The sequence below is a fragment of the Scleropages formosus genome, chromosome 2 (genome assembly GCF_900964775.1).
Source record: "Scleropages formosus chromosome 2, fSclFor1.1, whole genome shotgun sequence".
Taxonomy (NCBI): Eukaryota; Metazoa; Chordata; class Actinopteri; order Osteoglossiformes; family Osteoglossidae; genus Scleropages; species Scleropages formosus.
The window spans coordinates 3844288-3988466 of record NC_041807.1 but is presented as its reverse complement, the minus strand read 5'-3'; the positions used below and the strand labels follow the sequence as shown (position 1 = coordinate 3988466).

Sequence of the window (144179 nt, the reverse complement as noted above, 5' to 3'; positions counted from 1 at the left end):
CGAGATGCAACGGAGTGCGCGGGCGTGGGCGCTGGGTGGGGGTGTGTGAGTGGGCACTCCAGACTGGCAGGTGTCTACTGTCACGTCTGCATCCATCTGTTTGTGAAAGGCTGTGAAAATTGTGCAGTGTGCCGGGCTCGTGCAGTCCCCTTCACGCTGCTGATTTCATGGGCTGCGAGGGTATGAAATCCATTCCGGTTAAACAGGGCCACTCACACTCGGTCACCTGCCGGGATAATGCTTGGGCGGGAGCGCAGCCTAGAAGTGACAAATCCACATCCCCAAAAATGTTCTAAATTAAAGTGAACAAAGAAATTCCACCTATTTGTTCATCGGAAACCAAATGAAACTATAACGACCTCGCAGCGAAATTAATAAATTAGTTACGAAGAGGCATATCTGCTGGATGCTTTACGGATGCCATGTGAAATGTTCCATGTCACATGTTCTGTATACCTGGGTGTGCTTGTTATTCCTGCCGCAAACACCCTTATACGTGCAGGGCCAGTCTATGGAAAGGGCATGTTAAGTGTTATTATTTGATATTCTTTATTCTTGTGAGCAGCATTAAAGGGAAAATGTTTTTGATAAATGTCACCAACACCAGGAGACTCCATGCCTCCTCGCGGGTTTGTTATTTTTATTAAAATAATGGTTCGCGGTGTAAATAGCCCTGCCCTTTTCACGGAGATGACAGCCAGTGCGGAAGACCCCTAACCCCCCGCAGCCCAACCGCCTCCCAGGGAGTCGGGAATACGGGGCTAACGCTACCTGCCGATCCCGAGACAGAACGTATAGAGAGATTAACGGTTCCTCATGCGATAAAACTGTCACACCGCATCTCCCCTTGTCGGCAAACTTGTTTCGTGTCAAAATGCGTCACTGCACTCCTCGATTGAGACCCGTTTAATTAAAGCTGTTTCCAGGGTACTGTTGCCGTGCCCCGTGTTCGACGCCAGATGCAAGGATCTGCCTTTTGCACCTTCAAAGACAGCATAAGCCAGTCATTTTAGTAGATGACTAACCTTGAAATGTTTTCATACTTCAAGCAGAACTAGGAGTAAACCGCATTATCCTGCAATGTATTCCCTTTCATGCGCCACTCTGACGCTCACGGAGCTGAACAAAAGCGCCGCTCTACGGAACAGCGTGTGCTCCGCCGAGGCAGAATTTGGGTTTTATCCGCCACAGCTGGCGTCCTGTGTCTGATTCAAAGAAAAAAATCTTTAAGGTTTTTATTGTCTGCGTTGAAAGCAGAAGCATTTTCCTGACACCGTGTCAGAAAAGCCAATGGGTGCGGACACAGGTGACTTCTGATTTCGAAACGCAACGTGGGGTGACCACGGCATTGATGCAAAGGGAATTTTAACAACAGCCTGCGGGGACCTCGCATCGCGACGAAGGGATGTGATTCCCCGGTCGACGGCAGCCAGCTGTCGGGCTCGAGAGGGACGTGTCTCGGCTGTGACGCTTTGATTCCTGGAGCCCTCCCCTGTCGCGTACCAAAGTGAGAGCACTGCGCCACATGCAAATAAACTATACGAGGGATTGTTCGGGGACCGGTGCGCTGCTCTCCCACACTGACAGTCTCTCCAGGAGGTCGGGGAGCTCTCCGATGAATGGGTGTGCATTTTAAACACGTTTTACGTGGGGGCTGTTTTCATGCCCGGCCTGGGCAAATACCAAAGCAGACGTCAGATGCCAATTCATTCAATTTACTCTTCATTAACAGAAGGGAAAAACAAGCAGGAAAAAAGAAATCTTCAAGGCCTCACTGCATTAAGTCTTTGTTTTAGTCGGATAATACTTTCTTCAGTCAGATCTTCGTCGGAGGCGTGAGGGAATTTTTGGAGTTGGTCTGTGTGTATTCTCTCTCTGTCGGTGTGGGACACCGTATTGCAGCAGGCCTAGAAAATCCCCCTCCGTCCCCCTACGCAAGGAGCAGTTCTCTTTCATCCTGTCATTCCTTTTTCGACTATCTCACTCCCCCTACTTTTCTGTACTTTAATCAGTCTGGTGTTGCTTTAAAGATGGCTGTTTGGGAGTGAGAAAGTTTAAATTGCAGAGTTCTGTCCGTATTTATGGAACCCCTGATCCGCCCACTGTTTAGCCTGAAGTGTACCTGCACGCAGTTTATTTAGGATGTCTTAGCACAACTCTGAGCTCTCTTATTTATGCCCCACACACACACACGCAGTCTGAAGCTGCTTGTCCCGAGCGGGGTCGCGGTGAACCAGAGCTAAACCCGGCAACACAGGGCGCAAGGCTGGAGGGAGAGGGGACACACCCAGGATGAGACGCCAGTCCATTGCAAAGCACCCCAAGCAGGACTCGAACCCCAGATCTGCCAGAGATCGGGACCCGGCCAAACCTGCTGCACCGCCGCGCCACCGTGCCCCCGCTGTTTATGCCACTGTTGTGCCAAATACCTTCAGTTTACTGCCCCTTGCTGTAAGTACCATCTTCCCCTTCCTCGACTGCTGAAATACACCCTTCAGCAGTCTGATCTTAAAATTACCACACTCTGGCAAAGCCCCTCACCTCTCCCTTTCCCATTCTTGTTTACCCTTTTAAATGGCCCTTTCAACAGTTCTTTCTCTTATCAAGCTAAAGAACTGCAACAGCTTTACTATGACATTAGCTGGCGAGGCGATAACGATAAAAAACAAGGGTTCTTCAGTCTGTTGACAAAGAAGTTATCTCAGAAGTGCAACAATTTTCATTTCCTTTTCCGATATTTTCTTGAACCGATCCTTCCTTGCTGCTTTCATGGTAGGCACACCTATCCTGTCTACATACAAGTCCCTAATTCTTTACCTGCTCTTTGACAAATTCATTAAAGTCCATTAGACTTTTACCGCATAAATTCAAGAATATCATTAATCACACACACACAGACACACTTTCTGACCCGCTTGTCCCATATGGGCTCGCAGGGAACCGGAGCCTAACCCGGCAACACAGGACATAAGGCTGGAGGGGACACACCCAGGACGGAACACCAGTCCATCACAAGGCACCCCAAGCGGGACTCAAACCCCCAACCCACCAGAGAGCAGGACCCATCCAACCCACTGCGCCACCGCACCCCCCTATCATTAATCAAATCAATGAAAAACAATGCTTATATTTAACAGAATTTAAAACGCACATACATTTGCTCTTCAGTAATTCTACTCTGCTTGAACATTCAACAGTTCAAATCAGTGTACATTTATATGATGTATCAGTTATTACTCCTGAAGTAAGTTGACCACTGTATTGTTCATGCTCAATGCTGTCACAGTTTGAAGACCAAAAAAGCTCCACATTACAGTGATATTTCCCACTGAGAGCCCATGGCAGAGAGAAAAGTCTAGGAATCTGTAATATATGATGAGACCAGGATAGAGAAATGAGACCAGGGATCTGTATGCTGCTATGAATCCAAGATACAGACAGCAGAAGCAAGGAATCTATAGATTACCATTAGTCCAGACAGGTGCCTCGGGTTCTGTAAACCACCTTGAGCACAAGATACAAATAGAGGTTTTGGGGGTTTTATAAACTACCATGAATTTTGTATACAAAATAAGAAGTCTGGGATTTGGTAAATCACCATGAGCCCAAGACAGAGATAAGTTCAAATTGAACTTTTTTTTTTTTTTTTTCACATTTCACTGTATATCCAAGTCCATTTTATTCAGAAAAGACATTTGATTTACATTAACATTTGCTTTGGCAGTATGTAGTATAATGCCTAACAACACAGACTTCTTGGTTCGAATTCCTCTCCTTAGCACCAGCTAAGCAACAAGAACCTAATAACAATAATAAATACTTATCTAATTGGCACTGTTCTATAGAACTACTTAGTAGGCTGTCAAAACAAGGACACCATTAGTGCTCACTGAGTCTGAGTCATAAACAGCCACCATTGTGGACAATGGTATCAAATGGCAAGTTTCTAAATATAATAATAATAAATGCAAAGATGACAATGACTTCACATACGATATGAACAAAGGGAAATTATTATATGGTATTTATTAGTAGCTACATCTATTTCCAGCTTTTTTCTGGCTCTGGTTGGTCATTCTGCTGCAAAAAAATGTCTATGACGGATTTCGATTGAAGGTTATGTCCAAAGGTAGGTTACCATGAATTTCAGGAGGAACCAGCTGGGTTTTCAATTCATCAGAATGTGGTCTGGCACTGTAGGTGGCTGTCAATTTGCTCGTGAGATAAAAGAGAGTGTTCTTAAGGTGCCATGTGACTCTTCAGCATTGTGCAGGCTGACATCAGAACTTCTCTGAACTGCTCCAACACCCTATGTCTGCAGGCTGTTCCACACCATGGACTTGTGGATTAGTCTGGAATGAGTGAGCTGGAGCATTTCTACACAAAAATGAAAAACATAAAAAATGGAATGGGTTCTTTCCCCCTCCTCCGACTGAGGATCGTCCGTGGCTCACTTCCAAGTCCTTGTCTTCCCTTCATCGGCACAACGCCTGCCTCCATGTTGGATCAACAGCACAGGCAATTTGCTGCCCAGAAAGATGGCGCCAGTTGTGCAGTCGTGCTGAGGCCAGGGTCCCTTGTTACCGGGGGACGGTGGACAGTTTTCAGAGTGCGCGCCTCCTGTTGCCATGGCAGCGCCCGGCTTTGCAGGAATCTCATTCCAGATGCAGTATGACAGCCGCCCCCCACCTCGTCGCCCCACCTCCAGCCCCCCTTGTGCTTGCATTTTCCAGTGCTGAAGAAACTTGTCAAATAAGAGCGATGGACAACGTGGGGCTAAATGAGGCTGAATGGGGAACTGCCATGAGATTTCACACCCCGCTACCCTGTGGCGTCATGCCGGAGCGAAAACCCTATCGTGAACTTGCTACTGGAAAAAAAAGTAGCTGTCACAATACATTCCCCATCCAGCCTCCACCTAAGCTTAGGCTCCAAGCGCTCGTTTACATCTGCCATGGAAAGAAATGCTTCCCCATTTGTGAAAAGGTGTACCCATCTTGGATCCCAATTCCCCTGCCTGGTGACCCTGATTGCTGTCTCCACCAGGGGTCTCCGGGCAGACCTTTTTCATAATTGGGTCTCTGTAATTGGATATTAGAGCTCTGCTGGACTGCATGGCCCCAGCGGAACCATGAGCCGCCTTGACAGCAGTGCTTCGAAGCAGAGATCTCACACCAGGGATCCGCACGGATCGAGCAGTCATTCCTGCCACCGCGTTACAGTCGATTAGTGGAGCACCACAGCTCTATCGCCTGCATCTCCTAAACGGCGCATTAAAACCCAATTGCAACTGATCATTATGCAGCTGTTGTGCCCGAGTTGATCATCTGGAGCTCAGCGACAAAAGCCTGCACAACTGAGTTTGAGCAGCCAAGGAAAAGCAGACGAAGCAAGTTCCCGCTTTGTGTGTCTGACTCGCATTTGTTTTACACTCCTCCATGTCGTATAAAGAATGGCTAAGAACAGCGATTCGTGCATCGGCGGGGCGAGGAATGCAAAATATTCCACAGGGCTTTGCGAGACTCAGGCAGGCCGAATTGGACGCATTTATCTGCGAAACCCCCGATGCTCTGTGCGATCAGACACGCAGAGGAGCAGCTGAGGCTACAAGAGCAGTAATGACCTGGCAGTGGAGAGGGGAGTATATCAGGCTCTGCAGCGATTAAGTGCCCAGGAGTTCTCACATGTTCAAACAGACACCATGTTCGCCGCTTAGCTTACTGGAGTTTGGCCTACGTGAGTTGTGCCAGAGTTCCAACTGGGTCTGAATATTCATGGTGTGACCCAACTTGAGCCTAATGAATTTATTCCCAAATAGCAGTCCAAAGTCTAAAGAGCATGGAGGTTCTGAAGCCTGAGCCAGCACTAACGGCTGCCTCCTTATTGAGAAAGGAAACCTTAAAAAAGACTACAGCATTTGAGTAAAAATCTAAAAAGCAGTTTAAAGACCAGAAGTGGTCCATATTTATTTATTATATGTATTTAAAGGAAAACTTCATCTCAAATTACCAAAATTTAAATAATGGAAACCAACAGATCCTAATGGGTTTGATTCAGTCATCAAAACTCCCTAGAGTACAACTATCAGTAGACAGAAATGTTTTATTAAGAATCTAGGATGCGTTGCGCATTTAGTATTTTTATGATGGACGAGAACATAATAATTGCGCTTTTTACACAGGGAAACAAGTATGTTTGTGTGAGTTCTTGTGTGTGTGTGTGCACAAAATACCTATGTAGGATATATGTGTGACCGTACGCCTGGGAAATACATAATTCATTTCCATTTGGCTGGAGATATATGAATATATTCAAAGGTGCAACGAGGCCCAACAACAGGAAAGTCAAATCAATGTGGCTGAGTAATAACCTGGATTGGTTTTGTCAGGTCATTTCTACAAGTGTTACTGCAGCAGGCAATCGCGCAGGAAGGGGGAGAGGAGACACAGCGGTCCGGAACGTCGAGAGCAATCCCACAGCCCATCTTTAGCGCACGCAAGCCCGGTTCTGTCCTGGTAATTGCGATGTGGGCCTGCGCTGTAAATAATTCACGCATCCAGCTTCCATCCCTCGTGAGTTTCTTGCTGGATTTCTTCTGCATGCACTATGTGTGTCCGTGTGTGGATGACCGTGGGCAGGGTGGGTGGCATTAGACACAGGGGCCTCCTTCCGCATGCTTGCAGGCACACAGTCCCTGTCACCCCAACCCCCCAACTCCCCAAAGCCCTTTATCTCCATTACATCCAGGCAAATTACAGCTGTCTGTTCCAACCAGCAGAGTAATGAAGGCGTCACCATTGCTCGCCCTGGATGAGGGTAGGGGTGCAATCTGAGCACACGTGCTAACAAGTGCTCCGGCAAACGCCCACACCAAGGCACGCGCATGCAGGCGCTTTGTGCTCTTGCCTCCAGCCTCCTTTCTTATCGGTCCGCTGAAGTCGCCGTCTGCGGAGAAATCCCCGTGTGGCTGCTTCTCCTGGTCTAAATCCGAAAGTGGGCAGAAAAAAATTGAGACCCCGAGACCGTGCCTGCCGTTTCACAGACTGTTTAAGGTTAGCCTAACCCTGTGGCGACAGTGGTGCCCCTGCTCCCACCCCTCACAGCGAAGTGGGGCGCTGTGGGGGTGTTTAAACAAATGTCACTGACCACTGTCGGTCAGCAGGATGGCTCACGTGGGGACGGCACCCTGGCTAATGTCAGGCAGCCGGGATCCATCCACCAGAGCCCCGTGCGCTGCAAATAGAGAAGCAGGTGCCTGGTTGATTGCTTCCTGTCTATGCACCCTCTCCATGTGTCTTCTCAAAAAACAGGTAATGAAGGGTCACTTCCTGTTTCTGATATTAGCCTTTCAGCACCTATCAGGTGCTATCAGCTCTGTCTGTAATTGCTCGAGATGATGTTAACCCCGTACCACACACACACACACATACACACACGCACAACATACACACGCAGAAGCGTGCGCTCACTCTGGGGTGGCTCGCACACGCTGCAGCGCTGCCTCGCGTGGCTGTCCGTCTCTGTCATGTCGTCTATTTCTGGCCCACGGAGCAGACGACAAATGGGGGAGGGTCATGAAACAGTGACCTGAAAAGCATGTCACTTCCACCTTGTCAGGGGGGTGCATCTGAGGACATGTTGGTGCTTACACGTAACCACCTGGCACCCTCTGACTTTAGTGATCTGAACGACTTGTAGCCCCGCGGACCGACAGCCAGGTCCACACAGATGTTGGCTCTAGGAAAGAGGAGCTGCTGGTCCTTTGCTGGTCTTCCCTTTCTCAAGGCTACATGCGGAAATGGTCGTTTGACCACGCATCGAAAAAGCAAACCAAGAAAAAAACAAACACGTCTGACCTAAAGGTGCATCGGCCTTTCCGTGTTGCCGCTACCGAACCATCTCGTGTGGTCATCAGACACGTGTGTGGATAGATAGCCCTTGACTGCTGCATAGAGCATCACCTCCTACACGAGATGAAACTTCTGAAATATCTCTCGCCCACCTTCCCACCCTGGACCCGTTGAGTCGTTGCCTAACATCACACATGGACGTTATCTTGCACGGTTAATATTGCCAACTTGGTTATCGACAAGCTGTTCCGATTTCTAAATAGTTTTGAGTACCTTCTAGTATTTCCGTAGTAGTCGTGTTCTTTACTGAAGCTTACGGCTGTAACAAGTGAAGTGTTCATCTTGTGGACAGCTTGACGGTCAGCCTTTGACGGGAGCTGACAGGCAGTGGCCACCTTTCCCCCGACTCTCGTTCCAGTCTCTCCGGTTACCGTGGTGCTGTGATACCCGGACGGAACCGGCCGCTGTCACGTTACATTAACGTGCACGCCAGGAGGAAGGTTAATATAGATTTATACTGACTTTGATCTTCTTTAAAGCAACATTTACCTTCTTTCTGAAGTTATTCAATGGGACTGTTAAAGTAAATGCAATCAGAAAATACCATACTCATATGTCACATGACTCTGGTAGTTCAATTTGCAGAAGCATCTCACAAAGTTTTGCTACCAACTTGACCAAGAAAGCAAGTGTGTTCTGCTTAACCAGAGCAGCTGTCAGGAACACCAGGCCAGAGCGAGCCTCTCCCCCCTCTCCCCAGCACTGCTGCCTCCTCTAAACGGACAGCCAATCAATACTTTATCAGTGTCCAGACAGAAAATCTGGCAGCGCCAGCAAGAAGCAATTAGCGATCTTAACAAAGATGGACATTTGTCTTCCTTTAGACAAAGGAGGCAGGAGATTAGAAAAAAATTGCATCAAGGTGTTTGTCCCTGGCATGTTTGGACGTCAAACACTCCAGCCTAAATGGAAATCAGATAGATGTACGCACATTAAGTAATGGCGGAACACACGTACAACCCTAATCCGCAGTGCATTCATCAGTCACACCAAGTGGACAGTTCCTCTGCTTTTAGGGGAAGCGGAGAGGAGACATACCATTCCATGCAGGTCTCTCTCACGCTCGCAGGCACGGACACACACACACACACACACACACACACACACACACACACACACACACACACACACACACACATACACACACACGCACACAGCACAGCCCTGCTTGTCTTGCGCTTCGCTTTGGGTGCGGCCCCGGAAAAAGAGCCATGAATGGGGATGCCCTGCAGTTTTGTGTAACTCACAGAAAACTCCCACAGCCAAGTAACAGAAATAAACAGCGCCGACACCGTTTTCTCCCCCGGTCTGAAAATACTTGTAACTTTTAAACTAAATGAGTCAGCGCAGGTACAATGGCGCTTTTGTCACTCACACCTTGTCACCGTCAGCGCTGCCCGGGACAGCAGCTCTACCCGGGGTGCCGGAGACAGCCGTACACATCCCCTCATCACAGGCGGCTTCCCGCACCGTGACACGTGTCAGTCGGCGTTGGCATCTGTCCGTAGGCTAGGGGAGCATCTCCTGCAGACTGGAAAGGGCACGGGCTCACGCTGGGCCGCAGGAGGGACGTGCCACTGACGGAGAAACCGGAGCCGAACGGGAAAACAAAGGTGTGTGTGTGCGGATTTAAAAGAGGGGAGGGGACGGAAGCTGCTGTCAGATCGAAAAAATCCCGCTTCACAACCTCTCCCTGGCCCCCCTTCCTCCAGTTGCACCTCGATGACCCCATGCTCTGCCAGGCCCCTCAGTTAGAAAGGCTGACATCGGTGGGCACAAGGGTCCAGAAGATGCTGCTCGGGGGTCACACCGCTGCCTGGGCGGAAGGTCCCGGGTGGGCAAGGGGGCGGGCAGACCCACGCAGCGTGGGCAGAGCGAAGAGTAACCGTTAGCAAGCTGTTCCCACACAGTCTCCTGTTGGCTCTGCTGTCACTGCATCATCCGCAGCTCTACCCGCGACACTCCCGTGACGCCGATCGTCTCTGTTTGCCTTCGAATTCTCCCTGAATCGGCTCTCTTTCCCCTCTCTCTCTGTGTGAGTACACACAGGCTGCCTCTCCTTCTGTCTCATTCCTCTTCCGTCGCCCCCACTGCCACTGCCGTACATCTATATAGCCCTTTTTTCTGTCTGCACCTCTAGCTCTATAAATCTGTCTCCCTTCTTTCCCATCTGTGGCTCTCTGTCTTTTTATAGCCCTACAGTTCGCTATCTCTCCACTGTCCTTCGCTCCAGCCATATATCTCTAGCTGTGCCCGCATCTCGCCATGACTTGCTCCTGTCTGCTTTGCTCAACCTCTGGATCCACCCGTGCTGCCTCCATCCCCACACTTTTGTTCCGCCCCACCTTCGGTGGCTTGGTGCCAGGCGCTGTCTGCCGCTGTGCCCGCCCGCAGCACCAGTCACCGTGGCACTCTGCCGCATCATGCCCCCTGCTCTCTAGTTTCTATGGAAATCATAGGCTGTTCCCCTCGGTTCTTCTCCATCGTATTTTCAAAAAGGTCAGAGAATAATTTAGTGCGGATTCCTGCCGTTCACTGAGCTTTTTCAGTCTTTTCGATTTACTCTTTAATACACTAGGAGACCGTCTCCGCTGTCATATGGACAAATCGAATAATGATTGACTGGTTGACTAACCAAATTGTGTAATAGTGTGGTTGGTGTTTTTAGAGAGGAGCGAAACAGATCTTACCCTCTCCTGTTCTCGTGTGTGTGAGACCTCCTCTAGTACCTGAAAGGTGTGATGAGAGCGAGGGTCTCATGCGGCAGCTGGTGGGGTGGTGCACTCAGCAGTAACGACACTCTGGACGTACTCTGAACGTACTCTGCCTTTGGTGCCATGAGACTTGTTGCCGTGGTCACAGCCTGACCGACACTAAACAGCCCGTCGCCTGGCTGAAACGCCCGTGATTTACTCCAGGTGATTTCAAAGTGAGTGTAAAAGCAGCAATCTTCTGGAACGGTACATTTGTCAGTCTGAATTGTGACTGAGTGGCTTCACCGGGGTTTTGGTCTTGGTCAGGGCAGCAAAAGTGGAAGGAAACAACAAAGACGTATGAAAAGCTATGCTTTTCATTTCTGGATCCTGAAAACACTCCAGGGGGTCTACCTGTCTGAAGCAATGAAGAGTAAAACAGCTGATTGTGCTGTTCCCTTTCTTGAAGGATCGCAACCACTTTCATTCTGTGGTTGAGATTTATAATTGGCCAATAACAGTGTTGACTACTCATGACCACTTTGGCAATAACCGATGTGGTTGTACCACCAGGACAGCCATTCTCTTGCCTACTCGTGAGCAGACCTGACATTACACACAAAGTGATTGCAGACGTCATTAGACGGACCCCACTGCTCATGCTCTCAGACTGGCGACCCAGAAAAGCCATCTGCATTCTCCAACTCGGTTGGCCCAGTGGGATGCAGAGACCATCCGCCCTGACAAACAAGAGAGCCCCTGCTCACCCTGCGCCAGCGCTCCTCCCCCAGTGTGAAAACACTCACAAAAAGACTCCAAGTAAACAGGGCCAGCGCAGACACCCCTGGACAGGGTTTCTTTGTGACGGCAAACACACAACCCAGCACAAAACGCCTTCTCCGTCTGTCCTGGCAACAGCTTTAATTACACGTCCGCGACCTGTTGTTTCTTCAGCCGCTGGTCCATCCATGCTGGTGCTTGGGCCGGGTGAGAGACGGAGACAGAAACGGAGGAGAGAAAGCTCGGGAGGGGAGAGAGCGAGAGAGATGGGGAGCGAGGGGTCGAGCGAGGGAGGGAGGGAGGGGGAAGCTATTAGATTAAGATTCCCTTCACAGCCCGGCCTGGCACTGACTCAGACCCCTGACTTAAAGTGTTGGCTGAATGTCAGGCTGTGAGACAAGACCAAGGGTGCTTTTTTTCTCCTTTTCACGCCCGCCGTGGTCGCCCTGGCAATGACGTGGCTGCTATCCCAAATGTCAGCGGGCTTTAGCTGATAAACCGAGGAAGGACCTTCTGTGTGTCTCGTGTGTGTGTGTGCGTGTGGACGCGCGCGCGCGTTTGCGTGTTTGTTTTGTACGTACTGGTGCATATTGTTCTCGCTGTCACACACCAGTACATCTGTTGATCATTTCCATTGATTTTAAAATGTAATTTTTGAAGATGCCATAGCTGGCATTCCGTTTCGGCATTCTGCCAGGTGCTTTTTATTCAGTCTGATCGATCGGGAACGTGAAAGATGTTTATTGTTATTCTGCACTGCTCCGTGTTCGGCGTCTCAGCTGCTGTGTCGTGTTGTGGGCCTCGGTTTCATGATTGGCACTTCAGTGAGACACAGAGGAGGGACTGCATTGCATTGGGCAAGTAACACCTCATTTGGAGGGATGTGCTGAAGTTGCCCGATAATTACTAAAGTCAGGAATACTCACATGGAGTAAACTGGAATGAAGGGTCACTGAAGCACACTATCGGGGCAGTAGCGTTTCAGTGGTGAGAGCCACTGCCTTGCACTCAGACTCAGGTTCGAATCCTGTCTCTTGATGCGGTACCCTTGGGCAATGGTACGTACCTTGAATTGCTCCGGTAAAAATAACTGGGAAAATTAATGCAAGTCAGTTGCTTTGGAGAAAGGCATGAGCAAAATAAATAAATGTCAGTTCTGATGTCAAAGTCATTGTCATGGTGTCACAACGGAAGGAGCCGTCGGACCCAAGTGAGAAGCGCCGGGGTTCAAAAAGGGAATCCAAAAACCGTGGTCACAAGACAATCCAAGGGTAGCCGATGCATAAACATTACCAGAGGGACAATCCAAAAGCCGTAATCCGTGAGACAGGCAAGAATTCGTGGAAACCGTGAGGTCCAGAGAAAGAAGGGAAAGGAGACGGGAGAACAGGGTTGAGGACGGGTGGAAACAGGAAAGGTAAGGAGTCAAGGAGCACACTAGAGCGATGATCAGTGCTGAACAAGGTTCCGCATTTGAGTGTGCTTCAGACCGCGCTTTCATGCGGTCGTTCCTTGATCCGCCGCAGATAATCCTTGTTGCGCCGAGGAGGGCAGAACAGACATGACTTCTATGTGAAATCATATAGCTTTTGACTAATGTATGCTGTCCCAAATGTGTGCTATGGTTCTTTTAGTTGTTAAATTGCATTTCAGTGATATTTAATTTTGCTGGTGGCCCTTCACTTAAATAAATGTTAGGACTGAAATGTTTGTAACGAATGACACAGGTATCCAATACAGAAGCCAGAACAGAATGTGACTGTTTTTTGGGAATTATTTCAATACCTGTGTATGGAACAATGATGCAGATGGTTGAATCTTATGTAAAAGCTTTGTTGACCCAGCATCGCTAAATAACCAATCAGATTATTTTTGTCAGTTTCAAACAAATTTTCATACTGAATTTTCTGAAATGCTTATTTCCCCAGTTCAGTTATAAGTGCATAGGCTTGGATGACACATACAGTAAATATTGATGGCCTCCAAGCACAATGTTCCTATATACCGAAGGAAGGGTTTTCCAAGGACAGAACCTGTGAGCGTATGAGCGCTCCATTCAGAATGTGTGAGCTCACAAGTTAAGGCAATAGTTTCACTACCCTACTTGAGCTTGGTTCATGGCCTTAACTCGACAATATAACTTCCTCTCGCAGCTGTGGTTATGCAGACTGTTGTCGCCTAAAGAACATGTTGTCTAATTATCAACAGTGGTTTGCAATGACTATTTAATGAACATAAATAATGAGACAATGATTTCTAAAAAAAAATTTCTATTGTATGTTGCTTTGAATGCTTCCTAGTTGTACTTATCCTGTTTGTACCAGTTGCGTTAAACCTAAGGTAATTCTGACCTGCCGAACATGTTCAGTTCCGTTATGTCATTTTGCACTAGAAGGATTGTAGTACCTTTAGCACATCATGTGCTTTAAAGATGTGTCACTTACTTGGACATTAAAACTGATGAACAATGACGAGCGTTAAGAAACGCTTTTGTCAATTGTTATTGAGGCAATGCTTGTGTAAACGTTACGTCGGTATTCTGTATAACTTATGCCAACCACTTGTCACCGTGTCAACCGCAATGTCAAACAAAACCAATTGTCAGTTTAACACAGCATAACACCCGTAACGCAAGGTTACCACCATGATAGTATCATACTTTATCCCAAACAGTGGTTATGTGCAAAAAAAATAGTAAAAGAACAGTACTGTACTGTGGGTGAATTTAGGCTAACAATTTCAGTGAGATGTATTTATTAAAATGTCACACCCTTTCCAGGCCTTCACACTGATCTATAATTGTGACCCAGGCCAGCGACGAACAGTAGCTAAGACTTTACTCTATTAATTAGCGAAGCCTGAGCTTCGTTACCACAAGTCCATGTCATGGGTTCTTCTGTCAGACTTTAGCACAGTGGTGGGGCATAGGGTAACTTTTTGTTTTGCTGGCTCATTAGACATTCTATCAATTACACTATGTAGCACAGTTTTTGTTAATGGGCAGTAAATATTATTTCCTAATTGCTTATGCCTTAAAAGTATAGAAATTGGCGATTATTCCATTAAAGCTTTGCTTTTGTGACATTGATGTTTTGAAATGTACCTATTTCCAATGGGAAAACGGGCAAATCTGTACATCTTCATTCACATAAAGTCAGAAAAAAAGATATGAATCAAAATTAACATGTATTTATACTAAACTTATACAAAAAATGACCACAATAGATTTAGAAGTGAGTAGTTTTTTGAGATTTACGATTATAGTGTGAATCATTTTCACAAATCAGCCATCAAATATAGTATAGTATATTATAGTATATACTAAAAATTTGTTACTCGGTGTTATCAATACAATACCACGTGGCAACACACACAGTTCACCTTAGTTCGATCCCCCACAAGTTACCAAAAAAAAAAAGAAATTAGTAGTTAACATACTGTTGCACTACAGGTATCCTACTGAGTGCATGCATGATTTATTCCCCCATATCAGAATTCGTCTTTTAAATACACATACAATGGATTGGACTGAATGTCTTGAAACATGGCAAGTTCACTGGGGAGTAGCTCAACTGGACATATTCAAACATGTCACTTTGTTATGTATGTTCCTAGGAGCTGTTTTTATCCAAGATGGCATGTGCTCCTCAGCATTGATTAATTTTACTTATTTTTAAACAGAGTGGTATTAACTGAAGTTATTCTTGTTCAAAGAACTGTTCCCTAGTTGTAGTCAGACCTGAAATATTTTGGTCACAAGTCACGGTTCATAAACCGCCATGCCCCCTGCTGCCTCCACTTGCATGTGCACAAACATACACTGTCTGCAACCACGTGTCCCGAGCGGGGTCGCAGCAAACCAGAACCAAACCCAGCAACACGGGATGCAAGGCTGGAGGGGGAGGGGACATACCCCACATGGGGCACCAGTCCACAACAGGGCACTCCAAGCAGGACTCAAACTCCAACCCCACCACACAGCGGATCCTGGCCAAACCTGCTGCGCCACCACATCCTCCTCCCTGCATCTATACCAAGATTTAATATCATCAGTGTTGTAGATCAGAAATGTGCATTTGAAGGCAATGCTTTGATTCCATAGATGTGACATTGACAGCTCATTTCTTCTAGATAATTGCACCGTATCGTAATTGCCATTGTTACATTGGAAGTGTTCATATACCTAATTATTTAAATGTGTGGAATGAGACAGTTGTGTTTTCAGTAAAAGAAAAATATTTACATTCCCAATTATCTCCTGTGTGGCACTGGGTGTTGATGTCAATGTAAAAGGGTCACGTTTTGAACATATTTTTACTGTTCTTTTCTATTTAATACAAGCACAGTCATGTCATTACATTACATAACTGCCTCTGGGTACCTGATGATTTAAAATCCCAAACCTTAATAAGGGTAGTGCTGTATATACTGCAGCAAAAGCTCAGATTTTTCATTGTGAAAGAACAATATTTTATTGTTCAGTGGGATAGTCAATATTCATTATAATTTTGTGTATTTTGTTCAAGGGTACTGCTACTACACAACTCTGTGTAGTTTAGTTAACAACCAGATGAAATATACAGTCTACTCAACATGTTTTCCCATCAGATCTGTCAAGTCAAACTGATTTCATTCATATTCTGTCTTTCTCTCAATGTATCAAAGCCATAGCTTGGTCCTGCACATCTACAAGCTCTAACCAGCTCGCCATGGTGATGTCTTGCCTGGACTACTGCAAATCTCTCCTATCTGGCCTTCCAGCTTCCGCCCTCAGACCTCTCGTGTTGATACAGAATCTTGCTGCATGAGTTGTGTTTGACTAACCAAGGCATTCTCACGTATCCCCCCCTCCTCAACTCTCTTCATTGGCTTCCTGTAGCCGTCCGCAACAAAATTCAAGACTATGGCTATGGCCTATAAAACCGTCAACGGATCTGCTCCCCAATATCCCTAAGACCTGATCACTTGCTACACCCCAACCAGACTGCAACACTCCTCCACCTCTGCCTGCTTGGTAGCCCCACAATCAAGAGGTCGAAAATCAAAAGTGGGAAGGATTTTGGTTCTGGCTCCAATGTGATGGAATGACCTCTCCTCTCTCTTCATTGAAGAAAGGTCTCAAAACACACCTCTTTTGGACTCACTTCTCCCCAAGGTCTTAAGTGTTTGATAAACATGTAAGTGTTTGTTATGTTTAATAACAATTTGTTCAATAATGGAAAACCCTATATGCAGCTACTCGTGTTATGTATACTGGTTTACATGGTGGTATGAGACAAAATGACTGTACTCAAGAATCATGTGTCTGCATCTAAATCTCTCCTTCTGTTGATGCACTTTTTATATTGTTCTCTGACATGTACATGCGATGTACGTGGCTTTGGAGAAAATAATCTGCTAAATGAATAAATGTGAACGTAAATATTGAAAAAAAAATCAGACCACAGTTTGGAAATTACAGCCATCACAGAGAAAATCTACCTTTGAAGGATTTGCCAAGCAGCTTTTTCTGCAACAACCATCCTTCGCTGCAGCCATAGCTTTCCATTTTATGTGGGAGAATGAAACCTGACGTAGAAGTACATTTCTTAAATGTGCCAGTCTCCTCTGCTTGTCAAAGTGAAAAAGAAAAGGTGCCCTTGTCTCCACGAAAAGGAAAAATTTCAAGACATACAGTATGCCTGTTGACATCTTGCTGCTTTTTTCTTGTTTTCTAACAAAGGCACGAATGACAAAGGCATTTGAAGTGGCTTTATGACTACAGGTGATGTTTTCGTCCTTCTCGGGGACATAAATGACTCAGGCGTGACACCTAATGGTGAGATTTAGTCATTAATAACTGCATGGCACAAAAAACACGCACATGACGATTGTGTTTTTGTTTGGTCTCTTCATTACCATGCACAGGAAAAAAAAACAATCCAGCACCAGTTTGCAAACAAACGAGCCTACTGGGAAACAGGGCACTTCCAAATTTTTACCAATTTTTATAATTATTTCACCCCTCAGGTCACTGGTTTACAGCCCATGTCCTGGGAATTTATTGTCCTGTGCATCTACTGTTCTGTATATTTATTGTTCTGTACTTGTCTCACACTGTTGAGTATTTGTACTTTATGTAGTCCTGCGAACCGTTCTGCGCTGCACCAGGGTCCTGGAGAAACGACATTTTGTTGTACTGTATACAAGCTGCATAGAGGAATGACAATAAAAACCACTTGACTGGACTTGACTCGACTGTGAATAAAGGTCTTGGAGCACATGAGCACTGAAGGGATTTTGTAACCTATGAGAGAAGCAGGCAGAACACACTACAGCTATACTGCTGTGAACCTCAACACTCAGACTTGGTGACCGGGTTTACAGTGATACACACAACCTGGCCGCTCCTGCCAAGGACGTAAAACAGGGAATGGCTTCCGCTCCCGTCTGCGGCAGCCCTGCATTTCACAATGGACGACAGGGACAACACCGCCACCCACTGTCTAGTGGTGGCACTGCAGCAAGTCAGCCTGCAACATTCCTCAACGCTTCCACATCTAAAGCTCTTTGCTATGCGAGGGGGGGATTTATTCTGCATTTTAAATGTAATGAAACACTGAAAGCGGGAGGTGCGGTGCCGCAGTGGGTTGGACCGCAGTCCTACTCTCCAGTGGATCTGGGGTTCGAGTCCCGCTTGGGGTGCCTTGCAGCGGACTGGCGTCCCGTCTTGGGTGTGTCCCCTTCTCCCTTCGGCCTTACGCCCTGTGTTGCCGGGTAGGCTCCGGTTCCCCGTGACCCCGTAAGGGACAAGCGGTTCTGAAAATGTGTGTGTGTGTGTGTGTGTGAAACACCGAAAGCAAGAGGGAAGGGTGAATGATTGTGGGGAGTTTAGTGCAGTGTATCAAGCGCTCTACGTCACCTTAGATAAACGGTGTCAGCTAAACAGTACCTAGCAGATGTTGCAACTTACTTTGGAGAATATTGTCTGATAAATGAATAAATGTGAATCTCACACACACACAATGCCTAAAACCGCTTGTCCTGAGCAGGGCCGGAGCTTAACCCAGCAACACAGGGTGCAAGGCCAGGGTGGGAGGGGACACACCCAGGATAGGATGCCAGTTCATCTCAAGGCACCCCAAAGAGGATTTGAGCCTCAGACCCACACAGAGCAGGCCCTGGTCAAACACCCCCCCACATAAAAGCAAAGGGGAAAAGGTGATGTTGCCAAAGGATTTCACTACATTTTTAAGTAACACCAGGTTCAGTTATGTTGATTGAAGAGTATCAATGATACTTAGAGTAGGGCTTCTTCTCGGGTAAATGCTGCTCTGGTCTGATTTTTCTTTATGGATTGAAATCCATTGCATTGGCTCAATGAATGAATCATTCACCCCATTCTGACATCATTATACCTGTTGAAATTATATTTCAATGTGAAAGTTACTGTTGGTTTGCCATACTTTGCAGGGACTGAATACCAAAAGTCTTAGAATAAACAGCTGAACAGGGAACAATAAAACATGCCTGTCACTGTAAATGCCATAGTCAAGTTGCATATATAGACCAAGAGGAATGTTGAAGAGAAGCAGACATAAGATACAAAAGACATTTCCTATACTAAACTTGTCCTTTTTTGAAAAAAAAAAAAAAATCACTCAAAGGTCACTCACTGTGTTCCCTGGGCACCCTGGCACAATACAGCCAATAACTTTGAACGAAATACATTGTTTAAGTAACACTAGAACTACACTGAAAAAATTTGACTTTGAGACTTCATATGCAAAATGCTAAAAGCAAGACATATTGTTTATTAGGATTTATAAATGTATCTACAACTCCCTTCAGTGCTCAATTTGAGCCCAACCAACTTCAGGTCTGTCTGGTTTCACCATTTTGGAACCTCCTGCACCTCCCCAGGTACTGGTTTATTGCCAAAATTACCAAGAGGTACAAAAAGGATGATACTGGACCACCCTGAAGTTGGATATGCCGACAACCAGCCCTGGCTTCTTGTCTAAATTGGGCAACACCACATTAAAATGAAGAACTGAGTGGAAAGTGCCGGCTACTCTTTGAGTCACAGTGGCCGTCTTGGATGAATTTCTTGCATATCACTTCATGTCTCAGAGCAAAATTAGTGCAGTATGAGCTGAATTACCAAGTGAATACACATGCTCCACTTCCCCAGCACAGCCCAATCCTCCCACCATATCTTGGCCTTTGCTCTGGTTGTGTGGGCCCTTGGTGTGCCTTGTGAAGGCCATCTCGGAACAGGTGCGGCTCGCCCTTGCCATGTATCCCTCTCTCCCACAAACCCATCATCCTTTCATCTCGAGGGCATTGCCAAAGGATCAGAGTGCTTCATTCAGTTGGGAGAGGAAGGTGGAATGAACAGAAGGCAGAGGAGCCCAGCGAGGCGTGAAGCAAGTTGATGTATTTAAAAGAAAAGGACGGGGGGTAGAGGGAAACATGTAATCCTGAGTGAGGGCCGATCACCGTTACCCTTGATCCTCGTGCATGCATGCATGCATAACGCACGCACATGCATAATTCATCTGCAACTGATCCTCATGTGGAGGTATGGTGAGGCTCATGATTCGCAGCACCAGGTCACACAGTTTTCACAGCAGTTCCTGCTCCACTGGATGCATGTTTAGATACATAAGAAAAAGTGCAAATGAGGTGAGAACCAGTTTAGGAATGAAAATCCAAATCTCAAATCTCATCAAAAACTGCTTTATTGCAGCTTTTGCCACAGAATGCTGCTGGCATGTTCAAACTCATTTGCCATGGGTTACTATAATTTTTCCAGGTTTCTCAAGAAACAGATGCTACACACACACACACACACACATTTTCAGAACCGCTTGTCCCGTACGGGGTCACGGAGCCTACCCGGCAACACAGGGCGTAAGGCCTGAGGGGGAAGGGGACACACCCAGGACGGGACGCCAGTCCGTCGCAAGGTACCCCAAGCGGGACTTGAACCCCAGACCCACCGGACAGCAGGACTGCAGTCCAACCCACTGCGCCACCGCACCCCCTCAGATGCTACACAATTTGCAAAATTGTTTATTAAACCCAGACTTCCCTTATTTATTTCTGCATGAGGTCCTGGGAGAGTTCATCTCAGCTCAGGATATATATTTGTGCTTGGGGACCTATCAGGTTTAAATTTAGTGAGTGGGTCCAACTTTCACGGAAGGAGTTCTTTTCAGCATATGAAACTGCACTTATATATGGAATTCCAATCACTTTCGATGCACAATCAACAGAACACTTATGCCTTCCTTGAAGCTAGCACATTAAAACCCCCAAACGCACGAATTAATGACATCTCCCTGCTGTGTATTATTACTCATTGTGACTGTGACTGAAAACCCGAGAACTGGCGTCCAAATGCGTAATGAGAATCACAGCTATAATTATCTCAGCGCACATCAAGTTTGTAAGTGGGAGCAGGCTGTGCGAATTCTATAATAAACAGTCTTTGGAAACATTAATTATGACACCAACACACATGCTGAGGGCAGCTTCTTCCAGCCAAGAAAGCTCTGGACAGCTTTGCTTTTAAATCTAATATAAGAAATGGTGTGATGAGCCAAAATTATCTCAGCCAATATTTGTGCAGATAGGCACCACAGGAGTTACCAATGTGCAACCCAGCCTTGGACAGTCTGCTTTCTCTTTACCGTTTCTACAGATGATCTTCCATGTGTATGTATCCACATGGACCCCAATGGGGTCAAGATGGAGAAACATTGGGTTCAATATGAAAAATATGACAGTTGTTTGCAAACCATGTGATAGATGTAAAGTTACATTTGCATTTATTCATTTAGCAGATGCTTTTCTCCAAAGTGACTTACATCTCAGAGAAAAATATGCATTACATCAACAGATGAGACTTGGATGCAGACACATGATTTTAAAGTACAGTTAATTTGTCCACATTCCACCATATGAACCAGAATACATCACATGGGTAGCTGTGTAAAGGTCTATCCGTTATAATACCATTCTAAACACACAATTATTAATCATAAACATTTATATAACACAAATTGCTGCTTAAAGTTATCCATGGACAGCCCATGTCTAGCCTAATGTATAGCCCATTTCATTCATACCTGCACCCATGTGATGGGCTGGCAGTTTGTCACCCTTGTGAGGCCCTTATGGACATGTTGGCTGGGACAGCATGGTTTCTGGATGTTGGGTCTAGGATACATCCAAAGGGACCAAGCCTGGCCAGAAAAAGTTACAAGGGGATCTTGTAATGCAGATGCATCTTTCTTTTATGGTCTAAAGTGTGTAACAATTAAACATAAGTGATGCAGGCAAAATCATAAAAAGCACCTATTCAATCACAAACAATGAGCTGTTTACACAGTTTATGAACTATATGCACAAATTATATTTTACAAGAAAGAATACTTTTGACACAAAAGTAACTGTCTCATAGCCCCTCGACCTGTGTGTTTGGTGTGTGTTTAAAAAAGCTAGCCAGCAGTGCGTACACATGTCACCATCGATCCAATCTGCACTGATGCGTGTTTCTCGCGGTCACGGCCTCCACGTGAACCTCCTTTCAGCTTCAGGCTGGGGCAGAGTGGTAACACCAACCGCAGTCTGACCTCTTAGTATAACACATGCAAGGTAGAAAGCAGAAATCAGGTCTCGTGACATCAGGCATGGTTCACAATAGATGCATTCACTCTCTTCCCTTCCCTGGGGGACAGCAGAAGAAGACAATCTGAAGTCTTCTGATTGTGCATCTATTCTGCATCTGGTGTTTAAGCATTAATGAAGGGAAAATATAGAGTTTCACATGGTCTGAGTCATCTTGACACTTGCATATCAGATAAGTCAGGAGCACAGGCAACCCCTATACTACTTATATAACACACTCCCTTTATTCAAAGACAGATTGTTAACCTGTATAAATTTGTCCTGAAGCAAATCAAGGACTCAGAAATCCAAAAGAATGGAAGGACATTTCAAGAGTTACTAGTGAATCAAAAAGACAGCAAGAAAATATATTTTTCTGAAGTGTACCTCTGTGTTTGTCTTGGTATAAGCATCATGTATAAGGGTCTTTGCTGTGTTACACAGTTGAAGACATGGGATGGCACGAAGCAAGTCCTAACTCCACATTCCCCTAATTTTAGTCCAATGATCTCTCTCTGCATAAAGACTAATACAATGGGAGACTAAACAGCTGTTTAGCATTTTCTCCTTCACACTGAGGAAAGAAGCATTATAAGGGTGACCTCAAGGTCACCGACTGAAGTCGTGGAACATGCTGCTGTGAATCGCCCCAGAGTAATAACGGATGGAACTTGCAGGCCCAATACACTCCCTCTGCTCCTCTGGGAGAGGTGATAGCCATTGCTGCTGTAGCCATGACAGCAATAACAATAGAAACTCAGCTCACCAAATTCCACCTGACCTCATAAACAGTGACGCTGTGAAAAGATACATTTTCATTGCTATATCACATTTTTTTTTGTTTATGTGCCATTCATTTGGCAGACAATATTAAACGCAGCAGCCTGTATTGCACCATATAATGAAAAAAAATTGCTTCACATGAAAGAATACCATGTATGTTGCTATATCCACGCAGTTCTGATTACTAGAAAGCACTCGGTGTGAAGGCAAACAGAGAACGTGGAGGAGGCTGGACACAAGTGCAGGATCGTTTATTCTCTACTGACAGACTAGGCTTGTCAGTCAAGGATCTGATGTTGTGGTCGAGGGACAAGGCAAGCAGTCGTAACCAAGGAGACATGGAGCAGGACTGGGGACAATGATGAACAGGACATGGGACAACCAAGGCGAGGTAGGGGTTGAGAGTACAGAGAGGACAGTTATCTCGAGTGAGATTCCGCAACTGGGAAGTGGTAGAGTGGTGCCCTCTATAGCCAGGTGCTCTAATTAAAGCCAGGTGCTTCTGGCTGAGGTGTGGGCGTGGTCATGACAATACCCCGCTCGATCTCTGGGACAGGGCACCAGCCAGTCTGCATGGTCCCTGTGGAGGTCAGTGATGAGGGATGGCTCAAGGATGTTGCGCGCTGGAGCCTAACTGCGTTCCTCTGGCCCATAGCCCTCCCAATCCACCAGGTAGTACATGTCCCCTTGGAACCTAGAAGGGCGTAGACGGCATATGCTGGCGCCCCATCTACCTCCAAAGGAGGGGGTGTCAGGTCTCTTCTGGATGCCCAAAGCAGTGAGGTTTTGTAAGACTTGAGCACAGAGACATGGAAAGTGGGAAGGATACGTAAGTGTGGGGGAAACTGTAACCGGTAAGTGATGGGATGTGTCTAATGGCAAGGTCCTAATTTAGCCGCTCTACTTACATTTATTACATTTACATTTATTCATTTAGCAGACGCTTTTGTCCAAAGCGACATTCATCTCAGCAAAGGTATTTATGCATTACATTAAGAGAAAGAGACATAACTGCAGACATGTAAGTCACAAATAAACCTAGTTTGTTACCTACTACTTGCTGCACCGAAGTTCATTCTTCAAGTAGGTGCATAAAACACAGGATAGACAAATCCTGATACCCTCCTACCAATTTTTTTTTTAAATATTATAAGGTACACAAGCAAGCAAATACAATGCCGGAGTAGTGGCTGAATAAAAGCTATATCTGGGGATGCTCATGAAGTTATAGTGCATGAACATTTACACCGTACATGAACTGGAGAGATCTTGGGCGAAGTGGGTCCGGAAAAGGTGAGTTTTCAGACCCTTCTTGAATGTAGACAGAGTTTCCGCAGTCCTGAGTGAGAGGGGAGGGTTATTCCACCACAATGGAGCCAGAACCGAGAACCTCCAAGCTTTACCTTTCGTGCGAAGGACCACAAAGCTAGCAGAAGTAGATGAGCGAAGAAGTCTGGCTGGGGTGTAGCGGTTGATCAAGTCCTGTAAATAGCTGGGAGCAGTTCTATTGGTGCATTTGTAGAAAATAACCAGGGTCTTGAATTTGATTTGGGCAGCTATAGGAAGCCAGTGCAGAGAAATGAGCAGAGGAGATACATAGGAACTCTTTGGAAAATCAAGCACAACTCGTGCAGCAGCATTCTGTAAAAGCTGCAGAGGTTTGATGGCAGCAGCAGGAAGGCCACACAGGAGACAGTTGCAGTAGTCCAGACAGGAAATCACCATGGCCTGGACAAGTAGTTGGGCAGAGTCAGTTGTGAGGTAGGGACGGATCATACGTATATTATGCAGGATGTATCTGAAGGAACGGGTTGTGGCTTCGATGTGCTGAGAGAAAGGCAGACTTGTGTCAATCGTTACTCCCAGACTCTTAGCCAAGGAGGTAGGCGAAATGAGTGAGTTGTCCAGTTTGATTGATAGATTGTGACAGGAGGACAGACCAGCTGGGAGGTAAAGGATCTCTGTTTTGGAGAGGTTGAGTTGGAGGTGGTGATCAGACATCCATGAAGAGATGTCCGACAGACAGGCAGCAATGCGTGTGCAGATGTCTGACGCACCAGGTGGAAAGGAGAGGAAGAGCTGGGTATCATCAGTATAGCAGCGGTATGTGAATCCATGGGAGGCTATGACTGGACCAAGGGAGGAGGTGTAGATCGAGAAAAGAAGAGGACCCAATACTGAGCCCTGCAGAACACCGGTTGAGAGAGGCAGAGAAGAAGAACAAGAGCTCCTCTAGAGCACTTGATAGGATCTGTCAGATAGGTAGGACTCAAACCATCTTTGTGCCGCACCTTTGATCCCATGCTGGTTAAGAGAGGAGCATAGGATCCGGTGATTGACTGTGTCAAATGCTGCAGACAGATTGAGGAGGATGAGGACCGAGGAGAGGGAGGCAGCTCTAGCGGCTTAGAGAGCATCAGGTACCACCAGTAGGGCCGTCTCAGTAGAGTGACCAACTTTGAAACCAGACTGATAACCATCGAGAAGATGGTTCCGGGTGTGGAAATCAGACAGTTGATCACAGGCTGCCTGCTCTAGGGTTGTCTGTTGGTCTGGGGGTGGTAACCAGAGGTGATACCGATAGAGACATAGAGTTTCTGCCAGAATACCTTCCATACCCTGGACACAGATTGCGGTCCTCGGTCGGAAACAATGTCTTATGGCAACCCAAAGGTGCTACGTGGGACCAGGACTGGGATGGAACCAGGAGCGGTTCCAGCAAATCTGTGGGCTTTTTGGGTCGGGGTTTTGTTCTGGGTACAAACCTTACACGCCTCCATAAATTCTTGTACATCTTTACAAAGGGAGGGCCACCAGCACCTCTTTTCAAGCAGGGAAACAATCAGTCAGCTGCCCGGGTGGCCGGCCGTCGGGGCATCATGTACCCAGTGGAGTAGCTGTGACCGCATCCCCACTGGGACATATTCCTTGCCCTTGGGGGCATCCACGGGTCCCGGTTCCTCTTCTTGGGCCCTCCGGAGATCCTGTGTAAACTGTCACCGCACAGGGGCCATAAAGCATGACTTTGGCAGGATGGTTTCTGGCGAGGCGGGGCCAGGTCTTCTTTGTAGAGCCTGGACAGAGCATAGGCCTTGGTGTTTTTCAAGCCCTGGTGATACGATATGGTCAACTGAAATCAAGTGAAAACAAGAGGTGTGGCACAGCAAGTAGTGCTGCTGTCTCTGGGTGGTATGTGAGAATATGGGTTCAATCCCCGCTCAGTCTGTGTGGAGTTTGCATGTTCTCAACATGTCTGCGTGGGTTTCCTTTCACAGTCCAAAGACATGCTGATCAGGTTCACCCATAGTGTGTGTGTGTGACCCATTGTAAGTATAAGTGCATGATAGTGATATGCATTTAGTAGAAACCATATTTTGAATTTAGATTTTTTCCCGGGCAAGCGATATACGGTACTGTACTCTCTTGTGATGCTGGCAGGGGCAGTGATCCGCATCTCCTAGTCTGCCTAGCGGTCGCTAGTGTATCCAACTGATAATCTACACTGTTTTTACAACATTTTTTTGGATACCCTCCTGTATCTACATTGTGATTTCTGCATCCATAATGTCAACAGAAATACCCATCTGTGACCTGCACTCCTGATACTGGTGAGAAGAAGAAGAGGAAGGCAATTCCTCTTAAAGAGAAACTCAAGATAATTGCCCAGCATGAAGTCGGCAAGCCCGTAATGGCCATTGCACAAATGCAAAGCCATGATGTTCGGCAGGTTATGTGTATTAAATGCATTTTCGACTTCGGATATTTTCAACTTAAGATGGGTTTATCAGAATTTAACCCCATTGTAAGTTGGGGACAGTCTGTAATGTCTCTAGCACTGTAAGTCACCTTGGTGAATAAGTTGTGTGGGCTGATAACACTACAGATACTATAGAGTTCATTGGAAGTTGCTTTGGAGAAGAGCATCTGCTAAAAGATAAATATAAATGTAAGAGAGCCTATTTGCAAACCCTAAGAACCTCTGTAGAGCCTTTACAGAGGTTGGACGGTGCCAATCTAGCATTTCCCGAACTTTGGCAGGGTCCATTGCCACCCTGTCTGGGCCAAGGATGAAGCTCAGGAAGGCCACGGGCTCCTGGTGAAAGAGACATTTCTCTCCCGTAACAAAGAGATTATTATCCAAAAGACTGCACAGGACCTGACGTACATGCTCCACATGCTCTGTTATGGAACGTGAGAACACTAGTGTGTCACCCAGGTATAGCAGGATGCATTTGTTCAGCAAATCCACCAACATATGGTTCACAAAGGCATGAAAAACAGAGGGAGCATTGGCGAGCCCAAATGGCATCACAAAATTGTCATAGTGACCCAGGGCAGTGCTAAATGCCATCTTCCACTCGTCACGCTCTATAATGCGGATCAGGTTATACGAGCTACGTAGGTCCAACTTTCTGAAAACCTGCGCCCCATGGATCTGTTCCAGTGCCGCCATGATCAACAGCAAGGGATGGGGGTATTTTAATGTTATTTCATTAAGACTACAATAGTCAATACAAGGATGCAGCCCACCGTCCTTCTTTCAAACAAAAAAGAAGTCTGCAGAGGCCAGCAAGGTAGATGGTCTGATAATGCCTGAAGTTAGGGCCTCGATGACATACTCCTCCATGGCCCTCAGCTCAAGTAATGACAATGGATATACACAGCCTCTCAGAGGGAAGGTTCCTGGCAGGAGGTCGATAGTACAGTCCCACGGCCAATATATGGACAGGGCAGATGCCCGGGCCTTACTAAAGACCTCTGCAAGGTCTTTGTACTCCTCTGGCATAGTCAGAGGCTGTGCAGACCCAGGGCTTTCAATGGAGGCAGCTCTACAGGGCAGGGACAAACAGGAGGCAGCACACTGCTCTCCCCAAGAAACCATCTCTCTCATGGTCCAAGAGAATACTGGAGTATGTTGGGCCAGCCAGGTGTACCCCAGAATAACCGGGTTGTCAGGGGAGGCAATGAGGAAGAAGGAGAGAGCCTCTCTGTGGCAAGCCCCTACCTGAAGTCCTAGTGCCTCAGTGCGGGACTCCACTACACCTTTTTCCAGTGGTTGCTCATCAAGTGCACTGACCTGTAACGCTACATCACATTCTTGAGTGGGAATGCCGTGTGAGCTAGCAAAAGTGGTGTCCATAAAGCAACTGGCTGCCCCGGACACTACAAAAGCACTGGCGATTACCTGGTGGACTCTCGCTCCCCATGACAGGACAATTGGAATGGTGAGCTGTGAGGCCGGATGGAAGGGGTTACTCACCGGAGGCTGTGTTTGGGAAGCTCCTGTGGGTGGCCATTCAGGATACGTCGTCAAGAAGGGGCCGAGATAGCCATAGTGGAGGCAAAGGCCCTCTCGAAATTGCCACTGCCTCTCGGTGGGGGTCAGGCACCCTTAGTCAATCTGCCTGGGTTCCGGGGCATTAAACAGAGGTTCAGGGTCCCTTGAGATCTGCCAGAGTGTCACAGGCATTCACGGGCCAGGTTGTCTAGCATAATGGCATTCTCTGTGCACTGATCCAGAGTCCAGTCCCCACCCCGGTAAGCTAGATCAGCTTGGATTCAGGCCCTGCTGGAAGCACTCCAGCTGCGCTGCCACGTTCCACTGCGTTTCAGTGGTGGGCATGCGATGTTTCCAAATTGCCATAGCCTAGTCAAGGACTGAACCAGTCAACAGTGACACCAGGTAAGTTATACAGCTGGAATCGGTGTGGTAGACATGTGGCATACTAGAGAGCAGACAAAGCCAGGTGCTCTAATTAAAGCCAGGTGCTTATGGTTGAGGTCTAGGCGTGGTCATGACACTTGGAAGAGCACTGCTGTTGCACTTAATCTATTAATCAGAAGCTATCCGAAGCAAACTAAACCCATAACTTTACAGTACTCAACTGTAGTTTACAGTACTCAGAAGATGTGTACTGCAGGGAAAGGAGATTAGCAAGATGAGATTTGCAAGGGGCATTGCACTGAAAGTTTGCATTGCACTGAAAGTTTAACAATAGATCCAGATGTCTTGTAGAAGATTTATAGCGATGTGCTGTTATTTTTAATGTGTTTTATACACACACGTTTTTGGGAAAGCTCATTATGTGATGCATTTCACCTCAGAGCTCTTGTAAATCACAATGGCTATTAAAAGTTGCACTGCAAACAGAGCAGGTGCTAAAGCCCAGTTCCAGGTCCCACTGTATTTGTTTGTTAAATATTAACCCGCCAGTAGGTGCCAGCTTCCTGAAATAGACTGGGCTACTGGAGGCGCCAAGATGCAGGTCATCAAGGGCACCGTGGGGATGCACGGATCCCAGAGAGAACTTCCCGGGATAGGCAGACCCTCTCTCTCATTACAACAGATCCTTCAGAAATGTACCACAAATATACAGGCTGCTTTACAGCTATTCTATCTGAACATACAAAGGTTTTAAATAAAAAAAGTTTTTTTGCAAAAAACAACTTACAACAATTTTTAACACTACTCATACATCAAGATGTTTCTTTAAAGCTATTCACTGAATGAAGGTACAGTAGAAGTTTTATTGGTTAGAATTAAACCTGAACTGTTTTGTCCCATGCTGCTCTGTGTATTTTTAGCTTTTTGATGTTTTATTTTAAATACACACATCTGGGTGATTACTGGAGCAACTCACAGTGAGTACTGTAGTCAGGAGAACAACAGCAGTCAGGAGTGCACCTCCTTAACCACTAAATAGTTGCACTGATCCCATGCGTGCTGTTTCACGTACAGCATATTACGCACACAGACAAAACACTTCCCAGGTCTTCCACAGCACTTCCCAGAGGTGTAGATAACTTGGGCGTTACTTTGCTTTCACTTTTCTGTCCAGTTTAACCCATACAAGAATTACCCAGGTGTATTCACACTTTTTACTGGTGCTGTATATATACTGTGTATACAAACATAAATGTTTACATTTATTCATTTAGCTGATACTTTTCTCCGAAGAGACGTACAATGTTTATCTACCTAGAATTATTTATATTTACATTTATTCATTTAGCAGATACTTTTGTCCAAAGCGACGTACATCTCAGAAAAAGCACAATTTATTTTTGACACTACTCATACATCAAGATGTTTCTTCAAAGCAATCACTGAATGAAGGTACAGTAGAAGTTTTATTGGTTAGAATTACACATCTATACAGCTGGGTACTGGAGCAATTTTAGGGTTAACTATCTTGCTCAAGGGTACTACAGCTGGAGGTGGGATTCAGACCTGCAACATCTGGGTCCAAAGGCAGCAGATCTAAGCTACCAGCTTCCCCTTACAGGTCTATGCTTCCGGCTGCCTGTTACATACATAAATGTGAAGCAAAGGGATGCACTGGACCAATGTAACCCTTTAAGGTTGTGGTGTCCGAAAAGGAAGGTACACCGTTCTTTGGAGGTTTCCGTGAAACAAAGCACTGGAACACTTGAAGTGTGCAAACAAAGAGTTTATTAAGAACAGTAGCTCGCGTCACAAACTCACTTCACACCGCGGAACCTCATCTGCGCTCGCGCGAAGAAAGCCCCCGTTATATATAGTGCCCCAATAACGGTTCCCGCTTCTTTTAGGAACTAACCAATAACAATCATCCTTTGTCAACTTACACCCTACAGGCCGGCAGGAACCTTTCTTTTACAAAACTCTCAAGGATTCGTTCTTGGTGTAAAACACCACAAAGGTCTTGCCAGGAGCTCTACCTTTGTTTTCTTGAGTACAATACTCGCTGGCTATGGCTTCACCAAACTCTGTTCCACTTCAGTTCATAACTGCATGCTTTTCACATCACCAGTGACAGAGACAGTGTAACATGTACCCATCCTCTGATCCATTGAAATACCTGCTGGACAAAATACCACTTTGCAAGATAAGTGGTGTGATCATTCATGATAAGGAACATACATCCAAATTATGTTTCTGTGGCTGTAGGTTGACATGAAACTTCCCTGACCCCATTGATCGAATATTATTGTAGGTTTTTACCTGCTGTACCAAGATCCCAAGCAAATGACCTTCTTGCCTTTTCAGTCTGCCATTACTCCCCAGCAGCCATTGTCATACCTGTAATAACATTCACATTGCACACTGTAATTTGGGTCTTGACATTTCCTGTTGTGTAATATCTTCTGTACTGGTGCAAAACTTGGATCTTTTGCCCCATGGGCCTTTCCCACAGTGGCCCATTTGTGTTCGTTCAGAAAAAGGCATAATTAATCCAACCAACAGCGGCTTATGAAGTGGCTTTCTGTCCTGATTTAGCTCGGAGCTGATCCATGAACAGGGGTGCATTTGTCACATCAGCTGTGCTCCACGGTTTTGTATAAAACAGCTTATAGGCTTCCAACATCTCCCAACCCACTGAGAGTTATTAAGCTCACACCATTCCCACAATGGGCAAATATGAAATTGTACAGTTTAGTCAAATCTGGGAAATTGGTTTAATTCATTTCATGAACAAAAAAAAAAAAAAACTGTTCTGTATTTGTCACGTGCATGAAAAAGGAGTTTGATAAGCTCATAGTACTGTCATACTACAGTGCTACAATGATATGTCATCCCAGTAGCGCTGATATGTGCCTGATAAAAATTTTTTAAAAAAAAAAAAGAAAATTTACTCAAATTAATACATTTATGTATTGTTATGATTTGGGTCCAACACAAAGCAAAGATTTTCAATGGTCCAAAAAAATCAAAATGAAACCAGAACTGATCTGTATTTCGAGTTCATCAAAGTTTTTGAAGGAAATCTTGATCGTCAGAACCATGTCGTACTAAACATTGAAAATAATTTTGAAACCGACCCTTTCTGTAGGTTTGAGGAATCAAAAGAGAACATGTACTTTTCTCAGTTTTCATGACAGCTCGGGAATACCCAGTGTTTCCATCACCTTTTCCCCTCAACGTTGTACGGTTACTTTATTTTTTTTCACTTTTCAATTTCAAATTATTTTTATAGAGAGCCCTTCTCACACAGAACACTGAACAAAGGGTTGAGACAAATAAACAAATAAGATAGTTGACTATATACTAGAGTAATACTCTATCCATGCAGTTATTAAAGCTATAAGCATGCCTACTGGGGCATAATACACATGCAGTAATTTCCCAATGTCAGATTCAGCACAATAATAAAAAAATCATTGTCATTGTTTGAGTTACACTTATTTATTTGACACTTTTTTTCAAATCAACTTACAATGTTACTCTACCTACAGTTGCTCATCCATTCATACAGGTGAATATCTTTACTGGAACAACTCATGGTACGTACCTTGCTGCCCGCGGTGAGATTGAAATCGGCAATCCTTGGGGCCAAAGGCAGAAGCTCTAACCACAGCACTACCAGCCATCAATGGAGAAAACAGTGGTCATGTAGTTTTTGCCCATCACAAAATATAAAGGCAGTACACTCTCTACAGTTTCAATTTATAACAGCATTCTCAGTAACAGTGAGCTGATATTAAGGGCCTCATTGTTAGTTACAATGAAACAAACTTTCCATTTGTACTCACCGGTTAACTCTGGAGGTCTCAACGACAGCAGTGTTTACCAAAGGGCCGTAGGCTGCAAAGTGGTGGTAAGCTCTGCGTGGTCACTCTACATTCCCCATTACATTCATTTTATTCATTTAGTATCTTGTAGTGTTAAATTACTTACAATGGTTAATTCATTTATACATCTGGGTACTTTCACAGCACCAATTTGGATGAAGTACCTTGACCAAAAGTACTACAGAAGGAGGTTGGATCCAAACACACAACCTTCAAGTCCAAGAATGGCAGTTGTAACCAGTACATGACCTGGTATAGTCTACAGTCCTTCCCCTGCTTAATATCACATTCAGAAGGCTTCAGGCCAAAAATCACTGTGCAGGATATGCAGAAATGCAACCCTAACCTGTCACTGCATAAACAGTACTCCCCCTTGCTCAAATATTAGTAGCTGTGAATTTTCCTGACATCCGTATATCACAAATGCAGTTCAAATTATGACCATCCGTAATTTAAATTACATTTACATTCATCTCCCAAGAGACATACAGTACACCTCGGTGAAAACAAAAGCGCATTATACCAACAGAGAAAAAGACACAAATGCAAACATGTGAATCTCAAATTGCAATCAGTTTGTCTGATTCCACAAGCACAGGTAACTGTATATAGAATTGCTAGTGTCCAAAATTTTAAAATATATGACATCCATGAGGTTAGTGTGTGAATGTCACAGAGCGTGTGTTTCACTGATGTATGGATGAGTGACCCATTGTAAGTAGTGTATCTAGCAGTGTAAGTCATCTTGGTGAATAAGGTGTGTGGGCTAGTAACACTGCATAGTATCCATTGTAATTCGCTTTGGAGAAAAGTGTCTGCTAAGTGAATAAATGTAAATGTAAATGTATTCCACCACATTAGAACCAGAGCTGAAAACTTTGGGCTTTTGATTTCGGATCTCTTGTGCGTTGGACCATCAAACAACCAGAGGTGGAGGAGTGTAGTAATCTGGCTGGAGTATGGCAAGTCATCATGTCCTGTGGATATCACAGAGCAGATCTTTTGATGGTATTTTAGGCTGTAATTAGTGCCTTAAACTTAACAAGTCAAAACACAACTCATGCAGCAGCATTGTGTATAAAGTGGAGAGGTTTGATGGCAAAGGCTGGAAGACCAGATGGGAGAGAGTGGTATCAGTCCAGGACAATGTCACCATGACCTGGACCAGAAGCTGTGTTGAGTTTGTCGTAAGATATATTGCAGCTGTGGGTATGGTGCACAAGGGTGTACATAGAATGGCATTGTAGCTGTTCCAAATAATGAAGAAGGACAAACTGAAGATGGAACTCCAGAAGTCAATACTTACTTACTTACACACACACACACACACACACACACACACACACACACACACACACACACACACACCTCATCTGAAGCTGCTTGTCCCATATGGAGTTGCAGGGAGCCAGGGCCCATGCTGGCAGCACAGGGTCAGGGACACACCCAGGACAGGATGCCAATCTGCTGCAAGACACCCCAAGTAGGACTTGAACCCCAGACCCACCAGAGAACAGGACCTGGTCCAACCCACTGCACCACCATCACAGTCAATAGTTAGTACTAACAAATGTTATTCTTAGGATAATGCAGTGTATGCATCATACAGTTGTCTAAAATGCAATGAATTTGTATTTGGAAGTCATCGAAACAGTCAACAAACTAATTTGGATAATATGAAATGTCATTTCAATAAACTCCTCCCCTGAAATGTCATTTCAATTCACCCCTCCGTGAACCGCCACCTTACCGTGGTGGAGGGGTTTGAGTGCCTGAATGAGTCCAGGAGCTATGTTGCCTGGGGCTATATGCCCCTGGTAGGGTCTCCCATGGCAAACAGGTCCTGGATGACAGACGAGACAAAGTGGGGTTCAAAAACCCCTTATGAAGAAAATAAAATCGAGGCTTTCGTTTACCCCGCCCGGTATGGGGTCACCGGGGCCCCACCCTGGAGCCAGGCCTGGGGGGGGGGCTCGCATGTGAGCGCCTGGTGGCCAGGTCTATGTCCACGGGGCCTGGCCGGGCTCAGCCCGAAGCCATGATGTGGAGCCGCTCTTCAGTGGGCTCACCACCTGCCGGAGAGACCGTAAGGGGCCGGTGCATTGTGATTTGGGCGGTGGTCGGGGCCGAGTGCCCGGCCGACCCAAACCTCAGGCGCCAACTCTGGTTTTTGGGACTTGGAATGTCACCTCACTGGCGGGGAAGGAGCCTGAGCTGGTGCGGGAAGTTGAGAGATACCGTCTAGATATAGTCGGGTTCACTTCCACTCACAGCTTGGGTTCTGGAACCACTCTACTCGACCGAGGGTGGACTCTCCACTATTCTGGTGTTGCCCAGGGTGAGAGGCGGCGGGCGGGTGTGGGCTTATTAATAGCCCCCCAGTTTAGCCGCCATGTGTTGGAGTCTACCCCGGTGAATGAGAAGGTCATCTCCCTGCGTCTACGGGTAAGGGAACGGCCTCTCACTGTCGTTTGTGCTTATGCACCTAATGGCAGTGTAGAGTACCCGGCCTTCTTGGAGTCCCTGGAGGGCGTGCTGGAAAGCGCTCCCACTGGGGACTCTGTTGTTCTACTGGGGGACTTCAAGACCCACGTGGGTAGCGACAGTGACATCTGGAGGGGCGTGATTGGGAGGAACGGCCTCCCTGATCTGAACCCGAGCGGTGAGTTGTTATTGGATTTCTGTGCTAGTCACGGTTTATCCATAACGAACACCATGTTCATGCATAAGGCTGTCCATCAGTGCACTTGGCACCAGGACACCCTAGGTCGGAGGTCTATGATCGACTTTGTAGTCGTTTCTTCTGACCTTCGGCCATATGTTTTGGACACTCGGGTGAAGAGAGGGGCTGAGCTGTCAACTGATCACCACTTGGTGGTGAGTTGGATTCGATGGCGGGGGAAAAAGCTGGACAGACCTGGCAGGCCCAAACGCATACTGAGGGTCTGTTGGGAACGTTTGGCGGAGGCCCCTGTCAGAGAGGTCTTCAACTCCCACCTTCGACAGAGCTTCAACCAGGTCCCGAGGGAGGTGGGGGACATCGAGTCTGAATGGACTATGTTCCGCGCCTCCATTGTCGGGGCGGTGGTTCGGAGCTGCGGCCATAAGGTCTCCGGCGCCTGTCGCGGCGGCAATCCCCGAACACGGTGGTGGACATCGGAGGTAAGGGATGCCGTCAAGCTGAAGAAGGAGTTCTATCGGACCTGGCTGGCTCATGGGACTCCTGAAGCAGTTGACGGGTACCGACGGGCCAAACGGAGCGTGGCTCTGGCAGTCGCCGCGGCAAAAACTCGGGCTTGGGAGGAGATCGGTGAGGCCATGAAGGAAGACTTTCGGTCGGCCTCAAAGAGATTCTGGCAAATCGTCCAGCGACTCAGAGGGGGGAAGTGGTGTTCCACAAACACTGTTTACAGTGGAAGTGGTGCGCTGCTGACCTCAGCTGAGGATGTCCTCGGGCGGTGGAAGGAGTACTTTGAGGACCTCCTCAATCCCTCCGACACGCCTTCCGTAGAGGAAGCTGAGGCTGGGGACTCGGAAGGGGACTCGTCCATCACCTTGGCTGAAGTTGCTGAGGTAGTCAAAAAACTCCTCGGTGGCAAGGCTCCGGAGGTGGATGAGATCCGCCCCGAGTTTCTCAAGTCTCTGGATGTTGTGGGGCTGTCTTGGCCGACACGCCTCTGCAGCATCGCGTGGAGTTCGGGAACGGTGCCTCTGGACTGGCAGACCGGGGTGGTGGTCCCTCTTTTTAAGAAGGGGGACCGGAGATTGTGTTCCAACTACAGGGGGATCACACTCCTTAGCCTCCCTGGGAAAGTCTATGCCAGGGTACTGGAAAGGAGAATCCGACCGATAGTTGAACCTTGGATTCAGGAGGAGCAATGCGGTTTTCGCTCTGGCCGTGGAACACTGGAACAGCTCTATACCCTCACTAGGGTGCTGGAGGGTTCGTGGGAGTTTGCCCAACCAGTCCATATGTGTTTTGTGGACCTGGAGAAGGCATTCGACCGTGTCCCTTGTGGCATCCTGTGGGAGGTGCTTCAGGATTATGGGGTTCGGGGCTCACTGTTACGGGCTGTTCGTTCCCTGTATGACCGGAGCAGGAGCTTGGTTCGCATTGCCGGCAGTAAGTCAGACCTGTTCCCGGTGCATGTTGGACTCCACCAGGGCTGCCCTTTGTCACCGATTCTGTTCATTATCTTCATGGACAGAATTTCTAGGCGCAGCCAGGGAACGGAGGGTGTCTGTTTTGGTGGCCGCGAGATCTCGTCTCTGCTTTTTGCGGACGATGTGGTCCTGTTGGCTTCATCAAATCAAGACTTGCAGCGTGCACTGGGGAGGTTTGCAGCCGAGTGCGAAGCGGCGGGGATGAGAATCAGCACCTCCAAATCCGAGGCCATGGTTCTCAGTCGGAAAAAGGTGGATTGCCCCCTCCGAGTTAGGGGGGAGTTGCTCCCTCAAGTGGAGGAGTCTAAGTATCTCGGGGTCTTGTTCACGAGTGAGGGAAAAATGGAGCGGCAGGTTGACAGACGGATCGGTGCGGCGTCCGCAGTAATGCGGTCATTGTACCGGTCTGTTGTGGTGAAGAGGGAGCTGAGTCGTAAGGCGAAGCTCTCAATTTACCGGTCGATCTACGTTCCTACCCTCACCTATGGTCATGAACTCTGGATCATGACCGAAAGAATGAGATCGCGGATACAAGTGGCAGAAATGAGTTTCCTCCGCAGAGTGGCTGGGCGCACCCTTAGGGATAGGATGAGGAGCTCAGTCACCCGGGAGGAGCTCGGAGTAGAACCGCTGCTCCTCCGCATCGAGAGGAGCCAGTTGAGGTGGCTCGGGCATCTGTTCCGGATGCCTCCTGGACTCCTCCCTGGGGAGGTGTTCCGGGCTTGTCCCACTGAGAGGAGGCTTCGGGGCAGACCCAGGACATGTTGGAGAGACTATGTCTCCCGGCTGGCCTGGGAACGCCTTAGGGTTTCCCCAGAGGAACTGGAGGAGGTGTGCGGGGAGAGGGAAGTCTGGAGGACTCTGCTCGGACTGCTGCCCCCGCGACCCGGCCCTGGATAGCGGAGGAAGATGAATGAATGAATGAATGCATCATACAGTTGTCTAAAACGCAATGAATTTGTATTTGGAAGTCATCGAAACAGTCAACAAACTAACTTGGATAATACAAAATGTCATTTCAATAAATATTGTTATTAATATTTTAAAATTTATACTACAGTACTTGATGTCAGTGTCCTGTTTTAAGGTGGTTCTACTTCTCCAATGCAATTTCCTTTCTATGAAATCACATGATGTTGCAAATGAGTTTTTAGCAATCCAATTTGAGGAAATGCTGTATTCCTCTGGTCATAGAACTGTTTGACTGACAAAGACTGTATCTCAGCCTTCCACTGAATCAAATTCTCTTACCCATTTTAGACCAAAATATATTGGAATTTTTCATTTTCATCAAACGTAATAAAGATAACCACACAAACTTATCTGTTGCCTTACTGGTTTACCATTACAATGTTTCCTAGATTATTAAGGATAATTCTGAAGTCGGTGCTTGTGTTGCAGCTTGTTCATCTGTTCCTCATTGCTGGCATTCTAGCATGAGGGCAGAAATACTGATTACTCATGGTTTCACTGTGAGCCAAAGCTAAAAAATATTTTTCTTGAGATCCTTTTCTCCTGAAACTTTGAGCGGGCTTGTATCAGTAGCAGACAAGGAAAAAAAAAAAATGATATTAGCTGGAAAAATTAAGTACATTTCCCAGTGTGGTTTGAAAGAAATAGAGTAACATATCAAATATTAGTTAATCATAGGAAAAATGAGAAAAAAAATCTGTAGTTATTCTAATGTTCTAGTACTATTGTTACCTGCTTACAGCTGAGACTTTTAATTATCTTATTGGCACAATGAGTTTGGCCAGTGTCTGCTGTGCGGTGGGCTTGGAGTTCGAGCCCTGCTTGGGGTGGTTTACGGTGGACTGGCATCCTGTCTAGAGTCTGTCCCCCTCGTGCCCTGTGCTGCCGGGTAAGGCTCTGGCTTGCCGCGACCCCCACTGGGGATAAGCGGTTGTAGATGTTGGTTGGTTATTCTTGTAATCAGTTACTTTATAAAACATCCGGCAGTTTGTAATGTAATAAATAATTCAAGTATGATCAGAAAGAAACTGTCAAAAATGTGAAAGTATGTCTTTTTAAGATTCTAAAAGTAATCTTGTCTCTAGTTTTTTGCTTCAGAACTGAAGATTGACACTGTTTTAGACAATGGAATTTTTGAATGTATTGCCTTCAAAAATTCCCAGACTTTGCAGAACTTCTTAAAAACATTATGGTACAGTGTTAATAGTTTTACAACATCACGGTGAATGAACCAAGGTTGTGCATTCCTTCATGGTATAATTTTTGTCAGTCTAAAAAGGATGAAAATGCTGGCTTTCCCAACAAAGGAAAATACACTGTACAGCGGGCGGAGGGATTGAATTTTTGTTACTCATAACAATAGGTAGATGACAAGCAAGTCAATCTATGTTGCTACTCGGAAGCGTATGAAGCCAGTAATCATGGGTTGGGAACTGGCTAATTCATGGAATAAACCATACACAATGTTCACAATATGTTTTTTGTTTTAATTTTTGAAAGTCCGAGATAGCTTCTTCCTTTGATGTGTAACTTTCAGTTTCGGGGGTTTTAGTTGGTCCAAAATAAAAAACTCAGTATACCATTAATGATGAACCTGTAGCATTTCTTGGTTAGGAAATGTCTGTTCTGTTGTACACCTGGAAGTACAAGAGCAATTAATCGGATCTGGTAGTCTATGAAGATTTGAAAGGATGAAGAAAATTTGTTCAGGACTAACCCACTCTTGCGGAGGCGTCAAAAGAGTTAAAAGTCTGTGACGTGCAGCAGCTGGAGGCCGTCTGCACCGAGCATGCTTGTGCCCCCCGACGGCCTGCCGCAGCTCACCAGTGACCCGACGATGATTAGACTGCTTCACCCCAGGGGGATGAGATGGGTGAGTGGGCAGCTTCCAATTCGCTTTAATGATTTCTCCATACTAGTTCACCTTCCAGTTTTGTTATGTTACATGCTTTCCTGCCAACAGATACTACCTAAAATATCCTCATCTTTTACACCTTGTTCCACGGAAAAAGAGAGAAGAGACAATTTAAAGAAAACTGCTAAACATTATTATTCAAAACAGGCAGTAATTATTTCTAATCATGACTATTTGTCTTTGAAATGGTTTCAGTGGAAGTGTTATAGGCTGCATGGTGACACGGGCAGTGCTGTCTCTTCACAGCTGCAGGGTCACAGCTTCTGGTCTGCCTTGACCTCATCTCATAACATTTGCATGTTCTCACCATGTTAGTTCCTCCTCTGGACTGACTTGCGGTTCTGGTGTTATAGTCTGAAAATATAAATGGCTGGATTGGAGGAAAATATGAATGGCTAAGGATTGGAGACCCGCTGTAGAAAAACCCCCAGTCAGCTGTGACTCTAGCTGGATAACTGGTTCTTTATTAACTCGATATTAATATTTCACACTTTCATCAACAAGACGGAATCAGTGTAAGAAACAGGAAGTACAAAATATTGCTAAATGACAGAAGTAGACCAACAATCAAACTGAAGGCTGCATAATAAAATCATAAAAAGGGAAAAACACTCTGACTGTATATAATGTAAATGTAATCATAACTCTAGTTATGACTAACTTCTGCTCTTTAGCTTTGTACTTCCTCGATATATTTTAATTCCAATGAATGCTTCCACACACTCCTATTCCAAAGTGAGAGTGTTGTAACAACAGTTCCTGCAACTTGGCAGGAAAAGTAAACAAGAAAGTAAGAAACTAAGGCATAAATGGACCATTTTTTAAAAAGCTTTCTATGAAGATGAAATTCACTAGGAAAGGCACACTTCAGCATACACCACACACTCCTATCTCGACCTCTCGCTCTCACACACACACGTGCATACACACTGAGGCATTTCCTGGCAGCTGCTGAAAGTGACAAGCACTTCGCAGTGAACGGCGGCCGACCGCGAGCATGAGCACGAGCTCGAGCTGTGCAGCCTTGTCATTGGCTGTTGCTATAACACTAGGGGCGTGGACATGCGCCAGTGGGGGCGGAGAAAATGCCTCATTATGAGGGACCAACATATTTGCCTTTGTTTTTTTTTTTTTTTTTTTTTTTATACCCCCCCCGTCGCTCTCTCCTTTCTCTCTCTCTCTCACCCAGAGCGCCACACACTAGGCGGACGGCACAGCCAAACACGCCGCCGCGAGGAAGACACTCGCCCAGCAGCCGACGACACAGCGCCTTCGGCAAGGGATTATTCCGCGGGTGCGCGTGCCAGCGGTTCGAGGTTGAGGCAGCGACGTTCCTCTTTCCTCTTCCTTCACCCCGCCGCCGCTGTAACTGTAAGTACAGAAAACAGAACTCCGACTTCATACTTTCAGTCACTGCTACTCAGGGGGCAGCTGCGACTCCGACTCTTCTGTCCCTGACTGCGCCCCTGTCGCGGTATGTGGGCAGCCGGAGTCAACTTGTGCACTTCCCTGCGCTTTCATGTAATGCACCGATTTACTTCAGAGAATACCGGCAGCGCGCGCTTCGGCGCCTTGCTGGCGGAACAGTCACATACAGTGGCAGCCAGACCCGTCACCTCTTCGCCAGCCAGTCACAGTGCTGCGCCCCTTTACTACTTTATTCCCAGTGAGGACTTTCTTTGGACTGCATTGCCTTCGGGTAGACGCGCACGGTGGCCCAGTGTCGCCTCCTGCGCAGTCCTGGGCAGCAGGTGTCTTCCGGTCTGCACTCCCTCGCCAGGTCAGTTAGTGAGGTGCGCGCGTTCGTCGCCGCGCGGCCGGGGGACTCAGGTGGTGTCACGCTCCACCGTATCGCACTGGGGTCACACACGCCTGTGTTCAGGGGCTCAGCCCTGCTGCTCCGCCCGCGTGTGCCGTAGATGAAGTAAGTGAGCCAGTTTACAGGGTAAATGATGATGTTTACCCAACTGCGGGGCTCATTATTGGAGTTCCAGCTGAGGCACCGTATCCATTTACGCGGGCATTTTAATAACGTTAATGTGAAGCAAGCCTCCGATTTTGTGAGGCAGGAGTAATTTATGTGGTAATATAATACCAAATGGGCAATATAATTACCTGATTATGAATGCTTCTTGCAGAGAGCTTATTAACATGTGAAGCAGCAAGCTGTGATGTGAAGCACTCTGACACACCAGACAGCTCCCTAACTTTAAAAGGACATGTGCTTCTTGCTCAAACTTCTCAGTCTACAGCATCAAGATGGTAATTCCGGCAGTCCTTTTGCAAACACTTGGACTATGTTATTTACGTTTCCCTTTATTCCTGTATGTGGCACTTTTTTCCAAAGCGATGTACAAATCAGAGTACATGGGGTCTACACATCATTTACATAGCATTTACATGTATTTGTTTAGTGGTTTACCCAGGCATCAGTTGCCAGGCTGGGAAAATGAAGTACAGGAAAAGACAAGGAAGAATGTTTGTTTTTTTTTTTTTTAATTTCATTGTATCAATTTTATGGTAAGTACCTTGATCAGGGGTATTGCAGCAGAAGGTGAGATTTGAATCCAAGTCCTTGAGTACAAAGGCGACACTAAGTACTGCACTGCCTGCTGAAATGTAGAAGATTAAAACAAAACACACACACGCACATTTGCTGAAGCTGCTTGTCCCAAGTGGGGTCCTGGCGAGCCGGAGCCTAACGCGAAAACACAGAGCATGGGGGTGGAGGGGGAGGGGGAGGGGGAGGGGGAGGGGACACACCCAGGATGGAATGCCAGTCCATCACAAGGAACCCCAAGCGGGGCTCAAACTCCAGACTCACCAGCGAGCAGGACCCGGCCAAACCCGCTTTTGAAATGAAACTTTAACCCTAAAATGAAAGTAAAAATAAAACATTATTTTAAAAAGAAACCATACAATTATTAAGCATAGAAATGAGAACAACATGCCAAATCTTGAAAAGTGGGTCCTTTGAATGGTTAGAGAATTGACGATGATAGTGTCTTCACCTTGATTAGATCTAAAAAAGTGTACCACACTGAGTAGTACCTGGTCAGTCAAGGCGTAAAATCTTGGTTCTGTAATTCATGTAATCATTGGTTATGGAAGGCCACATCCAAAAACAAATAAGGTTCAATTTAGATGAAATCACTGCTTAAAATGAATCATTACTCAAATATAATCTACCATCTTGATGTAATTAAATCTGTGTTAGGTACAGTCTATCTGCCTGTGTGCAAACCTCTAGAACTGATATAGTACACTATATACTTTAGATAGTTGTAAGATTTTCTGTTGATGCAGAAATACACAACTTATGTTGCAGAAATAGCACAGAAGATTTATATTGTGTGGTCTCCAATCATAAACTGTCCTTTTTTTGTCTGTTATGCATTTCCCACCCGTCCTGGATGTGTTGTCTGCCTCCAGCCTTGTGCCCTGTGTTGCCGGGTTAGGCTCCGGTTCACCGCAACCCCGCCTGAGATGAGCAATTTCAGACTGTGTGTTTGTGTATGTGTATGTGTGTACATTTCCCAGATTGTTCTTGAGTTTTTGGATCCTTTACTCATAGCGCTCAGGGACAGTTTTCTCAGTTGCTCATAAATCACATTGTGATTAATACTGAACTGACCTCAGGAGGTCATCAGAAGTTCCGCTGGAAATACTGATATATTCCCAGAAACAGACCTTCTAGTTTGAGTTGAGGCACTGTCTCCTTGCAGCCGGATATTTAGAGATGGTTTGTTTTTTTCTCAATATGCAGTCCGAACAAAGAAAAAATAAATCACAATGTAATAAAACCCAATGTAAACAAGGTAAACAGAAGCTCCATGAAGTCACAAGTTCAATCCTTCATCCAAGAATGGTTGGATGTTAGAGAGATAAATCAGTGTATGCTATTTAATCCTTAAAAGCAATTTTTTTTTATGCCTAGGAATGATCTAATGTATTTCTTTTGAGATATGCTATGCAGAAGCCATATCTAAAGAGTAGGTATGAATTATGAACGCAAGCTTCAACAGTGTTTCTTGAATGACTTATGTTATACTGGTTGCTGTCTGAAAATGTTTCTAATAACAGCATCACGACTCCCAGTCATTCTTGCAGCTGGTCTTCCTCTCACTGCTGCTGAGTTGCTACAAGGGTATAATTGTGGAGCAGGTATCAAGTTGGATCTAGAAATCAGAGGTGGGCTGGGTTATGTACGGTGGGAGTATGCAGAGAGAACTGCAGAATTGCTGAGAATGAAAGGTGGCGATAGTCTGTTGCTCTGCTTGCATTGGATTTTCGCAGCTTTTGGCAGTCAGAACAACCTGCTCTGGTAGTAGTGTCATTCTAAGTGCAGCTCACTATGTTACTGGATTATCTGAAAATTACCGTGGTTAACATTTTGTAGCCACTCTATACCAAATTCATCATTTGTATTCAAAGAGAATTGTACATACATGGAAACGTACAGAATATATTAGGCATAGTACCGAAGAGGTGTGGTTTCATTTTTTCTTTTGAAACTTTGATTTTTAGGTCAAATGTCCAGTTCAAAAATGTCCACACACACCATCTCCCTTATACTCTGTGAGCACTGAAAGATAGAGAGAGGTTTGTGAAACAATATGACACGTCTTTAGGATATCGGATAAGCACCAGTTTGTCTCTGCGGTAAAGGGCATTGAACCAGTCTCCATGTGTCTGTATTCCACAACAGCTGATATAGTTTTTGCAGTTATGTGGAAAATTACTGGGCAGATACATTGCTGAGAGTGCTCTCCATCAAACAGGGACAGCTGGACTGCACAAGAGGTTGAGGACCTCAGGCATTTTCCAGATAGGATGCCGTTATGGTCTTGTGTTTCCATCTACCTCTCTGCTCCGTCTGTCTGGCTCCAGGCCGAGGAAACATGTAGCAGATGTTTTGATTTACCCTCGGATCTTCCATCTGGCTCAGACCTCCTTTGGCTTTTTCATTTTTGTGACAGCTGATGACCTGTTTGTCAGTGACTCTACTCTCCTTTCACATCAGATAATTTGTTACATCTTAAATTAGCTACCCCCCCCCCCCCCCCCCCCCCCCACTGTATATTTATCCCTGTGGTTAACCTGTATAGTCACTGGTTAAAGTTCATAGCATCACCTTATTCACACTGGCCTTATTCGTATGTTATCTTCACTTTTAAACTGATGCTGTTTTTTTTGGGGACAGCTGGTAGAGTGGTTGGTGATTAGAGCTACTGCTTTTGGGTACAAAGGTTACAGGTGCGATTCCCACCTCTGGCTGTAGTACCCTTGAGCAAGGCACTTACCCAAAATTGTTGCAGTAAAATTACCCAGTTGTGTAATGAGTAAATAACTGTAAGCACCTGAAGATTGTAAGTCGCTTTGGAAGAAAGCATCAACTAAATATAAGTGCAACAATGGCCTCGTGTGTTAGTCTAAATAAGAGTTTCAGAGGAATTAAAGCAGCGCAAGTACGCAAGTCTTTGCCTGTTCATCTGTTTAATTTAAAAGAAAAGGAACATTACATTGATGTTTCATGGGTCATTTCGGATGTTTCATAAATATTTAGTTATTTCCATTTCAGCAGAGCGCTTTTCCAAATATCACGCACAAAGAAATCCCCTTGTCTTGTCTCCCATGCATACTTTTCTGCATTGGCTCAGTAACAGATATTTCATGTAGGTAAGCATTAAACTACGAATATGCCATTGAGGTTATAACTCCTGACAGTTTAACCCTCACAGACAATGCAGCACGTGCATGAACAGTAAGAACATCTCTTGGTATTTGTGCATTTGTTTTACACAAACTAGTGGTGCACATTAAATTTGGTATTGGTATTTATGCATTACTAAATTATTTTTGTGTATTAGTTTTAATACATCTAACATGGTATTACAAATATTTTTTCTTAATGTACAGTTCCTTATTAACATGCTTATCACCTTGAGAATACAGAACCTAAAACTCCTCAATGCTTAATGTACCTTGTTTTTCCCTGCAGTGCATATATTATCATCCTTTGGTTACCATGAGAACGTTACAGTATTTGACAGCTTTGGAACTCCTCTGCAGCCCTTTCTGTTCTAGGCGCAAAGGGAACGGCAGCTGTAAGGTAGTACTTTGTAAAAGCTGTGTCAAGCACAGTGTGTGAGCAGGACTTTGTGCATTAAATGGACACACTGTAATCATTCTGTAGCTGCTGATTATGGGCCTTCTATGGCATTTTGCTAAGTGCAGCACAGAATGACTAGCATCCATTGACGGTGAATACAGGCCTAAGCGCACGACGGGTACGCATATACACACACACACACAGACACAAAGCTAAGCAGAATTAAGACCATGGATGGTAACAGTACTCAGCGTACACTGCTCTGTGGTCATTGTTAGAGTACAAATCTGCTGAATAAATCCAGATGAAGACCTGAAAGATGAAGCCTAATGTCCTACCTCACAAGTGTTTCTAAATTTTGTGTATTTAACATGTTAGAAAAAACACAAAATGTAAAACTTTTCAAAGAACATGCAAGGTTTAAGAAGCTGATGGGAGCTGGTACTACATTCAACTGGAGATATATCTGAAAAAATGCATTTCTAATCATCTTTATTAATGTTCAGATAAGGAAGCCTGTTAGTACACACACACACACACACACACACACACACACACACACACACACACACACTGTCTGAGGCTGCTCGACCCAATCAGGGTCGCGGCAAGCCGGAGCCTAGCCCGGCAGTGCAGGGCTGGGAGGGGGACATTGCAGGGCACCCCAAGCAGGACTCGAACCCCAGAACCACCATCGAGCATGGCCCAGCCAAGCCCACTGCACCACTGTGCCCCCCGCCCCCAGTATAGCTTTATACATTAGCTTTATCAGATGTGCACATTACAAGAAGAATTTAGTTTTAATTTTGCATTCTACTAGGCCCAGTGTCATTTTTAAATGCTGAAAGTTTGTGACGCTAATTAAATACAATAATGTTTATAACAAATAATACCACTGATCACAGCCACTTTGACCCTGACATTTTGTTTTCAGGCTAATTCAGAATTTCGTTTGCGATATCTGTGTCAGAACATATAAATTAATAATGCGTTCCTCAGTAGAGTGTGTTGAAGCGGTAATGCAATTTCATTAACGTTTCACAGGAAGTATTGCTGGAAATGAATTTTAAAAAAATCCAAGCTCTAATGACAAGCTATTAATCACCAGTGGGGATAAAAATGAGACTCATGAAAGAAAAGCATATTATAATGACACTCAACATTTTATCGTCCACTTTCCTAATCGATACCTTGAGTGCTCTCTTGGGCTTTCTCAGGCGATCTGCTGCGATTCTAGAATGTTCCCTTGATGTGTATTGAGGGGGGTCCAAGGAAATAAACCCAGGACTTCGATGGCATGTCATCAGTCAATGATTTGTGCCTGTTTTCAGACATGTTGACTGGTAAAACAAAGTCTGTTTTGGCAACTTCAGGAAGAAGCTGAGTGTTTTGTTCCAACCCAAAGACAACGGAGTTGAATGGAAGAATGATAAATGAGTGTTTTCACCTGACATATGGTGCATATATGTACATGTAGGGTGCACTAATACAGTTAGATATAAAAGCACTGCTGAACATTGTGCAAAGCATTATTTAGCATTATTGATTTGCTTGGCAAGATCTTCTGCTGAGGGTGACTTATTTTAGATTTTTCCCATTTGTAGGATCTGACATTAATTAAAACCTCGGTACGATAGCAGTGTCCCTCACCGGATTTAAGCTCACAACAGAGCGTGTCCTTCCAGTACCCATAGCCTTTTCACCATGATTGATATAATGGAAAATTACACTGTATTGATGTAGCAGTTTCAGTAGGTTTTAGTTCTGTGATAATTCTAAGTGTTTGTAATCCCCACCAAAAGGGCTGCATTTCCAAAAAAAAAAAAAACTAAGGATTACTGTGACTGACACTCATTACTATGAGGTAAATCTTCCTTATTCCGGCACACAATGTTAATTGACTCTGTGGTTCATTGGAATGAAAAATGGATATACAGCCAAGTGTCCTAACATTGTTTCCCATTATTTGGCCCTGGTGAAGCAGAGCTTGAGAAGAACGGAGAAAAACAGGGACGGTTGTTTTTTGCTTTCATTAAAAGCAATGGAATTTCCACAACTGTGGCTGAGACACAGAACTCATGACCATACTATTTATACATCAAAGTACAGCTCTAAGTGTTTAACTGTTTGTTTAACTGCCTTTTTGAAAATTGTAGGCCAAAGTTTGCTTTGACTGGCAAGGTACAATTCATTACAGCCTGTAGAATATAAACTGGAAAGTGGCTGGGGCCAGAATGCCCCTGGAATGAAGATTAATTTGTTGTTCAAAGGTTGTATTATGTTCATTGTTTTAAAAAAAAAAAAAAAAAAAAATAATTGTTCTGAAACAATGCATGATGCATGACAACTCAATGTGCCTGTGGAGCACAGAATTTTTATTTTGTTTCACACCAGAGTCTTTTGCTGAGAATGCCGACTATATGCAGACTAACAGTTTGTACATCCAGGACCATATTAACCAGGGCAGAAGACAACACATTGTACACCCAGTACCTTTAATCGGGCAACCAAAGGTTCGAAATTCCTCTTAAATTGAATGTATTGCAAGCTCTTTGTACAAACACTGCACACTCAGTGCCGCTTGGGCTCTTATTCTGCACTAACTTGAGAATAAAGGCAGACTAAACATAACACAATCATAAAGAAAGAGCCTCTTGTCACCAGAGGGACGCTTGCTCCTGGCAAGGGAATAGAACAAGCTGTTGTTTCTTTTTACCATAGATCTGCCGCAGTGAGGACACTGGGACACCATGTTTTACACCCCCTAAATGCAACATGGGAGCAATATGCCCATGGAGGATATACTTTGGATGCTTCCATTAGAAAAGATGGAGGAAAAGAGGATACTTTTAATGATTCTTGCTGCAGCTGGTCCCTGATTTATGAACTTTCGAGTAACAAATATTTGGCTGATGTCTAATGTTCTACCAGTTTTTAGCTTTTTTTTTTTTTTTTTCTCTCACAAAAATAGAGCAAGTATACCATTACCCAATGAACAAATATCTATCTGAAATAGTAAGCTGTGCCTTAAGTTTTTTCAAAGTGCAGAAGGTAGGAAAGCAAAGACAAAGTGGACAGACAGATACTTTTCTCCAAAAGCGATATATAAGCGGTGCTGTCTGGAGGCATGCAAAATCCGTATTCAGTCCTGATAAACATGAAGAAATGCCCCATAAGCTGAAGAAGGAGTATCAACTGAAATTCCATGTGAAATCAAATTCTTGTAACTTGAGTAGATTTTTCCTGTAACATTTTACCATGTGCACCATTTGTCATGGTGCACATTACACCAGAGTCAGACAAGACCTGTTAGTTTGCCCTTTCAAGACATGCCTGATAATTCTCCAGAAGTTTTTTAGAGAAGAAGATGTGGAGGAGTTTATAGAACCTGTGTGACCACACTGATGAAATCTAGACAAAAGATTGGCAGGTCCATGAGTTAGGCTTTTTAAACTTGGAATGCCTGTCATAGCTCCTGCTGTGAGATTATACAGGTTACAGTCAAGGATGAGGGTTTGCTCCAAGGTTAGGCTATACCTGTTACACACAGACAGATGTTCAAAGAAACATTTCTGGAAGAAAGAGGCTGTGAGAGGTAACAACTATGATATGTGGGCACAAAAAATGTAGATGGTACCCTGGGACTTAAGGAATAAGCTCACATTCATCTATCTCCTTAGCTTCTCATAGTCCTAATTGGCGACTATGTGTCAGGAGTGCGCTTACCGTGTCTGACAGCTGATGGTCCATTGCTTTATTCCCAGCCAGGGGCTCACACAGGAGTCCTGTTCTCCAAGGTTTAATGTGTTTTATTACTCCAACTGAAAAAAATTAGGGTAGAAAAGAATGTTCCTTTGCACCCCCTTCTCATCTTCCTCCTTTTTTAGATTAGCTGACCTGCTGGTGCCTACTGTCTCAAGTTGGGGACCACTAGACCCTGTGATACTCTGCTTTCTTCCTTCATTCAGTTCCTTATTTTTTCATATATCAATACATAAATTCAGAAGCCTTTTGGAAGAAAATTTATCAGGATTTTGTATCTGTTTATTTTTTTCAAAGGAACCAAAAAGGAAAAAAATTAAACTTTTATGAACCTTTTCTTGATGGTTGTTTTAGTTCTCATATAAATTATTTCCCATTTGAATTGGTACAATACATTTCATTCTTGAATTTCATTATCAGTTTAATTATTGTAAAAGCTTAGTAGCGTCAGGCCATTTGTTGTTACCCTGCCATCTGAAGGCTTCACGTTTGAATCACACTATGTTGTAGCACTCCTGATCAAGGTACTGACCACAAATTGGCGCAGCAAGGATATCGTACTGTTGTCTTGGACAAAGGTGTCACCTGTATGACCTATAGAATTAAACTAGGCAGCGACCCCTCAGAAACCAGCTGAAGAAACAAATAAAGATCCCAATTCCACCCTCTGCTGATTAACTTGGTTGCTGGAGGCTGAACCCCAGTGATCTGGCTTGTTTGTCATCTTTGGCGTGACCCCTGTATTGGCAGCAGCAATCAGAGCACACAGCTAGAACTCTGAAACGCATGGTTTCCTGCTAAGTATACACTTGTCTGTTGTTTCCTTTTCTCTCACAAATCACAGCTTGAGCATATAATGTATGTCCTGTGGTCTGAATGGCCTTTGTAATACTTGGTGTTAAAAAATAATTACTGCACTGACACAGGCTGTTTTGGCTGTGCATCTAATGTGTCATTTTTATTTATTGCATTTTGCTAGTTGTATGATATAGCTGTGTACTGAGAATTCTGTAAACCTAGCTTCATTGATTTTAAAACACAAAAATATGCTGAGGCGAGGGGGGTGCGGTGGCGCAGTGGGTTGGACCACAGTCCTGCTCTCCAGTGGGTCTGGGGTTCAAGTCCCGCTTGGGGTGCCTTGCGACGGACTGGCGTCCCGTCCTGGGTGTGTCCCCTCCCCCTCCAGCCTTACGCCCTGTGTTGCCGGGTAGGCTCCGGTTCCCCGTGACCCCATATGGGACAAGCGGTTCTGAAAATGTAAAAAAAAAAAAAAAGAAAAAATATGCTGAGGCCAAAAAAAACCTCAGACTTTTTGAAACAAGCATGCTTTAAATAACGTTGCTGGCGTTTGTGTAAAGGAGACTTTGATTGCAAATCAGCTGTAATACACATATTTTCACATTCTGCTCATTACCTGTGGCTCAAGTAATGATTTTAGTTATTAAAGAAATAAATTACTACTCCTGGCAGGCTGTTAAATTCATGGAGATTGTTATTGACAATATTTGCAACATGACACGTCAGAAATTAAAAGTAAATAAATTCAGTATACACTAAATTGATGTCAGTAGTATACTGTCATAGTATATGCTACTAATAGTATATATGTACAGAAAGATGTAGTGGTGCAGCGGGCTTGGCCGGGTGCTGCTCTCTGTCGGGTCTGGGGTTCCAGTCCCGCTTGAGGTGCCTTGTGATGGACTGGTGTCCCGTCCTGGGTGTCTCCCTTCCCCCTCCAGCCTTGCACCCTGTGTTGCCAAGTTAGGCTCCAGTTCGCCGCGACCGCGCTCGGGACAAGCCGTTTCAGGCAGTGTGTGTGAGTATATGTACAGTGTCTGTTGTACTTTACACTAAAGGGTGTGATGCTAAACAACACTGAATACAACTAATCCATAGAAAGTATACCGTAACTTTGGATTTTCTACATATCATGTAGGTTGTCAAATGGAATGTTTACTTTTTACTATTCCTACCTGTACATGCTACTTACATCATCAAGCTTTCATATTACAAACTGTCTAAACTGAGCAAACCCAGAATATAGTTTTGTTCTTGTAAAGTGACTAGACACAGAAAGATCATTTCAGTTAGGAATACAGGGGGGGGAAAAAAAAAAAAAAAATTAGATTTAAGCATATACCATGTAACAATAAAAAAAAAAAAAAAAAAAGTACATGGTATATGCTTAAATCTGTTCAGTTATTTCCAGGGTTTCCTATGTATCTCCTCCACTCATCTCTCTGCACTGGCTTCCTATAGCTACCCGAATCAAATTCAAAACCCTGGTTACTGTGTACAAATGCATCAATAGAACTGCTCCCAGCTATTTACAAGACTTAATCAACCGGTACACCGCAGCCAGGCTCCTTCACTCATCTACTTCTGCTCGCTTGGTGGTCCCGCACACGAAAGGTAAAGCTCGGAGGGTTCATTGTGGTGGAATGACCTCCTGTCACTCAGAACTGCAGAAACTCCTTCTGTTTTCAAGAAGGGTCTGAAAGCCCACCTTTTCCAGATCCACTTCGCCCAAGATGTCTCCAGCTCATCCTCATCTATGGTGTAACTGTTCACGCATCGTAACTCCAGAAGCATCCCCAGATACAACTTTTATTCAGCCATTGCTCTGGTATTGTTCTGCTCATTTGTGTATTTTATAATATTTTAAAAAAGAAAAAAACATGGTGGGAGGATATCGGGATTTGTCTATCCTGTGTCTTATGCACCTACTCGAACGATGAACCTCGGTGCAGCAAGTGGTAGGGAACAAACTAGGTTTGCTTGAGACTTTCATGTCTGCAGCTATGTGTCCTTCTCTCAATGTAATGCATAAATTGTACTTTTGCTGAGATGTACGTCGCTTTGGACAAAAGCATCTGCTAAATGAATAAATGTAATGTAAATGTAAATGTGCATGATGGGAGCCGACCAACACTGGAGACTCTTAGAGTTGTGGGAGGTTTTGGGGAACTTTGAGATTTAGTTCAGCTCAAGAATCAGGGGCTGCAGTGAAGAAAGCTGGACCGGTGCACACACAGTGCCCTCGATCAGACGGCTATAGATCGCTTGGCTTGAAAGCTCTGGAAAAATTTTTCTTATACTGTGAGAAATGAAATGAGCTGTGCAGTCCGTTCCCACTGCACTGTGGAGTCCCTAAGTTAGCACTACTCTGTCATTCAGGGGTGAACAAATATACTGCAGAAATTCACAAACTCGTATGCACATTTTATCATGGTGGGACACCAGGCTAAATCAAAGAGACCAACAACAAGCTGTCAAAACTGGACAGTTAGGAAAAAGATGGCACATCATGTGTTGAGCGCATGCCTCGTGGCTCTTTCAGTTATTCTCCACCTTTTTTGACCAGAAGAGCGCTGTTCACTTAGATGCCAATGTCCCATGACAGGAACCTCAGCAGCCTGAACAATAGGGGGACTTGGACTTTGAAACCTTTGGATAATAGGCCTGCGCTTCTGTTTCACCATGGAAAATGACATCTCTTACAGTGCAGCAGTAAAAGAGTACAGAATAAGCACATGTGACTTTTAAAAGCAAAACCTCTGAGGGTGCCATGGGCTTTTCAGATGCCTGAACAAGGATGTTGGAACTAGGGTTAGACTATGTCACTGTCTAGTAGCTGGGCGATCATCTAGAGAGGCTGCCTAGACCTGCTGTCTTTCTATGGAGCAGAATTTGCTGGGGTTCGTGGTGTTCTTGCCCTAGGGTTATTGCTCTGTCTGGTGCTGTGGTGCAGCATTAATCATAGCCCTCATGCCATTCCGTTGCTCTGCAGCCATTTCTGAGTCACATTCATTTCAACCTGTTTTTGCAGCACGCTGCTTAAGCTGCCCTGGATTAGTAGTAAGCGGCCATCGCTCTGAGCGGGCAGTCTTCACCTGCGTATGAGAGGACATTCATAATCCTCTGGTGTTTGTTGGATAAATGGAGTCACAAGTAACACGAATGGCATACAGAGGCCAGATTTCTACTGCCATTGCAGGGGGGCTGTATTTCACGTATGCATTTAAAAGATTAATACAGATTTGTGTGATTTAAATCCATTGATTTCATGGTGAAATCTTCCCGTCACGGATGCATAAAATGTAGCGAGGCTCAATGTAGGCTTGAAGCAACTAAATTTAGTTTAAACATGGCACAAAAGCACCTGACATGGTGCAGGTTTAACAGCCAGAGCGGAAAAAGTCAGAAGGCAACAGTGGAGAGGAAATGCAAACAAGTCATAAGGTTGATGAAGGTGGGGGTGGGGTTGGGAATGTAGGTGGTTCGTGTCCTCTTTTGCAAGACATCTCACAGCAGGGTCTCCAAGTTTTTCAGCGGTGGATCCTCATATAAAGAGCAAAACCAAATGCAAAATTTTAGTACAACACTGCATCATCAGAATATGTAAAAGGCTCTCCATGGACATAAAAAGATGTTATTTTCAATATGAATGGAATTTCAAAACCCAATGAGGCACAGGTCTCAGCTGTGATGCAGGGAACATTGACTATATGAGAAGGATGGTTTGACAGAAAAATCAATTTTCTTGTACAATGATGACTAAGGACTGGAATCTAGTGATGAATTGGATATAAATGCATAAATATTGTTTGAATGACATTAGGATGATTTCAGTAAAACTGTGTGCATGTCTATATACAGTATATACTGTATATACAGTATATATATTTGTACATTTTTGCAAAACGGCATATGTCATCAGAAGAAAATTATATGCAATGTAGACAATAAAACTGCTGTTATTTGTTGCATGAAGACTTACTTTTTATCTTTGGTGCACTTTCTTTGATACTTTTCCTTATTTGCTCACTGACCACTTCCCCAAACTGGGCACGAAAGGGTTGATTTATGAGGCCCCGATTGCCCAAGCTCTCTGATTTATTACTGATGCCTGCACAGAAAGTGTCATAAAATGTGACCTCGAGCAAAACCCTCTCTCTACCAAGTGGACCCTGCAGCCCGATTCGCTTTCCCCTGCTCTTTTTTGTGTTCTTTCGGTGCCGTCACTCAAGCGCCATGCCACATGTCATTCAATATTGCTGTTTAATGTCTTGGCTGTTTTTGCAGTGAAGTGTCTGTATAAATTTCAGCTGTTCTTTTGTTTCTTGAGCTCATTGCCTTATCTATGCAGCAGTAAGTACTTATTCACAGGTATTTTAATAAGTACTGGAACAGTGGCCAAACACAGGACACCAAAGTAGGCCCCTAGGCCTTGTAGTTATGATACCCATGTTATTTCAGTAGTTCCACCTGCTTTTTTTCAGCCATTTCCCCTAATTTGACATCACCTGGGTGTATCATGCAGTATAGTCTAGTGGTTATAGCTGTGCTCTTGCACTGAAAGGACCCAGGTTCAAATCCCACCTCCTGCTGTTATATACACACACACATCATCTGAAACCACTTGTCCCATACAGGGTCATAGGGTGCCAGAGCCTAACCTGGCAACACAGGGCACAAGGCTGGAGGGGGAGGGGACACACCCAGGATGGGACGCCAGTCTGCCGCAAGGCACCCTAAGGAGGACTCAAACCCCAGATCCACCAGAGAACAGGACTGGGTCAAACCCACTGTGCCACTGCACCCCCCTCCTTGCTGTTATACTCCTGAGCAAAATGCTTACCCTAAATTGTTCCTTTAAGAATGACCTACCTTTATAAATGGGTAGGTCTTTGTACGTAGCTTAATTCTACAGGTTTCTTTGGAGAAAATCAGGTTTAGATCAGGTATACATGCATAATACACATAAAATTTCCTGCCCATGTTGAATAGATACTTAATTTTAAGACCTGCTTTATATGGTGGGAAATATCCCGATGTTTTCAACCACATTTAAATGTTTACATTGAGATATTCCATAAGTACACATCAATGACAAATAATCTTATGAATTAACTATAGCCAACCTGTGAGAGGATGACGCTGAAACGAATGCAGAGAAAGCAATGCAGCAGCTTAACCATTGTGCACCATAATGTGTATCATGGCTTTGAAGAAAAACCAAAAGAAGCTCTGCAAATGTGATTGATTCATGCTTTAAATAGATGTAACAAGTCTTTTCAGAACTAGGCTGACCTTTCTTGCACAAAAGAAAATTCAGACCAGATCAGTCATTTCAAATGTTGGCACTGACACAGAGACTATATAATAGCATACTATAATAGCATGCTTCTTAACAGGATTTGGTGCTTCTCTGATTGCTTTGCATCCTTTTGACCTGAATGGTAAAATTCCTTCCAGTGTTCAAAGACACATTTTTATAAATAATGCTCAGCCAGAAAGGGTTCCATATTAAGAACATTCACAAATAAGGGAGTGATAATGTCAAATGGAGACAGGACTTCATACTGTTATCTTTTATGACCTGGTATGATAACAGCTGGAGCATAAAGGAAATTAAAAAGAAAATGACAGAGAAAATGCCTTAATAATGTTTGCTTACCTGGGGAGATTCACATGCATTAATGTAAATTATTAACAATAATTAAAATGAAATGGGAAAAATTAAATATTAGGAATTAATATATGTAAAATTGCTAAGATGTCTTTACCTTTGAAAACAGTGATGCCATGTCCACATCTCTGAGGCCAGGATTCATATGTCTCTGCATCAGAGTGCTTATATACATAAGTATATATCCATATAAGTTTTGGCCAGTTTATATCCTTTTGAATATTATTCTGAGAAGCCTAATATGTATGCTACCAGGACATGCTCATCTTTGAATGATGCACAGATTCATTTTGCACCACAATATGAAATGAATATGTATGGAGTTCTACTTTGCATTTTTTTACGTATCAGAAACATGAACTTCGCTGATGTTTAATACTTGAATATTAGCAACACATTTAATTTTTAGCCCAGCCTTGTGCTGTTTCGATACTGTTCTGAATAGTCACCAGATCAATACAGCTATGTTATTAAATCAGGAGATTAATAAAAGAACCATCCATAGGACTATGAGATAGGAGGGCACGGCTATGGGATGACAGGACTGCTTATAGTCCTTTCCAGCGATACAGGGCTGTTGTATGTTTGGAACTGTGAGCCTCCATTCTTGCTCTTGAAAAGAGGAGTTTGCTGACCTGAGTGCCCCCTACCTGGCAGTTATCGCAATGAAGTGGCTTTTGAAGGAGTGGGGAGCCCTTAGTCCACATCTCATCCTGCCTGGAGATGTAGATTTATTCTGCACTAACTAGTCATGTTCCACAATCTTTCGGAACAGAGCACGTGTGTCGATCTATTTAAAACAAATGATGAATGTCTTCCGGGTAGGAATTAAATGGTAGCAAGAGAATGCAGCATCTTCGGGAGAATGTGCCGCTACAGGTCATCCAACTTACTGCTGGGTCTGTGGAGCAGGAGGTGGAAAATATACAGCTGCTTCAAGGTATTAACCCCAAAAACATAAACTTTTACTCACGATGACAACTTGTTTCATTGAGGCATGCATGACTGTGCATGCGACTGGATTGCAAATTTAGTCATTGTTCCCTTTTGAACAGCATTTGTTTTCCATTTACACACACACTGTCTGAAGCCACTTGTCCCAGGCAGGGTCACGGCAAACCGGAGCCTAACCCGGCAACGCAGGGTGCAAGGCTGGAGGGGGAGGGGTCACACCCTGGACGGGGTTCTGGGGCGCCAGTCTACTACAAGGCACTGCAAGCAGGACTCAAACCCCAGACCCACCCGAGGGCAGGACCTGGCCAAGCCTGCTGCACCTCTGTGCCCCCGTTTTCCCTTTATAGAAGATTGAATGTTAAAAGGCAGGTACCAATGCTTGCTATTTTTTTTCCAAACTCCTAATTCAGTCACACGAAATTCATCTTTTCAAAGTATCCTCCTCATTATCAGCAGATTGCTGTGTCTCCGAAGGCTTCCTTCAGTCCTCAATTAAAAGTTTTCTCCCTGGTCCGTGCTTTGCAGAGAGATGACCCCCTGAAGGCTTAAGCCCCCCTTTGGGTGAATGTATGTCGCTGAGACAGAAAACCATTTAATAGCTACGTAGGTGAAAGGAGTCTGCTGGAAATGTCGAAAAGGGGCTACGACTCCCGTAAGGAAATTTTAATGAGTTGATCAAAAAAAATCTCAATTTTGCCGTTTTTATTTGGTTATAATGATTAGAGAACTTGTGCTGTCGAACTTGTGCTGTCAAACATGTGGGACGAAGGACTGGCTTGGGATCATTATTATAGCATCAAGGATTACATGATAGTGACCACAGTCGAACTTGACATCACAAACCAAACAGTCAGGAAGATCAAAATTACCTCATTATTTTTCCACATGCCTTATGTCCTCTGTGTTTTGTTCCTAATCAAAAAGCCGTACCCCACAGGGCCCCCCGCAGTGACTGAACACAAACTGCCCAGACAGACATTTTTTCCCTGCATTCATCTGGAGAAACGAATGACAGATGCTGTACCGGTTTTTTGGATTTTTCATAGTCTGAGATGTAACCTGGTAAAATTATTCACTTTGTCACATCGGTTGCCTTTGTGCTACATTACAAACCAGGTCTGTAAACCGTAAAGAGGACCAATGGAACACATCTCCATTTGTAAGGCTTTCATGGCAGCAGCCATATACTCAATTTTGGATAGTTCCTTTCATGAAGCAAATCACAGGCAAAGGATGCGTGTTTTTTTTTTATTTTTTATGCTGCAGACATACACTGGGGTCAGGGAGGGTCTCGCCATAGATTTGGGCTGTGGAGCATAGTTTAAACACTGCGCCGTGTTTTCTGCTTTTCTGCTTTTCTTTCCATGCTAATTTGCTCTCTGATCCTGCTTTTGGCAGAGAAGTGCGACTGAACCAGCAGCTGGGCTCTGCTGCAGAGGGAGAGCTTTCAAACCTTCACCTGGGGAGTCCAGCTGTTATGGCTTTTTCCTATCTTTTCAAACATTCCCTCATTCTCTCCACCTTATAAAAATGATTAAGAAGTTTTGTTGAAGCAGTGATTTTTTTTTTTTTTTTTTTTTTTTGGTGCAGAAACATTGAAAAAATAGTCCCTACTCCCTTCTTTCATCCTGTTGTTTTGCTTAGAAGAAACCTAATGCCTATTAAAGCATGTTTGCAATGAGTGACAGCAGAATGGGGAGTGTATTTTTTCACTTGTGTCAGGCCTGCTTTGGTTTTGTCCATTAGATTACACAGGATTGTAAAGGTTGCAACAGGACAGGTTTCTTCAACAAAAATGTTTTTTGAAAAACACACACAAAACAAACTGGGGATGTTACCTCTTTAAAAGAAAAGTGCAAAGGGTAACTATATCATTCAGAGAAAACAAACTGCCACATTATCTGATGCTTTTCTCCAAGGTGACTTTTAAAGTCCAGCTATCCATCTATTGTCAACAACCAAGCGGTGTCGCAGCAAGCCAGAGCCTTACCCGGCAACACAGGGCACAAGACTGAGCGGACGTAGACAGGATGGGATGCCAGTCCCTCACAAGGAACCCCAAGCTGGGATTGAACCCCAGAGCTGCCACACAGCAGGTCCTGGCTGAACCTGCCGCACCACCATGCCACTGCACCCCCATAACTTACAAAGTTAAGGTTACAATTATTACAGTTACAAGCTTACAATTGTTCACCCATTTTATGCAGCCAGCTAACTTTACTGGAGCAATTTAAGATAAGTACCTTGGTGACATGTATTGGAGAGCTGTACATAATTGTCCTCCCTGCCCCTCTCTACAGATCCGAACCCGTAAATATTACCTAGTTTTAGTTGAAAATCTCTTATGTTCTTAAAGAGAACTGTTTGCGGATTGAATAATCTTCACGGTCACAAATTAATGTTGGACTCCCCATGTCCCTCAAAAAAGAAGTTCTGATGAAGGCAGAAGAGGAACATATGCCTGGCTACAGTGGGAGAGACTCACTTGGCAGGATAGGTGAGGAGGAGGCAAGGAGTCCCTGTCCCACAGATCTCCACCAGTTTAGTGGAGATGCTCGTGGCAAATGGGACAGATTATTTCCATTGAAAAAGAACTGAGTGTGGTGATAAAATAAGCCTGCATGGAATAGTGTTATAACTGGCCCTTGGACAGATATTTTCTTTGTGGCTGGAAAAAAAAAAATCAATATGTAATTTTCCTGTCCTGGCTTTCTCCAAGAACACAGAATCTGATCAGACATGGATGCAAAAAACAGGTGAGCAGCAGAGGAGTTGTCTAAAAGTCTAGGGTACAATTTATAGGGAAAGGAAGAATTTTGCAGAGGCATGCTCTTGGCATGTCATCATTGTAATGACTCACAGAGCCACCATCTACAGTAGTCTTTGACAAGTCGTACAATACATATGCAATGAGTATGACAATACAAGCGAGAGTGTGGATACAAGATTCTCACAATACACAGGATCTCAGTTTCCTTCAAACAGCTGCTCAAGCTATTTTATTTCATTCTGAATATCTCAAGTTTGCAGACTAACCAGTGATCCTATCCACTGTGAGAATCTGCCAGTGTTTTTTTTTTCAGCTCTACTTGGTCAACAGTCAGGTTGCCCAGTCACCATACATGCAGAACATCTTTGTCATACAATGACCCTTTGTTTATAATCAGTATTACAAGTGGTCAAGTACATTTGCATTTATTCATTCAGCAGATGCTTTTCTCCAAAGTGACATACACCTTTCAGTACAAGTGCATTACACCAACAGGAGAGACTTGGATGCAGACATTTGATTGAGTACATTGAATTTGTCACATACCACCATCTAAACCAGTATACATTACATAGGTAGATGTTGCAAAAGTTATGAGTGAGAGAGGGCAGTCATTCTACCGCATGACAGCCAGCACCAAAAACTTTTCTGCAAAAACCTGTCTATAATTGGGTCTTGTTGATATCGGGGAGCAGATCCGTTGATGGTTTTGTAGGCCGTTACGAGAGTGTTGAATTTGATGCAGGCAGCTACAAGAAACCACGAGAGAGAGAGGTGAGGAGAGGAAATACATGGGAACGACTTGGTTGGTCAAACACAACTTGTACAGTAGGAATCCATATCAAGTAAAGAGGTTTGACGGCAGAGGTCACAAGGCCAGACAGGAGAGAGTTGGCAGTAGTCTAGGCAATATATCACCATGGTCTGGACCAGAAGTTGTAAAGCGTTTGGTGTGAAATGAGGGCAAATTCTAAGGGCAGATGTTGTGGAGGATCACACAAGGACTGGGTTGCAGGACTGGGTTGTGACATTGGTATGCCACAGAAAGACAGACTTGAGTTGATCATTAGACCCAAGCTCTTAGCTAATGAAGTAGGTGAAATCAGCGAGTTTTCCAGTTTGATAGAAAGTTCTTGACAGGAGGACAGACCAGCTGGGAGATGAAGGATCTCTGTTTTGGGGAGGTTGAATTGAGAGGCAGGTGGTGGTACATGAGGAAATGCCTTAACGCTTTTGTGGAAATGAGAGGAAGAGCTGGGTAAGCAGTGGCAGAGAATCCATGGGAGGTGATGGCAGGGCTGAGAGAAGAGGTGTAAATGGCAAACAGTAGGGGTCCCAGTACCAAGCCCTGTTGGAATACCAGTTGAAAGAGGCTAAAGGGAAGACCAGGAGCCATGCCAGACCACTTAGTAAGATCTACCTGACAGGTAGGGCTCAGTGCTGTTCCTTTGATGCCAAGCTGTCCCAGAGAGGGTCCAGGTGTCCAGTGTGAATGTCTTTGAAGTTTGACTAAGTGTCTTTTGACCATTCACTTTTGCTATTTGGTGGAAACTGCTAGTTTTCTTCAGTTGTTGATCTGTGGGGTTTTTATCTCGAATCATGGCAGGTTGCAGTCTTGGCAAAACCATGTCTTTCGCTCCAAAAGTGTCTTTTCTATTAGACGTGTCTCTTGGAGCACAGACCGCAGGTTGCAAACATGTACTGATGCTATATTCTCATAGGTTGTGCATTTTTTTGTGGGTGTCGTGCCCAAGGAAGGGCCTGGCGATATTCAGTGATGAATGAGCCTTATGAGTGAGATAAAAATACACCTGTACTCTGCCATATATAGAAGGCCCAGCCTTGCATAAGGCAAACAAAAAACTGGCCAGATAAGGCTTATCTCAGGAGGGCCAGTAATTTATCCACTTTCCCCAGAATTCCCACAGCCCTGTATTTTACTGCAGAAAAGATATCTAAAATAGACAGTTAGAGGTTCATCACCAGGTTGCAGGAAAAGCAGATGTGTTGACTCATTGCTAGTTTCTAAAGGGTGGCGACATGACTTGTAGATACTACATCTTTGTGTAAAAGGAGATCTACCTTTGTCAAGCACCTATTGATCTGTACTTGCAGCCGTGTTAAAAAAGCAAGCTTTTTTTTAAGACTACAGCTGAACAAGGAGAGTTTTCAAATGATTTGCTTAACTTTGGACAATTTGTGTCTCTTATTTTCCAAAATTATGTCATTCGTTTGGGTTTGATTTAAAGGAAAGAAAAGAGAAGCAGGTTATTTCTGAATATGTTCTATATTTGAAAATCACCTGTGCATAAAAGGGTACATGGACATGTAAGTTGTAGCCAGATCCTCGTAAGACAGCTCAGGAAGTATTTCCCATGTACTTAACTTTAAAATCACAGGGGTCACAAGGGAATGGTGCTGTAGTATAAGGGCTTTAGGGTATCCTTATACATAACCACAGCTTATAAGGATTTTTCTTGGAATTTGCAAAAAACAGCTTTCTGTTCACAGCATAAAAATAGAAAGAATAGTGCAGTATTGGAACAAACGCACATTAACAAATACTAAAGCACTCGCCATGTTTTTACAGTGTCTTCTGTAAACTGCAGGTATTGCAGAGACCTTGATTGTCGGATTAAAGTTCCTGGAAAAGTTTCACACAATTTTAGAGGAAAAAGAAATCCATATCCTCAAACAATGACTGCACAGTAACACAAGTTGACTAGGATCAAGTATAAATACTTTGTAGTTCTGCGTTTTACAACTACCAAAGACTGTTCTTATACATTACACAGTGTGTCCTTGGCAGTTAAAAGCCGAATGTATTTCAAAATGCATTTGGAAGTCTGCGTTATGTATTATCAAACTCAAATTCCAGATGCGTTTCTGCTTGTGTTTCACAAGGTATAAGCTTATGGTTGTTTGAATTTTAGCCTCTTGGTCCTATTTTGAAATACAGTCTGATTTGCACATCACAGCAAAGCAAATTTTGCACAATAACTTTAATTCCATTTATGAAATAAATACATTTCCATAAGCTTTCCCTACAGGTTTTACAATCAGACATTTTCATGTGAATGAAACTTTTCTTGACAGCGTGATTTGAAATTACTTGCATGAAATACAGTATTTTTACTTGCACAATTACCTGCATGTTTTATCATGCAGTGCACTCTGCAGCTTAAGATGAAAAAAATCTACATAATAATAGCCTCATTGTGTATTAATAAGACTATTCAGACATCCATTTACATCAATACATAACTGAGATGAAAAGGTTGGCATTTGGTTAACAGCCTTCCCAAATTAATCAATGTCAAAAATGCATCTCAATATTTTGAGCAAAAAAAAATCCAAAGGCTAAAATCTGATCAAACAAGTGGCTCAGTATGATACGATTCAGGAAAATCCCAGAAAACTCCAGAAGTCTTTGTTTAATCAGCAGGCAATGCTGATCCATGTTTGACCCATGGCAAAAAGCATCTTGAACTGGGAGTATTTCAATGCGATATCTTAAACTACCCAAATAACTTGTAGACATATAGCCACACAGCTGAAATGTGTGTTGCATGGTAAAGAGTTTAAATGTTTTCTCTTTTTCACAGTCCTGATTTGTTTATAAACATTATTCAGTTGCGGGGCATGGTGGCGCAGCGGGTTTGTCTGTGTCCTGCTTTCTGGTGGGTTTGGGGTTCGAGCCCTGCTTGGAGTGCCTTGTGATGGACTGGTGTCCCATCCTGGGTGTGTCCCCTCCCCCCCAAGCCTTGTGCTCTGTGTGGCTGGGTTAGGCTCTAGTTTGCTGCGACCCTGCTTGGTACAAGTGGTTTCATCCAATCTGTGAAACCCTAGAGCAGGCAGCATGTGATCAACTGTCTGATTTCCTCACCTGGAACTGTCTCCTCGATGGTTATCAGTCTGGTTTCAAAGTTGGTCACTCTACTGAGACAGCCCTTCTGGTGGTGTCTGATGCTCTCTGAGCTGCCTCCCTCTCCTCAGTCCTCATCCTCCTTGATCTGTCTGCTGCATTCGACACAGTCAACCACCAGATTCTACTCTCCTCTCTTAGCCAACTTGGGATCAAAGGTGACAGATCCTATCAAGTGGTCTGGTAGAGCTCTTGTTCTTCTCCTCTGCCTCTCTCAACTGATGTCCTGCAGGGCTTGGTATTGGGTCCTCTTCCTTTCTCGATCTATACCTCCTCCCTCGGTCCAGTCATAACCTCCCATGGATTCAAATACCACTTCTATGCTGATGATACTCAGCTCTTCCTCTCCTTTCCACCTGCTGCATCAGACATCTCTGCACACATTGCTGCCTGCCTGTTGGACATCTCTTCATGGATGTCTGATCACCACCTCCAACTCAACCTCTCCAAAACAGAGATTCTTTACCTCCCAGCTGGCCCGTCCTCCTGTCATGATCTATCAATCAAACTGGACATTTCATTCATCTCGCCTACCTCCTTGGCTAAGAGTCTGGGCGTAACGATTGTCGCGAGTTTGTCTTTCTCTCAGCACATTGAAGCCACAACCCGGTCCTGCAGATCCATCCTGCATAATATCCGCAGGATCCGTCCTTACCTCACAACTGACTCTGCCCAACTACTTATCCAGGCCATAGTGACTTCCCGTCTGGATACTGCAACTCTCTCCTGTCTGGCCTTCCTGCTGCTGCCATCAAACCTCTGCAGCTTCTACAAAATGCTGCTACACGAGTTGTGTTTGATTTGCCAAGGCGTTCCCACATATCTCCTCTTCTCATTTCTCTACTCTGGCTTCCTATAGCTGCCCAAATCAAATTCAAGACCCTGGTTATTGTCTACAAATGCACCAATAGAACTGCTCCCAGCTATTTACAGGACTTGATCAACCGCTACACCCCAGCCAGACTTCTTCGCTCATCTACTTCTGCTAGCTTGGTGGTCCTTCGCACGAAAGGTAAAGCTTGGAGGTTCTCGGTTCTGGCTCCATTGTGGTGGAATAACCCTCCCCTCTCACTCAGGACTGCGGAAACTCTGTCTACATTCAAGAAGGGTCTGAAAACTCACCTTTTCCGGACCCACTTCGCCCAAGATCTCTCCAGTTCATGTACGGTGTAAATGTTCATGCACTGTAACTTCATGAGCATCCCCAGATATAGCTTTTATTCAGCCACTACTCCGGCATTGTATTTGCTTGTTTGTGTACCTTATAATATTTAAAAAAAAAAATTGGTAGGAGGGTATCAGGATTTGTCTATCCTGTGTTTTATGCACCTACTTGAACGATGAACCTCAGTGCAGCAAGTGGAAGGTAACAGACTAGATTTACTTGAGAGTCACATATCTGCAGCTATGTCTTTCTCTTAATGTAATGCTTAAATACTTTTGCTGAAATGTACGTCGCTTTGGACAAAAGCATCTGCTAAATAAATAAATGTAAATGTCTGTGTAAAAATACAGAGGGAGGCACAGTGGTGCAGCAGGCTGAGCTGTGGGTTTGCACATGGATATGAATGGTCTGGTTCAGTTTCTGTGGAGTTTAATTGTTCTCCTGTGATTGTGTGGGTATTTGTCTGGGGGCTTTGGTTTCCTCCCACAGTCAAAAGGCATGTGTCTCAGTGTACTGGGGACTCTAAAGTGTGTGTGTGTGATATGTGTTTTAATTATTTTCAGGGGTGAAAATAAACAGACGTGAGAAACATTGAGATGATGATGATGGCGTGGGCAACCACCTAGCTTTTGACCTCAAATATTCTGTCTGATCGCTCATACCAACATTAGTTTCTTTTTCTCCCCTCTGTTGCTTTCTGGTTTTTGTTTAACATGTTATCTGTACATTTTAATTTATTCATTTAGCAAGCACTTTTCTCAAAAATGACGTACATCTTAGAGAACAATACAAATAGTACATTGCATCAAAAGATGGAGAGATTTGGACCCAGACGCATGATTTTTGAGTACAGTGCATTTGTCTCATACAACCAATGGTCCAGTATACTCTTGTAATTGCTCTTGTTGCTTCTTCCTCTGAACTTTTTTGCAGATTTAGCATATTATGATAAACTAATCTGTTGGGATATACGCTGTAGAAAAATTAATGGAATTGATTTGACTTTCTTTCCACGAAGGGTATGTAAGCTTTATGTAAGCTACTTAACCCATAATACATCATTGTTTTTTAAACTGTGAAAAAATTACTCTTCATTTTGAAGATGAAAGATTTTCATGATCACAAGTAATTGTTGCATACTGTACACATTGTCTGTATAATGTCAGCTGGGCAGCTTAGCAGGCATTATACATCATGGCACCTAATGCACATGGATTCATTATTATTTTACGTATTGATTAATTTTTTGCCAGCTATAGTGCATTCCCACATGCATTGGAACGGGGACTGCGCAAGGCACTATAAAAATCATAAAGGTTAACGTAGATTTAAATGTTAATGTTTGTTTTGACAAAAAGTTTTTGCCTAGAACCTGCCCCAGTGCTACCAATTTAAAAATGTCAGTGTTAGAAATTTAAGTGCTTCTCTGGGGAAAAATTAGTTTGCACCAGGAAATCTCCCTTGCATACAGCCAGTTATTGTATTATTACCTATGACTCTGATGAATAGGCAAATATCACAACCAATATCCAAGGAATAGAGGTTGGGAAAGAAGAAAAAAACTTTGCGTAAGAATTTAGTACATTTTATGAGAAGAATGTAATAATGATGCCCCATGAGAACATCTAGTCTGTTGTAGAACTTGGCTGGTCAAGTTTGTCTGTGAAATTCAAGGCTTTGGGGATGAAGGGCTTAAAATTTTAATTGTTTGCATGTAGTAGTCCCCTTTTGAAATGTCTCGTGGAGGGATAGTACTGAATAAATCCCATTTAATTAGTGACTCTTTGACTCCTACCCGTGCTTTTGGGATGGTTCTCTATCGTCAAAATTCACTTAAGGCAAATTTACCTTATTTAACCAACAGTCAAATATGAGCATTTTTAAATCTCTGGAAATTATACACATAGATGAATTATTTATCAGTAGCTCACAGAATCCATTTAATAACCTGTTAATGATCCTTGATGATTAATCAGTCATTGATACACTTCTATTGACATTGATTCCTTTAAAAATATAACTGTTAACTTATTTTCCTGTAACGTACGTGTCTGATGATATATGTAATCAAAAAGATTGCCTGGAAATGACATCCCTACATTACTGAATGGTAATATCATGAAGTACATTGAAAAATTTGCATGGATAATGTGTGATGAACGTGCCAGGACACCCGGTCATGCAGACTTCTTTCAGCAGTTCCTGTTGAGCCGGCCGCTCGAGGAACTTGGAACTTCTTACTCATCTCCAACTGAAACAGTTCCGAATTACTTTAAATCTGTTGTTCAGTCCCTCGTTCAAAAAGAAAACATGCCTTGTGTAAGTAACAGTAGGGGTATTTATTTTAAAAAAGTTTTGCTTACAGTTCTTTGTAGTAAATTTCAGTTTCGAGCTGAACCAATTTATGTGGCAGAACTTTGATTTATTTTTCTGCTTTTGTCAGAGCACTAAATGGTTGAATGACCAGTACTGTAGCTAATGAAGGTTCCGTTTAGTTTTTTGCATCAAAAGGAGTCAATTGGGGTCCATCAGAAACCCGTGCTGCGACTAACTCTGTTGCCCTGTTTGTTTTCTGTCGTTTACAGTTTGTTTGAGAGATGACATGAGAGACGGTAGGTAAGGGGTACTCGAACCCGATATGGGAACCACCTCAGCTAGGTCCTCTCATTGAGTTATCTGAGCCAGGCCAATACAAATAAACTACATGTAATTAAGTTCTGAATGGCTCAAATGTTGAATTCTCGTCGGCTGAATTTTAATAAGAAAGTAATTGTCGAATAAGTTTCTTTACTGGGTGCACACAAGGGTCAATTTTACCAGATTTAATTCAAATCCAGTATAGGAACGTTTTCCAGTCTTCTAAAAAGTAGAAAATAGGACACAGGGGTTCTTTTCTTTATGGTTTTAATTTTTTTGTTTGCTTATTTAAAATTGTAATTTATAATAGAAAAAAAAAATAAAATTCAATTGAATATTTGCTGAAATAGTTTACAAGTGATTAGTGATATCAGGCTTCTGACAGACGCTGACATGATCTGTGAGAGACGGATTAAGTTGTGCTGGCTGCTCGCGTTGTTAGTATCCTTGATTTTTAATTTCATATTTGGTAATTTAGTTTTATTGACTGAAAGGGGCCTAAATATTCCCGTTATAAGAAAAGAACAATAGATACCATTAACTGTAGTATTGTTTTTGTTGATGATGATGATAATAATAATAATCCATTTCAATTTCCTGTGGTTTGCCAGACAGCTGCTTAGCCCTGCAGACCCTTTAAAGGGTATATTCTGCATTAACTTTTTGGAGGAGTGGGCTCTGGGAGGCATTGTTCCGCTGAACATACGAACTTACATATTGCACTGTGTTCCACAGGCTGGCACCGCCACTCTTAGTTGTGTGCATCTGGGAGGCAGGGTGTTTCAGCATCTCCAGTTTCCACTTTTAAAGGGATACCTTCTTCCTAGATTCTCCATTAATTAGTCTTGTAGCTATTGTTTCTCTAGCTTGTAAATTGAGGGGAGGGCATTTAGCATAGCCCTAGCAACCAGTCCGCCCTGCTGCCCGGCAACAGCCCTGAGAGAGAGAGAGAGAGACAGGCAACTACGTGATGGAGCGTGACTGGAGGAGCCATAGACAAAGCAGACATCCGGCAGATCAGCCCGCTATTTCGTGCGCTAATATTGCAGCACTGCCACCTTTCTGGTTTCTTCACATCTTTCAGTGTCTAGTAAACCTAAGCCAATGCAGCGAGCAACCAAATGAAAGACAAAAATTTCAAAAAGTAATGCATTTTAAATATTCCAGATTAGACGAACTGATTCGCATCTTCAGATATTTCAAAAACAATTTGCGGCTCTTTTAAGATTCAAATTCAGCATTGCTTTATTACTCAGTCTTAATTCAGGTCTTATTTGACTGGCTGTTGCGGAACGGACTGAAAAGTAAAGCATGGCATAACGGTAGAATGTTCCGTGTCTAATCCAGTACTTAAAAATTTAGAAATTTTGAGTATATAGTCTTATGAACAGGGGGTGTGGTGGCGTAGTGGAGCAGTGGGTTTGACCGGGTCATGCTCTCTGGTGGGTCTGGGGTTCGAGTCCTGCTTGGGGTGCCTTGTGACGGACTGGCATCCCGTCCTGGGTGTGTCCCCTCCCCCTCCAGCCCTACGCCCTGTGTTGCCGGGTTCGGCTCCGGTTCGCCGCGACCCCGTATGGGACAAGCGGGCTCAGATGGTGTGTGTGTGTGTGTGTGTGTGTGTGTTTGTTTGTTTGTGTGGTCGTAAGAATATTACCTGCACATTGTTAAAACACATTAAGACCAATTGTCACAAACTAGAAAATATAATGCAGATAATCATGTAATATAATATACAGAGACGTAATAATATCAAATGGATTTCAGTTAATGAAGTTTTGGAGAGAAAAATTTCAGTTTTCATTTCTGCTGTAAAGTTTACTGATCAGTTGAATTTCACACACTTCTTGCGTCAAAATTTGGAAATAGCTCCAGTAAACTCTGAGAGGAAGTGTGAGAAAGTGGCCGTCGAGCCAACGCCCTGGCTCCGTACGGAGAGGAGCCATATTAACAAAGTACTGACCTTAAGAGTACAGGTCCCTTCCCCTGGGGGTCCGTAGGGTTAGGGTTGCAGCACGCTTGCTCACAAACATGCGCGCTACGGGTAACAGATTCACCGGTTCTCCTGAAAGGCAGGTCTTCGGGAACCAGAGCAGCAGGAGAAAACCTGCACAAACATGGGGGAAAACTTTCAAACTTCACACGGACTGCCCAGTTGAACCATGCCCGAACCCACAGTCAATTAGCTATGAGAGACCAGTGCAACCTGCTGTGCTGCTCTTCCATAAAGACATCCTAGATATTTTTTTTTTTCTCTGCCACAAAAGTTGCATTCGGTTAACCGTGCACACATAATCCTTCGCGTGTGGATTTTTCTATTGCTATCCATTCAGTACGCTCTGCTTCAAGACGGAGTGCGAAAGCAATACTGCTGGAGGCGACTCGGCTTCAAGAGCACCGATTAGTGGAACACGTCATGGAAACCTTTCCATCAGTTGACGAAACGGTTTCGATCAACATGTTTTTAATTAGCTGTTGAAAACTTAACACCCGTGCTTTCCAAGCTGAGCTACCTACCACCTTCTTCAGGCAATATTCTCGTTCGCGTTGATGTTTCAAATTCCTTTTTGCCAAATCTGTAATCCAGTCACCCTCCCTGATCCCCAGAATCGGCTCTCCGGGACGATGAACAAGATGAAGAACTTCAAGCGACGCTTCTCGCTGTCAGTGTCGAGGACTGAGACGATTGAGGAGACCGAGTTCACGGAGCAGATAAACCAACTCAACATTCGGCACAATGAAGGTGAGCCCTGCTGCAGACAGGTCCTCTGTCAAAAGCGCAGCCCTGATAACCATCTCGCAATGAATCTCTCGACCACATAAGCCAGTAGACGGGCCGAGATGCATTAAAAGGTGATACATTTATCAGAACAGCAAAATTAGGCTTTTTTTTCTTTAAAACTCTTGTGTCTGACGGTTGTATAAAGCATTTCACTGGGCGACGTACTGTGTATGGTTGTGTATGTGACAAATAAAATTTGAATTTGAATTTATCTCCCAAAAATATATTCTTATTACATTTGGAAGAGTGTTATTTCCTCCTCTTTAGTGACAAGATTTGTTCTAATCAACTGTAATCAAGATTCCTTGTGTTGGATGTACAGTACTGTGCAAAAGTTTTAGACACTTGGTTGGGGAAAAAGCTGTAAAGTGAGAATGCTTCCAAAAATAATGCTCTTAATTAATGAACTTCCTACAAAGCTTAGTAACCATCCATCGTCAACAACCGCTTGGTGTAGCGGGCTTGGCCGGGTCCTGCTCTCTGGCGGGTCTGGGGTTCGAGTCCTGCTTGGGGTGCCTTGCAGTGGACTAGCGTCCCGTCCTGGGTGTGTCTCCTCCCCCTCCAGCCTTGCTCCCTGTGTTGCTGGGTTAGGCTCTGGTTTGCTGCGACCCCACTTGGGATAAGTGGTCTCAGAGAGAAAGTATGTGTGTGAATGCTTGGAAATCTAAAATATGCTCTTTCCCATTGACAGTAATGCAGAAGACATTAAATAACCATCTAAAACAAGTATTTTTGTGAAACATGCCTAAGACTTTTGCACAGTACCGTATAATGCATATGTGTTGCAATAAATAGTAAATCAGGAAGTCACCGTGCGTGGTGTGTGTCAGATCTGTCACAGGTCGTTATGCGTTTGCGGTCGGTGTTCTGCATGTTCGTACACTTGTAAAGCCTGTGGCCTTTTGTGACCTGCAGACAACCTGAGTGCAGAAGAACGCAATGGCTGCTGCGCTTTCAACCAGTGCAATTTCGGATGAGTCTGAGTTTCATGTCGACCGTATGAAACGCCACCCAGAAAGTGCGAGGGAACACTGCCCGCTCCAACTATCTTGCAAGGAATCTACAAGCTCAGCATGGGCAAACAGCTGACAAAACAGTTCTGTACCCTCTCAAGGCTCACGGGGCCACAGTTCGTTCTCAGAGATAATGAAAAGGCAATTCCTCCGCCGCTGCGAATCGGGTGTCAGCCCTCTCCTTTCCCTGAGCCGTCTCCCCGTGGCCGCCAGGCACTATGTGATGCGCCGCTGCGCTCGCAGACATATCCTGGCGGCACGGAACCTCGGGGAAAACACAGAGGAGGGCGGACTTGAGGGCAATAACAAGCTTTAAGCCCCCCGGAGCGAGGAGCGCTCACGCCGACATGATCCGAGGATATTGCGTTTCATACAGGTGTGCTGGCATCATGTGCTGGGGGGGAGGGATAAGGCTTTTGTTTCCAGGCACTGTGGAGAATTGCAATTATATTGAGGTGCTTGAAAAGGGGAGGGTGTGAGGAGAATGCATGGCGGGGGTCAAGAGCGGTAAGCTGATTTTAAACCCGACAGCCTTCGCCTGCTCGCGGTGGAGTTCAGTCTCCCCGCGGCTGCCGTAGGAGAAGCCCGTGGAGGGGAAGGTTTAGTCGAGATCAGCAATTATTATTTTCCCCCTCTCCCTGGAGCCGATGTCTGCGCCAGGCTCTAGAAATTGAAACTCCTCAATACCAGCAGTAATCAGGAGGAGGTGTCATCTGGCGATGGGCAGCTCCCCACCACTGCTCCTTTGCTTAGATGAACTTCATTATATTTTTCCTGCCTGTGTGCACCCATGGCTCTGGCAGATGCTGAGGAAAGAGCAGCCTCTGTTGCAAACCAGCCTCGGGCTGTTTGTTCCTTCGTCTTGACCGTCGGGACAAAATGAGAATGCCCCGAACAGCAGCGGGCGTCTTAAATGCATTGCACGCTGGCGCGGACTTCCGTAGGTCCTCTGGATCCGTGCGTGTTGCGCGCGCCTCCAAGAACGGCTCTCCAGCTGTCGTGTTCCCGGCACATGAAGGCGCACCAGGCCGGTGATTAGTGGGAAAATTGATGAAACCCCATTACAGCGGAATTACACCGCAGGCACCTGCAAGGAAGAACCATCTGCCGCACGAAGAGAGCAGTTAACTGGGAACCGCGGCGAGAGCTCTGGATCTGTCAGTTCCAGGCCTCGATGTTGGCAGGAAAGGATTAGCAAGATATCGGCGGCTCATTTCATAACACGTTCACATCCGATATACTCTCGACAAGAGTTCAGCGGTGCGCCCTTCACGCAAATACACACGTATGTGAGCACCCATTCACGTTTCCTGGAATAGCTGCACGAGCTCCAAAATCCTCACGGGTGTCAAGTACGGTGTCAGTCAAAAGTTTGAGCACACCACCTGGGAACGTCTGCTGACAGCTTCGGGCGGGAAACGAGCCGACGTCTTCCCAGCCGTGCAGCGATACCCAGAGATTCGGGACACCCGTGAGCTCCTTTGCTTCCACTCTCCTGTAAAGTCTGTCGTGCGGGTTTTGCTCAGGTTGTCCTGGTGCGCTTAAACCTTTGACTAGCACCCCAACTCATTGCTCAGAAATTCCTGCCCATGACGTCTCTTGACAGATAAGTCTTCAAATGGAACCTTGTCACCAGTCCAGCATTTCTTTAGTGCAAGAATTAAATTCTTCCTGCAGCTTGACAGCACACTTCAGATATTTTCAGTTTCTTTTTGTTTGTTTATACTTTTAACAGTGGATAAATATAATTAAACTAAATGGTAATTATTTTCTTCCTCTTTGTGACACGTTTTAGTTTTCCATCAACATATATTAGTTTTATGTTTTAGTCTTTATATTCACACACAAGCCTTAGGTAATGTTTAATTACAATATTCCTGCTTATCACTGGTATTGTGGGTACAATATATACTTAGTCTTTGTTGACCACATGCGTCTACTGGCCTGGTCCTTTTTTATGAGTAGGCAGTTTCAGTGTTTGGAATTATTAGCCATTAATTAACGGAGGCCTTTCTCTAATGTTGGGTTTGTATACTGCGCCATTCTTACACTTACGTACTCAGCTACACAGATGGTTACATTTCAGAGGTGGACATGGACAGCTGGTAGCGTAGTGGTTGGAGCTGCTGCCTTTGGACCCAAAGGTCTCAGATTCGCTTCCCACCTCCAGCTGTAGTACCCATGAGCAAGGTACGTACCCTGAATTGCTCCAGTAAAATTGTACAGCTGTATAAATGGGTAAATACTTGCAAGTAGCTTAACACTGAGTCATTTTGGAGAAAAGGGTCAGCTAAAGGAGGGGGGGCGCGGTGACGTAGTGAGTTGGACCGGGTCCTGCTCTCCAGTTGGTCTGGGGTTCAAGTCCCGCTTTGGGTGGCTTGCGATGGACTGGCGTCCCGTCCTGGGTGTGTCCCCTCCCCCTCCAGCCTTACGCCTTGTGTTGCTGGGTTAGGCTCCAGCTCCCCGCGACCCCGTATGGGGCAAGCGGTTCAGACGATGTGTGATGTGTGTGATGGGTCAGCTAAAGGTGCAGTTTCTGGCAGATAGACTCAAGGGTACTGTGGTAGCAGCAGAGACTCAAACCCAGGTTCTCCAATTCCGTGGCAGAAGTCCTTACCACTGTGCCACACACTGTCCCCACAACCTCGCACCATTGCATGCCCTTCCATCTCGCAGGTCCAGTGATTTGAATGTTAGATGAAATTCAGGTTTGCTTTTGTTTTTTGGGAATGCTTCTCCTGTGGATGCTAGCAACTTAGAAAAATAGCACGCAAGCAATCCCCACAGAGGATGCTGCCGCTGCCAAGATTCCTCGCATGCTTTGTTTGTGAATTCTAATGAAATCATCAGCTATTCTTTGAAGAAACCGCGCTGCTCTTTGAACGCCCATCGACTGCGAGTTCGGAAAGGAAGAGAAAGTGGCAGACCCTCATTAAGAGGTAAGCAGGCTTCCCTGGCTGCCTGCAAACCTGAAACAAGCGAGTCTCTCTGTCTCTTAGCGATGCTCCCTCGGCGCTGATTAAGACAGACCTGCAAAACAAACGCAGAAGGGGGGAAAAAACATTTTTTAGCGCTTGGTGACAGCCTTCCCCTCGTCCCCAGCGCATGCAGAGATAAAGGTGGGGAAGGAGCTCTGGCTGAGCTTCTCGTAGCCCCCTCCCCACATCCCCCCCAGGCCGGGCTAAAAATAGGTTGCGAGGATGGAGGTTTGTCAGCTGCTTCCTGCAGTGGCATGCTCAGCTGGTCTCATCACCCAGGACCGCCTTGGTGCATTCTAGGTTTTGCAAGGAGGCATTCGTCTCCGTCTCGGCCCAAAAAAAATCTGCCTCACAAATCTAGTGACAGTTAAGAACTTCTTCCCCTGTAAAGGTTGACTGAGGTGAAATGCACAGTGGGAGGTGTGTGGACGTGAGCATCCCACCGGCGGCGGTCCTTACGTCACCGCAGCATCGCCGACAGCAGCCGTCTTAATGGGTGCCTCTCGCGTTATTTTCTATCCTGCCTGCCTGTGTTTCTGATATTATTAGCTCATACATAAACAGACTCGCCTTTTTCCCCACAAAGTATCTGCCCAACCAGCTTTCAGTCTGAGAAAACAAAAAAAAAAAAAAAAGAAAATAGAAATGTCACCAGTCCCATTGATCTCCCTGTCCTTTTCAACGGGCTGTCCAACGATTTCCTGGAGGATGCTGTCGGGCTTTTCGCCCGGACCTCGGAGACAGGTGGTGTGGGAGGGGGGTGAGGATGCGAGAGGCTGGGACCCTTCTCTGCTGGGCGTCTGATGCGAGATTTTTGTTATGGACGAGGAGGATGACTTGCCTGCAGTGACCCCAATTACTGGCAGGAAGATGAAAGTGTCGGCTCTGGCTCCGATATTTAAATAAGCCGAGATATGCCTCTTCTACCTGTGCAGCGGTCGTACACGAATACGCACCATCAACAGACCCCTCTTTCCAAACCTCCTTGTGCGAGCCGCTTCTGCTCGTCTACCACGATATAATAAGCAACGCATCTGACTTGATCAGAGTGCCCGCATGGGCTGGCACCTCCCTGGCTAGTGCGTGGCGGAGTGTCTGCGGGCACACCTGCACAGCGGTCCTCGTGTGTGTGCTCTGCCGTGCGTTGAGGCTGTCCTTTAAGTTGAAGCTCCTCATTTGTAGTTTCAGACTCTTGATAATCAGTGCTACCGTGATGTAGTGCAGTGCTAGGAAATGAGCTGTCTAAGTGTACATTGTATAATGTAGTCATTCAATTTGATCTGAGGTTCTTCACTTGTGACGTGACCTGAAGGTAGACTGAACGTGACTTTGCTATGAAAACTCTGACTCTGTTCAAACTCATTCAGCAGTGAGACACTGAACAATTCAAATCCAAAGCAACAAAAATATAAATGGCTGCAGAGAAAATATTTCTATTGTCAGTTGGTGTGCTGTACTAATGCATCATTTACATTTATTTATTTAGCAGATGCTTTTCTCCAAAGCGACTTCCAATGAACTCTATGTAGTGTTATTCGCCCACACACCTTATTCACCAAGGTGACTTACACTGCTAGATACACTAATTACAATGGGTCACTCATCCATACATCAGTGAAACACACTCTCTCTCTGTCACTCACACACTATGGGGGGACCTAAACAGCATGTCTTTCGAGTGTGGGAGGAAACCAGAGCACCCGGAAGAAAAAACGCAAACTCTACACAGACTGAGGGGGATCGAACCCACATCCTCTCGCACGACAGCAGCGCTACTCACTGTCATGAGGACACACGGATGCTCCAGCTCTCAGGAAGCATATGGCTGCCTTTCATTCCAGGAGCATATTTTAGTTACAGGTGGCCCTCCATTTACGACAGGATTCCGTTCCAAAGACCTCTGAGTTAGTCGTCTTTGTTGTTAGTGTAAAATCCCCTTAATTGTATGAATCATGGAGGAATAAAATCAATTTACATGCATGAAAGCTACTCTGTATAATGGGCCTTTGTTATTTTTTTTCTACTAACGCATTATTCATCTTATCATAAAACTACTGATAGAAAAAACATAATAATATATAATATAAATCCATCCATCCATTTTCATTAACTGCTTGTCCTGGTCAGGATTGCAGTCGTTTGGAGCCTATCCTACCCTGGATGAGACAAAATATAAGTATATAGTACAATAATTATAAAATTAAATACAATGCAATACTGTATATAAGAAACGTCTATAATACATCCGTTTATAAAACTTAATGTTTGCAAATTTCACCCAGGACGTCTGCTTATCTCAGGTAGTTTGGGAAAGAATAGTAAGGTTAGTAATAAGGTTATTACTTGCTTAATTGTTACTTAATTATTACAACTGGAATCACTGTTTAGAATGAGTGCTGTTTATTGGCATTAAATGACGATGAATATTTAATGTTAAGCCAGTGGTATTATCATGGTAATCCTGTATCATACTTGTGATGTACTTACCTACTCCATGTGCAGCACTTAAGCACTTTGGCACTTCCTTCATTTATATTTTTGGAAACATACAAACACTGGCCATTAGACTGACTACTGTTTGAGTTATTGTACTCTGTTTTGCACCTAACAAATCTTCCTGTCCGATTGCTTATTGTTCAGGTCAGCGATGCTGTAAACGCTGCCGCTGCGGTGGTAACGGAGAGCCGACGAGCAATAGCAGGTTACGGCACTCGGGGACTTGCATGTCAGCAAGATCTTCTTGCATTTTGGTAATAATCAGAAAGTAAAGCCTGACACCATCGTAAATCACTGCTTTAGTCACACTAAAGCTGCTCTTTGTGTGCTTGATCACTCCTCCCGTAATCTGAACATGCCGTGTTGATGAGTGTTTTAGTGACAGGTCTTAAAAGTGCGAACGGTCTCAGACGCCATGTTACTACGGAGACGACGTGACACACGCCCCCCCCAATCTGTGAGTCTCAAAACCTCCAGGCCTCCGATGGCTCAGTTCCTGTGTCCACGGTGGTGCGTTGGAACGCGTTCGAGTGCCTTACCCCTCGGGTGACTGTATACACAGCGGGGGAGCTGTAGCTGGGGGCTCTTCTGACATCACTCCCGTTGACGAGCGCGTTCCCCTCGGCAGCTCGTAACGAATACATATGTATCCTCACCAGAAACAGCCTAAGAACAAGGAGGCCACTGTTTCCACCGGTTTCAGCAGCACATATTACATTTGTTTGTTTGTTTGTTTGTTTGTTGTTTACCTGAAGAAATGCACACAGCACGGTAGCGCAGCAGGTAACGTTGCTGTCTTCCTGGCTCTAGGCTTGAGGTTTTGAAGAGCGCTTCTGTGTGATGCTTACATATTTTTCGTTTTTTTCCCCAGTGTTTGTGCAGTTTCCTCTGGGTTCTTTGTTTTTTGTTCTGCCTTCCAAAGATAGCTTGCACAGGAGTACTGGGATCTCAGCATCGCCACAGGTGTGTGTGTGTGTGTGTGTGTGTGTGTGTGTGTGTGTGTGTGTGTGTGTGTGTGTGTGTGTGTGTGTGTGTGAGAGAGCCCAGAGCAAGGGACCTGGAACGCGTGAACTTCTGCCCAGGGTCGGCCCTTTCGGTTCTTTCCATGATCACAGTTTTAAGCGGAGGGGAAAGGGAAAATTAGTGGATACATGTAAAATTCCAAATGAGAAATATTACTCATAAGCTGCTCTGTTGAATGATAATCTTTTTTTTTTTTTTTCTCAAATGCATTGGGGGGGGGGGGGGGGGGGAGAGTCTTTTCCCTTCTTAACTGCCGTAGGTTAGAACCCTCTCTCATTTATCTATGCACTGTTATCAGCGCAGCCTGGCGTGAGAACATGCCGTGGTATTTCTTCAGAATGCAGAAGAACGGCTGGTTGGGTGAGCCCAAGGCACGCGGTACTGATTTTTTTCATTGGACAACGGGTTGGACAAAGCCCGACTCCCCCGAGTTTGTGGCAGCATGACGTCAGCGGCCCGTGCTCAAAGGACGTATCTGGGGAAGCGATTGGCTCTGTCCATACCTTTCGCCATGCTGTTTGGTGCGGTGTGATCATATGATAGTTTGCGACAGTAAGTGTCAAAATAGTGGTTCCAACAATGTAAGCTACGGTGCCAGGAAAAAAAGAAGTGTTTAACAGAAAAAAATAAAAACTTCACGCAGTGTAAAAAGGGTAATTGCTTGTACCCAGATGGCTGGACTTCTGGGATCTGTGCTCCATGGCTGCTGTACAAAAGTGTAATAATTCTGCGCATAGAACTGTATATAATGGCATTGCTTCAGATCATATACAAAGATATAAAGGACAGAGCACTTCCAATATGAACAAAGCGCAACCAGTAAACCACCTGAGTCATGGTGAGAGACACGATTGCCTTTACGATTGCACGATTGCATTCCAGCTCCCTCCTCGGCTCTGATGAGCACGTGACGTTACACATTCTACAAGCATCACGATGGCACAGTGAGTAGCACTGCTGTCTCACAGTGTCTGCGTGGTGCAAGAGGATATAGGTTCAGTCCCTGCTCAGTCTGTGTGGAGTTTGCATGTTCTCCCTGTGTCTGCATGGGTTTCCTCTGGGTGCTCTGGTTTCCTCCCACATTCCAATGACATGCTGTTCTGGTTCACCAAAAGTGTGTGTGTGGGTGTTCCGCTGATGTATAGATAAGTTAGGCAAAAGTATCGTTGGGCCAATGAAGGAGCACTGAAATGTGGGATTGCATGCAATGGATGCATAGAGGTTCTAAAATTAGAAGCGCAAAAGGGGGTTTTCAAACCCCCAACTGCAGAGCTAGGAGCTCATTATGCCCCCTACTGAGTTATCATACCTTTTCTGAAACACTGTTTCTAGATCCTTTCAGCAACACAAAAATAGCACATACCGTTTATATGTAGTATATAATATGTGTCAGGTTCACGTTAGCATGGAGCATATGCTCTAAATATTCACCCTAAAAGTTTCCGAAATCCAGAGAGACGCCAGTGATTAGATGAGCTTTGGAGCTCTAGGAAGAACGGATGAGAAGAGCTTTTTTCACATAGCTTCCCGTCTGTTCTCTGCACCGGGCTCTTTCTAGGAACACCTAAATGTGCACTGGAAGAATGATGCCGTGCTCCGGAATTTGGGGTGTGTTCCTCCAAAGGCAGCGGCTCAGCAGCTCCATGTAGCTGACAGTCCCTGCAAGCTGTTATTTTAATTCTCATGATAGAAGTGCAACTGTTACAGGCTGTGAGAATGAGTGTTAAGTACTGTCACAAGTGCTATCAGCGCTATATTAAAATGAAATAAGAATAACTAGGACACGTCTTTTACATTTTTCAGAGTATATGCAGTCCACCGATATGCACATCTCCATTATTTTCACAGCGAAATATTTTTTGCATTACTCTCCGACTTTAAATTGTCCCTGCAAGGCTGTCGGGCTCAGTTCCTGCTCAGTGTCAAGCTGAGTTCACAGGGATGAGCCGCAGCGGCACACGGATGCAGGGGCCCTTTCCTCGAGGTTCCAGAGGTTCCACCTCTGGGTCACACTCCATTGCCAGGCTTGCATGCTGATGACCTCAGTACATTAATGCACCGCAACAAAAAACACGTAAACGCACACGATGCTGCATATTTGCACACCTGAACGAGCTTTGCACGTGTACGCATGATGCGTAAATCCAAACATGCATCTGGTTTCCTCAACAGCATGAACCCCCCCAACCATCTGCACACCCATCTCCTGACATAGTTGATTTCCTACACATATAAGTTATATACACTCACTGGCCACTTTATTAGGGACACCTTGCTAGTACTGGGTTGGACCCCCTTTTGCCTTCAGAACTGCCTTAATTCTTCGTGGCATAGATTCAACAAGGCACTGGGAACATTCCTCAGAGATTTTGGTCCATATTGACATGATAGCATCACGCAGTTGCTGCGGATTTGTCGGCTGCACATCCATGATGCGAATCTCCCGTTCCACCACATCCCAGAGGTGCTCTACTGGATTAAGATCTGGTGACTGTGGAGACCATTTGAGTATAGTGAACTCATTGTCATGTTCAAGAAACCAGTTTGAGATGATTTGAGCTTTGTGACATGGCATGTTATCCTGCTGGAAGTAGCCATCAGAAGATGGGTACACTGTGGTCATAAAGGGATGGACATGATCAACAACAATACTCAGGTAGGCTGTGGTGTTTAAACGATGCTTAACTGGTACTAAGGGGGCCAAAGTGTGCCAAGAAAATATCCCCCGCACCATTACACCACCAGCCTGAACCGTTGATTACAAGGCAGGATGGATCCATGCTTTCATATTGTCTATGCCAAATTCTGACCCTACCATCTGAATGTCACAGCAGAAGTCGAGACTCATCAGACCAGGCAACGTTTTTCCAGTCTTCTATTGTCCAATTTTGGTGAGCCCGTGCGAATTATAACCTCAGTTTCCTGTTCTTAGCTGACAGGAGTGGCACCCGGTGTGGTCTTCTGCTGCTGTAGCCCATCTGCTTCAAGGTTCGACGTGTTGTGCGTTCAGAGATGCTCTTCTCTTTTGTTGACCATTCTCTGTAAACCCTAGAGACGGTTGTGTGTGAAAATCCCAGTAGATTAGCAATCTCTCATATACTCAGACCAGCCCATCTGTCACCAACAGCCATGCCACGTTCAAAGTCACTTAAAACACCTTTCTTCCCGATTATGATGCTCAATTTGAACTTCAGCAGATTATCTAGACCATGTCTACATGCCTAAATGCATTGAGATGCTGCCATGTGATTGGCTGATTAGATATTTGCGTTAATGAGCCGTTGAAGAGGTGTACTTAATAAAATGGCCAGTGAGTGTATGTATATATACACACACACACACACACACATTTTCAGAACCGCTTGTCCCTTACGGGGTCACGGGGAACCAGAGCCTACCCGGCAACACAGGGCGTAAGGCCAGAGGGGGAAGGGGACACACCCAGGACGGGACGCCAGTCCGCCGCAAGGCACCCCAAGCGGGGCTTGAACCCCAGACCCTCCGGAGAGCAGGACTGCAGTCCAACCCACTGCGCCACCGCACCCCCTGTATATATACATATATATATATATATTTTTTTTTTACAAACTGTACTGTATGGTCTATGTGGCACGGAGGTCCACAGAGAAATGGAATTTCTTTTCTCCTGTATGAGTAACTACACAGGCAGAATGACAATGAAATTGACTTTGATTCATACACAGACACTCTAGTATTATTTTACCGGTAAGACTGGGCAAACTTTACCTGGCTCTTTTCTTCAAAGCAGCTTACAGTGTTGTAGAAACTACACTTATTTACCCATTTATACTTTCATGTAATTCTACTGGATCAAGTTAGCGTGAGTTCCTTGCTCAAGGGTACTACAGCGGTACGTGAGATGTGAACCGGCGACCTTCAAATCCAACGGCTCTGCCTATGCTATCAGCTGTGCTGCGCATTCCAAGGATATATTCCAGCATATGAAAACCGTCGTATCAACGCACAAACGTGCACGTGTATAAGCAGACACAGACGAAATACACACCCTACTCATGATCACGCACAACACGAGGGCGCGTGCACCCCTGGAGACAGTGTTTAAGCCCACTTCAATGGTGGTGAAATGTATCACCTTAGTTCTGCTACATACATGCTGTCCCTTTTATACATATATAATATATGACAATCGATGAAATGCTTTTTGACACATTGTTTTTTGACACCGTAAACATCCCGAGGCAGAAAAAAACCACGGGAAGGCCAGTGTGTGCCAGGTATTTCAACAATGAGCTGTGGCTGTATCTAACAGCTTCCATTTACGAAAAAAAAAAAAAGCAATCACTGTTTCCTTTCCTTAGAGGAACAGTTTGCCAGCACGCCTTGGGCAGCCAGATAATGCGAGACATCAAATATCACTGGAAATAATTGGTTATTCATTACTGTTATTCATTTTTTCCTTCAATTTAATGGACGGTCTCACCCTCAGAAAACAGAAGCGAGAGGGTCTCTGCTTTGTCATGCATAAAGACCGATAGCGTGTGAGAGGAAGAGAAGCGCGTTTGATCTGCGGAACAGGTTGCTTGTGATTGTGCAGCAGTAAACATGAAAGCACACTTGTGATCGGTCACGCAACATCTCCCACATGAAAGGCGAGGCTGAGGTTTATATTTAAAAAAAAAAAAAAAAAAATCATAATAATTGCAGTCTTTTTTTTCTTCAGCGGAAATCTGCGACCCTGGATCGGCCTGCTTGGTGAGTTCGCCGGAAAGCCTGGTTCCCTTGAGGGAGAAGCCTTGTTAGCGATGTCTGATTGGGGTGCCCTTGCGGTCCACCGTTTCATCTGAAAACGTCTCCCAGCGGGGGAGCCCGAAAGAATGGAACCGCACCGCTCTTCCTCCGACGCTGTGTATCAGATGTTGAAAAGGGCTTCTTGATGCTTTCAGGATGACAGCGGGCCCATGTGATCATGACAAGCTAGTGCAGGATTGTTTTTCTGTAGGTCCTGTGGTGGAACTGAATACAGATTGATCTTCTAGTCTGTCTCTAACACACACATATATATAAAACTACTGTCTTTCCTGTGCACCACCATGGCATGCAAGGTATTTGTGTTCTCAGACACACCCATAATGATTTTTTCCTAAATTTATGACACGCCAAGTAATCTCCAGCTCTCTCTGTTTGTGTGTCACTGTTAGGCTGCAGCCTTGTACCGTACATCTATGAAGTCCAAACCAGCAGACAGGCGCTGTGATTTGTTCACAAGACTCAGAATGCACACACTTTTTTGTGGTGGTGGTGGATGCATGATGGCGCAGCAGCTAGTGCTGATGACTCACAGCAACTGGGCTGTGGGTCTGGGCTTCGATCCGGGCTTGATCCCTGCTCAGTCTGTGCAGGTCTTGCGTGTTCCCCCAGTTTTAACATGGGTTTCCTCCAGGTGCTCTGATTTCCTCCCACTGTCCAGGTGAATTAGTGGCTCTAACTTACTGTGCGTGTGTGTTACACTGCCCTGGAGTATAGATGAGTGAATGATTGTAGGGAGTTGGTTGCCGTGTATCTATGACATTGTTAGTCACCTTAGATAAAGGTTTCAGCGAAATACTGCATGGTAATTACTGTACACCAATTTTAAGAAATGTGCTAAATGTAAATTCTGCAAATTTAAATGTGATCTGTAGGGTCTAAATAAATCCCAACATTTTGGATGACTGGCTTAACAAAGCTGATTTAAAAGTAAGTGTGCAGAATTTTTTTCAGAAACGCTATTTAAACTTCTGGTTCGTGTGACAAAGGTGAAATTGTTGCGAGAAAAATAAGTGGAGAAAGTAACGTGAAAATGTCACGCTTTTCATAGTTCCGTGCTGCATGTGTGACATCGCAGGAAAGACAAAATTAAGCAAAGCTGAACCATTTTGCCCCTTTATGTATCTTCTTTTTGCGTAACTGCGCACACAGTGTGCAAACAAGCCAACGCAGTCTGTCGGGAACGAGAAGGATCGTCTGGAAATAGTCGCTGTATCTGACCAGATTCTCCCGGCAAATGCTTTTGATGCCTTCCAGGCTGCACAAGCTGTCCGCCTTCGCTTGGAAACCTCATGCTCGGCACACTCCTCCAGGCCAGCTGAGGCAATCTGGTGGTGAGGGAATTCCTCCGACTCCGGAGTGTTCCTGCTTCAGGCCGCCGGCTGCCTGCTCTGCCGATTGAACCGATCGGATCAGGTTGCAGCGCGGCACGAATGTCCGAAGTCAATTTCGGGATTCCGCAGGCTGCGGTGCTTCAGAAGAACCTCACCGTGCCGCACATAGGTTGGTTCCCCATCCGTGTGTTTCGGAAGGATAGCAGCCGGCCTCTCGAGTGACACGGCAATAAATTGCCTCGTGCCCTGTGGTTCGAACGCTACGGCAAACGATCCGTTTGCGGAGAGGAGGTACGGACCACGCGCGAGTCCTCCTTCTCTGTGGTGGGTCACCTTCTGGGGGTCTCTCCACCTCTTGCGCACTGCAACACCTATGGTAAGCCAGGCTTCCCCAGGGCTGAGGGTGGAATCGGACAACCGTCGCTGCCGTCCAAGTGTCATCAGATGAGTGCCGCAGCACCTACCAAGAAAGGAAGCAGACTGGAGGATGTGTACAGTATGCCTATGTTCACCCTTCCCGAACTGCAGATGGTGGCGTGGTTTGAGGGGAAGATGTAAGAACTGAGTAATTAGCCACGGCTAATTTGGGACAAGGGTAGAACGCAAATAAAAGAAAGAAACCTGGCAACCCGCTGTAGTAATGTCACTAAGGATACCTTTAGCTAAGGGTTAGTATTGAGTACATGTCTCCGTATGGCCTCCAGACACGATTCTTCTGTAATCACCCAAAAAAACAGAAACAGCATTCACGTCTTAAATATACTTGGAAATAATCTAATAACATGAGCTAATCGACAGCATGGTGGCACAGCGAGTAGCGCTGCTGTCTCACAGCACCTGGGTGGTATGAGAGGGACGTGGGTTCGATCCCTGCTCAGTCTGTGTGGGTTTCCTCCTGGTGCTCTGGTTTCCTCCCACAGTCCAAAGACCTGCGATCCAGGTTCACCCATAGTGTGTGAGTGAAACACAGAGAGAGGCTGTGTGTTCTACTGATGTATGGATGATGACCCAGTGTAAGTCACTGTGGTGAATAAGGTGTGTGGGCTGATAACACTACATAGAGTTCATTGGAAGTTGCTTTGGAGAAAAGTGTCTCCTAAATAAATAAATGTGTTTGTTGCAAGAAAAAACCCAGTAACAATTAAACATATGTACCACTAGGGTTTATGTTTTAGGCTACCACCATTTGCTTTATTGTTTGTCTGGACCAGTTTAGCAGTGTAATTCTGACCTGTAAGCACAAATGGGCTTTGCGGCTTGTTAGGCATCAGGTTCACTTGTCTGGGTCTCAGCTGAAAAGACTCGCCCGCGGGCAGGTGACCACCCAACATACAGGCCAGAGGAAGGCCAGCGTGTGCCAGGTACAGCACCTTTTGCCAAACGCAAACACGCGCCAAATAACTCCTCGCACTTCAGCTGAACCTGCTTGCCTCATTGCCTCGCAATGTCTCCACCAGACCGGACACGAAATAATGGAGAGCGAAGAAGGAGATTGAAACCACCGAAGAGCTGCTAGGGCCAGGGCAGGTCAGCCAAGCATTAATGAGGCAATTAGCATGTATAGTTGAGCGATTCAGGATCCAGGAAGCCCCGCTCTGTGCACCAGCCGTCTGCAGGACCATTCCTCACCAGGAACGGGCAACAGTAGTACAATCGATGTGTACAGGCCAATAAGCTGCTGAATCATTGAGAAACGTTGGCACTGGAGGTCAAGGAGAAGACCGGGAGATGGTTCGTGGCATTGCCATCGACTCATTGAAAGCTAGAGTTCACCAGCAGGCCGACAGATGGATGCAGATACGTGACTTTCGAATTACGCTCACTTTGTCTCGTGTCGTCATGTAAACCAGCTTACGTTACGTTTATTCATCCAGCAGACCCTTTTCTCCAAAGCGATGTACGTGTTCATTACATTAGCAGAAAGAGAGCCATAGATGCAGATGTGGGATTCTAAAGTACAGTTAGTTTCTTTCCACCACATGAACCGATGTTCATCGCACGAGTAGCTGCGGAAAACTTTATCCGAATATCAACGATTCCTAATCACATTCCTAAATATATTTATGAACATTTACATTACATGATAATCGTACCAGGGGGGTGCGGTGGCGCAGCGGGTTTGGCCGGAGTCTGCTCTGTGGGGGGTCTGAGGTTTGAGTCCTGCTTGGGGTGCCTTGTGATGGACTGGTGTCCTGTCCAGGGTGTCCCCCCTCCCCCTCCATCCCCGTGCCCTGTGCTACAGGGTTAGGCTCCGGCTCGCTGCAGCCCCCCTCGGGACAGGTGGTTGTAGACATTGTGTGTGTGCGTGTGCATAGGAGTAGCTGCACGAAGGTTTATTAGGTATAACCTCAAAAGTTATAGTGCATGAACATTTACACATTACATGAATTTAAGAGATCATGGGTGAAGTGAGTCTGGAAGAGAGATGATGGGTTACGTTAGATTACGTGGGTTGCTGCATTTAGAATTGCAGCGCACGCACTTTGCTCTCTTCAGCTAAACACTGAATGGGTCGGATTAATGTGTATCAAATACCACATAACAGACGGGCAAATATATAACTCATATAAGCTCACCTCTCCAAATCTATGGATTATCTGAATTTTTGAAAAAGTACACTGATAAAACAGGACCTTCTGAATAGGGGATTTTAAAAAAAAGTACAGTCCAGATTCACCAAAGCCTGGAGAAATAGTTAAAAAAATGAAAGTGTCAGAGTTCATATTTGGCACAGCCTTTCCCAGTAATGCAGCGCACATCGATTTCTTTGTCCCACTGTGAAATCGACGGGTGCCCATTCGTTCTGCCCCCAGATCCCCTCCGAGCTCTTTTCCAAATCGAGCCGATAGAGCAGAAAAGCCAATCTGATGTCATTTTCATCCCCAAATCGAGGCTCGGCTCCTGAAAATGAGACGATAGCGCCCAGCAGCTGACCTGGACCCTCAGAGCCAGTGGATCTGAGCTGGGACCAGATATTAACAGTTTGGATCCCAGCTGAGGTTTGGTCCCCATTTCACTTGACCAGATAATTTGCCGTCACGGTGCAGTGGAATATCGTAAGTTGAGCTACACCAACGCTGGAACGATGTTACGGCATGCTAATTAAGCAATCATTGTCATTACAGTTATTAATCAGGACAAAAATCCAAAACTAATTGCTCTCTTTCATTGGCAGCGTGTGACCAATCAGGTGTTTGTGTTTGGCAGGGTCACAAACCCAACTTGGTATGGTCCCGAAAAACAAGGCCGACATCGCCAGACAGTCAGAATGGCTGGCTCTGCAGTGAAGCCGATAAAGTGATTAAAGTTGCCTCGTGCGGTAATCTTCCTGGGTATTTTCATTACTTCCCCAGGCTTGGCAACGCGGGCCCTGCACCCAGAGCGTAGCCCCCTGGGAGGAGGCAACGGGGACCAGTCTCCGACCCAGCTGCATTACCGCAGCAAGCAACCTCAGCACCGTCGCTTCTCTATGGAGGTAAGTGGGGCTCGCTGTGCAAAGCCATGCTTGGCATCTTTACTGGAACGTACGTAAGGTTCGGTTCAGGATATGCATCTCCCAAGTACGCAACTTGGGCCTCTCCAGCAGGAATTGGGTTCACTCCTCTTTATAGCTTGTACTCGTAGTTTTTTCAAACTCTGGGAGGAATTGCTCATATGAGTAGGACTTCTCAATGTCAATCACTGCCACCACAGTGCTTGCCTGCTCAGCTTAGGCGCTATGATGCCTGAAAGGCGCTTCCGTGTTGTGGAGAGGCAGGTTATCGGCCGGTAGTTTGAAGGTGTTGTACCCGTTGTGGAGATCCTTCATGATCAGGATTGTCCTGCCCTACGTTAGCCAGTCTGTGTGAGCTTGATGTTACCTTGATGTTGGCAGCTCATTCATTTGTTCTGCCAGGCGTTCAAGGAGTGCAGTCAGCTTCTTCAGCCAGTAGATGCGGATCATGTCAGGTCCTGGTGCTGTTGAGTTCTTCATACTTGAGACTCACTGTTGGATGTCTGCCTTTGTAACGATGACTGGTTCTTGCTACGGGAGGTTGCTGTGGTCTGCTCTCAGGTCCACCAGCCACGGGGCATTGACATTGTATGATGCCTCCTTCTCCCATACATCCTTCCAGTATCGCTCAGTCTCAGCCTTGGGTGGGTCTGCTCTTGTGCTGCTGTTCCCTTGCAGCTGGGGGTGCAGTCTGGATGATTCTTTGGAGAACAGGCCATTGAATGAATAAATAAATAAATAAAATATATTATTATACAGTATGTATATATATATAATAGAGTACTATATAATATTATAATATCTACTATATACTGCATATATCAATTTGTCCAGCTGGGTATTTTATTGGCCAAATTCAGGATCAGGCTCAAGGGATCTACAGCTGTAATGGGAGCTCAATTTGAGCAGGCATGCTTCAGGTAAGAAGTCCATGTCCACGGGGAGTATTGTACCTGTTGCCACTACATGTATAGAGTTTCTTCAATCAAAATCCCGCGTCTCGCATTTCGTTCTACTTCGCATTTTTAAACGGATCTTTGGCTAATTATTCTTTTGTTACAGAAAACCGAGTCACTACGTGTCACATTGATCTTAATTTTCTTCATAGAATTTCTCCACTATTACCAGCCTCCGAAGCACTGCTGTACGCGTGGATGTTGTATGCGAATGCAGAAAATGGCAAAATATCCCAGGAATGATGCGTGAGATTAATCACACCCGCTGGGTACACTGACAGCAATAAAACACACCATCTCAAGGTATTCAGCTGTGCTCGATTATTTTCGCAAAGGGAGAAATTAGGCCTCTTTTACCGACCCTTCAGCTGCCAGCTTATTCACTGCATATTATAAGAACAGTAACTGGTAAATCCATTTTAAACTTGGGTGTATGGCTATTGCTGATTTTCTGTAAGGATCCAAGAAAGATTTTAAGTTTCACTATGCTTTTCAAAGGGATTCATTTTTAGTAGCTTATTTAGCCTTTTGTTGGCTTTGTACAAGGGTGGTGGTGGTGGCCCAGTGGGTTGGACCGGGTCCTGCTCTCCAGTGGGTCTGGGGTTCGAGTCCCACTTGGGGTGCCTTGTGATGGACTGGCCTACCATCCTGGCTGTGTCCCCTCCCCCTCCAGTCCCTTGCCCTGTGTTGCTGGGTTAAGCTCCAGCTCCCCGCAACCCCATATGAGACAAGCGGTTTCAGATGATGTGAGTGTGTGTAGCTTTGCACAAGACATCTTACAATATTAGATGAGCAATTTTACAACTGATTACCAATTTGTACAACACAGCATTACTTACCATATCAATTTAGGATAAGTACCTTGATCAAGGATACAACAGCATTGCTTTAGAATCACAGGTGTGCATCTAAGTCTTCTCTTTCTGCTGATGTAATGCAAATTGTATTTCCTGTGAGATGTATATCACTTTGGAGAAAAGCATCTGCTAAATTTTACATTTATTTATGTAGCTGACACTTTTCTCCAAAGCAACTTACAATGTTAAGGTCACAATTATTACATGCTTACAATCATTTACCCATTTATAGATGTAATGGGTAATTTTATTGGAGCAATTTAGGGTAAGTACCTTGCTCAAAGGTACTATAGCCAGAGGTGGGGATTGAACCTGCAACCTTTGGGTCCAAAGGCAGTAGTTCAAATCACTACACTACCCTAAGTAAATGTAAATGTAATGTAGCAGCAGGAGTGGGATTTAACCTAGAACCTTCAGACTTAAAGATCACAAGACTAAATACTACACTACCTGCTATCCCATTTGGGGGGTTCGGTCATTTAAAAAAAATCTTATTGCCATTACGGGTTTGTAAGTCCGATAAAGAAGAATCCACAGGAAGAAAACACAATTAAGTACAACCTTTAACCGCAAAATCACAAATTATTTGCATGATGCTGTGGCCTGGAGGTTTAGAAAAAATTAGTGCAAGAAAAGCGTGATAGCCATTACTGCAATCATGAAAGCTTTTGTGACTTATTTTACCGTCAAAGACCACTTTACAATGCATTGTGCTATTTATAGTCAGGAATCCTTATGTAATCCTGTCATTCCTAATTTTAAACATGGTTACAACGGAATATTCGCTGAAGCATGTCTGTTGGAACAGCATCAATTTCTGAGTCCTGAACTAAACACCCATTGGTACTGGGTCCAGCGCCATTAACCCCTTTATCCTCTCAAAGTGTGACTCACGGATGTGTGCGTGTCTGTGTTGCAGGACGTCAGCAAGCGCATGTCGCTCCCGATGGACATTCGTCTCCCGCCAGAGTTGCTCAAGAAGCTGCAGACGGAGTGTTCCCCACCCTCCAAACCCCTGAGTCGAATGTCCCGGCGAGCCTCCCTGGTCAGGAGCCGTCCCTCGTCGCCCGTCCTCCTTCCCTGACGCTGGTGGCCCACTTGGGTCCCATGAGACATCCAAGCACAGTTTCCTCCAGACACCATGAGTCTCCCCACTAACAGTGAATCCTGCAGAGGAAATAATGAAATTAATAAAATAACCTCAATACATACTAAAATACCCTGCAGACGGTACGGGGAGAGGATGCACTCACAGTTTCACTGTTTTATTAGTCTTAGAGAAACTCTAAATATTTATAGGCACTTATTATTGCATGTGGAAAACGATGAATCATATTTTGACACGTTATTGTTGGCGAAATACTGATGATTACGTAATATTAACAGAAATTCTCTGGGATCCGTTCTGTCCCCTGAGAAAACACTTGACAATCTTTGCGGCAACCGTTATGATGGCATTTTAAAAATAATACTTGAGTCATAGGCATTTGTGCAGTGTAGAAAGTAGTTATAATGTTATAATAGTTATAATATAGAGCTTGCCGGGAGGCTTGGTTTAAATAATTTTGAATGTGAAAAGTTCTCACTTCTAGATTCTAGAAAAGATTTTTAACAAAGCAGTGCAAAACAATATAAGACAAATTTTGCAGTTAAAACAATTTTGGGAGAAGCCTCTATGAAAGAGAGATATTATTATGAATGCAGGGCCTGAAATGGTGCGCTGGGCGGCCGAGGTGTGTTGTGTGTGTTATTGTAGACCGAGTGGCAAATGTGTCGCCTGTTTAACAGTTATGACAAGTGTTTGAATCCTAAACATGGCTTTGCTCCAATCAAAACAGACGGTGCTGACTTTGCATTAGCCATGATGCATGTTTTTTCTCAGCCGCGATGAGCGCAGCTTTTCTGTCTTTCCGCAGTCCGACATCGGCTTCGGGAAACTGGAGACGTACGTCAAGCTGGGAAAGTTGGGGGAGGTGAGTGTGTATTTTTGCGTGATCCTCCAGTCCACCCCCTTCTTTATGACATGCTCTTCTCGCACGTCTGTCACCGACTCACCTACTCACTCCCAGCACGGCATGGCGTTCCTCGCGCTGGAGCCGCGGAACTGAAAACAAAAGCTGGGACTGCAAGGCGGTGGAGGGCAGATCGAGTCAGCCCGCAAGGTCTAAACAGTCCTCTGTGTGTCTTCTCAAAACCTGGGCCCAGACTGTCCTCCAGGGCTTTGTTTATTGCGCGACGGAACGATAAAATCTGGGATTAAATACAACGCAAACATAAACCTGCGGGGTTCCTCTAACAACCGGGATCACGCTTCGTGTCTGTTGATACTGACCTCTTAATGCTAACAGTCAGTTTCTTGACACTTGGCTGTTGTTGCGGTGCCTCCTTTTAAAAGAGCCAATTCTAGAGACTCCGGGGTCTGCAGAGACCAGCAGGGCCGTTGTTCGTGGAAATGGAGGCAGTAATGGCAACATTTCAGCGTAAAGAGCAGCTTACCATTCGCTGCGCCCCCCCCCCCCCCACATCCTGGAGTGGTATCGACCTCTTACTGGCCAAGTGGTATTGAGCTATCAATATTACTTTTTAATTTTCTATTTATTTGCATCCACACCATATTTTTGCTCTATTCACGGTCTTATTTTACACCATTTATTTATTCTTGTGCTATTCCAGTATCTTCTATCACTGCTTGTTGTATGTATGCTGCTGATACCCCATCCATCCATCCATCCATCCATCCCAGTGTTTCCACTCAGCAGGTGATGCGGTCGCATCTGGTGGATACGAGAGTGGAAATGGAGCAAACATCAGGACAGACGGTCATTAAGCAAGTGCTCACAGAGCCCAATGAGATCTGACTGATAATGTGAATCAGCCCCCAACCCCTTCCTCCACCTCTATCTTCGCTTCACTCGGACTCTTGGGCTCTTTGGACCAGAAAGCAATTACAACAAATAATGACTGTAATGGATTTCCTTGGTCCTTGTTCTGTCTTTAAAGGCCTTTTCCGGGTCCCACGTGCACTCTGCAACCCCTTTCCTGTAGCCCTAAAGGGCACATTAACTAATGTTTTGCAGGCTGGCCCACAATGACTTTCCGCTGTCCTCTCTCAATCAGGGGACATACGCCACGGTGTTCAAAGGGCGCAGCAAGCTCACAGAGAACCTGGTAGCCCTCAAAGAGATTCGCCTGGAGCACGAGGAAGGGGCGCCGTGCACCGCCATCCGAGAAGGTAGCGCCGCAGCGGCCTGTCTCCTCTCACCATGACAACGGCTTCGCACCAGTGCAACTGCACTGCCATCTAGTGACAGCAGTAAAGCATCCACACTGTCCTTACAAACTTCTTGTCTTACATTCAGAGGGATAACAACTTGTCGCATACTAAGGAAGCAAAAGAATATTCGCAACAGTAGAAATGATGTTTGGCTAAACCCCGGAGAAGAAACGTAAATGTCAGTGTGATGGACATAGGTTAGATCCACTGAGAACGCCAGAGTTAGGATGCATCGGTGCTCATTCCAGTGTCGTGACAGTGTTTTTTTTTTTTTTTTTTTTTTTTAATGTCGCTGCATGCCATGTCTGGTGACTGCAGTGTCACTGCTAAAGAACCTGAAACACGCCAACATTGTAACCCTGCATGACATCATCCACACCGACCGCTCACTCACCCTCGTCTTTGAGTACTTGGTAAGTAATGGTTCATTTTCAGTTGGTTTTCTTTTACTCCGGGATAGATGAGGAAGAAGACTATGAAATCACTCCCACACACACACACACACACAAATACAGGTATAAAGACAGGCACAGACGCACATACAGGGACAAAAGAACACACACACACACACACACACACACACACACACAAAGCATCGGGAAACCCTGTTGTAAGAACAGGTGGATTTCTTATTTCGGCATGCAGGGCCGTTCGCGGGAGCTTGTTGTGACACTTGGCTCCACACAGGCCTCCAAGAAACACAGCTGATGTGGTTTATTAAGATTCCTCCTGCGGGAAAATGGCTTCACGCAAAGCTCAGAGATTGACTGATTGCTCGCTCCCCTGCATCGCCGCAAGGCATTAAATGGAATCAGATCAGGTGCAGAAACATCCTGCCTCGAGGAAGGAATTACTCTCGGCAGATACTCTAGACTCTACGTGAAACGCAGCGACAAAAACTTTTAATTAATTCTGCCAGCGGTTCTGAACTTGTGGTGAGTATGCAGACGCTTTTGTGTAGCGCTGAAGTACACGCGACACGTCACCGCTTATATACAGTCGGTACATATGCCCCTGAGCACGTCTTTAGTAGACCTGTTGAAAACCGAAGGACCTGTCCGGGTCCCCGGAGCCTAACCGGAAGTCACTCGGGTGTGTTATTGCTCTGCTCTGTGTGTATGTCTGACAGTGGCGTGTGTGTATTCCACTCTGAGCAGGACAGCGACTTGAAACATTACCTGGACAACTGCGGGAACCTCATGAGCATGCACAATGTCAAGGTAGGCAAGCGTCAGTATGAACTCTCACAAAACAGCCGCCCCAACGCAAAACACACACCCTGCCTCCTGATATCTTCCGTACGCATCAACACGAAAAACAAGCAGCCCGGCCCACGTGTCATGGAAAGTCCAGGTGCTGGGGTGGGGCAGGTTCGCCGCGCTTTACGTCCCGCATTCTTCCTCTTAGTTTCGCGAAGGCATACCTGCGCTGTTGTTAAGGTGACACAAAAGAAATATCTTCATTTAGCGCAGATGGTTCCGCCAGGGGCGTGTCAGGGATTTGCAGAGACGCACTGCGTGAGGCTGCAGAGCTACCTCCTCCCTCCCACGCTTCGGCAGCATCCCTCTGAAAAGTCCCCACTGCCAGTGCCGTCAGGTCTGATGCGGCAGCATCTCTAATCAAGTGTACTTGTTGAAAAAGGAGTACAAAAACCCTGGAGAGAGAAGGGCGCAGTATTCGCTGCTTCTGCTGTGTCGCTGATTTGCTTCCCCACCAGCGATGAAAGAGTGAGATTCGGGGCTGTGAGCACTGCGGGCCTGTCTACCCGTCCCAAACCGCATACCCACGGCTCTCAGGGACAAGGGGCGTGTCGCACAGACTGGCAGAAAGCCAGAGGCACAGCCGTCGTCACAGCAAACACCACGCCTTGAATAAAACTATTTTTAGATGTGTACGCATCCCTTTTGAAGCCCTTTTCAAATTTTTGCGTGACAAAGTTAGTACGTAATCTATCGGATTTCAGTAACCGCTCGTCCTGCGCCAGGGTTATGGTGATCTGGAGCCTATTGCGGAAGCATTGGGCACAAAGCTGGAGGGGTAACACCCTGGACGGGGCACTAGTCCGTTGCAGGGTAGCCTTTACAGTCACAGTTTAGGGTTATCAGTCTGTCTCAACTGCATGTCCTTGCACTGTGGGTGGAAACCCACACAGACACAAGGAGAACATGCAAAGTCCACACAGACCGAATGGGACTCGAACCCGCGTCCTCTCACACCACCCGGGCGCTGCAAGGCAGCAGCAGCACGACTCAACGTGCCACCCGTTAGTAGATTAAACATACATGAGTTAATTAATGGAAAATGAGCGACATTTCTGCATTCGTCTCAAAAATTTGTTTTATCTTTTTTATATTTGTTCATTATGCTGATACTTTTCTCCAAAGTTACTTGCAGTGTTAGGCTAGCTACAGTGATTTACCCATTTGAACATCAGGGTAATATTTACTGGAATAATTTAGGGTACCTTGCGTCAGGACACTACAGCAGGAAGTAGGATTTGAACCTGAACCTGCTTGGTCCAGGGGTGGCAACTGAAACGACCGCACTATCAAAATATTTTGGTTTTGGCGTGTGAACTGCGTGTACTGTGTAGTGTGGAACTTGGCGATTTACGTTACATCTGAGCCTGCACAGACTGTATACCTGCTCTACACCTGTGCAAAGTGAAATTGCTATTAAAAATATATATATATATAATAATAATAATAAATTCTTATTATTTATAATAAGAAATATATTTTTTAAAGAGAAGTAACAGTTTTTAAGAACAATGGGAATAATTGTACGTATTGTTATTATGTTTAATGTCAACTCACCATTTGAAGGTGTCACTGAAGGAGGAGCTGTGGTGCTCCTTACCCGATGTGTATCAGTGCAGCTCTCGCCCTTTGTCCCCGTACTCCCCCGCCCCTGCACCCGCCACAGATCTTCATGTTCCAGCTGCTCCGTGGCCTGTCCTACTGTCACAAGAGGAAGATCCTGCACAGAGACCTGAAGCCACAGAACCTGCTCATCAATGACAAGGGGGAGCTCAAACTGGCTGACTTTGGTGAGCCTTTCCGTTTTACGTGCTGCAGTCGACTGAAAGCACCTTAGTCCCGCTGTCACTTACCCCGAACTGCCTTTTGGGATTTTAACGCCCGCTGCAGATGTCGGCAACGGCAAAAACACAGGCGTGGCATTTCGAAATTTAGCAGGAATTGTACTGTGATTCGATTACGGATTTGATTAAGAAGTTTGAGTCGGAAATGAGGTGACGGGTTTTCCCAGCTCTTCTGCGTCAGTTCTCAAAAATCCTGAACACTTGTGGGATGCTTTGCTTCCACTCTTCCGTCCAGTTTTCCCCCATACAAGTATACCATGAGTTCCAGATGTACTCATACTTTTGACTGATACTGTAGATTAGCGAGAGGAGCAGAAGAACATAAAAAGAATGGAGTTCCTCCAGTCCATTGGTGTTATACATACCCAGTTTTTTTTTTTTTTTTTTTTGTGCCGATGAAGCCTTTAAACTGTCAGCCTAATGCTGGTGCTAAAATATCTAAAGCGATATCCGACACACACACAAACACCATACAAGTGTGTCATAATCCATAGTTTCCAACAGTTTATCAAGTGTGTGATTTCCTCTCTGATTGTGCAGGCCTGGCCAGGGCCAAATCGGTCCCTACAAAGACATACTCCAACGAGGTGGTGACCCTGTGGTACCGCCCCCCAGATGTGCTTCTGGGCTCCACAGAGTACTCAACCCCCATAGACATGTGGTGAGTACCCAAACCCTGAAATCTGATTGCCTCCCCCTGCGGCTCACAGATGCACTCACGCACACGCACGCACGCACACACACACACACAAAGACAGAATGTCTGGTACCGCTTTGCCTCCACATCGCTGCTGAAGACACACAGCAGGTCAGTAACCCAAGAGGCCTTTCAACAGGTTCCACATCACCCAGCTGACTCTGCAGTAGAGAGGCTGCTCTCAAAGTGCTCACCGTACACATTCATCACATGAGCTATCTGAATGTGTGCTAAAAGGTCTGTGAGCGGAATCACATGCATTTCAGGTGTGTGTGTGTGGGTTCGATCCCCGCTCAGCCTGTGTGGAGTTTGCATGTTCTCCCCGTGTCTGCATGGGTTTCCTCTGGGTGCTCTGGTTTCCTCCCACAGTACAAAGACAAGCTCTTTGGGTTCTTACTCCTCTAATTCACTTGATGTTTCCTCCTTAAACAAGTTAAGTCTGGCTTTAAATACTTCAGATACTAATCGCCTTGTAGATACAAACTGTTCACTGCTATTTAACTTTAAAAGGGACCTGTTTAAGTTTCATGGGCTTATTTACCTATTCCAGGACTTGGTAGAATTAACATTGTCTGGATTAATGTTTTTACCTTGGCTTTTATACCTATTCCAAAATCTACCCTGTTACTTAAAAGATTTTTTTCAAAATCAGAAATCTGGAACTGTAGATTCATCTGGAAAAGGCCCAGAATTAAGCTCTCCAAATTTTCTCAAAGACAAGGGTGGGGTGTCTGTACCAAATCTGAGATTTTACTTTCTGGGCCAAACAAATTAAACAGATAGCTAATTGGTTTCAGATTAGAGCGGATTGAAGCTCATTCACAGAATTGACCTCACTTCATTGCATTTTCACATCTGTGTTTTACATGCAAAGCCTCTGGATTTATTCTGGCAATGTGATAAGATACAGCTGTGCTGGAATGGGGTTCATGCAACCATTCAAAACACCTTCTACTTGATTTGTCTTCATCTATTTTCACATTAAGTCACATCTTAAATTAATTTTTTATAAGGTTATGGTACGTGGGCCAACTACTCTTTAGTTGATGGTCTACACCAGAAGTTCTGTCTGTAAATACATGGATGACTGAAGTGTTTCCATGTCTCACACTTGAAAAATTAACATTTCATTTGCATGACAACGGTAATGAATTCTGGAGTGTCTAGAGACCTTTATGGAAGTTGGTAGAAAGTGCTACATGATCACACCTGCTTTGAGTCCTTGCTCCATGTATGTGGATATATTTGTAATCTCTTGGTCTACTGTCTCTATGTTGCCGTGACCCTATGCTCTTCATAAAACTAAAAAAAAAAGAAATAATTTACTTCATATGATTGCAAACGGATGCATCTTGAAGGTAGTATCATATTAAAAAACCAGAATAATAGACCACTGATTTTATGGATGAATGTTTTCTGCAGGTAGATTAACCAAAAGGAAACAACCCTCATTCCATCCTACAGTTCCTCACAAGGGCTGCATGTAGGAAAAGTCAGACATCCACACACCGTGCTGTTAATCTTTATCACACTGAGCAATTTTTTGTTCAGCTTTCTCAAGTGGGTAATTCCTGGACATAATATAAACACTTCTTGTCTTCCGGACGTAGTAAAACGTTCTCGCCTTAGTGAAACGTTGACAGCCTGACCGGAGCTGCATGTCAAACTTAGTGTTTTGTTAAGCTGTTAAGTACTTCCTGCGTGAATTTGCTATAACTTTAACAAACTGCAGTCACATAGACATGTTGGTCTACACGACAGGAAAAAAAATAAATAAAAAAAAATTGCCAAGGCCTAAAATCGACTATGAAACGTAAATACACTGCTCAAAAAAAATTAAAGGAACACTTTGAAAACACATCAGATCTCAATGGGGAAAAAAAAAAAATCGTGATCATCATCAATCTATACTGATATGGACTGGGTAATGTGTTAGGAACGAAAGGATGGAAATGAAAATTGTCAACCTACAGAGGGCTCAATTCAAGGACACCCTGAAAATCAAAGTGGAAAAAATGATGCGGCAGGCTAGTCCATTTTGCTGAAATTTCATTGCAGCAACTCAAAATGGTACTCAGTAGTTTGTATGGCCCCCACGTACTTGTATGCAAGTCTGACAACATCGGGGCATGCTCCTAATGAGACAACGGATGGTGTCCTGGGGTATTCCCTCCCACATCTGGACCAGGGCATCACTGAGCTCCTGGACGGTCTGAGGTGCAACGTGGCGGCATCGGATGGACCGAAACATAATGTCCCAGAGGTGTTCTATTGGATTTAGGTCAGGCGAGCGTGGGGGCCATTCAATGGTATCAATTCCTTCATCCTCCAGGAACTGCCTGCATACTCTTGCCACATGAGGTCGGGCATTGTTGTGCACCAGGAGGAACCCAGGACCCACTGCACCAGCGTAGGGTCTGACAATGGGTCCAAGGATTTCATCCCGATACCTAATGGCAGTCAGGGTGCCATTGTCTAGCCTGTAGAGGTCTGTGCGTCCCTCCATGGATATGCCTCCCCAGACCGTCACTGACCCACCACTAAATCGGTCATGCTGAACGATGTTACAGGCAGCATAACGTTCTTCATGGCTTCTCCAGACCCTTTCACGTCTGTCACAGGTGCTCAGGGTGAACCTGCTCTCATCTGTGAAAAGCACAGGGCACCAGTTGCGGACCTGCCAATTCTGGTGTTGCATGGCAAATGCCAATCGAGCTCCATGGTGCCGGGCAGCAAGCACAGGGCCCACTAGAGGATGTCGGGCCCTCAGGCCACCCTCATGAAGTCTGTTTCTGATTGTTTGGTCAGAGACATTCACACCAGTGGCCTGCTGGAGGTCATTCTGTAGGGCTCTGGCAGTGCTCATCGTGTTCCTCCTTGCACAAAGGAGCAGATACCGGTCCTGCTGATGGGTTAAGGACCTTCTACGGCCCTGTCCGGCTCTCCTAGAGTAACTGCCTGTCTCCTGGAATCTCCTCCGTGCTCTTGAGACTGTGCTAGGAGACACAGCAAACCTTCTGGCAACGGCACGTATTGACGTGCCACCCTGGAGGAGTTGGACTGCCTGTGCAACCTCTGTAGGGTCCAGGTATCGCCTCATGCTACCAGTAGTGACACTGACCCTAGCCAAATGCAAAACTAGTGAAAAACAGTCAGAAAAGATGAGGAAGGAAAAAATGTCAGTGGCCTCCACCTGTAAAACCATGCCTGTTTTGGGGGTCATCTCATTGTTGCCCCTCTAGTGCACCTGTTGTTAATTTCATTAACACCAAAGCAGCTGAAACTGATTAGCAACCTCCTCTGCTACTTAACTGACCAAATCAATATCCCAGGAGTTTAATTGACTTGATGCTATACTCTGATTAAAAGTGTTCCTTTAATTTTTTGAGAAGTGTACATAGATACAGGGTAGAACAGCGAGTAGCGCTGCTGTCTCACAGCACCTGGGTGGTGTGCGAGGATGTAGGTTTGATCCTCGCTCAGTCTGTGTGGAGTTTGCATGTTTCCCCTGTTTCTGCGTGGGTTTCCACTGGGTGCTCTGGTTTCCTCCCACACTCCAAAGACATGCTGTTCAGGTTCACCCATAGTGTGTGAGTAGTAGACAGAGTGTGTTCCACTGATGTATGATGAGTGACCCAGTGTATCTAGCAGTGTAAGTCACCTTGGTGAATGAGGTATGTGGGCTGGTAACACTACATAGAGTTCATTGGAAGTCGCTTTGGAGAAAAGCGTCTGCGAAATAAAAAAATGTAAATGTAATATCAAGCACAACAGCCAAAACGTACTTGTCCAGGGAGGTCTTGCAATTTGTGTGCTGTAGTAAGGAAACATTCTGCTCCCTTTTCAATTCGGACCAGTGTTTCTCATCTGACATAACAGGTGTGTAATTACCAATTCATATTCTGCTTTAGATGAAATAATGTGTGCAGAAGAAAAACAGAATTAGTGCAGGTAGAAAAATAAGTGAACCGCAAGTTGCATTGGGAGGCAGGTCCGATCAGGTGTGTAAATCATAATCATTTGTTCATTTTATACATTTATTTTCAAATTTAGATTTTATAAGTTTAGTTTCATATTTTATACAAGAATAAAGACCATCCCTATAGGTTCACACACTTTTTAAACAGCCTGACTCTGAGAGCACCCACATATTTATGCATGTGTTGTAATTGAATCAAATTGAAATGACAGCAAAAATAATCAGTTCTATTATGTAAAATCACAGAGCAGGTTGTTATGGTATATCCAGGTATTTCCTCTCTGTCTATGATGTCATGTATTTAGAAGGCAATGTTGAGTAACCCCTGTCATTCGCTTATCTGTGTGTGTTCCTCTGCAATTCGTTGTTCTGAAAGCGTTACCCTGTATTATTCACTCATCGCAGTGTTTCCGCCTCCGATTTTAGGGGTGTCGGATGCATCCTGTTTGAGATGGCGACAGGCCGGCCCATGTTCCCAGGATCAACTGTCAAAGAGGAGCTCCACCTTATTTTTCGCCTGATGGGTATGACCTGCCATTGGCATGCGCTAATAACGTGGTGAACACGAACAGGATGCTCGGAGAACATTCTAGCAGAGCTGAGTGTGCTGGCGTTCATCGGTTCTTCACTTTTGTTAAGCAGGAACCCCTGATGTTAGAAATAGTGTAAATCTTTGAAATATACACCTCACAAATTCAGTCAAACTGGTTGTCCTGCTTTCGTGTCATCGGTATTAAGTTCAGGCTACTGGACAATTTTGTGGATTTACTATGATTTTAATTAGTCTTTTCTCTTTTTCACATACCTTTAGAATTGGTACCTGCAATTTAATTATGTATTGTCCTTCATTTCATTCGTGTATTTCCAGCGTGTTTGTAATAAAATGATAAAGATCTTGAGGACAAATGTCATACCGTTTGCGGTTCAGTGCCTTAACCGCTTTATCCATGGCAAATTTAGTTCACGAGTTCTATTCACCTGGAAGTCGATTTATGTTTAACAGATTTCCTTACTGTGTGATGGACTTCATGGAGGCTTTCACGTGTTGGTGAACAATTACTTAATGAGCGGATGAAAAAAGTGAGAATTTGTACATAGATGTCAATCAGTATCTTTAATCAAAACAAAGACCCTTTTGGGTAACTTCCTGTGATGGATCTCGAAAGCTTTAACGACATCCAGCAAGGCCACTCTTTGCCCTTTGGCTTTCATTTATTCATTAGGATCGTTTCCTTTGACCATGTAGGGCCTGTGGCTTGTTGTTCATTGACCACTGTTCATGTGTACTCAATTTAAGTTGGACAACGGAATAATTCAGTTGTAAAGGGCGTGGGCTGTATACCTGTGTCTCCCAAAGTTCTCTTAAACGTTAGCAGATACTCTCATTCTCACATTGTTCTGCATGATTCGCATAACCTGTCAATGACTTGCAAATGTTGTACTTCTTGTAGCCAAGAGCACTTTGCGGACATCCTACAACACAGCTGCTTCATTTCTGTGATTATTTCACACTGCAGAGGAATGGTGTTTTCACTGTCTGTCCCCCTGACGATCTTCCTCTTTGCACAGGTACTCCCACTGAGGAGACCTGGCCTGGAATCACAACCAGTGAGGAGTTCAGATCCTACCTCTTCCCCCAGTATAGAGCCCAGCCACTCATCAACCATGTGCCCAGGTAGCTCCATCAAAGTCCTCACAGAATTAATCTCTAATTGACACTGTGGTTGATATCCCTCACCTGCAAAATATACTTTGTTATTAATACTCCTGAAATTAAAACAGTTTCAACTCTGCCAGTTTAAGAGCATAAGGATTAATAGCAAAAATTGTAATTGAAAACTTCTGATTTGGGCTGGGAAGTTTTCTGAATTCTTAATTGTTGCACTAGACTGTGTGCAAAATGTCAACAAGAAATAACAGTTCTGTCAGTATTTCCATTTGGATGTCTTTCATTTGGGGGTGACAGGTGAAGGGTTTGTTGTTTGCAGGTGTTTGGTGAGACATGCACCCTTAAAAGATGCTAAAGTCCGGTCAGTTCTGTTCCACTGTACCGTGGCTGTGCTGTCTGAGAAGCCGTAACTCAGTCCTGTTCTTTGGTTTTCAGGTTAGATACGGAGGGACTTGACCTTCTTTCAAGTCTGCTTCTGGTAGGAGTGCTAAATATACTACTTATACAAAAAAGTCATAGATGTCTCACAGAATGGAATATAATAATGGAATTCCAGAATGTCCAGTTCACATTTGCACACTAAAACTCTAGCACTCTAACCCAGTGCTAGAGTTCCAGCAAACCCCAAAAATCTGTACTGTCTTGGTGATCTGGTTTGCAGATACAGGACGTGTTTATTGTCGAGCCAATGTTTGCTTTTCCAAAGTAGCCAGGTTTATGACTTTGATCATTATCGTTCCTGTTCATAGACAGAAATGGCAGTTACAGTCAGAGTCCTCAGCTAAGTTGCAGGGCGAGTGCGTAAAGAACATTAAATGTGTTAGTTTGGCCTTCTTGCCAGGTTTGTGTTTGTGCATCAGCCCCAACCATCCTGCCGAGACGCTGCCTAATGTTACCCTTCTCTCGGACACCTGCATTCCTTTAAGATACCACAAACCCTCAACAACTAAGATAGAAAAAATACAGAGGGAAGAACAACATGGGTGTTACTGTCTTCCCAGTAACACACAAGGCATTCAAAGAGTCGTAGACGGCGGACAATAACCAGGTGCAGTCTGATGACTTTGGGTGTGTAAGTGTACAATGGCACTCAATCATGATCAGGAGGCCTGTTAAACAAGAGGTTGAGACATTCATCTTAAACAGCTCTGAATACACACCTGATGTTGTTTTATACAGTAAAAAGCCCAGAGATAAACTGTCACTGCCTGATGTAAAGAAAAAACACACTGGACTGTTAACTTTCAATTACAATATCACATTTTGGATTCATTGGCATACATTGTCTCGGGTTTATAATGGAAAAATGTAAAGAATACACAAATATGCATTTGTTTTTATATTAATAATACAGCTTGGCAGAGCTGCCACAGTACAAATACTATTTTTATTATAATATTGATCAATAATAATAATACATTTATTTATTTAGCAGACGCTTTTCTCCAAAGCAACTTCCAGCGAACTCTATGTAGTGTTGTCAGCCCACACACCTTATTCACTCTGGTGACTTACACTGCTAGATACACTTCTTACAGTGGGTCATTCATCCATACATCAGTGGAACACACTCTCTCTGTGTTACTCACTCACACACTATGGGTGAACCTGAACAGCATGTCTTTGGACTGTGGGAGGAAACCAGAGCACCCGGAGGATGAATGCAAACTCCACACCCACATTCTCTCGCACCACCCAGGCGCTGTGAGACAGCAACGCTTCTCGCTGTGTGTGAGGTTGCATGGTGGTGCAACGAATAGAGCTGTTGGGCTGTGTGTTCCAATTTGCATGTTGTCCCTTGTGTTCCTGTGGGTTTCCCTCAGGATCTTCAGTTTCCTCCCAGTCCACAGAAATGTTTTTCAGGTGTACTGTTTACTCTAAAAATGCCCAAAGAGTGTGAGAATGTATTGAATTGCTCTGGTGTACACAAGAATGATTAACTGTAGGTAGTGTATCTGGTCCTGTAAGTCACCTTAGACAAAAAGGTGTCCGCTAAATACCATAATATTCATTGTAAGGTGCTTTGGAGGAAACTGATGAATGTAAAGCATATTTTTGGATTTCACTTACAGTTTAATACGCTCTTTCTGGTCCTATATGTAATACATTAAGTGGCAAATACACTCTTCCCCCAAAGGTAATGCCTTCCTGAAAACCCTTTAGTAAGGTGAATTTTCATAAGTCAGACATATATTACCATTAATTTCAATGAGGAAAAATTGTAAGCGCTACTGCATGTTAAAATTAATACTTTTTTTTTTTTTTTTTTTTTTTTTTAACTTTAAACTAGTCAAAATAACCACTTGCTTTAATTAATAACCATTGTTTTTTCACACTACCAAAACAACTTAACTGTTAAATATTTTAAGGTAATTATGCTCAATAATGGAGAGGTCATTCTTACCCCACCATTACAGCATTTATAGCTTTTAAATAAAAAATAAAGATATATTTTTGGTGCAAGTTTAATACTTACAGAAAGGACACTGAAGCATGAGGTGAGGTCGAGGAGAGTGCGTAGGGGCGACAGTCACTTTATGGTAACGGAGGTGGGATCCAATGAAGGTGGCACTGCATATGCTGAATAAATCCAATGGTAGCATTGTTATGTGGTTCACAGTCTCAATTTCCCAACAAGTAATTGTTGATGAAACTAGGGGGCGCGGTGGCGCAGTGGGTTGGACCGAGTCCTACTCTCCGGTGGGTCTGGGGCCCAAGTCCCGCTTGGGGTGCCTTGCGACGGACTGGCGTCCCGTCCTGGGTGTGTCCCTTACGCCCTGAGTTGCCGGGTTAGGCTCCGGTTCCGTGCCACCCCGTATGGGACAAGTGGTTCAGAAAGTGAGTAATTGTTGATGAAACCTTATTGTAACATTTTACAATTAATTTCTAAAAATAAACCAGCTTATTTCTTGATCTTCTGAGAAAGAACATAAGTCAGATCCCTTCCACGCCTATGATTTTACACCACTTCTATCCCAAGAAAGCAAAGAAAGATGTCAAAACTCATGTCTGTTAATATCTCAATCAAAGACTGATGTGGATTTATACTAAAAATGATGGTCATATATTCATTAATTTCACTTTATTAATGTTGTCAAACTGTGCAGTATGAAACCAGGGAAAGGATCTCAGCAGAAGCATCGCTGAGGCACCCGTACTTCAAGAGCCTTGGAGAGCAAATCCACACCTTACCTGACAGTAAGACAGAACCATAAACCAGTATTTAAAAACTAATCTTACACCTGAGTCGAACAAAACTCTTTAACGTATCTTGAACGGTTCTCCTGAAGTCAGGCTGCTTGTCTCTTTAAACCATGAACTTGTTGATCTGGTTCCACGGTAAATCATTATGAACTGATGCCTGTTTCTGGTTCATGTAAAAGCAGTGTATTATATGGTCAGAGCTCTGAGTAGTAACATAACAATATAAACACTTTTGAAGCTTCGGCAACCAGCTGAAGAGTCCTACTGCTGTATCAATATATTGACAAATGTATATGTTTAAGTCCTTTATCAGTGAATATGGGTTCTTTTCTCTCTTTCTTTAGCATCCTCCGTATTCTCCCTCAGGGAGGTGCAACTGCAGAAGGATCCAGGGCACAGGGCCTCCGTGTTTCAGCAAGCAGGTAGGGCTCTCCAGCCACTGAATTTTCCGCCAGCTTTAGAACATAATGAATATCTACCTGGGATCATCAGTGGTAGGACAGGGGAAAATGTGTTATAATATGTGGCATCTCTCTCTGTCTGGTTCAGCTCGGGGCAAAAACCGACGGCAGAGCATATTCTAGAGCTTGGCGTACCCATGGCTGAGACGACTGTTGTCCACCAGAACAAAGCACGCAGAGCAGAAAATCGGCACTTCAGCCCATACACTTCTGAAACGACGTGGCCTGTGGTTGTGGGAGAGGGGTGATGAGAATGATGCAGCCTGGAGTCCTCTCTTTTCAGAAATTAGGCCAAAAAAAAAAAAAAGACTAGAATGGAAGGTATGGCTTCGAAGCTACTCTGAGAAGAAGCGGTACAGCAGGATGCAATGGCCATGGACAGTCTGCTTCCCTCTGTCTGTCATTCCCTCCCAGCTCCTCAGCACCTCAATGCTTATGCAGAAAACTAGGAAAACAATTAGAAGAACTCGATAACAATTCCACTTAGATTTTTTCCGACACCGACATTACCTTTCTGGCCTCTTGCAAGAAATCTATATTGAGTACATAGCTGTACTGTGTTTGCAAATACTTCTTTTTCCTATGTCGTTTCAGATGTAGGGACAAGGAAAACTTTCAAAAATAACTAAAAACAAGATTGGCACGTTTACGTGGAGTCTCTTTTATTGGCAAATCAAAAATTGCTGCTTCTTTCTCCTTTTTAGATATTAGCTGTTTTGTATTTCAATGAGTGGATATGTAGCTGTATGGGTTCTCAGGAAAATATTTTTCATGCCTAAAGAAACAAAACAGAAAACACAAATAGGATCGTGCCAAATATGGGCAATACATCGTAAACTGTAGCAACAAAGACAAACTAAATAGAATTTATATTATCATTTAGGTGTTATATCCAGAATAAATGCTACAGAACAACACAGAGAATTCCTTGAACCTTTTCCTGTACCATTTATTACTGTGGTGCAGTATTTGTAATATACTTAATAATGACTCTTTAACTCCATGTTTTTTTGCACTATATGAATTTGAAAGATAAATTATATGCATTCTGAGGACTTGAAAACAACATAGGTACTAATGTGTAACCTTAAGATTAAAAAATGTAAAAGTTTTTTTTTTTTTTTTTTTTTTTTTTTAAAATAGTTCAAAATATGCTAAAATAATATATAAAATGAAGTATCCCATGGTATAAAAACATAGTATACTCCCATATATTTATTTTAAGATTACAATATAATACAACTGTCCTAAACTGTTTTGTCCAAAATTATTTTTGTTTGACTTTGCAGACTTCTTGTCTGGCGTACTGTACGAGTAATATGGATAGATACTGACTTGCACACCTGAAGAGTATTTCAGCAGCACTTTTTTTTTTTTACTTGTACAAGACAGAAATGTCCCCATTTTAAAACCTCTCCAAGTTCTCCTTCAGACTGTCAGAGCTGTAACCAAGTACAGTTGGTACAGTACTGAGTCGTGGGTATGTGTCATTTGACAAAAATGACACGTGAGCTTCTTCAACATTGTCAGAATTGAGTTTTAATGCATACATCTTAGCTTGACAAAAGTAATAGCATAGTTATAGCAGTGCTATAAGAAAATAATATTACCTAGACTGTGTGTGGATGTGAGCGGAGGCCACGGGTTAAGCAATTTTGGACTGATTGTACACTTCTGTAATGGCAGGATTTTAAGTCAAGGGGAAACAGAAATATATTTACTTACAGTATATACTTATTTATATGACTGATTACGAGCAATCATAAATTGAAATATTCAACTATTTTGTTCCAGCCTCACTAAAGCTAAGGTACTTGTGCGTGTTTGTTGTAATAAATTTAAAAAAAAAAGGTATTTTAAATACTGTAAAATGTGTCTGAAAAAGATTAATATATAATAAGTATTTTAACAGGAATGTTGTTTGTGAATTTTACCACGGGGGAAATTATCGTTTTAAATGACTGCAGATAACGTCTAAATGTTTTTTAAAACACAATATATATTTAGATTTTTGTATAAAAGGTTCTATGAAATATTTTGTGTGATTAAGTAGTACTGAAACTGAATGTATTGTGACTACTATTGCAAAGGCAAACCTGATTGAAGTCATGAATTTAAATAAATTACTCGTTTATATATGACCTTCGACGTGTTCTGGGACTTTCATTTTAACAGAAGGAAAGAAATGACATTTTTGCTTAAACACTTTCAAGAAGAAGCAGGGCGCCACGGCTCCAGACACCACTGTTCTCCCAGACGGAGGGAACCGAAAGGCTTCGAGAAAATGTCTTCCTCACACGGGCTGGAGGAGAGACGTCGTGCAGCACTGCGACGGTTCCCTCGGGTTATATTTAATGAGAGGAACCGCAGTGGAGTTCATGGGAGATGGGCTTTTCACTGCCCACACTGACAGACTGATTTTACACATCAAACTTGACTCGCCGCCCTCACAAAAACACCTGGACCACATCATGTTTGCTCTGCTTAACACACACAGTGAGTGACACACATATATATAGTTTTCATTTTAACACCGCTGTGGGCACTCGGTCTGCGGCATAAGCTACAGCCGAGCGCCTGCTAAGTAAAGCGTTCCAGTTCTCTGACGCGGTGCTAGTATTATTGGCAAAGCACAAGCGTTCAAGGCTGAGAGAGATTGTTTTTTTTTTTTTTTAAAAGTCTGGTTGATCAGTGCGAGACTCCGGGTCGCGCGCGTCAGAGGAGGAGGGAAACGCGTGGGGTGGGGGAAAACAGGCTGCCTTTAAAATCCGCGCGAGCTCGGGCGCACCTGACGCTCGCGGACGACCAAAAAAGAAAAAAAAAAAAAAAAGCTTCACACGCGCCGGCGTGCTGAGAGCGAGCGTCGACCGCAGCACCTCTGGTCGCAGCGTTGTGTTCATCCTCCGCCTTGCTTTACGCGCGCGCACCCTGCTCCTGCTCCTCCTCCTCCTCCTCCTCCTCCACCTCCACCACCAGCAACCTCCCCCGCACACTCCCACAAAACGACAGAGCAACTTGCGTGTGTGTGTGTGTGCGCGTGCGCTCGCGCAGAGCGAGGACATGATCGTGGACGAGCGCATCATCGGCCTCTTCAGGCGCCACTGGCAGCACACGCTCACCTACTGGAGCGTGTTCTTCAGCTTCGGCCTGTGTATCGCCTTCCTGGGCCCCACCATCCTGGACCTGCGCTGCCAGACGCAGTCTTCGCTGCAGAGCATCACCTGGGTCTTCTTCTCGCAGCAGTTCTGCCTGCTCGTCGGCAGCTCCGTCGGGGGTTTCTTCAAGAAAACGTGAGTGCGAACGTGTGTGCTCTTGGGCGCGCGCCCGCGCGCGTTTAGTCACGGCTCCACGCGGGGGACGGTGTGCGAGAGTCACGGCGCAGAGTCCCCACCGACAAAGCGCCGCTGCGGAGGCGATGTTGCGGCTCCTTCTCACCCGTTCGCACCGGTTTGCTCTGAAATGTTATCGGCCAGCAGATGGCGCAGTGGTTAGAGGACCCTGGTCCAGCAAAAGGTTCTTACCCTGATTGTTCCATTAAGAATGTCTCTGCTGTGTAAGACCGTGTTGGCAGCTCGTCCTTCGAGGCGTGAGGTACAGAATCATGATGATGACGATGATGCCGCTCTCGGGATCGCACCTGGTGCGCTTGGTCTCCGTACGCGTACCTGCCCTTGGGGTACAGATTGCGATGGTGTAAGTCCTGGGAAGGTGTGATCCAGCATTCCAGAAGGATCCCGTAACATCTGTTTCGGAGATTCCCCCCCCCCCCACCGGGTCTGTACCCCCCGTGGGACTCGGTTCTGCGCGAGGCTGCGCGTTTAAAGCGGCGCCGGCGGACGAAGTGACGGCGCTTCGAGAATCCCGCGTCCGCATCCGAAGCTCTTCGTCTGTCTCTGCGCTGCGTTCGTGCGTCGCGTCGGTTACAAGCATCTGCTGAAGGGAGGAACGCAGAAGAAGCACTGAGCGGTAATGTGAGTGACTGCGGGTGACCTGCAGAGCTGCGCGTTCCAGCCGCTTTCCTTCCGCAAGAATTTCTCCAACAAACTGCCTCTCCAAAAGGCGGAGGAGCAAAGTGTGATGGTGGCAGCAGGGGCATGCAGCTCTCTCTCATTTTTCATTTGAAATACTACAAAACAGTGTAGCAGTGTCCGTGTGTTTCCCCCAAAAAAAACTTTTTTTTTTTTTTTTTTTTTTTTTCCCCTCTGTGTGAGCAGCTTGTGGGGTTGCCATGGCAATCACGTACTCTCCCCAAGCCTTGGACTTCTTCCAGAGCAGCACAAGCTCCACCATTAGTGACGTGGGGTCTGTCCTCTGAAGCGGAGGACGCATGCGTGTGTGTATCTCCTTCTTTTCGGTAATGGCATCACACGGCTCTCGTTAGTGGACGGCCATCTGTCCCACGTGTGTCCCTTTGCCCTGACCGGGGGGAGCGGGCCATGTGTTCTCGGGAAAGGTAAAATTGCCCCGAGTGAACCGTGGTAGAACAGGAGAGTGGGCCTGTGGAAGAGGAGCATCCTCGCAATCATCACTTACCGGAGTTTTTAGGCCGAGACTAAACTAAAATGGAATTTCCACTCTTGGCCTAAAAACTCAAATATTATTGTATATGTGGAATTTATATCAACCCCACTCCTGCTATGTTGAGGTATTTTACCCTGAATTAGCCAGCTGTTTAATGGTAAATAATTGCGAGTAACTTTGTAGAAACCTGATATTGTAAGTCTCTTGGGGAAAAGGGTTTCAACAATATAATTATTTTTATAGATGATAGGTTTAGATAGATGTATTTAATAGACTTTGCTGTATGAACAGTGCTCCTGGACCTTTCCACAGTGTGCCGTATTCTCGGCTCAAAAAGCGTTCCTCCGTACCTGTCGAAGCTTTGCTCATTTAATGTCGAGAGAAGTAGTTTACCTGTTCACATAAATTCTGTCTGCCCATATGCTTTGTTTCCTTTTTTAATATACACACACACGCACACACATTGTCTGAAACCTTGTCCTGAGCGGGGTCGCAGTGAACTGGAGCCTAACCCGGCAACACAGGGCATAAGGCTGGAGGGGGAGGGGACACATCCAGGACGGGACGCCAGTCCGTCGCAAGGCACCCCAAGCGGGACTCGAACCCAGGACCCATCCGAGAGCAGGATCCGGTCCAACCCACTGCGCCACCGTGCCCCCATTTTTTTCTTTTTTATATACACACACATATATATATATATATATATATATATATATATATATATATATATATATATATATATATATATATATAAATATATATATTTTTTTTTTTTTTTTTTACACATTTCTAAGATTTACTTTCTGGACTGGTCATTGAAGCAGTGATTTCTTAAACCAGCTTATTCCCCCCCGAATCCTGTAACTTTACATTTCCCTTAAAATTAAGCTGTTTTGCCTCTATGTACTCCTCTACATATACTTCAGACAATTACTCCCTTTGGGGGGTATGTGTAGTGGCAGTGAAAAGTTTGAGTACACCTGGGCAATGCTAAACCTCTGCCTGCTTGGTGGTCCCATGCACAGGAGGTTTAAAATCAAAAGCACGAAAGTTTTTGGGTCTGGCTCTGATATGGTGCAATGACCTCCCCCACTCACTCAGAACTGCTGAATCTCTCTCTACATTTAAGAAAAGTCAGCACTTATGGGATCAGGGGAGAAGTGAACCCTATATGCAGCTACTCGTGTTATGTATACTGGTTTATATGGTGGTATGAAACAAAATTACTCAAGAATCGTGTGTCTGCATCTAAATCTCTCCTTCTGTTGAAATAATGTACTTTTTTGTACTGTTCTCTGAGAAGCATCTGCTAAATTGGTAAAAGTGAATGTTCTTGTCTGGGATGAACTGGACAGAAGGGTGAAATGTAAAGAAGCAAATATGAAAATAACTAGTTTCTGGAAAGTGTACTCAAAATTTTTGGCTTCTACCAGATAAACTTGATATCTAGCTTTTATGATTTTTCTCTTTTCTGCTAGCTCATTAATCCTTTGGTAATGTAATTTATTGAAGTATCCTGATTGATTTCTCAGTTTTGATGACTTGGGGCAAGAGAAAATGTTTAGGGGAAGGAACAGAAAACTGAAACTGAAGCTTGAATATTATGAAGTGACAAGTCGAGCTTTAGATAACCTCAGTAAATATCACTTGTGTCTCAAGGTGACCACTGAGCTGCTGCCGTTGCAAACCCAGAGGACAGGTAAACATCTGCGGGAAAGTTGTTTGAATTGTTTATCTGGACTCCAGTTTGGCGAGAGAAGTGGTTTTGTGATATCGGCACCTAAACTCTTTTTTTCCTTTAAGGACTTTACCGACTAAATGGGGATAAATGAGAGCTTGGTCTGTACTGTGTTGTCAGTATTGGGCAGCCTTCTACTGTGTTGGCTGTAGACCAGAAAAGCCGCTGCGAGCAAACCAAAACATCTTGTCCTTAAACGAGGAATGGATCTCATTGTCGAGTGGAAGCACGTCGAGCTCTTTGTAACTCGCATGGTGTTTAAATGTGTCTCTCTGAACATTTGCTGAACTTCTCCATATCGATTTTCCTCTTCACTCCATAGGCTGCTGTGCGCACTGTCAGCCCTCTTCCTGTCCTCTCTGATCATCTCACTGGTGTTCGCCATCATCCCGCTGTGCCACAATGTGCTGCTTCTCGCAGTCGCTATGGCAATCGCCGGCCTTGCAATGGGGGTCATCGACACCATCGCCAACATACAGCTGGTGAAGATCTACCAGAAGGACTCTGCCGTCTTTCTGCAGGTGAGCGGCCAGTTTGGTGCTGCCAAGCTGAGGGGTTCCGTTCCGGCCACACCGGACTGCACTTTCGGAACTAGATCAAGTCTTGTTTCCACCCACCAAATGATGGCTGAGGTTGATGGCCAGGTTGTTTACCCATGCTGAAGGAAGTGCTCATTGTTTTATTTACTCTGTAAGCAGAGTACAGGTCTAGAGCTCCGTGTGTATTTCACTGACACTAAAAATATTGCGGTGATGGTTTTTTTTTTTTTCTTGGAAATACTGTAGGTGTGTGTGAACTGCAATGCAGCACACATAATAGGAGGTACAGTTGTCTTATTTACATTTTATGCTGTGTGTAGTCGAGATAAGCAGCTCTTGTGAAGTCATTTGAAATGTGAACCAGATAGTGGAGTGTCCCATGATGGAGAGGTGTGTGATGACATAGTGGTTATTGCCTTGCAAAGAACTCAGGTTCGAATCCCACCGCTGATTTAGTACCCTTGATCAGAATACTTGCTTTGAATTAATGTAGTAAAAATTGCACAGCTGTGTAAGTGGTGTAAATCATTGTAAGTAGCTTAGTATACAAAGGTAATGTTGTAAGCTGCTTTGGAGGGAAGCTTCAGATGAATTAACAAAATAAGTACAATCACAGCTGGGATTTATTGAACTCTGTACTTTTTCATCTTAAGCCCCGACCCCCCCAAAGCCAGCTTGAGTTATCTAGACTTTTGCACAAAGAAGAGAGGCCAGATTTCAGATGATTTGGTTGGACTTTTTCCAACTCTCGATTCTCCAGCCTCCATCCCTGGAGGAGCGGAGGGGACATGAGCAGACACAGTGCATGGACAAGTTATAAACATGGGAGGGAATAACCAACGTACATTTGTAAAGTATCGGTCAAGGTATTGACTAAACCTATTCGAAAACCCCCCCGCACAACTTTTTACGTTAACAAGTTTGAGCTAGAAATCAGCTGCCCTGCCCTCCCACCTGAACATTACTTTGCTTTCACTTTTCTGTCCACTTTGTCCCACACAAGTATTATTCAGGTTTAGCATTTGAACTCAGACTTTCGACAGGTACTACACAGATGATTTGGCTTTCCGTTGCCTCATTTTCAATGTCCTCATGCCATCCCTGAAAGGCTCTCCACTTTTTCATCGGCTTTGGGGCCCTGGTGAGCCCTCTCATCGCAGACCCTTTCCTGTCTGAGACCAACTGTGTGGTTGGGAACGGAACGGAGAACTCTACAGCCATGGAACACCTGAGGAACGCGCTGGCTGGGGGACCCGTGCACAACGTGTCGCAGTACCAGCTGCCAGTGGAGGGGGAAGTGATCACCCAGGTCTCCTATGCCTTCTGGATCATGGCTCTCATAAATGTGAGTAGTGTGCACTTATGAGTGTGTGTATTTCTGTGTTTGGTTTTTTGCCTTGTGGTTTCGTGTTAATGCTTTGTTGCATCTCAGTAATGCCTTTCTCGGTGTCATCCGGAGGAATGTCGTCGCCTGTTAAAGACGGAGACCTGCCATGACGAGTAAATCGTAGCATGGTACTGGCAGAGCGATTCCCCCTCATGACTGTAAACAAGCACGTGTTTGCTTGTTTGCCCGACTCCCTGTCATTCCATTCCTGATGCTTCTTGCCTTTATCCCGCAGGCAACATTGCTTGGAATGTGCAAAGAGTAGAACATAAAAGGCCGTATTGTGGCCTGTCATCGCTGATATGAGATGAGTGCCGATATATACGGCATCAGAGTGCAGAGCTGGGCACAGGTTCGTCTGCTTGTGAAAGTATGGAAATGGACCTTTTTTAAAAATAAAAAAAAAAAAAAAAACCTGGATAGGTTTTTACCCACTTTGGATAATTTTCTCTCAATGACAGGTGCTTTGACATCACATTATTATCAGTGCCAGTGCAGCTGCTAATCTAGTCAAATGGTGAAAGCCATGGAGACACTGGAGCCATTTAGTGCACATTAATTTCCTTTTGACACCATGAACCAGGACCTTTTATGTTTTTATTGGTTTATTGCAAATACGGTCCTTGCCGGAGCAGCCAATCCAAGCCCTTTCTGGGACTAGGAGTGGCATCTTACAGGTTACATAGTGGTGCCCCTACTGAATGTACTAAAACCCGTTGGCTGTGAACTCAGGTTATGGTTTGATGGAAATGTGTTATAAACTAAACTAAACACTGTCCATGTTTCAGCAACTGACAAGTTTAGATTCAGAAAGAGTGGGCTGAAGGATATTTTTTTTAAGCAGCTCATGGAAGAAGAAACTGCATAAGGAAAATGAGTATAGATTTATTTAAAACTTTACCAGCAAAAATGAGTAGTGACTGAATAGCCCATGAAACAATGAAATCCCGAAGGACTGACAAACCCAACCTAAATGTTCTTTCTGATGTGACTGATTTTAAGTAGTGTCTAGGAGTGTAAGTCACCATGGTGAATAAGGTGTGTGGGCTGGTAATGCTACATTGAGCTCGTTGGAAGCCGCTTTGGAGAAAAGCCTCTAAAGTAACAACATAAATTTCAAGAATACTGGGAACGAATGCACGTGTAAATTTAACTGCTACAGTAGGTTTACAGTGAACAACACAGCAGATTGACCTTCCATGAGCTCCAGAAGGTCTTGCCGTTAACAAAGTCTGACTAACCGATGCTCTCTCACCCTTATCCCAGCTGCCGGTGCCACTCGCAGTGTTTATGCTGATGTACCGCGAGAGGTTGATCCCATGCTGTATGATCAGCAGCCCACGCCTTCTGGACCGCGATGAGCTAGCTATAGAGACCCAAGGCAAGGACAAGGAGAAAGATAAGCAAGAGTCTGAAAGCGAGGACCTGGAATCTATAGGTGAGGAGGAACCTGATCCTGCAGCTCCAGGTCAAAGGTCCACAACCTCTAATGCTGTTATTTTTCAGGTTGGGTGGGTGATGCGACTCTAGTTTTGCATTTTGTCATAGATCAACAGCTTTCTTTTTGTTATCAGGTCACGGCGATCTGTTCAGCTGCTGTCGTAAAAACGCGCTGCAAGGCTTCCCGCCATCGTTTTTCGGAATCCACATCCTGGGTGGGATGGTCCTGTTCATGACTGACGGCATTGTGGTAAGTGATGCTCATCGAAGCAGGTGGAAATGGTAGTGCGCTGTGCTCAAGTGCGGTGCTGCCGTTGGCCCGAGACACTTAGGCTGGGCCCAGAGACACACTGGAACACTCCTGTTATTTCTCAGCAATTGGAGAAATGTGTTAGAGAAAAGAGATGATCAAAGTGATGTACAGGTTTTTAAAACTGTCATTTAAATGGATTTACCCATTTTTCCAGCTTTGTATGGTAATTCTTTCTTGGACAACTTGGGTTAAGCACCTCAATGTAGCATACTACAGCAAGGGCAGGAATTTGAACCCTGGTCTTCTGATTGGAAAGGTTTAACTACTATGGTGCCTGCCACTGTTGACAAAGATAAGTTACATTAATTAACCCTTGTGTCTGTGCTAATATGCTGAACGTTGTGTTTTTTGCAGGGCGCATATGCAGGCTTCGTTTACACATATGCGGTGTCCCCTCCCATGTCGCTAGCACACAAGTCAGCCGGATACTTGGCCAGCATCTTCTGGGCAGCTATCACCGTGGGCCGACTGGCATCCATCCCCCTCTCGTACCGCTTCCAGCCAGTCCGGCTTCTTTTAGTTAACCTGGTAAACAAATAAACTCTCATCTGTGTCTTCTGACACGGCATCTCTGTGGTGATATCCTGTGTCCGATGACTGAAACCGGTCGAAGTGTCTTTGTATGCCATTCGTACATCTTGCATTGCTTTCCGCCCCCCCCCCCCCCCCTTAACCTCAGCTGTTGTAGTTTATCAATTAGTGTAAATTCAGCTTTTTTCCCTTTTTTTTTAATTTTTTATTTTTTTTAAAGACTAGAAGATTTGTTCATTTAATTCTGTGTTCAGTGCCACTGAAACTTGGATCCTATCACTTATTGCCTTTTTGAGTTCATAACACTCATGGACTTGGGCACAGAGTTGTGTTCAGCTTTTCTCTCGTGTGTGTGTGTGTGTGTGTGTATGTGTGTGTGTGTGTATGTATATGTGTATATATATATATATATATATATATATATATATATATATATATATATATATATATATATATATATAATATACACACATACACACACACACAGAAAGATAGAGGTTCCCTAAGGGTCTTCCTCCTGTCTCTAAGAAAATCATTATTCTCATTCTATTTTTAAAAAAAATAAAAAAATCAGGTTAGTTGTCAAAGTGCATAGTAGAGTATATCCTAGAGGAATACCATTCGTAGTTTCTATGAGAGATTCTGAAACAAATATAGAAATAATTTTTTACAATAATAAAAATATTTTGAATGATTCCTCCCACCAATAGTGGATTGTGTTTTGGAATGAACATTGTATTGTTTGGGTGGCACAGTGAGTAGCGCTGCTGTCTCCCAGCGCCTGGGTGGTACGAGAGGACGTGGGTTCAATCCCTGCTCAGTCTGTGTGGAGTTTGCATGTTCTCCCTGTGTCTGTTTGGGTTTCCTCTGGGTGCTCTGGTTTCTTCCCACAGTCCAAAGACTGCTCACCCATAGTGTGTGAGTGAGTGACAGTGTTTCACTGATGTATGGATGGGTGACACATTGTAAGTAGTGTATCTAGCAGTGTAGGTCACCTTGGTGAGTAAGGTGTATGTGCTCATAACACTGCATAGAGTTCATTGAAAGCTGCTTTGGAGAAAAGTGTCTGCTAAATAAATAAATGTAAATATTTGCCTGGAGTACTAGGTCTTTTTAAGGTTGTGTTTGCGGAACTTTTTCCAAGGTTAGCTTTATCAGGAAACTAATGTAGATTCCTCTGTCTGTTGTCCTACGCTCTACTTTGGGCAGAAGGGCATCTGCAATGTGTGCTTGAGATAGTGATGTTGGGCCCGTCTTTAGTGTACCCACGCACTGTCAACAGGTGAGGCTGAGAATGAAGCCAGGATACACATGAGCAAAACGTTATTGTTGTGCAGACAAACAAGTCGATCATGATTATTTAAATGCTTTAAGGGCATGTTTGGGAATGTTGCCAGGTGTCAACATTTTTGATTGATGGGACCTTTAGTCCCTCCAGTCGCTTCTCTTATTGTCATTCACTGCAACAGATACATTCATGATTGATGTCTTTGTCAAGCACCTGACTTGTAGCTAAACATTTTATATTTAACTCAGATTTCACCGCTATTTTCTATAATCCCTTACTAGTATTGGGTTTTCATTTATTTTTAGAGCGGCCATCTTTCTCCAAAGTGACTTACAGTGTCAGGTTCGAAAGTGTAAATAATACATTTATACACAGTGTTTTGTATAATGGAAGAAATAGAGTTCACATGTTGGATATTGTTTGCAAATGGCTTAACTTCTATAGTTTTGTGTAGTTTATACATACAGCCACCAGCAGAAATGGAGAATTTGAACTGATGGGCTGATGTGTTCTTCTCATTTGTTCTCCCTTCGCCAGGCTGGTGTCATCATCACGCTGCTGCTGCTGCTCATTTTCTACATGAGCAGTGTTTTCCTCTTCGTGGGAACTTGCTTGTTGGGCCTGTTCCTCAGCAGCATCTTCCCCTGCATGGTGGCCTTCACGGAGGACATTCTAGACTACCAGGGTATGTTTTCAAGGGCCCAGAAAACTTGACTGTAGGCTCAATTAAATCTGTATGGAAGTGTGAATCAGGTTTCCCAACTCTCCTTGCACCACTAAGAGCTCACAAAGGGAGATAATTTGGTTTGATGGTCAAGACTGAACTCAGTGGTTTGCTGCCTGGCTGGAACAAAATTTTCTTATACTTGGCCCTGCAGGACCTTCAGCTGAGTAGCCCTGCCTTACACCGGTTGAGAACCCTCAGGAGTCGGAGTGAAGCAGTTAGTGTTTAGGTTCCTCGCTTTGGGCACAGAGCACAAGGGAAGAGTTGTAATCGGTTAAAATGTGGCATTTTGAGACATGCTCCTCTACCCCCAGTAAATTTTCACTTCCTAGAACCAAATGCTCAGGTCCTCCTGTAAGCATGAAGTGTTGCTTAATGAGGCTGGTTTCTGCTGGCACCTTTGTCTGAACTTGTCCTTGGTTTGGACTTGCAGTGTTGCTGCTCCCAGTGTGTCTGGGAGGCCTGATGTGTTTAGCCAAGGCTCGCTGTTCTCTTACTGTAAACAGCCCAAGAGCGAAAGCCTTCTGCCCCTCCAGCTCTGGAAGCAGAGAAACGAGTGCTACAAGGGCCACTCTAAATGAGACGGTGGCCATGGTTCTGCTCTCTGTGGCTACACCTCTAGATTTCCACAGGTGGAGGCATTTCTCTGGACAGCAGTGTTCATCTTGTTTCCCCTCGCAGGCTGTGCGACGACGGTCCTGGTAACCAGTGCTGGCATGGGGGAGATGGTCCTCCAGGTTCTCGTCGGTTCGGTAAGTCTCTGGAGCGGCTCCGTCTCTGCCGTCTGTACTCTATGTGCAGTGCAGTGCTCTGGACTAGGATAAAATCCTTTACTGAACACTAGAAGAAGAGTCGGAGCAGAGGCCAGAATGGTGCCGTTTGTTAGGGCCAATGTGTGGTATATTCTCATCCTCTGCTGACAACTTCTGCTCGCCCCTTTCTCCGCAGATCATCCATAGCCAGGGTAGCTACAGCTTCCTGCTCAGCGGAATGATCATCGGTTGCATTGGCTTCTCGCTGTTCTTTGGCTTGCTCTTCTTCCACCGCATGCACAAGAACTACCAGACAGGTAGGGCACCCTTGCTCCAGGACCCTCTGATGGGGTCAACCACACGTGTGCCACTAACAGCAGGGATTATACAGTTTTCCGCAAAGACAAATACAGGCAGTCCCCAGGTTAACAAGTTTCGTGTCTTCAGTTTGTCTTTAAGTCGGATTTGACGCAAGTCGGAACAGTTGGGTACAGTTCGTGTCTGACGTCAGTTAGTAAAATGTTTTTTAGTATATTCTGTACCTTTCTATGCATAAAAACATTAAAGGAACATCTTTAACAATACAATGTAATAACAATAAGAAAATGTAACGACTTACAGTATTTATAATAGGGAGACATCGAAAGAGTAATAAATGTTACTGCAATATTTATACAGTAATGGGAAAAGAGATTAATAATTAGGATGACATTGACTGGATGATGATGAGGAGGAAGAAGATTGAGAGATGTCGACTGTTGAAGATGAAGGGTCTGGTGCTGGAAAGTCAGGGTTTGATTCCGCTGCTGCTGCGAAGTAAAATGTTTTAGTACATCGTGTAGCTTTACATGCTTAAAAAAACGCTTCCAAATACACTAAAACATCTTTAATATAACAACACAGTGGTGGTGGTGATGATGAATGTAACTATGTACAGTATTTATAATAGTGAAATATAATAACTCTTACTGCAGTATTTATAATTGAGAGAGACATTAACAATTTCACTGACATGAAGAGGACAAAGAAGATGGGGAGATGATGACTATTGAAGATGACAGGTCTGGTGCTGGAGAGTCTTTGATTCTGCTGCTGGAATCAATTTCTTGAAGTCGTCATCAAGGGGGGTTTGAAGAGTGCTGCTCTTTTTTCTCATCATAAATGATCTTGTAGCAGCTGAGGGAATTGGTCACTCTCTGGTAAACTTTAAGGAACCTCTCTATTGGGATCTTGTTCCTCTAACTTTGGCATTCCTGCTTCAATGAGATGAAAGGCTACACGCACATGCACACAGTCTGAAACCGCTTGTCCTGAGCAGGGTCATGACGAACCGGAGCCTAACCCGGCAACACAGGGTGCAAGGCTGGAGGGGGAGGGAACCCCAGACCCACCAGAGAGCAGGACCAGGCCAAACCCACTGCGCCCCCCTCGAAAGGCTTCAGTTAACTCCTTTGTCATAAACTTCTTGGGTTCTGGGCTTCAGAGGTCCCAGTCTTCTTCCTGAAATGTTATCTTCTGCTGTCCCAGCTCCATTAGGTCCTCATTAGTCAGTTATTCAGCATGGGAGTCAAGTAACATTTTCATTTATGTCTAACTGCAGTTGAGTACCAATATTGACCACAGCCTGCCTGGCTTCTGTGATGTCGTCAGCTGTAACCCCCTTAAAAGAATGTGCGAATTGGAGGCACAGTTTGTTCCACACGCCTTTCATGTTTGAATGTTTCAGCTGAACCTAAAAATCTGAAATGTTTTTGATGGCATCGTAAATGTTGTAATTCCTCCAGAACTCCCTTAAAGTCATCGAACCATCTTGGGTAGCCCTGACTGCTTGTGAGAAGGTCTGGCTACGATCCTCTGATCCATTGGCTGCAGTAGCGATGTGGTGTTGGAGGGCAAAAATACAACCTTTACATTTTGGTGAAGGTCCTCTAAAGTGCTTGGATGTCTGGGCGCGTTGTCAAGCACAAGGAGAATCTTAAAGGGGATATTCTTCTCCAAGCAATAACATTCAGCAGCAGAAACAAAATAATTCAGGAACCAATCTTCAAATACAGCTTCTGTAACCCAGGCCTTTGAATTTGACTTCCAATAATGGGAAGAGATGCCTTAATGATGCAAAAAGGGCCCTTGGATTTTGGGAATGATACACAAGCATGGGCATGAGCTTTAAATCCCCAGATGCGTTACCCCCAAGCAATAACGTTAGCCTGTCCTTGGATGCATTACACCCTGGAGTACTTTTTTCCTCTCTTGAAACGTATGTCCTTTCAGGTATTTTTTTTTTTTAATTCCCCCCCCAAACAACCCAGTTTTGTCGACGTTAAATATTTGCTCTGGAAAATAACCTATATCCTTAATAATTTCGCCCAAAATTTGCAGAAAATCACTCGCAGCACTTGCATTGGCACTCGCTGCTTCACCTTGCAGTTTAATATTGTGCAAATTTTCCCTCACTTTAAAATGATTGAACCAGCCCCTACTTGCCACAAATTCTTCCTCACCTTCACTTGTTGGACGTGCAGCTTTCAAATCACTGGAAAGGCTTGGAGCCTTTTCTTGCTGAGAGGAATATTGCGTTGATTTTGACCCTCTAACCAAATTTTCAGTAGCCTTTCCATTTCCATAATTAAACTGCTTTGTCGCTTAGTGATGATGGTACATTTCATTGGGACTGAGCCTTTTACATGCTTCATTATTCTTGCTTTGTCCTTTTCAATCTCACCAATGGTTGACCGACTATGGCCTAATGGTTTTCCTGTCTTCACTGGCGTTTCACCTTTCTCCGACAGCATAATTATTTCCGTTTTATAGTTTGTCGTTATTCTTTTTCCTTGTCTTTAAATCACCATCACTAGGGGTGGCACAGCGAGTAGCACTGCCATCTTATAGCACCTGGGTAGTGCAAGAGAACTTGGGTGCGATCCCTGCTCAGTCTGTGTGAAGTTTCCATGTTCTCCCCATGTCTATGCGGGTTTCCTCCGGGTGCTCCGGTTTCCTCCTACAGTCCAAAGACATGCTGTTCAGGTCCCCCTTAGTGTGTGTGAGTGACAGTGTGTTCCACTGATGTATGGATGATGACCCATTGTAAGTAGTGTATTTAGCAGTGTAAGTTACGTTGGTGAATAAGGTGTGTGGGCTGATAACACTACATAGAGTTCATTGGAAGTCGCTTTGGAGAAACGAGTCTGCTAAATTTTTTAAAAATCACTTGCATCACTTTCGATGCCATGGTGAGGAGGGTAAAAAGAAATTAATGCCAAATACAGTTGACACCAGCCACTACTAAGCAATGGGGTCCCACTGAAAAGTAGGAAATCTTAATCCTTCTTTGGGCTCACGTGCTTACGAGCTGACGAACCGCTGTAGATGTTTTGATCCACGTTACAAAGTAGCATCCATTTGTTGTTACAAATCATTGTATGTAAATTGAGTTTTTAATATAGTAGGTTTTTGGGGGGGGTTCATAAGTACAGGTTGTACGCAGATTGGATGTTCGTAACTCGGGGACTGCCTGTGCCAGGAAAAACCATGACGATGACAAGTTCATGCATATTTTTTGTGAGTGCTATTATACCTTGGAGATGCCTTAAACAGCTAGGATTAGTAGGGTAGCAAAGGTAGTGAAAAAGATTTAGGTTTTGATTCTCATAAGGCTTTGAATTCCAGTATAATGCAGTGTTTCTGGGATACCATATATTTATAGTAACGGTACAAATGTTAAAAGGTCTGGTATATGTAGACAGGCCTGTCCCTGACCCATGTCTCCAACTCTCATTATAGGAAACTCCAAAAAGAGCCCTATGGTGAATGAATCAGGACTTGAGAGCTTACCGCAGTGACCCATGAAGAATTTGAGCTGGTGCAATGATGGGAGATGGTGTAACGGACTGCTTTCGGGAAATTGGGCCACGTCTACGAGGACAGAGTGGCAAAGAAAGACAAACGGCATGAGGTCCGAGGTAAACTGGACTTGTGCATGACGTGAAGAGCCATGCCCTTCTCAGCTGGATCCTACGGGGGGACAGGCATATAGGGACACTCGGCTCCTTTCGTGCTGAAGGCAGTTTTTCTCCTGTCTGGTAATGCAAATACCGATCAAATTTTTTTTTTTTCTCCTTAAAATATGAAATGTACTATGCTTGGAGACTTGATTCCAGTCTGCTTTGGGAAAATTAAGGCACCATACACTGTTAGTGATACTGAACTTTCTTAAAAATGCACTTTTTTCCTTGAATCGTTTAATGTAGTTTTGTTTTTTTTTTTTTTGTATCCCAACCTATTTCAAATGAAGAAAAAAAAAATTGTACTTCAGTGTTGAGTAAACTAAAGGTATCAATATACAAACTTGCTCGCTGCTTGGAATGGAATGAGAACGCATTTTCTCCTAAATGTTCCTGCGAACACCCAGGACGCGTCCGGTGTGGACGAAACGCTCGTCTTTTGCGATAAATCCATGCGGCAGGAAGTGGCTGCATCACTTGTGCTTCTGCACACAGCTGAGAGCCGAGCAGGTGGCACCTCGTTCTTTTTAACGGTGCCTGGTCATAGTTCCATTCTCGGCACTCCTTGATTAACCCAGTTTTTACAGCAGTGTTATCATAACCTGTATGTACAAAATTGATCCATCTTGCTGTATACAAAGATTCTGCTGATTGCTTTATTTTTCAGGGGCAATTCCTTTTGCCTCTAATTGTTTTCTACTGCTACACAGAGAGAAAATAGCATTTCTCCTTATTTCTCCCTTTCAAAAGGTCACGAAAGGGGCTTGTAACCATCAGGGCCACATGCAAATATTTTGTGCGATGAATCAAGACGGTATTGATGTTCTGAACAGATTAGTTTCTAATTTCCATTTAAAATATGCAAATATTTAAACTGGTTCTATGTGAGGATAGTTGCAACCATTTTTGACTGAGTAAAGGACTTCCTGCCTGCTCATGTGGCCCGTGTTCATACCCCAGTGCTGGGCTGCCACATGAAGACAGTGAGGACAATCCCTGCAATGAACTGCCCCTTTGAAGAGGAAGAGTGTTGCTTTTTCTCCCAGCTTCACCGTTTAATGGGGAGAGGTGAATCAGCATGGGGAGCATGTTCCACTACTGCTGCATGCTTGCAACACACAGCACAACTTGTCATTAAAGCGGCATCACATTGGTATCTCACAAAGGCCTGCTTTTATTTTTGTACCTTCCAGGTCCCAGCTTAAACAGAAGCCCTTTCAAAGCAAGCTGCGTGCCCACCTCTTCCTTTCAGCTGCGCCATCGTGTAGCACGGCACCATGGTGGTTGGGATGTTAGAGTTGGTGGTTGTGTAAGTGTGATACGGCACAGGGCAAATTACTTTCTGCTGCCGGAGGAAGATTAAGCCGCGTGATTCCGTGGCAGTACAACAGGCTGCTGTGCTCACTTTCTCGGGTTAATCCATTGTGACAGTGCTAGTTTGTCACACACGTTGGGGCAGGTGTTGCCGAGTTTGGTAGGAGGACGGAATGTGTGCGGGCTGGGGTGTGGGTGACAGATGTAATCGGCGTCATTCATTTTCAGTCCTCCATCATCCTCCGTTGGCATGTAGACAAGATTAATGGTGCAAACAACTGAACGATTTTTGCGAGGATCATTTTATATGCATTAATTGCAACATGGCACTCCTTTGATCATTCTATTTAAAGAAGGTAACAGAACAAGTAAAGGTAAATGTGGATCTTGCACAAACTTTTTTTTTTAAATAAAATATTCAATTAATTACAACTTTTCCTGTTTCATTCTTAAACTGCACCCACTTCCCACATACATCTGTCAAACACAAATCTGTAAACATCCGAGAAGCATTAACACAGACAAAATACAATTGCAAAAAGAAAAAAAAAAAAATCTCTTGGTAAAGTTGCTGTTTTTCTCATCCGGTATTTTAAAAAGTATTCTGCTCTGCTAGTGATTCAAGGGGACATTATGTTCTGATCGATATTAAGTTTCAACCTGATTCAGAACTTAACAGATTAGACATTTTAATTTCAAATGCTCCTGCACACATTTTTAATACAGTATATGGAAAAAACCAGGTTTTCAAATTTGGAAATAGTTTACCATATAACTAACAGTAAAACCATTTCAATGCTTGATATATCAAGAAAGGAGGGACAGCAATTTATAAAATTGATCTTCTGTACCAGTGTATAGCAGGACTTTTTCTTCTGGGGAAAAAATCCACTAAAAATTGTTAAACACTTGTATAAAGTACTTTGTGCATAGATTTGTTTTGTTCTTGTTAACAAAGGGGCAGAAATCTATTTTATACTCAGTTAAAATATTCCATTAAAAAAAAAGATTCAAAACAGTCTGGTTATACAATGAACAAATACAGTGAGCGATGACAGAGCACTATATTTGTGTACAAATTAATACTGAAAATGCAAAATGAACATTTCCATGATTAAAAAAAGGTGACAAAAGGAGTAAAGGCTAGAAGACACACTCCACACCTCAGCTTAAGTTGTAGAACCACTTAGACAGGATTCCTTTCTCAACACTGACAGAAGCAAAAAGCATCAAGGTCAGAACGAACATTTCATACTGAAAAGCACAACCTAAATTCTACTGATCACTGACATTTTCATTTCAGATTTATGGGCTCATGGAAAAATAATTTTAAAAAGCAAGATTAAAAAAACAAACATTTTGGTCACATTGCTTTTTATAGCATCAGTGAGATAAGATGTTTAAAAGGAGCACACTTTTATACGAGATACACTCTCAGCGCTGTACTTGTAGAGTGTCTGTAGGAATCAGCACTGAAAACACAAACACGGCAGAAGTCACATGGCGACTAACACATTCCAAGAAAAAGTCAACAAGCAGAGTTGCGTTCCTTGATACCTCGTTTCCAATCAGGAAGTCCTGGGAGAACCCATGTTTGATGACCGGTACAGCCCAGTATCACGCGCCTGGGACATCAAGGTCGGGTCCTGGGGCTGCAGCAGTGCCTCCGCCGTGAGTTGAACCGTGCCGCCACGGGTCCGACATCAGCTTCACCCGTTTTGACTTGTGTATAGCTGCAGTTGCCATAGTAACACGCAAACATTCACACACAGCTTGGTCAGCTGTCCAAAGCCCCTAGTCACCGCCTGCCTCAAACACTTCATGGATCATCATGGAGGTCTAATGGAGACCACCAAGGAGAAAGTTGGTCTCGCTTTGTTCGAGGTACAGGACATGGCCCTCCCCTTCACGGAGTTCACCTGACAGCAAACCGCTTGAGAAATAAGGCACCATGTTCGCATGGCTGATTCTCACACAAAGTTTCTAAGCATTAAGGTGAACTTGTCCTTGTTAAGGTCCAGGTTTAAATTCATTTTCTTCTGCCCTAAGAAGTTCACGCTGTGCAGTTTGTACTGAAATCCAAATGACTTCATGGCTTTAACAAAAATAGTATTTTTTTATGGGTCTTTTTTTCCACCTGAGATACCATTTATCAAGACACATAAAAATATATATCACTACCTCTTATTTAAGAAGTTTGGCCAATAAGCAAATATAGCGGCTTTATTATAAAATCAATGTCAGAAGAGGACACCCAAAGGCTACTAAAAACTGCACAGTCAGCCAATATATCCCACTCCTGAGGCACCTCCAGGGATCACTAGTACCTGAGAACTACCATCCTACAGCATGGTGAAGGTCATAAGTCAGAAACACCATCCGAATCCCTCTGCCAAGTCTCACGATGCATTTGTGGAAAGAGGCAGCACCAAATGGGTCCTTTACTCTGCCTGACCAGCTGCAAGTGCCCTGGAGGGAAGAGGAGTCATCTTTGCCCTAGCAATGCCTCAAGACAAACTACAAACGTAGTATGCGTGGGCCGTGTGGACCTCCCGGGCTGTCAATGACCACCCACCGAGCGCAATCCGAATTATCCTGCTTTGAGCTGCGTTGGCCATCTCCTTCCTGGTCCGTGCAGCTTCTTGCTGGGCGGCTCTCCCGAGTACGATGAGTGCGAGCGTCAGAATGAAGGAGCCATGTCGAATTCAACACTACTGACTCGAGAGCTGGCGCTTGGGCCCACTCTTCACAGGAGAGATTAAAATCTTATCTACAGTGTGCAACAGCTCAGTTCAAAATTTCTTTTAAGTTCGCTTTGGAGGGAATTACTTCTGAGAAATAAATTACCTCCGTGGTGTGATGGTTTACACAGATATTGAAAGCACTCTCCGCGGCTTTGGAAGCGTCAATGCGGAATGAGAGATCTCTAACTCACGCTGCTCTTACCTTGCCCTTGTTACACATTTGTGGCCGGCTGCTGCTTTCTATACTAAAGCATCGGCTTCCACATATGATCTGACAAGTGCGCCAGTTAACCTACAGAATATCTAGAGGCAAAGCTTGCTTTAAATATAACCTGTTCATCTGATTTTTCTTAATATGCAGTACCCTGGCATCACTTCGCTATTGCAGGGAAAAATTTAGGAGGAAATACTTAACTAACGTCCAAGATCTGTTTGCTCAACTGAAAGAGCCATACAGAGACACAAAAAGCACAAAAAATAAAAAAAATTAAAAAAAAAAAAAAAAACACAAAAATGGCACCTAGCTGTACAGGGAGAGCACCGTGTACGTTAATATGAGCACAAAGAGCTATACTGAAAGGCCTGCAATTCCAGTAAACCACTGTATTTCATACCAAAAATGATAAAAGTCAGACCCGGATGGAAAGGTACAACATGTCGTTTCCACTTCATCTGTTTTCTCCCTGGTATCTGACAACGGGATGTACTAATAATCACGAATATCAACTACCAAAAGATACCTTTCGAAAGACTAACAACTAGGATATAAAGATTGGTATAAAACGTGTACTGTAATTGACGCTAACAAATAAGGAAGCTTTGATTGTGACAAGAGGCACATTTTAACTCCAGGGTTACGAGGCCGCTGTGCTCCCCATAATGAAGGCCAGTTTTTTAAAGATGGACATAAAGCCCAGTTCCCTGGTTTACTGATTGTGTTAAGAGCTCAAAAGGTCAAAACGCCGGTGGTACTCTGCTCTTGTTCAGGCGTTAGCCGTCTTCCAGTCCGGACCTTGTTTGGGGTACGAGACTATATCATAGAACTGTCGAATATACTTAAAGTAATAACGACGACATAAAGGTGAAAGCAAGAAAAAACACAGAGCACTTCTCTGCTGTTTAAAACTCAAACACTCTGAGTGCAGGGTTCTCACATAAGTGGTGGTGTCTTAAGTTTTCCGTTAACAAATACGGGCGACTCTTGGGTGACCCTACCATTAATGGCAGGAAGAACCTAAATACACGACGATATGACTGACCACAAAAAAGACTCATTTTCATTTCCACACAAAAAATGTCACTTGTGGAAATTGGTGAAACGATGGTTGCCATCTGTCGGGTCTGGCTACAAGCGAGAAGAAGCTGAGACAGTCCTCCCAGGTCGCAGTACATATTCTCGTTTCATGCACCACAGAACGACACCGTGGAACCGAGTCAATTAAAAAAGTTTGCCTCAAAGCACCACAAGGTGACCTGCAAGTGTCCCAGTGGCCATGCCATTTACTACATCAGTCCTGTCCAAAAAAAGAAAAAGAGATAAAGACTTTTTCAAAAAAGTGCTCCTCTGGAGGCCAAGGAAATGACTGAAAATGTACACGGCTTTCAAAAAAAAATGGCAGCCTGTTTCTGGGTTCACGGAGAGAGAAGAAGAAGCACACCCAAGTCCCTAGGGCTGCTTGGACTGCCAGACTGTAGGTCAGTACTGATGTATTAAAAAGTAAGTTGCAGGGCTGTGCACTTGGGCTCACAAGTTAGCAAGTCCCCACCCCTTGAATTATGTCTTCTGGGAATCCGGGGACAGCGGTCCAGGTGTGTTGGTGCCGTCCTGGCTGTGCATGGGAAGCTGGAACTGTGTATTGAGGACGGAGGGAAACTGAAAGAGAGACAGAGCAGGGTTCAAGATGATATTGCACTTCACAACACTTGTCCCTGTGCTGGTTTGTCCCAGGAGGTTGTGTCCAAACAGCACACGGGCTCCGCAGCAGGACCAACTGGGAAAAGGTTCTCAATGCACCTGGTACTTCTTAAGTGAGTAGTGTGTTAGTAAGACCATACCACACACCAGAGAAGAGCTTGAGAATATAGAATAGGCAGCTTTGCAAGACAACTCACCTGGAACAGGGTGTGGGTGCCCTGTCTCCGAGCAGGGCTAAGAGGGGCCACTGGACTCAGCGTGCTCCAAAAGTGGATATTGGACAGCAGGGGGCTGGGCGTCAACAGCAGGGTAGGCGTCTTTACGAATACACACAAACAATCATGAACCTCAAAGTCTGTTATTTTTCCGCTTCTGAAAACGACAACAATAATAATAAGGCCATTTTATTTTAAATGTCATGTCTATGTCTTGCTCGGAATGGGAACAGGAGATGCAGGTTAAAAGTAGAAACAGTTTTAAAAAAAAAAAAAAACCCCTAACCCTACTTGTACACTAGAAGAAATCACTGGAGATTTCCTTGCTTAATTTCATTCAGTAATTCAACCAAACAAGGCACCCCAAGTCATATGACCACAATAAATAAATCTTCACCATCATCACAGAAGGCTCAGTGCATGAATGTGCATTTCCACAGAAACAGCCATTGTTTTCCTTTGATAATTTAATTTTTGAAGAAGCCCTGACATATGTTCATTAAAATAAATGCCGCTGCACTACTGCCCTCTGCTGTATGACTAAGGCACCAGGGAATCAATGCATCCTTTAAAATCTTTTTTGTTCTCTCATTTCAATAAACGGAAGGTGCAAACGTAAAACACTTCTTTAACAGTGCAAAGGACACATGCGTATCCCATGCATACAAGGGTCTAATCACAGGGACTGCCAGTCACAGATGCGTTCCGGGACGGTGGGGGTTACTGCACCTGTAAGAAGGCCGGAGTCAGGGACGCGGTGGGCAGTGACGGGCTGGACAGATTCAAGGGGCTCAGGTCGGAGCTCGTCACGACCAGGGCGGGGCTGAGCTCCAGGCCTTTGGGTTTTTTCGACTTCCCGTTATGGCAGCTGATCCCACTGCTGGGGGCCGAGGACGTCTTCTCTTCGACCGTGTCCTGGGCCACAGAGGCCTGCTGCACCTGCGCAAGGACGGCGCACAGTTGGAACATTCATGGAATGCTGACAGAAGGTTGACTTCAACTTTGACTTGAGCCAGGGCAGAACTAAAGAGCAGCCAAAGCACTCTAGTGAGCTGTAGCCTAACACCTGCCTGCCTAGCTATGAGAGAATAGTTACAATAACTGAAGTTTCTCACTTTTCCCAATTAACAAAACATCTTGAGAAATCATGAGTACAGTCACCAGTCATACTCTGATACATCCATTCGAGTTATTCGCGTCTACCATTCAATTCAATTTCACAGAGCACTCTTTTCACACAGCGACAGAGCGCTGAAGAAAAGGATAAGACAAACAAATAATGCAGTTGACTATATACTACAGTCATACATTATCCATGCAGTTATTAAAGCTATAAGTATGCCTACTGGCCACAGAGGAAAGGAACAAAAAAACTCCCAACTGAAAGTCAAGGGAGGAAAAAACCTCTTGGGGGCCCAAGTGCCAGTGATTGCACCCCTCCTGGGCATTCTAGATTGAAAAAGGATTACAAGGATACATCCAATCCAGGTTCAATAATCACTTTGCTCTGAGCAGGGCTGCTGCAATCCGGAGTCTATCCCAGATGCATTCGGTAGAAGGTTGAGGGGGTCACACCCTGGACGGGACATCAGTCCATTGCAGGGCAGACTTTACTTTTCATTTAATTCCCCTTCTTCGGCTCGTGAGGCATTTCTTCAAATTAACGAGGACCAGGTTTGGATCTTGCACACGTCTTGATGCTCAAGAAGTTCAAGAAATTTACTTTTATTCATCTAGCAGACACTCTTTTCCAATGTGACTTACACTGTGAGACAAACTACACTAAAGCCCCCACAGCCATCCACCCAGGGTTGTGTTAAATATACATACCCACTGCGTCAGTAATTTAGTCACCAGAAACGCATGGAAACCGACACAAACGCAGGGATAACATGCAAACTCCACGCAGACTGAGCAGGAACTGAACCCGCATCCAAATGCACAGTCCAGGCACTGTGAGATAGATATCATGTCAACTTGTTTGGTGAGCGTGAAGTCATTTGCACAGTGTTCACTGATTTTTTTGTGTTGTCATGTTTTTTACATTAAAGATTGAATTAATACATAAACATTGAGTATTTTATATATGCATGTTTTGTTTCTGAGCATTTTGCTACAAAAAGAGCTGAACAAGCATATGCAGGCAGCTGTACAATTTTTGAGTAATTAGCTAAGCGAAACTGCCTTGTGTTTTGATGACTAGTGTCAATGACTAAAGTAATTATGTCCATTTTAATGGGATTTGGTGATGTTCAAGCATATTTTCAGGCTCAGAAATGCACAAAATTGATCACCACCAAAACTAATGCTAACTGTTTCTTGAGTTACAACATTACAACGGAGGATTTTTCAGGAAGGCATCGCCTCTAAAGTCAGGGAAGACTGTTCACTTAAAAGAATTATTGCACATCCATATAACATCATGCAATTTTTGAATATTTGTTTAAAACTGGACACTTTTCATTACTGTACTGTATGACATCGGTGTTTTTGTCAACTGTATAAAACACAATTTTAACATTTGTAAATGAATATTTTTGGAGCTAACGATACAGTGTAGTCACTATAAGCTTTGTGTGCATATGGAGAAAAATAGAAAATAAAAGCAGAAAGCATTCTGAACATGATGATGCACACCTGGATGTCCCTACTAAGTACTGATCAATTGCTCAGTTGCTGTTGAGAGAGACTGCGTAACCTCAGCAGAGTGCATTCGTTGTGTAATTGCTAGTTTACACTTTTAAACACTGAAGGGCCCAGTCTGACATTCCCCGACAGCCCAGCAAGCAGCGTCCCAGCAGCGTTTACCTGCGGCTGCAACTCAGGCGGCTGGGAGGTGGCAGACTCCATATCGCTGTCAATCACTAGCTCCTGGGTGGAGTCAGGAGCCCTGCAGGGGGAGGGTGAACGGGATGTGAGGTTGGGGGACAGGCTAGGCAGGGGGAAACTGGGCAGTGATGGCTCCTCAAAAGCACAAGAGGCCAAAGTAAGTGAGGTCTTCCCCACAGCCTCTGCAACAGATGGTGGGGCTTGAAGGGGCTGTGGCTGTGGGAGGGACTTGTCCTCAGGGAGGGCTGCCGTAACAAAGCTCAGATTGACAGGAGGTGGTTTCTTCGGTGTCATGGTCCCATATTTAATGACAGAAGGCGCTGGGTCTTGTGTGGGCCTCTTGTCAGCCAGCTTTTCGCCAGGGTTCTCCACCTTGATGGACTTGAAGAGCTGCGTGCCAGCTTGGAGTGAGGTGAGGGTAAAGGACGTGTAGAGGCCTGAGTGGATGTAGTCATTGCGGCTCGAAGGCTTGCTAGAGCTGGGACCTGCCGCGTTGCCCTTCTCACCCCCTGGACCACTCTCTTTCTCCTTAGGAAGAGCACCCTTGTCAGAAGAGAGCAGTGTTCCACCAGCAAGCCCATCTGCCTTGGCCACTGCATCCCCGTTAAGGATATCAGGGTAGGACACGAAGCGATACACAAACTTCTGCCCATTCACCTTCTTTATGATGTTCTGTAGGTAAACACAGAGATTATCAATCAGTAAAAAAGCACTTCTAAATATCTACAATTTTCAAAACTGGATGTTTTTTATTAAAAAGACAACATTATGTTATGAAAACCTATAAAGAGTTCAGATTGAGCCACAATTCATAACCCATGGCCCACTATGAGAATGCACAAAAAAAAAAAAAAAATTCTTACAATTAATAAAAATATATTCATTTCTCCAAGAAATCCAGTGGAATTGATCTCAATGGGTTTCATGTGACTTTTCAAGAGTGAACAGAAGCAGAATCCACAAAAATTAAGAACATTATAAACAGTCACACAGCATTTTTACACAGACTAAACACAGTTTAAAACAAACCATAATTATAATAAAAAAGGTGTGCACGGCGCATGGGATGCGAATACTCCAGAGTGGAGGACGCCTGCAAACCTGGCCTTTGAGTAAAAACGCTATGGTGTAGAGGGACCACGAAGGCCGGAGATCACAAACAAGTGCCCATGGTTAAAATTAAAAGACGCTCTGCTGCATTCGAGGTAAACAATCAATCTACGAAAACGGGAGAACTCTACTGTATCCTGTTGCGTCACCTCTTCATTTCAACATTCAGTCATTCATTTTGACCAGCAACTATATGTCATAAAAACAGATTAACAGACCCAGATTAACCGAGACAGAGATTAAAATTTTCAGTAGAGAATCCCTTTTCAAAGTGTAATTTTGTCCTGGACAAGACTTAAAGTCTTAAAGAATGCCTGCCCCAGAAAAGCGATTCTATTTTGCTAACGTTATGTTTTTATTTGTCGAGTCTCATAAAACGGTGTTAAACAACAGTAAAAGAGAACGACTGTAAAAGTCACATTCATCTGTCTTGTAGAACCAACAAATTTATTTTTCATGTAATAATTTTAAAAAATTACAGGATGATAAGTAGCACAGCTGCACTTGAAGACCCTGATGGGAACAGTACTTTAATCCGGAGTTAATCCCAGAAGCAGCCACACATAGAGGAGAGGTGTAAAATTTACCATGTTATTTACCAGTTATGCTGGCCATAACTGGTAGATCAGCACCTAACTGTAAGCCTTGCTTTTGTCCTACAGGTATGAGCTGTCCATAAGGCACTTGAGTATGGTACATAAATTTATAGGTTAACATCACTGTACCGTCCTCTACACGGCCTTAGTGGTTTGACAGTCAGCTAAACTCCCAGCCTTCACACGACTCTGAAAACGAGTGTTTCTTTTGCCCGCAGGTTTAATAGTTTTAGGCAAAGGGTGAAACTAAAGACAAAGAAATGAACATACAGTATATCAATAAGCCATATCCAAATAAGTATTCAAACCATAAAGCATCACAACTAGTTTTATGTACAAAAGTAAAGATGCATTATTTAAAATAATCCTTAAAGATTTCCTCTGAGCGCGGTGGCGCAATGGGTTGGACCGGGTCCTGCTCTCCGGTGGGTCTGGGGTTCGAGTCCCACTTGGGGTGCCTTGTGACAGACTGGTGTCCTGTCCTGGGTGTGTCCCCTCCAGCCTTATGCCCTGTGTTGCCGGGTTAGGCTCCAGCTCCCTGCGACCCCAAATGGGACAAGCGGTTCAGATGGTGGGTGGGGAGTTGCTCTGATTTATCAAAAACACTATCAGAGTGTTTCTATACAATACTTCAGTAAAACAACACCATCAATACAGGTTATTAACATAACTACTCAAAATGTTGACATCTTGTGACAAAGTAGGGACTATAACATTAATAAAGAGAAACTGAATTGGATGGAAGAGATTTGGAGAGATGAGGAGAGGAGTTCACCATGTGCACTTAAGATAACAGAACTACTTTCTACTTCCCGTCAAACAGGAAACGTCAAAGTGCCGGTAATGCGAAAAATATACAAGAAACCGCCAGTACGTGGCACCGCCTCACATTTCGGCTATTAAGAACATGAAAAACAATATACGGTTAAATATGCTTAATATTTGCTCAAACTTCAAAGTCGGGTACACACACACACACACACACACTGACTGAAACCGCCTGTCCCGAGCGGGGCTGCGGCGAATCCGAGAGTAACCCGGAAGCACAGGGCGTAGGGCTGGAGGGGGAGTGGTCACACCCTGGATGGGACATCAGTCCGTCACAGGACACCCCAAGCAGGACTCGAACCCCAGACCCGCCAGCAAGAAGGACCCGACCAAATCCGCCGCACCAACGCACCCCCCATCAAAGTCAGGTAATCATAACTAATTTACCAATACTTCACTGTAACAGCACAATCAAGATAATCATATCTTGTACCTTCAATTTGTCACTGGACACGTCTGCATAGAGCAAAACTACATTTATCCATGTGTGTGAACACTTCAGCTTCAGTTGTTTGCTGTACAGTTTTATAACAACTGGTTTGTAAAAATGTGTTATCCAAACGAAACTGGAGCAAGTACTTTGAATGCAAGTAAAAACTTTTGAACAGTATCTATATCACTAAGACAAGGTTTAACAAAGGGCGGCACAGTGGCGCAGCGGGCAGCGCTGCCACCTCACGGTGCCTGGGCTGTTTGGGTGTGCATTCGAATCTGGCTCGGTCTATGTGGGGTTAGCATGTTCTCCCCGTGTCTGCATGGGTTACCTCACAAAGTACAAAGACATGCAGTGCAGGTGCACTGGCGACACTAAACTGCCCGTAGTGTGGGTGAGTAAGCGTGGGCAGGTGTGGCCACTCTCAAGTCACCCGATACTAGGATGTGATGATATGAAATGATAAAAGTTGATTTTTCTCTTCATTTGTACAGAAGTTTGAAGCCATCGATACCACTGGTAACTATACTCGCTGTTAAATACGTAGGATCTGGTTTGGTCCTTCATAAAAATAGCCTATTCTACAGTTTTAACTTATGGAATGGTTTCCAAGGTAACCACTGGAAAACACATTTTCTGATTTTGTGTTCTCCTAGGGGAGAAAAACGGGCAACAAAAATGTCACTGGGAGAATTATATTTATACTTTTTCCACAGATACAGGTTTCATTTATAAAGCAAAGCCACCCTGACAAACATAATTACTAAATGGAGATATTTTGCTGCTTAGCAGTGTTCCTTTACTAGATAAAAATATTTGCTTGCAGTAACACTGTGCAAGTGTAATTCATTTACTTATTTAGCAGACGCAAAGTTACTTCCAATGAACTCTATGAAGTGTTATGAGCCCACACACCTTATTCACCACGATGACTTACACTGCTAGATACACTACTTACACTGGCTCACTCAGGCATACATCAGTGGAACACACTCTGTCTACTACTCACACACTATGGGTGAACCTGAACAGCATGTCTTTGGACTGTGGGAGGAAACCAGAGCACCCATAGGAAACCCACACAGACACGGGGAGAACATGCAAACTCCACACAGACTGAGCGGAGATCGAACCCACGTCCTCTTGCACCACCCAGGTGCTGTGCCACCGAGCCGCCTGAAAATGCAACGAAATTATTCTACAAATGTGTTTTCAGAAAAACTTTCACAAATTAATCAAGACTTCAGATTTTTTGAACAATTAAAGATTATTAATTTTTACTGTAGTTTTTCACAGTACTGGGTATATTCTTTATGCCTCATTCCTCCCAATGAGGCATGGTGAAGATGTACAACAAATTCATGCTACGGAGTCCTCACATGAACACTGTAAAACCCGTGAAATACTAAGGCGCAAAGGACCAACAACGTGATCATTTCAAGAACTCTTGTGACACTGCATCAGTTTAGATTTTAGTTAGTCCTGCCAACTGGAATTTTGAACATGGCAATTATTTAAATACATGTTTCTCTAAATAGACATCTTTACATAACCTTCATTCAGAGTGTACGCAAGCACTTTCAAATCAAAAAAGCTTCAAGGACCATTGAGAAAGCCTGATGGAACAAGCACCACTTCAGTTTGTCTCAGCATAATAGTGTAAAATCTATTGTTGGCTCAAATCCCAGGAAGCATCTGTTGTTATACCCTTGAGAAAGGTACTTAACTTCAATTGCTCCATTAAAAACATCCAGTTGTATATTATATTTCCGGAAAGTCACACATTCAACTGCGTAAAAGCATCGACTATGTAACAAAATTTAATTATAACAATGTAGCACTGCCTCTGTTCAGATTCAAGGTTGCAGGTTTAGAGCTGTGGATTTCTTCTAGGGATTTGGCTTCCGCCAACAATCTCATGTGCGTTTGGCTTCCAAGTAATGAACCGACACCCTATTACCGAAGGACGGACAAATGAAATGGTAGCAGAAAAGTGCTCTACACTTCCATTATGAGCCACAATGCTATTTAAGCCTCCTTCTACCGAAGCTGCTGACAGATGGCTCCTGTGTCGAGGATGGAACGGCTAACCTTGTCGTAGTAGTAGCGCAGAGCGCGGCTCAGCTTGTCGTAGTTCATGCTGGGTTTGTTCTTGCGAGCGCCCCAGAGCTTGGCCACCTCCTCAGCCTGCAGGAGCTTGAACTCCCCATCCTGGGTAGTCCAACAGATCAGCTGATCATTGCTGGGGTCCAGCAGGAGCTGCAGAAGGAACTGCCACAGTGTCACCGAGCTGTCCATACCAGCTGTGAACAGAGGAAGCCAGGAAGAGAGAACACAAACTTTAAATGAGCGGTTTCCTTTACTCATCTTTTTGATCAAAGTCATTTTGTAAGTCAACCAAGACGCTTACAAAAAGCTAGTGTGAACATACAACGCTCTCAGTGACATTCAGGGAAGTGGTTACATGTATGAAGGGATGCTGATGACAAGTATGGAGGGAGGGCCAAAACAGGAATTCGTAGGCGGATAAAGTAAATCAATCACTGCAATCGGATCCAATACAGAGAAGTGTTAGGTCGATCCTTTCCTCTGACTACAGAAACTGGGTACAATGTACACCTACAGCATTAGAACTTTGACTCATTCCAAAAGTACAGAACTTGAATATTTCTTTACTGGGTTTTTGGGTAAGGCCTCTATGGTTTTATGGCAGGACTGAAACAATGAGTTAAACCCTCAGAAAAAAGGACTGCAGTCTTTAAAAATGACAACAGGGCAGATCAGAATTTTCTATAAAGCCCATGTGTCCCAGAGATGATGTTTGTTTGTTGACACATACGACCCCACTTTTCAAAAGTGAAACATACATTAAACAGCCATGCAGTGTTATAAATGATGGACGTCAGTTTAGAACCTGTCCCATACTAATCTGTCATTACAAAAACGATCTATCTATTTAAACAAACTGGACTGGGGTATCGACTATAGCCGCCACTTTCACTACAATAAAGGGTGGTAAAGTTCTGCCTTTGAGTTCTGTGGGGTCTTCAGCTTCATGTCCTCATTATTAAAAGGGTGATGAAGCTCGGGGGGGCGCAGCAGGTTTGACCGGCTCCTACTCTCCGGGGAGTCTGGGGTTCGAGTCCCACTTGGAGTGCCTTGTGATGGACTGGTGTCTCGTCCTGGGTGTCCCCTCCCCCTCCAGCCTTGCGCCCTGTGTTGCCAGGTTAGGCTCCAGCTTGCTGCGACCCCGCTTGGGACAAGCAATTTCAGACAATATGTATGTATGTATGTATGTGTGTGTGTGTGTGTGTGAGATGAAGCTCTTTACCTGTGGAAAATCAGTGGAAAAATCTAACAATGAAACTAGGACTCTCTCCCCCAAGCACTGTAGTTGATGACTATCCATCTGCTACGCAAAAAGCCTGCATGTTCAGGTCAGATGCTGGTGCGCATAGTGATATTATGATGTTTTCTGCATTCGACAGCAACTTGAAGTCTGATTCTATCACACACAGTTTCCCTTGTGAAGCTCCCAAGCCAAGAATGACCTTAAAGGTACCACTGTATCCTATAGTAATGAAAGCAATGGTAGGTTAATCGCAACACAGTAAATGCATATATACATACATTATATAATATACATTTTTGACAAGGTTTAAAATTGTTCATTCTTTTACAGAGGATACATTAAAAACAAGTACCATCTTAGCTGTCAAAGCACCCCAGAGCATTTGACTCACTACTATTTGATGTATTTAGCTGACATTTGGTGATACTTACATTTACATTTATTCACTTAACAGACACTTTTGACCAAAGCAACTTACAATGGATACTATGTACTGTTACTAGCCCACACACCTTATTCACCGCAGTGACTACATTGCTAGATACACTACTTACAAGGGGTTACTCATCACTCATCACTGAAACACACTCACTCCGTGACACTCACACACTATGGGGGAACCTGAAGAGCATGTCTTTGGACTGTGGGAGGAAACCGGAGCACCCGGAGAAAACCCACGCAGACCCGGGGAGAACATGCCAACTCCACACAGACTGAGTGGGGATCGAACCCACGTTTTCTTGCGCCACCCAGGCGCTGTGAGACAGAAGCGCTACTCACTGTCCAAGGTAGCTTACAATGTTAGGTAATCAGTCTTGCTGTGTTTTATCAGTCCACAAAGATGGGTAAGTTTTACTGGAGCAATTCAGTGTGCCTTAATCGAGCGTGCTAGAGCTGGAGTGGGATTCGAACAACAACCTTCTGACTTCAAGGCACGGACTCTAAACTCCACACTACCCCCTGATCACGTGTCATTACTGAGCACACACATCACACAAATGTTATTTACATTTACCTTTATATATTTAGCAGACACTTTTCTCCAAAAGCGACTTCCAATTAACTCTATGTAGTGTTACCAGCCCACACACCTTATTCACCAAGGTGACTTACACTTCTAGATACACTACTTACAATGGGTCACTCATGCATACATCAGTGAAACACACTGTCTCTGTCACTCACACACTAAGGGTGAACCTGAACAGCATGTCTTTGGACTGTAGGAGGAAACCAGAGCACCTAGAAGAAACCCACACAGAGACAGGGAGAACATGCAAACTCCACACAGACTGAGCATGGATCGAACCCACATCCTCTCGCACCACCCAGGCGCTGTGAGACAGCAGCGCTACTCACGCTACCACTGTGCTGCCCATGTTATGGTGTTAAATATGTTAAATCAAATGTTTTCTCTTGATTAATCCAGTTCCATTTTCCAGGTCACATTTAATTCCTTTACGTCTTACCACAAACTGTTCAGCAAATGTCATACTTTGAGATGGCATCCCTGTGCTCAGTTTATAAGACCAGTAGTCCAAAGTTTTTAGACACCCACAAAATCCCCCACCTTTAATTTCTTGTATAAAGTTGTACAGCAGCAGTTACTGTTGCAATTCTATCCATCATTATTTAACCACAGAGCAGACATGTGACAGGGTTTTAAGACCTGTTTGAATAAATGCATCTTGAGTTACCTACACCACCCTGAGCAGTAAATATGGCATTGCACTTGTTAGTTTGGATACCCGAGGATGAGTTAACTGCGCTCTGAATCACACGGTATTGTTCACAGATGTACACACAATGCAACCACAGATAAACCAAAGGGTACAGCTAAGCAAACCTGAAAAACTGATTCCTTTATTGCAGAGAATACTTATATAAAATGTGTGTCTGTCCATCGTAAAGCTGGGGTATTACAACTGACATCAGCGTAATGGTTTCCCCAGAGTGGGAGCGCTGCTTCCTGCCTTATTGCTCTGTGTCGTGTGTAAGCAGCTTAAACAAAATCCAAATCTGCCTTGACTCATCCCACGACACAACTGCGAGGATGGTCACAATGGAACATCCCACACACAATCTGACAGGATATAACACTGTCACATAGGAGGGGGACGGGGGTGGGCCGATGCCGCTGCATTTAAACACGCAGGTGCAGACGAGAGCTGCAAGGAAAGTGTTATGTGCCACCTCATCCTGGAACCCAGAACAAAAATTAGCTGACCAAGGACATGTCAAGTTCACTGCATGTCATAAAACACAGAACTAATATCTCACACGATTTTTATTGTTTTGTTTACGGCTACAAGCCGTTTTTATCTGGAGAACGTACCTGCACACACTTCAGCATGAATATATTTTATTAGGTGGTAGTATCAGGTGGTTGCCACGGTAATGGCATACATTTATTATAATAACTGGGAAACAAATTTGAAATGACTAAATGATCCTACAGGATGTGCGACAAGCACATGAATGAGACTCGTTAAATCTGCTTTAGCGTCAGCTAAATATAGCAAACAGTAATAAACCCAGAAGAGATATTTCACCTTCAACACTTAGCTGTACGACCGAATCCGTCATTTACCGAGTACATACAGCAACAATCCAAACATCAACCATCCACTCACCAAACGTAGAGGCGCAACCATTGTACATCGTTACAGTGGCCTTTGAGAGACTTGCAGGTCCCTCAATTCAGCATGTTAGGAAATGGGATAATATAATTTCTGACAAGCTAGAGTGTCACACATTCCATTCTTGTCTCCATAACTTAAATGTATTCAGGAGACAGTATTCCAAGCAAGTATGCCTGGCCAGGCATTTTACTAATATTTACAATCATTCTGTTACGTAACTGAAGTTTTTACCGAAGGCAACTTGGATAATTACACATGAAGTCGGCCACCAGCATTGTGATTCCAGGGAAACTTTAATTAAAAGACGATCTATGGAAGACACATGGCTAATGAAAAATTAACAGTTCCATTTAGAACCCGAACAACATAGCCAAACAATAACAAATACTGGTCCCTATTTAAAACAGAAATATTATTTTAGACCCTTTTTTTTTTTTAACATCAAAAATGGTTTTTTTAAAATGTGGAAATTAAGCATTTGTTATTTTACCTTTGTCCTTAACTTCTGAAAAGGCAGTTTTATGCTAATACTTCTATGGCAAACACTCATGCAGCATACAGCTCCTGGAAAAGTTGTGCCGGGCAAGATATCCGCTGAGGGCAAGTGTCAGGTTTAGTACAGGACTGGCGTACAACATTTTCAGGCAACAACTATTACAACTGAACAACCAAACAATTAACAACAATTTTTCTCCAGCTAAAAAAAAAATCCCACGTTCTAAAATTCATTTTTGATTTTTTTTTATACGAGGTGGCATGGTGGCGCAGCAGGTTTGGCCGGGTCCTGCACTCTGGCAGGTCTGAGGTTCAACTCCTACTTGGGGTGCCTTGCAATGGACTGGCGTCCTGTCCAGGGTGTGTCTCCCCCACCCCCCCCACCAGCCTTATGCCTTGTGTTTCCAGGTTCGGTTCGCCGCATCCCTGCCTGAGACAAGCGGCTTCGGCCAGCGCGTGTGTGTTTTATACTTAATACAATGAACAAATAGAATACAATTGTACCCCCCCCCCCCCCCCCAGACTTCAGTATTCTTAATTTGTCCTCAATAAGATTTCTGTGTAATTGCAATGACAGTTCCTGCTAATATTTTTTGATTCCTCGAATAATTGACAATTTGTTGTGTCGCCGTTTCTATTCTCGCTATAGGGTAATACCTCGAGAAAGTCTTTTCCATGTTAATCTGGGTGTTTTTACAGGGTAGCGAGAGGAGGAAAAGTTCCCAGTGCTTGAGCAGACAGGTCAGCACAGACAAGGCTCATTGCTGTGTCATATTTGTCCGCGGCGTGAGCCCAGCTGTATGCTTTTCTTTAATTTTCCCTCATAAGAGGTGAATATTATGAATCCCGGGGATGAACAAACACTGAGATTGTGACTGGCATACAAAAAAAATGAACAGAGAAATAGAAATGCCAACTCAGGACACTTCATCTTAGTAATCATGACTCATAGCGAAGTCCAAGACACAGTAAATGTTAGATAAGCAACTTCACAATCGTTTATCCATTTATCCAGTTATGTAGCAGTTTCCTTACAATAGGTACGTGGGATTTGAACGAACAACCCTCGGGCTGCAGGGAGGGACAGGGAGCACATTTTACCGCCGTTTCCCTCCGAACTGCGAGAGGAAACCGCGTTTCCCACGGACGAGCCGCACAGGGTGAGGGTAGGACTCCATTTCGAGAACAACAATAATAATAATAATAATAAATAACAGCAAAGGTAGCAGCAGCAGCGCACCCCCGTTAATCATCGCATTTCCGTTTAGTTCAGCTCCTTCACTTCAAATATTATGAAAAGGGAAAAGGGACAGAGAAGCGGGCCTCGACGCGTAGGGTTTGCAGCAGTAAAAGTACCACACCGAGCGGACGGGCAGCGTCACCTCCATACGGGCCTCTAGCGCGCGGAACTTACGCGCGCGTGCGCGCGCGCCCGCCCGCCCGGACTCTGCGGTCCAGTCTGTAGTGCGAAGTGAGCGTACACGGCCACTTCTGGTTTGCTCGCGGACTCTTATGTAAAACAAGCAAACGAACAAACAAACAAACACGAGCGCTTCGCTCGCTCTGCAAAAGGCGGTACTCACCTCGCTAGCCGAGACCCTTGTTGAACACGCAGTCCAGACGAACGTACTTTAGTGGACACAACATGGTAAACTGGGTTCGAGAACGCGCTAGCTACAGCATAGCGCTAGAACCTGGAACACACTGTCACTAACAGACACTTTCTTTACACACGGGGTGGAGGGGAGGGGGAAAGAGGAAAAAAAAAAAAAAAAACCTCTTCGCCAACACAACGCCTCGAGGAATGCAGGAGTGTTGTAGAACGGGGAGCGACTCGAAGCCGTGCTGTAAATCACGCCTTTCTCTGCTGATTTGCTGTAAATTCACGCTGTTTCAGTTCGGCTCCTCTCTGGCGCGCGCTCACAACGCTGGGGCCGCGCGGCTACATGATTTGTTTTTTTTTCTTTTTTTTTAAACTGCAACGTTTCCTGCTGCTCGGAGGCGCAAAGAACAGTATATCTGCGACCAAAAAAAAAAAGAAAAAAACGCGAGCTCGTCCCTGACTACACAGCGGACACTTTTCCCTCAGTGGAGCACACTGCGTGTGGCTGGAATGCGTATGCATGTGTGCGGGGGAGGCGTTTGCAACACATGGAAAAAGCACTGTTACTGTACTGTGGTGACATTTTTACTGACGTTCTCGCGCACCACCGCCACACGCATCTCACTGGGTGGGAAACCAGTGTGTCTTGTTGTTTCTGACTTCGCATTGCTAATATAACTTGTGATGTTTGTTTCCACTTGCCTTTCCTCTTAGTTAAACTAATCTACCCATTTATTCTTTTTTTAAATTCTGTAATTTCCAAGACCTTCCATTTCCGCCTGTGGGCACTGAGGAGCAGCATCTCCCCCCGGGTCCTAAACTCCGTCCCGCACATTTAGAACATGGTCCTCGCTGTACGACACCCGCTACACTTTGACAGATACAGTACATGTGGCTCCTTGTTTGTGACACTGTTTCGCTATACGGGACTTTTACCCCCTAGATACGTCACCAGGCCTGCAAAGGAACGCATTTTAACTTGAAATAGAATATTCAGGAAAACACTTTGCTTCATTTAAACATAACTTTTATAATACAAGATGATTTTGAAGAAAATATTGTAGCTCCCAATATACCACAGTACATTAGACGTTTTCAGAAAGGAATGAGAAAATGTACTTGTTGTCTCCTGTGTTCTGTTCACTGTGCTGCCATACCATCCTAAAACATTTACCCAAATACAGCAACAATTGCTTATTACTTCATCCGAAAAGCTGCTGGTCTGGACGGAATTTCAGGACGAGTTTTAAAAACATGCAGTGAGCAACTAGCTGCTGTTTTCACGGACATATTCAACACCTCCTTAAAAAGCTCAGCTGTACCCACTTGTTTCAAAAACACCACCATCATCCCCGTTCCCAAGAAGAACAAAGTGAGCTGCTTTAATGACTATCGCCCAATGACACTGACCCCCATTGCAATGAAATGCTTTGAGAGGCTGGTGCTGGGACACGTTAAGGACACCATCCCAGACACTCTGGACCCACTGCAGTTTGCCTACCGCCACAACAGATCCACTGAAGATGCAACATCACACACACTT

The 144179-nt window shown here is 44.5% G+C and overlaps 3 protein-coding genes across 5 annotated transcripts; 2 read left to right on the top strand and 1 right to left on the bottom strand.

The window, feature by feature from the left end:
* The first annotated feature begins 40411 nt into the window (after positions 1-40411).
* On the top strand, positions 40412-105633 carry cdk18 (cyclin dependent kinase 18). Its single transcript, XM_018758723.2, has 16 exons — positions 40412-40796; positions 69827-69962; positions 86987-87108; positions 89859-89984; positions 90856-90912; positions 92057-92171; positions 92532-92626; positions 93371-93433; positions 95139-95262; positions 95857-95977; positions 100419-100516; positions 101562-101667; positions 102097-102139; positions 104769-104859; positions 105210-105287; positions 105415-105633. Exons 1-16 carry the CDS (start codon positions 40488-40490, stop codon positions 105447-105449), a joined length of 1719 nt encoding a protein of 572 aa, XP_018614239.2. The 5' UTR covers positions 40412-40487; the 3' UTR covers positions 105450-105633.
* A 1849-nt stretch (positions 105634-107482) lies between these two features.
* On the top strand, positions 107483-124765 carry mfsd4aa (major facilitator superfamily domain containing 4Aa). Of its 2 annotated transcripts, none has more exons than XM_018758524.2 (10): positions 107483-108616; positions 111908-112106; positions 113233-113469; positions 114778-114949; positions 115086-115201; positions 115619-115792; positions 117621-117768; positions 118489-118559; positions 118756-118876; positions 122340-124764. In XM_018758524.2, exons 1-10 carry the CDS (start codon positions 108387-108389, stop codon positions 122396-122398), a joined length of 1527 nt encoding a protein of 508 aa, XP_018614040.1. In that variant the 5' UTR covers positions 107483-108386; the 3' UTR covers positions 122399-124764. The 2 variants fall into 2 exon arrangements, with proteins under 2 accessions (XP_018614040.1, XP_018614041.1); XM_018758525.2 differs by lacking the exon at positions 107483-108616 and adding an exon at positions 109128-109297 and having other exon boundaries at positions 122340-124765.
* A 3456-nt stretch (positions 124766-128221) lies between these two features.
* elk4 (ETS transcription factor ELK4) lies at positions 128222-142983 on the bottom strand. Of its 2 annotated transcripts, none has more exons than XM_018758564.2 (6): positions 142617-142983; positions 136636-136803; positions 131557-132249; positions 129478-129687; positions 128731-128850; positions 128222-128491 (listed from the first exon to the last, which is right to left on the bottom strand). In XM_018758564.2, exons 2-6 carry the CDS (start codon positions 136681-136683, stop codon positions 128393-128395), a joined length of 1170 nt encoding a protein of 389 aa, XP_018614080.1. In that variant the 5' UTR covers positions 136684-136803; positions 142617-142983; the 3' UTR covers positions 128222-128392. The 2 variants fall into 2 exon arrangements, with proteins under 2 accessions (XP_018614080.1, XP_018614079.1); XM_018758563.2 differs by having other exon boundaries at positions 136636-136847; positions 142617-142728.
* Between the last annotated feature and the right edge of the window lie 1196 nt (positions 142984-144179).

Coding starts and splice junctions, on each gene's coding strand:
- elk4 (XM_018758563.2), bottom strand. CDS start 136,842: ATGGACAGCTCGGTGACACTGTGGCAGTTCCTTCTGCAGCTCCTGCTG. Junction 132,250..136,635: donor TGCGCTACTACTACGACAAG/GTTAGCCGTTCC, acceptor GTTTACCTACAG/AACATCATAAAGAAGGTGAA. Junction 128,492..128,730: donor GCACCCACACCCTGTTCCAG/GTGAGTTGTCTT, acceptor TCTCTCTTTCAG/TTTCCCTCCGTCCTCAATAC.
- cdk18 (XM_018758723.2), top strand. CDS start 40,488: ATGCGCCAGTGGGGGCGGAGAAAATGCCTCATTATGAGGGACCAACAT. Junction 92,172..92,531: donor GTGCACCGCCATCCGAGAAG/GTAGCGCCGCAG, acceptor TGGTGACTGCAG/TGTCACTGCTAAAGAACCTG. Junction 92,627..93,370: donor CCCTCGTCTTTGAGTACTTG/GTAAGTAATGGT, acceptor CACTCTGAGCAG/GACAGCGACTTGAAACATTA.
- mfsd4aa (XM_018758524.2), top strand. CDS start 108,387: ATGATCGTGGACGAGCGCATCATCGGCCTCTTCAGGCGCCACTGGCAG. Junction 115,202..115,618: donor TCATGACTGACGGCATTGTG/GTAAGTGATGCT, acceptor TGTTTTTTGCAG/GGCGCATATGCAGGCTTCGT. Junction 115,793..117,620: donor GGCTTCTTTTAGTTAACCTG/GTAAACAAATAA, acceptor TCCCTTCGCCAG/GCTGGTGTCATCATCACGCT.